A 138,548-nucleotide genomic window follows, 5' to 3' on the forward strand; every position below is an offset into this window, starting at 1 on the left:
ACATGAGTCTATGAGGGAGGGGACACACTGAATACAGCAACACAGTATTATAAGGATTACTATGGCCCCAACAATACCCACCAAGAGTTTTTTAACCCACCCAAATCCAGGCAGCCAATTCCATAAGGCTCCCCACCAATCATAAGGTGGCTGGCCAGAGGAGTAGTTCTTAGCTATTTCCCTTAGATGTTTGGTACGTTGAAAAGTGTCAGAGTAGGTGTCATTTACAAAAACACAGCATTCTTCATTTATGAGGGCGCAAGTTCCTCCCTGGGCTGCTAACATTATGTCTAAAGCCATTCGGTTTTGCAAAGCTAACTGGCGCAGCTGGGACATTTCCCCAGCCTGATTCTCAAATAGGGAGCCCAGTTTCATTGGTTAAAGATTCTAGTAGTCCCTGTAGACGGATGACACCACCCCTCAAGCTAATGAGACCAGCCCACCGCTGCCTCGACAAACCATCACGGATATTAATATCTCTGAAGGTTTTACGGATGTTACGAACGTGGGGAAAATGAGGGGGAGTGAGGGAGATGCGAGAAGGCGGTGTTAGCCATGCCAAATAACATGACCCTGCCCAATCAGGGGAGAGAAAGTAATAAGCTTTGGGCCCGCACACCCAGTATGTTCCATACAATGCATTTTGGGTATTCCATTTCTCAAAGTAGGAGGTAACCCACCACCCATTGGACCACTGTTCCCCTGGTAACGCAGCGGGGTCGTTGTGCGAACTGCAGAGGCACAATTTGGTAGTGGTGTTTTCAAAGGGCAGTGTAGTACTGCTTGAGCAGTTGTAGAAGGCAATCGTATGTCCCTTAGCAATTAGTTGGACACCCTCGTGATCTGAGCAGGGCTTCTTAAAAGCTGACTCTGAAGGCCTGCCCACCCATGAAAAAGTTGGATCGGGGTGAGGGATCCACATATGGGATAAGTGTAGGGTTACCATATTCTGTGCCTCCAAATGGAGGACACTCCACGGCCCCCGGCCCCGCCCCAACCCCGCCCCCTCCCCAAAGTCTCCGCCCCCTCCCCTGCTTCCCGCGAACATTTAATTCGCGGGAAGCCTGAAGCAGGTAAGGGGGATGTGGGGGGGAGGAGGCGCGGCCCAGGCTGGCCCCCCGGCGGCTCCAGCCTGGGTCGGCTCGGGTCCTGGGGTGCCGGCCCCGGCCCCCGGCCGACCACCCCCGGCCCGCCCAGCACTGCCGGCCCCCGGCGGCCCGGCGCACCCCCCAGCTCCCCGGCGGCCCGGCTCCCCGCGGGCTCGGCTCCCCGGCTGACCGGGCTCCCCGCCGGCCCGGCTCCCCGCCGGCCCGGCTGACCGGCTCCCCGCCGACCCGGCTCCCCGCCGGCCCGGCTCCCCGCGGGCCCGGCTGACCGGCTCCCCGCCGGCCCGGCTGACCGGCTCCCCGCGGGCTCGGCTCCCCGCGGGCCCGGCTGACCGGCTCCCCGGCCCCGCCGGCCCGGCTGACCGGCTCCCCGGCCCCGCCGGCCCGGCTGACCGGCTCCCCGCGGGCCCGGCTCCCCGCCGGCCCGGCTGACCGGCTCCCCGCGGGCCCGGCTCCCCGCCGGCCCGGCTGACCGGCTCCCCGCGGGCCCGGCTCCCCGCCGGCCCGGCTGACCGGCTCCCCGCCGGCCCGGCTCCCCGCCGGCCCGGCTGACCGGCTCCCCGCCGGCCCGGCTCACCGGCTCCCCGCGGGCCCGGCTCCCCGCCGGCCCGGCTGACCGGCTCCCCGCCGGCCCGGCTGACCGGGCTCCCCGCGGGCCCGGCTCCCCGCCGGCCGACCGGGCTCCCCGCGGGCCCGGCTCCCCGCCGGCCCGCCGGCCCGGCAGACCGGCTCCCCGGCCCCGCCGGCCCGGCTGACCGGCTCCCCGCGGGCCCGGCTGACCGGCTCCCCGCGGGCCCGGCTCCCCGCCGGCCCGGCTGACCGGCTCCCCGGCCCCGCCGGCCCGGCTGACCGGGCTCCCCGCGGGCCCGGCTCCCCGCCGGCCCGGCTGACCGGGCTCCCCGCGGGCCCGGCTCCCCACCGGCCGACCGGGCTCCCCGCGGGCCCGGCTCCCCGCCGGCCTGGCTGACCGGGCTCCCCGCCGGCCCGGCTCCCCGCCGGCCCGGCTGACCGGCTCCCCGCCGGCCCGGCTCCCCGCCGGCCCGGCTGACCGGGCTCCCCGCGGGCCCGGCTCCCCGCCGGCCGACCGGACTCCCCGCGGGCTCGGCTCCCCGCGGGCCCGGCTGACCGGCTCCCCGGCCCCGCCGGCCCGGCTGACCGGGCTCCCCGCGGGCCCGGCTCCCCGCCGGCCCGGCTGACCGGGCTCCCCGCCGGCCCGGCTCCCCGCCGGCCCCGCCGGCCCGGCTGACCGGCTCCCCGCCGGCCCGGCTCCCCGCCGGCCCCGCCGGCCCGGCTCCCCGCCGGCCCCGCCGGCCCGGCTCCCCGCCGGCCCCGCCGGCCCGGCTGACCGGCTCCCCGCCGGCCCGGCTCACCGGCTCCCCGCGGCCCCGGCTGACCGGGCTCCCCGCCGGCCCGGCTGACCGGCTCCCCGCCGGCCCGGCTCCCCGCCGGCCCGGTTGACCGGGCTCCCCGCGGGCCCGGCTCCCCGCCGGCCGACCGGACTCCCCGCGGGCTCGGCTCCCCGCGGGCCCGGCTGACCGGCTCCCCGGCCCCGCCGGCCCGGCTGACCGGGCTCCCCGCGGGCCCGGCTCCCCGCCGGCCCGGCTGACCGGGCTCCCCGCCGGCCCGGCTCCCCGCCGGCCCCGCCGGCCCGGCTGACCGGCTCCCCGCCGGCCCGGCTGACCGGCTCCCCGCCGGCCCGGCTGACCGGGCTCCCCGCCGGCCCAGCTCCCCGCCGGCCCCGCCGGCCCGGCTGACCGGCTCCCCGCCGGCCCGGCTCCCCGCCGGCCCCGCCGGCCCGGCTCACCGGCTCCCCGCGGCCCCGGCTGACCGGGCTCCCCGCCGGCCCGGCTCCCCGCCGGCCGACCGGGCTCCCCGCCGGCCCGGCTCCCCGCCGGCCGACCGGGCTCCCCGCGGGCCCGGCTCCCCGCCGGCCCGCCGGCCCGCCGGCCCGGCTCCCCGCGGGCCCGGCTCCCCGCGGGCCCGGCTGACCGGGCTCCCCGCCGGCCCGGCTCCCCGCCGGCCCGCCGGCCCGGCTCACCGGCTCCCCGCGGCCCCGGCTGACCGGGCTCCCCGCCGGCCCGGCTCCCCGCCGGCCGACCGGGCTCTCCGCGGGCCCGGCTCCCCGCCGGCCCGCCGGCCCGGCTCACCGGCTCCCCGCGGCCCGGCTGACCGGGCTCCCCGCCGGCCCGGCTCCCCGCCGGCCGACCGGGCTCTCCGCGGGCCCGGCTCCCCGCCGGCCCGCCGGCCCGGCTCACCGGCTCCCCGCGGCCCGGCTGACCGGGCTCCCCGCCGGCCCGGCTCCCCGCCGGCCGACCGGGCTCCCCGCGGGCCCGGCTCCCCGCCGGCCCGCCGGCCCGGCTGACCGGCTCCCCGGCCCCGCCGGCCCGGCTGACCGGCTCCCCGCGGGCCCGCCGGCCCGGCTCCCCGCCGGCCCGGCTGACCGGCTCCCCGCCGGCCCGGCTCACCGGCTCCCCGCGGCCCCGGCTGACCGGGCTCCCCGCCGGCCCGGCTCCCCGCCGGCCGACCGGGCTCCCCGCGGGCCCGGCTCCCCGCCGGCCCGCCGGCCCGGCTCCCCGCCGGCCCGGCTCCCCGCCGGCCCGGCTCCCCGCCGGCCCGCCGGCCCGGCTCCCCGCCGGCCCGGCTGACCGGCTCCCCGCGGGCCCGGCTGACCGGCTCCCCGGCCCCACCGGCCCGGCTGACCGGCTCCCCGCGGGCCCGGCTCCCCGCCGGCCCGGCTGACCGGCTCCCCGCGGGCCCGGCTCCCCGCCGGCCCGGCTGACCGGGCTCCCCGCCGGCCCGGCTCCCCGCCGGCCGACCGGGCTCCCCGCGGGCTCGGCTCCCCGCCGGCCCGGCTGACCGGCTCCCCGCCGGCCCGGCTCCCCGCGGGCCCGGCTGACCGGCTCCCCGCCGGCCCGGCTGACCGGCTCCCCGCGGGCCCGGCTCCCCGCCGGCCGACCGGACTCCCCGCGGGCTCGGCTCCCCGCGGGCCCGGCTGACCGGCTCCCCGGCCCCACCGGCCCGGCTGACCGGCTCCCCGCGGGCCCGGCTCCCCGCCGGCCCGGCTGACCGGCTCCCCGGCCCGGCTGACCGGCTCCCCGCGGGCCCGGCTCCCCGCCGGCCCGGCTGACCGGCTCCCCGCGGGCCCGCCGGCCCGGCTGACCGGCTCCCCGCGGGCCCGGCTCCCCGCCGGCCCGGCTGACCGGGCTCCCCGCCGGCCCGGCTCCCCGCCGGCCGACCGGGCTCCCCGCGGGCTCGGCTCCCCGCCGGCCCGGCTGACCGGCTCCCTGCCGGCCCGGCTCCCCGCGGGCCCGGCTGACCGGCTCCCCGCCGGCCCGGCTGACCGGCTCCCCGGCCCCGCCGGCCCGGCTGACCGGCTCCCCGCCGGCCCGGCTCACCGGCTCCCCGCGGGCCCGGCTCCCCGCGGGCCCGGCTGACCGGCTCCCCGCCGGCCCGGCTGACCGGGCTCCCCGCCGGCCCGGCTCCCCGGGCTCCCCGCGGGCCCGGCTCCCCACCGGCCGACCGGGCTCCCCGCGGGCCTGGCTCCCCGCCGGCCCGGCTGACCGGGCTCCCCGCCGGCCCGGCTCCCCGCCGGCCCGGCTGACCGGCTCCCGGCCCGGCACCGCGCCCCCGGCTCTCCCTCCGGCCCCGCGCCCGGCCCGGCACTGTGACCCTGGTTCCCGGCCCGGCACCATGCCCCCGGACCCGCACCGCCGGCCCGGCCGAGCACCACCGAGCCCTCCCGATTTTCCCGGACATGCCCGGCTTTTGGGGATTTCCCCCCGGATGGGGATTTGAGCCCCCAAAAGCCGGACATGTCCGGGAAAATCCGGACGTATGGTAACCCTAGATAAGTGGGATGCGCAAGGCTTGAAGCCAAGATTTTTACTAAAGGCGGTGCCATTAAAATACATGTTGCATTTACTTGTTCCCACAAAAGTTGACCCCTTTTCTTTAACAAAACACAGTGATCCTGTCTGATTGGTTACCCTGAGATATCTGTTAATTGGCACTCCTGTTTTGTCCCATGTAAGATTGTGTTGGACTGGATCTTTTACTCTAGCCGGTGGCATCCAAGTCATATTAGCAGTGGTCAGGGGAATGGGTGTGAAGTGGAGTCCCTGTTCTGCATTTACTGGAAATTGAGTACATACCCAGCAATTACTTCTATTTCCTAAAATATGAGTTTTAACCTCGTGGGAATATCTAATAAAAGCATTATCTTCATAAGCAGAAAATAAACTAAAAAGGCATAATAAAAAACATACAGTTGTCAGAATAAAAGGTCCTCTCATTTTTTTCGAGTCAATTTAAGTCTGATGTCTGAAAGAGGTAAGCTGGTCCACTGGTCGGAGGCAGTGTCCTCAGTGGTGGCAAGAGCTGCTGGTCCGTCACTGTGGTCCACTACGGCTGGCTTGACGTGGGAGTGGTGGATCCAGGATTTGCGTCCTTCCAGGAACACTGCAGTCTGGGTTGTTAAAAGAACCTGGTGGGGTCCAGTAAACCTCGGCTGGAGGGTGTCGCCACGAATGAACTTTTTGGCCCAGACGAAGTCCCCTGGTTGGAACGGGTGGATCTGTTTTTCCAGCGGCACGGTCTGGGAAAACTGCGAGGCTTTCCAAAGGGTACGGAGGCGAGCCTGTAGGGAGAGAAACTGGCACGCGGTCATATGATCCCCTCCCAATAGTGAAACATCAGCACGTGGTAGCGCCCCGCCTTTGAAAGGGGGGTGTCCATAGAGCAGTTCAAAGGGGGATAATCCCAATACACGGGTTGGGCGAGTACGAAGGTGAAACAGGACCAAGGGAAGTACCTGAGGCCACTTTAACCCTGTTTCCTGACAGTATTTAGCCAATGTAAACTTAAGCTCCCTATTCATACGCTCAACTTTCCCGCTAGACTGGGGGTGGTAGGGTGTATGAAAGGAGTGTGAAATGCCCAGTCCTTGTTCTAAACGGCCAAGGATATGACCAGTAAAGTGAGGTCCGCGATCTGAGTCAAGCATGAGAGGGATGCCAAAACGGGGTACAATGTCTCTAAGGAGAATCTTCGCCACTGTGGCAGCAGTACAATTAGCAGTAGGAAAAGCTTCGACCCAGGAAGTCAAAGGGCAAACCAAAACAAGGAGGTGCTTTTTCCCAAAAGCCTTTGGCATATCTGCAAAGTCAATTTGAAGATGTTGAAATGGAGCAGCAGGCGGAGGTCTTCCACCCTTAATTTTGTTAAGAGGCGGAGCAGGTCCATTACGCTGACATGTGCTGCATGCTTTCACTATTGACAGGCAGTAGGGTTGAATGCCTGGAGCATACCAAAAGCGAGCGATGGTGTCCACAAGGGCGTGCGTGCCGTAGTGACCCCCCTTATCATGGTGCCAGCGAACTGCCACAGGGTATGTGGAGCGAGGGAGGCAGGCTCGGCCATCGGGCATAAGCCAGGTCCCTTTGACCAGAGTGGCTCCGAGGCTCTCCCACGACTGTAGTTCAGCAGCGGGTACTGGTACGGGGTGCGGTGGAGTAAAGGAGGAGGCTGCAATAGCCAACGTGGGCATGGCTAAGGGTAAGACGGCAGCCGTCTTGGCGGAGGCGTCAGCCAGGGCATTCCCACGGGTGACGGGGCTATCATCTTTAGTATGGGCCCGGCAGTGAACTACAGCCAGGACCGAGGGTTCTTGGAGGGCGTCCAAAAGCTTGTGGATGAGGGGGCGGTGCTGAATGGGTTTACCGGCAGCTGTCTGGAAACCTCGAAACTTCCAGAGCTTGATGTGACAATGCACAACTCCAAAAGCATACTTGCTATCAGTAAAAATGGTAACGGTCTTACCAGCGGCCAACTGGCAAGCTTGGGCCAGGGCATAGAGTTCGGCGGCTTGGGCTCCCCAGTTGCCTGGCAGTGAGGCGGCCTCTTGAATGTCCCATTCAGAGGTGACTGCATAACCGGTGAAACGCTTGCCATCAACATAGAAGGAGCTTCCGTCCGAGAAGAGGATGCAATCAGTGTTGTCCAGTGGCACGTCAAACAGGTTGTCCCTTATCTGTAAGATGCTATAAACTACTTCCACACAGTCGTGCTGATCCTGGAGGACTGGCAGGTCAGGAAGCAAGGTAGCTGGATTAAGGGGCCCACACCTTTCAAAAATTAGGTTAGTGTCTTCTAAGAGTTCGGCCTCTAGCTGTTGCTGACGATGGGCCGAAAAGACTTGGGTTGTGCCCCTACGCAGAAGGGCTAACAAGGCATGAGATGTCCAAACCGTGGTAAAATGACCCAGGGTCAGGCTCTTTGCCTTTGTGATCAGCAGGGCAGCTGCTGCCAGAGTCTGGGTGCAGGATGGGGTTCCCTGAGCGACAGGGTCGATCTGCTGAGAGTAAAAAGCAAGCGGGAAATGGTGGGGCCCGCTCAGCTGGGTAAGGACGCCACTAGCAATTCCGCCCCTCTCGTGGACAAAAAGGTGAAAGGGTTTGCTGTAATTGGGGGGGCGGAGAGACATGGAGGAGGCCACACTGTCCTTGAGTAACTGAAAGGCTTGGATTGTGTCCGGGGACCACTGCAAAGGGTCAGGAGCAAGGTTAGCAGTGAGTCGGTGGAGCGGTTTGCTTAACTCCCCGCAGGACGGCAACCAGGGACGACAGGAGCCAATTAATCCTAAGAAACCTCGAAGTTGTTTCTTGGTGTTTGGCAGAGGGCAATTTTGGATAGTCTTTATGCGGACTGGGTCCATTTATTTGTCTCCCCTCTGGGGTTAACAGGAAGCCCAGATATCGGACCTTCTGTGAGACCCACTGAATCTTGTTAGGGTCTACCTTGTGGCCTCTGGTGTGTAGGTATAATAAAAGTGCCTTACCATCGATGCGGAGGGCAGCTTCTTCGCGGTTACCTAATAGGATGTCATCTACGTATAGGACTAACGTGGATCCCTGCGGACTGGTGAAGCCTTCCAAGTCGTGGCGGAGGCATTGGCTGAAAATCATGGGGCTGTCTCTGTAGCCTTGAGGAAGTCGTTGCCAGACATAACTTTGTCCCTCCCAGGTGAAACCAAAGAGATACTGAGAGTCTGGGTGCACAGGAATGCTGAAAAAGGCTGATTTTAAGTCAATAACAGTGAACCACTCAGCATCCCAGGGGATTTGGCTGATGATAGTAGCTGGATCAGGAACTACTGCATGAAGAGGGACCACATACTGATTAACAACCCGTAGATCCTGTACAAAGCGCCAACGAATAGGGTCTCCGTCCCTTTTAGGAGGCTTTTTGACAGGCAGTATAGGGGTGTTACAGGGAGTGCGCTGAGGGCGGACTAGCTTTTGTGCAATGAATCCCTCGATAATGGGGCGAATGCCCTCCCGGACTTCCAGCGACAGGGGGTATTGAGGGACTGACGGGGGGGTTAAGGAGGGCTTCACTTGAATCCTTACTGGCTCTGCCGAAAGGAGCAGGCCAACATCAGTGTCAGAAATTTCCCAGAGGGTTAAAGGCAAGTCAGTGAGGTCAGGGGAGAGAGAGCGGGGGGTTTCCAATTACCCTGAGTTGGGGCCGAATCTCCTAACACTGTCATCAATAATCCTACCCCTTCAGGAGTGCAGGTTAAAGTAGCCTCAAGCTTACAGAGTAAATCCCGGCCCATCAAAGGGATCGGACAAGCTGGGGAAAAGAAAACGGTGAGAAAAACATTTATCAGCATAAATAACATTTAGAGGCAAAGTGAGTCCCAGAGACTGTGGGTTGCCCTCCACCCCAGTTGCAGTTTTAACCTCAGAGGATAGCCAGGGAGAGGGGGCATGATTTAAAAGAGAGAAAGTAGCTCCAGTATCAATGAGGAAGGAGACAGGCAGTCCTTGGACTGAAAGGGTTAGACGAGGCTCTTTGCTGGGAGGGGAGAAAGTGAGGAAGGAGCCGGCTAAAGACTTTAAGGAAATAAGACCATCACATTGTTTGCCTTTGCCCCCGGGGTACCGTCATTGAGGAGGCTGAGTTTGCTGCAGCTACTGCTGTTGCCCGTAGTTGATCCAGGCCTGGGGAACGGGCTGAGCTGGTGGTGCAGGGGTGTATTCGTCCCTGGTGTAAGTATCTGCGGATGCGACCGGACCCTCTGGGCGTCCCCAGGGGCATTCACGTTTAAAGTGACCGGGCTGTCCACACTGAAAACAATTTCCTGGTGGCTGGGGTTGCCAGGACCCTCTTCCCCGAGCACCCTGAAATCCCTTGCCACAGCCACGGCCTCTGCCTCGAACACCGCCGCGAAAAGCTAAAGCCATCAACTTATATTCTTCCTTTTTCTCTTTCTTTTTACTACTTTCCCTTTCTTTCTCCCATGCAAAATCAGCTACGTCCAACACTGAAGTGACTGACTCACCTCCCCAACCAGGGCGAAACTTTAAGAAATAATCCCTTACAGGGGGCACTGATTCACAAAAAACGAAATAAGAGTAGGGTGGTCTGCTTCTCTCTCAGGATCCATCTGAGTGAACATTCGGGCCCCCTCCAATAGCCTTGACCAGAACTTTCTGGGTGGCTCATCAGATTCCTGCCGAATCTGCATGAACTTAGCCTGATTAGGCGAGCGGCGAGCCATTTCTTTGAGTCTCTCTAACAATCGCTCTCGATCTGTTCGCAGCTGAGTCAGCCTTGGCTGACTCCAGTCTAGGGGATTCCAGCCAGTGGCTTGATCCCGCCTATCCATCCAAGTAGTATTAACCGCATCGCTATCCCCCCATGTCCTTTCTGCCATCCACAATCTACTACGTTCCTCTCCGGTCAAAACTCTACTTAACAACTGATCTACATCCATATAAGTAAGATTATGACTTGAAAACAATCTCTCTAAAAGTTCTGTGATCTTTCGGGGATTTTCCCCAAAGGACCCTGACAACCGTCCCCACTCTTTCAAGTCCCATTCTAGCCATCCTTTATATTCTACAATATTAGTATGTTGTAACTGGCCATCATTGCCCACAAAAAGTTGGTCATGCACCTGTAAAGGCATTTCTCTACTTACACCTTTATCACTCACAAAAGGTTTGGCGGAGGCAGCCTCTGGGCTATCCTCAGGGGAGGGGTATGCAACCTGCTGCATCTGCTTGATCTTTTGCCTAGTAATCACTCCTCCCGAGGTGTGCCCTTCCATTTCCCCCTTATCCCTCTGCAGAGATTCCAATCTGGAGTCCTGCAGATTCCCCTCTGCGCCCTGGAGAGAGTCCCCCTGCGGAGGAATAGGGGCAGGCGCAGTGGGGACCAACTGACGAGTCAAAACACGCTGTGGTTTACACCCTTCATCGAAATAACATGGAGGGGGTTCACTCTCGGGAGAATACCTGACTGCCATAATTTTTAAAGATTTCCACAGCTCTGCTGCTGTGTCCCAACAAAACCAGTAACATAACTGTCCCGGATGGTCTTTTTCGATCTGGCTCCTTACTCCTCTTAAGGCAGCCTGTTCGAAAGAGCCATACGAAGGCCACCTCATCTCCAGGTCGGCCAATACCACGGTATACCCAGTCCAATTCCTTACACACAGTGTGTACAACTTCCTCCTAGACATTCCTGTCTGTACTGGGAGTTTCCCTTCGTTCCATAACTTATTTACAATCCCCAACGGACTCTCAAGAGACACGCTAGTCCCTTGACCCATGGTGTCTGACAGGAGCCCTCCAACTGGGGTTTACCCTGCTGTCCAGTACACGACTCCTCAATATTGAATTGGCTGGGAGAAATCTCCCGTGGCGCCTGCCAATTCGTATATGAGTGGTCTGACCACTGGACAGAGGCACCGCACCAGAAGGAAATCCCGGACGAGCCCCCAAATTATTAGGTAAAAAAGCAAGTCCTCACTCACCTCTCCAGCACCCGAGTTCGTGCGGAGTTGGTATGGGGCTCACAATCTGTCAGAGACCAGACACCAATTCGTTGATCAACGGGCTCACACTATCCTTAGCTTAAAAGGCTTCAGAGTAAGTGTGGCAAGTTTATTAGGGGTGAGCATCAATATTTATACACAGAAGTAAACAAAGTGATTAACAGATCATAATGGTCATGCATAATCAATCAAGATTCTACAGGATAAAACAGGTTAAAATGTAAATTCAAAAAGAGATAAGGGGAGATGGCTACTTAAGGGGAGGGGGGCTGTCATGAGTAGTTCGCAGGTCAGAGCTTTGGTTAAAAGTTCAGACAGAGACATCAAGTCTGGGTTAAGTTTAAGCTCATCAAAAGTTCAGACTCAACAAGGTCATCTAGTCCAACCCACTGCTCAAAGCAGGACCAATTCCCAGCTAAATCATCCCAGCCAGGGCTTTGTCAAACCGGGCCTTAAAAACCTCCAAGGAAGGAGACTCCACCACCTCCCTAGGTAACGCATTCCAGTGTTTCACCACCCTCCTAGTGAAATAGTTTTTCTTGATATCCAACCTGGACCTCCCCCACTGCAACTTGAGACCATTGCTCCTTGTTCTGTCATCTGCCACCACTGAGAACAGCCGAGCTCCATCCTCTTTGGAACCCCCCTTCAGGTAGTTGAAGGCTGCTATCAAATTCCCTCTCGTTCTTCTCTTCTGGAGACTAAACAATCCCAGTTCCCTCAGCCTCTCCTCATAAGTCATGTGCTCCAGACCCCTAATCATTTTTGTTGCCCTCCGCTGGACTCTTTCCAATTTTTCCACATCCTTCTTGTAGTGTGGGGCCCAAAACTGGACACAGTATTCCAGATGAGGCCTCACCAATGTCGAATAAAGGGGAACGATCGCGTTCCTCGATCTGCTGGCAATGCCCCTACTTATACAGCCCAAAATGCCATTAGCCTTCTTGGCAACAAGAGCACACTGTTGACTCATATCCAGCTTCTCGTCCACTGTGACCCCTAGGTCCTTTTCTGCAGAACTGCTACCTAGCCTTTCGGTCCCTAGTCTGTAGCAGTGCATGGGATTCTTCCGTCCTAAGTGCAGGACTCTACACTTGTCCTTGTTGAATCTCATCAGGTTTTTTTCGGCCCAATACTCTAATTTGTCTAGGTCCCTCTGTATCCGATCCCTACCCTCTAGTGTATCTACCACGCCTCCTAGTTTAGTGTCATCTGCAAACTTGCTGAGAGTGCAGTCCACACCATCCTCCAGATCATTAATAAAGATATTAAACAAAACCGGCCCCAGGACCGACCCTTGGGGCACTCCGCTTGAAACCGGCTGCCAACTAGACATGGAGCCATTCATCACTACCCGTTGAGCCCGACGATCTAGCCAGCTTTCTATCCACCTTACAGTCCATTCATCCAGCCCATACTTCTTTAACTTGGCGGCAAGAATACTGTGGGAGACCGTATCAAAAGCTTTGCTAAAGTCAAGGAATAACACATCCACTGCTTTCCCCTCATCCACAGAGCCAGTTATCTCATCATAGAAGGCAATTAGGTTAGTCAGGCACGACTTCCCCTTCGTGAATCCATGCTGACTGTTCCTGATCACTTTCCTCTCCTCTAAATGTTTCATAATTGATTCCTTGAGGACCTGCTCCATGATTTTTCCAGGGACTGAGGTGAGGCTGACTGGCCTGTAGTTCCCCGGATCCTCCTTCTTCCCTTTTTTAAAGATGGGCACTACATTAGCCTTTTTCCAGTCATCTGGGATCTCCCCCGATCGCCATGAGTTTTCAAAAATAATGGCTAATGGCTCTGCAATCATTAGGGTTTCTGCGGGGAACTATGACTCTCCGCCACCGTGAGGCGGGCTGGGTGTCTTGCAAACTCAGGCTGCCGTCGGGCATAGGGGCACCAATTTAATAATACTGCATAGGGCCCCATAAATCCTAAGGACGGCGCTGGGGGCGCCAAAAAGCAGTGCCCTGGCTCGGCAGGGAGGAGCCGCTTTCCGGAGGTACCGGAGAGCCAGAGTGTCGGCTTGCAGGGGTGGCGAGCCCCAGCCATGGAGGAGCCGGTGCGGCACAGGGGGGCAGGAGCCCTGCAAAGGCTGCGGTTCTGCTAGCAGGGAGCAGCCTCACCCCCTGCCCCTCCTGCTCAGGCTGTGGCCTGGCGCCCCCCGGGGGCTCTTGCAGGCTGCAGCAGATGCATGCGAGCAGAGGCCCCCGTGCGCCCCCCATCTCCCCTCTCACTGCACTTGGGCTCTGCGGCTCCTGGGCATGTGAGCCGCCGCCGGGGCACGGAGCCCTGAGCCTGCTCCGGGAGGGGCAGTGTCAGCTCACACTCCCGGGAGCCGCAGAGCCCGAGCGCGGTGAGGGGAGAGCCGGGGGGCGCACGGGGGCCTCTGCCCGCATGCATCTGCTGCAGGAGCCCCCAGGAGGGGGGGCGCCAGGCCGCAGCCTGGACAGGAGGGGCGGGGGGCGCGGCTTCTCCCCGCTAGTGACGCCGCCACCGCCTTTGCATGGCTGCTGCCCCCCTGCGCCGCACTGACTCCTCCATGGCTGGGGCTCTCCGCCGCTGCAAGCGGGACCCTCTGGCTTTCCGGTGTCTCCGGAAGGTGACTTCTCCCTGCTAAGCTTCCGCTGTGGTCCAAGCCTGGCAAAGCCAGTGAGTGGACTCGGGGCCGGGGCCGCCGGGGTGGGGTGGGGAGGGCTCACGGGGGGTGGGGGCGCGTGCACCCTCCAGGGGAGTTCCGGGGGTGGGGAGGGAGGAACCTGGTCTGGGGAGCAGCCCCTGGGCATGCCTGGCCCCTGTGGTCTATAAAGGCTCGTTGGGATTTGCCCCTCAATGAACCGATGTGTGTCTGGGGGGGGGGGGGGGGGGGGCAAGGTGGAAGTTTCGCCTAGGGCGCAAAATATCCTTGCACCAGCCCTGAGGAAGGGATGATACAAACATCACTGACTGCATTCCAAGAGCTCCCCATCCTTGGTTCTGTCTTACTACAGCTAGTATTGGGTTAGAAGTCGTACCAGTGTATAACAGAAATGGTTTATCAAAGTCACGTTCAATAAAATGATTAAATCTCTTTACAAACTCAAGGTAAAACATGGTTAGAACAACAGTATATTGGATCTGCTCTTGCAGCATGGTTCCTGTATGTCTCATCTGATCTTGCCAAGAGCTGAAGGACATAGCTACTTTATCCATACAAGCTCTGTCAAATGTTTGGAACCCAATTAATATCAAGAGAATGTAGACATTAATGTTGTCCACAGTACAGGAAACTTGGCATTTAGCTGTGAAAGCAATATAGTAGGTGCCTCAGTTTCCCTCTTGATATAGCACATCAGGTCTGGAATGTCTTTTCTTATGTGAAAAGTTCCAAGACTGTTTACAGGCACTAACTGTGAAATATCAGCATTACAAGGCCTTTTAACATAAAGTGTGTTCTTATGTATCACTTTTAATATATTCAAGGGATTTTCCAAAAGATTAGGCACATTGTACATTTTTTACAGTTCTTGGTAATAACACATTAGTTACAAAAATCACCATTAGCAATAACAACAAATCCATTGCAAGTGTCCATCTACAATAATTTTTATAATGCCACACCTTTGGCCCAATACCATTGGGATTTGGGGCTTTTGGGGTTAACCTGTGGCTTCCCTTTGCAAAATTTAATTCTCTCTTTCCTCCTTGTCCTGTAGGATCAAACCCTGATTTCTCTTGCTTAACAGAATTCAGTGGCTGATTGGGTGTGCTCTCTTTGCTAACAACTATTAGCAAGTCTTTCTTCTCCCTGTCAGCCAGGTAATTTGTATCCAAACAGACAAGAGCTGGTTTACCAGTTTTCAGATCCTTAACTGTTACGGATTCCAAGACTGGACTCTGTCTTAAAGAGATACCATCCATTTTTACTAGCATGTTAGATGCAAGATTCTTGTCCTTTTCTTACCAACCTCTGCTTCCACATGGAGTCAGATGTTATGTCCACTGAGAGACTACAAGTCATACCCAAAGTGTCTAGAGATGAGAGTGTACCTGCCATCCCCTGCACTCTCAAGAGATTAACTACACAGCTGTCCTGCTCTGCAGACTCAGCTTCCCAGTCTTCCCTCTGAACCTGAGACAGATTGTTTACTCACAGAATCAGCATGGAGACATTCCTCTCTCAACAACTTTGTCTTCCCAACAAACTGGTCAAGCACAGCCACTTGGTTAAAGGGCTGTTCAGCTTTCTTAACAGCTTTTACTCCACCTGAGACCTTCTCAAAGCTATCCACACTGGATCTTTCAAAAGGAAAGTCAGTGGATCCATTCACAACTGAAACTTCCTTGGTCAAATCATTTCCACACCCTTCAGTTGCAGCAAACGCTTGCAAAGACTACCCTGAAAATTTTTTTCTTCAGGAATCTTTCTAAGGGCTTGTCTACACTACTTAGCTTTTAGCGACAAGGCTGTGTCGACACAGCCTTGTCACTAAAAGTCAGCATGTGTGAACACTCTCTGTCTGTAGCCGACAAAATACTTCCAGTCCCGCGAGCGATGTTAGCTTTGTCAGCTTTGTCGGCAGGAGAGCGCTCATTGGCAAAACTTTTGTCTTTTGCAGGGGGGCTTTTTTAAGAACCCGTGAAAGACAAAAGGTTTGTTGACAACGTTGCAGTGTCGACAAGCCCAAAGCACCAGTTCATCTTTACGTCGCTCCACAGAAGCCTTGCTCTGCTGTGCCACTACCAACTCCTGAGTTTTACTTACATGCAGAATCACCTTTGGCTCATCAGGCTTCCTACACAATCCCCTTTTAGGCAAACTGCTAGATTTCATAGTCAAAAGGTCAGAAGCATTCTCCTTCCCCTTGCCACACACAAGTTCAGGAATCTTTTCCTTCTTGATACAAGTTTCTAAACTGTCAGTAGGTAACACAATCAAATCACCTTTATGCTATCCTTGTGGCCTGTGTGACGGGTTGGATCACAGAAACCCCCTTGGGAGCTGCCACCCAATGTGCAAAGACTACCCCTGCTTCTGTTTTCCCTGCCAGCTCAGGACTCCAGCTCCCTGTCTTGCTGAGCCAGACACTCCTGTTTGGCTCCAGACACAGATCCAGGGTCTGAATCACTTGTTCCAAAGCTGCAAGTTTACCTGAAAACAGCTCACAGTAGCGTGCTTGTCTTTAGCACTCAGATGCCCAACTCCCAATGGGGTCTAAACCCAGATAAATCCGTTTTACCCTGCATAAAGCAGGGCAAACTCATAAATTGTTCGCCCTCTATAACACTGATAGAGAGAGATGCACAGTTGTTTGCTCCCCCAGGTATTAATACATACTCTGAGTGAATTACTAAATAAAAAGTGATTTTATTAAATACAGACGTTAGGATTTAAGTGGTTCAAAGTAGTAACAGACAGAACAAAGTAAGTCACCAAGCAAAATAAAATAAAATGCGCGAATCTATGCCTAATCAAACTGAATACAGATAATTTCCTCACCAGTTCCAGAGTGCTCCCTTTTACAGGCTAATCTCCTTTTAGCCTGGGTCCAGCAATCACTCACACCCCCTGCAGTTACTGTCCTTTGTTTCAGTCTCCTTCAAGTATCCTGGGGGGGGGGGTGGAGAGGCTCCTTCTTTAGCCAGCTGAAGACAAAATGGAGGGGTCTCCCACAGGTTTAAATAGACTCTCTCTTGTGGGTGGAGACCCCCCTCCTCCCTCCTATGCCAAGTCCAGCTCCAGGATGGAGTTTTGGAGTCACCTGGGCAAGTCACATGCCCCTGCATGACTCAGTCTTTGCAGGCCGATGCCATTGTCCACATGGCATCTTGCATGTCTCCAGGAAGACTTCTCATGTGGATTGGAGCATTCCAAGATGCATTGTTCCCTAAGTGTCTCCTGATCAGGTACTTAACCTGGCGAATTCCTTCCTAAAGAAGCTGACCAAATGCCTCACAAAGCTTACTTAGAAATCAAGCAAGCATACAGCCCATATTCTTAACCTCGAGTAGAAAATGATATATATGTACAAATTGGATGAATAGATATAATAGACCAGAACCTTTACGGAGATATGTTACATGGCACAGGCAGCACAAAACATATTCCAGCTATGTCATCCATACATTTATAAGCACCCCCTCCCCATAAAGCCTTATAGGGTACACTGTCACAGCCTGGCTAGGATATTAATCTGATTAGACAAAGTTGGTGCACCCTTTCCCAGCAACACACTAGCAACAGGCAAAGCAACAGTACCTGAATTATTTAGTCTCTGGGATTTAGCTAGGATACTAACTGGATGCAACCTAGTTACAGTGCCATTCTGCCTAGCAGACACAAACTTAGGACCATTCCCTTCCTGGGCTTTAGTTGAATCAAGAGCCAACTTTGAGACAACTGCACTACCCTTCACCATCACAGACTGAAAGGCACCTTCTGTCTGCTCCACAGACAAATAAGAGCTGGAGAAACCTTCCCCTTTAACAGACACACAGTTTGGGATCTCATTTCCCTTGTCCCAGCACACAGGGCTGTTCACAGACAACTGTTTGGAGACTGAGGTAGCTCCCTCCATGGGCAAGTCATTAACCCTAACAGACACAGGCACATTTCCTCCATTGTCACAATTCGCCGCACAGGTAACAGGTAAGGTATAGGGTGTGTGACTCTGCTGTGATGCAGCCCTGCTGCTGTGCTGTGTTTCCAGATGGAGGATGCCCTCCAGAGGCCCCGTTACCCACATTCCCAGTTTCTCTTTGCCTGGAATAACTCACGGTGCAGACAGCTGTTGCAAAGGGTTTATTTCAGGAGTGAGGGACAGAGACAGGGAGAGTTTGGGAAACAGTCACGGATGTGAATACAACACACAGTCGTCCCCAAGGGTCCATCCCACCAAGAGGGAGATGCCTGGGGGAATGGGTGGGGCTGCTGAACCCTGGCATCCCTCACAGTAGAAAGGCCAGGACAAGTTTCACCTTCATGAGCACCCCTTGTCCTCAGGCTGGCCAGTGCCCTGGAGCTTGTACTTGGAGAACCTGACCTCCAGCCTCTCCCCATGGGAGACGGCGTAGCACGCAGCACCTGGAACACGAGGAGGGAAGGGAAAGGATGCAAATGGGGTCAGTGGCCCCTCAGCGCCAGCCACCCACCTGCACACACACCAGCCCCTCCCTCGGTCGGTCTGTCTTCTCCTGATTCTCATCCCCTTTCTCTTGTGCCTCTCACCCCCCTGTTCCCCTCCCCCACACAACCCTCCCCCCTCACACTTCCCCCCACCCCCACTCTCCTCTGCTGTCCCACCTAGTGTCAATGGGATGCCATAGTTCAGGAGCTGCCAGTAGGTGCTGTCTTCGGGATGGGCCTCCAGCCCCTGCACGGAGGTGATGTACGCGCCCCACACACTCAATGTGTACATGAAGCTACAGAGAGATAGAGTGAGTCCCACAGGAGGCCTGGTTAACACTGCCTCATAGCCTCCCCAACCCCCACTCCACAGGGACATGCAACCCAGGACACTGTGAGACTGAACCCCCATGCCATATGGGTGGAGGGGAGGGGGATTGAGAGGCAGCCAAGTTGGCCTCTGCCTGAGTTCTGATCTCCCGACCCCAAGGAGATAGTGTCCAACTGAGTGAGGCGGAGGAACCAGAATTGATCCCCTGATACTTTAACTCGCCCCCAGCAAACTGCTGGCTGAGGGAGTCATGCAGTGTGGGGTAGCAGGGGCATTTCCCCCCCGTGATCTAGGGACCCCCTCCAATTTTTCCATCTCTGTTGCCCTAGTAGTGCCATGCTGCCATCTAGCCTGCTCTCTGCCAGTGCCACTGGCACCAGCGATGGATGCCGGGTTGCCAGGCCGGCTAGGTACCTGAATCTTTTGGGGTCTCTCTTCTGGGCGACATCCATCACATTGAAGAAGAAGGAGTCCCGGGGCATGGTGACACAGATGGAGTCATTAAAGGATTGTTTCACGCCATCCACAGCAGTGTAGGTGACACCAATGTGGGGTTGAAGATAGGTGTGTGGAGCAGCTATGGGGGTGGAGAGAGGGAGGTTATCTGTGTGGGTAGGAGAAAAGGTGAAGACCAGCCACTTATACCTTGGAGGGGGGTGAGTCTCCCACTGCAGGGACTCCTGTACCATTGGAGTCAAGGGGAGATCCACAGATCCTACCAGGAATTGGGTGGAGGTACAGGATTGCAAAGGGAGAAGCAAAGACAGAGAGGATCTGGGTGATGGCCCTGTGGCCAGGAGGTTAGCTGGGATTGAAGACAGGGCCTCTGGATCTATGACTCTATTGCTTGAGCTAAAAGCCAAGGAGCATTAATTAGCTTGAGCACTAGAGGAGATCCATAAATCTCTAGGTCATCCAGCCACTAGAAGGAGACACAGGGCTCCATATAGTGCTGGCGTGCTATTTTTCAATGAACAAATTTTTAACTGAAAAAGGCCAATTCAGTGCAGAACTGTTCAGGAAGCAGTGCTGGGTTGGAAGAAACACTCCCCTTGAAAAATGTTTGGTTAAAAAAATGTCCATATTGGAAAGCTTTGGTTTTTCAATCGAAGCGACTTTTCATTCAGAAATTTTAGTAAATTTACACAGAAAAAAGGGAGAAAAGTATGAAGTTGAAACATTTCGAAGTTATAGAAATACATTTTGATTGACCCAAATTGTTGGTTTTGCTTTGGTTTGGTTTGTTTTTCTGGATTTTCAGTTCATGAAATTTTTTTAGATTTTTGACTTTTTGGCCTCATGCAGGACAGGAAAATGTTTTTGAAATGTAGAAAATTCTCATGGAACAGGAAAACCATTTCCTCCCACACCCCCCAGTGTTGCTACATGTGCTTCTGTCTACCTTAGGTACTTTAGATGGCCCCATCACCATCTAACAACAGGGCCGGCTCCAGCATTTCTGCCGCCCCAAGCAAAAATAAAAAAAAAAAAAAGCCGCGATCGGCGGCGGCAGTTCAGCGGCAGGTCCTTCGCTCCTAGAGGGAGTGAGGGACCTGCCGCCCCCGAATTGCCGCAGGTGCCGCCCCTCTCCCTTGGCCGCCCCAAGCACGTGCTTGTTAAGCTGGTGCCTGGAGCTGGCCCTGCTTAACAACCCCCCAATGAGGCAGGGCAGTTCTATTAAGCACATTGTACAGACGGGACCGAGACACAGAAAGACACAGGGTACATCTACACAAGAAAAAAAAACAGCAAACTAAAAACCCTGTGACATCAAGTCTCAGAGCCTGGGTCAACTGATCTGGACTTGCACTGTGGAGTTAAAAATAGCAGTGTAGACATTTAGGCATGGGCTGGAGCTTGGGCTCTGAGACACGACCCCCTTGGCCTGACACCTCCTACCCCGTATCCCTCACTGGCATTTCAGCTATGCAGAGATGCTCTGCACAGGCTGTTTCCACCTGGTGAAGGGAGGGCATGGTCTCTGCAGCCCCCCAGGTAGATGGGGCGTGACTCTGGCACCTGAGCTAGCCAGCATTTCCAATGCCCAATGCTGGCACAGTCTCATGCTGCAGGTCACTATGTATTAGCCCAGAGATAGCTGCATCCTTGATCCCTGCCTCCCTCCTCCCCCAATGGTGTGTGTGAAATTTCCAAGGCCGGGTGCAAGAGGCAGGAGACAGGGGAGGTGAGAGGCCTCCATGGCCTGGATAGTAGGGACAATGAGGCTATTATGGTTCAGACGGTGGGTCAGGAAGGGAAATTCCTCCTGAGTCACCGGTAGAAGTGGATGGCCCAGCTTCCAGGGAGTCACTGTGTTTGGGCACCATCCACACTGCTTGCCAGTGTCAGCAGCAGGAGAGCAGGTATAGCTGGTGCCACAGTGAAAAGCGCAGGCTGTGCCTATGCTGTGGTGTGTAGCTACATGTGTGAGGGGAAGGCTCCAGCAGCTCCCCACTGGTGGAGCCTTTCACTGCAGGGAAAGTGGGGGAAAGGCTGTGTTAAGGGGGAGCTGGCGGAGCCTTTCCCTGCTGCAGGAGTCTATTCCTGTGGCAGAGAAAGGCTCTAGCAGTGTTGGTGCAATGGGACACTTCACTGTTAAACATACCAGCGTAAATGGGGATACATGGCTAGGGCAAGTAAAGAGCTAGGTAGGGTGTGTATGTGGGTACGTACCCACGCTCCTTCGGTTGTGTCTTTACTGTACTCACCTAAGCCACAAGCTGGCCACTCACCCGTTCCTGGAATATTGGACATTCCGGTACTTTGGGGAATGGCAGGGGCCTGCCCCGTCAGCCTGACAGTGTATGCAAGGTCCTGCTCTATGGCGGTGGTGGTGGGGGGCCCTTTTTAAGAACTGGAGGGGTAGAGTGGTGTTTCCTATCAGATATGGACAGAGCTATGTTTGGTTTTGTCCCCGTACAGATGAGGAAAAACCTCTGAAAAAGAGGACTGTCCAGTTTAATACCAGACAAGTGGCCTCCCTACTGAGCCATGCCTCATCAGCTACACTGCTATTTAGACCTATGCTAGTGGGGACTACTCATGTACGTACTCTACATGCCCCCAAAAGCAGGCAGTGTAGATGCACCTCTAGACTCAACCCTGTTTCCTGGGGAGAGGGGGGGTGTCTCTTTAAATCACTATGAGCTAAGCTAGTCTGACTCTGAATTCCATCCCCCTGCCCGCCCCTAAAGTGATGCTGGCATTGCTGGGTCTCTCCCATGCTACTGAGCTGGGGCATGGGGAGAGGGGCACTCTACCCCATGGAGCATGCAGGGGACATGCTCTGGAAGGAGGAGTCTAGACTCCAGGATTCACACCCCAGCTGGATCACCCAGTTTCCCCATGCATATGAAGAGCTCTGCAGAGGAAGGATTATTGACATCCTGCAGAAGCCCATCACTCTCTGGATTCTCTCCCTTCCCCCTGCCACCCCAGAAGTCACACTACAGAGGGGAGGGGTACATGGCAAGGGCCATTTGACTCATCACAGCACAGCCCCCCAGGGGCGAGGTACAGGAGCAGTAGCCCTGCTAGCGTGAACACCAAAATCCTCATCATACCTCTGTCTCCAGTTACTCCCTGGCTGTGCTGGGACCTGGACTAGAACCTGGTATTTATCAGCTGAGAGTGCCCTGCCCTCCTCCCCTGGCTTGCCTCACCTTGCTGCTTCCCCATAGCATACGGGAGACATTAAGCAATGCCCAGCAGTATAGGCAGGTCTGTGCCCCAGAGTGCAGCAGACAGAGATATCCGGAGCGGTCAGACCACTACTCCCTCCCCATGGACTCTGGGTGCTGCAAGGAGCCAACTGGCACCAGAGACCTAGATGGAATTCTCCCTGTCACAATCCATACTCCCACTTCCCCAGTTGACTTGGTATCACAGGGCCCTGGGTCATATCTCACTGGGGGCCGTAGGGCTGTGAGACCACAGCTGGCTAACACCTCCACACGAACACACTGACACCATGGGCCACCCCAGTGAAGTTGTGCACCAGTGTAAGGGAGAGGGAATTTGGGCTTCTTGGCTTTATCCCTTCCTGATTTCCCAGGTCATAGATTTCATAGATTTCATAGACTATTAGGGTTAGAAAGGACCTCAGGAGATCATCTAGTCCAACTCCCTGCTCAAAGCAGGACCAATCCCCAGACACATTTTTACCCCAGTTCCCTAAATGGCCCCCTCATGGATTGAACTCACAACCCTGGGAGTTTAGCAGGCCAATGCTCAAACCACTGAGCTATCCCTCCCCCTGCATTGTGTGCAGGTGGTCCTGGCTGTAGGCAGGAGTGAGGGGAATTGGCAGAGCTGGGGGGAAAGCGCTACACAGGGATAGCAGGGGTGTAATGGGAATCGCCAGAGCTAGCTGGGGGCTCAGTATTGGAACAGGGTGGGCGGTTCTGTGGTCCAGGACTCCAGTGATTTCAACTGAAGCCGGAGCTGTCCAGCACCTCTGAATAGCAGGCCCCAGGAATCTCACATTAGACACCCAAATCTAGTGGGTGCTTGAAAACTTAGCCCTCGACTGTTCTGTGTCTCAGTTTCCCATTAGTACAATGGGGGTGATCATCCCTTCCTCACTCACCAAATGTTGGGGGTAGAGTTAGTTCATCATCTATGCATAGCACTAGGAGATCCCTGCTTAGGAGAGGGGGTGTTGCAGTCTTGCCGTGTATGAGGGTTTCATCCCCAAGTGCTGGAAGGGATACAGGGAAACAATGGGTGGAAATTTTGCAACAAACACCACCCCCCCACACCTTCTCTTATCACAAAGGGGTTGTGAACAGACATAAAGTCTCTTATGAAAGTGGGTGGGTGGCTTTTAATTTACCTTCACTGGGAAAGGGGCATGTCACCACCCCTGGGAGATGAACCTACAACAACAAGGGCTCTGGGTATTACAGGCCTGCTAGCTAGATCCCTTCTGGCCTGACAAAGCCCTGTCAAATCTGTAGAGCAGGGGTGGCCAACCTGTGGCTCCGGAGCCACATACGGCTCTTCAGAAGTTAATTTGTGGCTCCTTGTCTAGGCATCGACTCCGGGGCTGGAGCTACAGGCGCCAACTTTCCAATGTGCTGGGGGGTGCTCACTGCTCAAACCCTGGCTCTGCCACAGGCCCTGCCCCCACTCCACCCCTTCCTGCCCCCCCCTGAGCCTTCTTGGGGGTAGCTTCTTGTTATGTGGCTGTTTCCTGAGTTGGGGGGGTAGAAGCTTATCTGAGTCACAGGTGCTTGGGCTCAAAATGCTTCAGGTAAAGTGGGGGGGGGGGGGATGAGGGTTGCTAGGAGCAAACTGAGCTGCTTGCTGTAGAAATGGGTAGGTGGGTTTTAATTTACCCTCACTAGGAAAGGGGCAGAGTTACAACCGCTGGGAGCTGAACCTACAACGACAAAGGCTCAGAGTAGCAGACAGCTATTAGCTAGAGCCTGCCTGGCTTTGGTTGGCCACTCTCACCTGCCCCTTGTCAAAGCTGCAGAGGATGGGACTAGAGCTGTGGCCCATGCTGGTAATGGAGGAATCGCAGACACCTGAGTGCTGCTGCCCCCTGTATAAAACCAGCCAGTGGGGGCAGCTTTTCCTCATGTGGCTGTTTCCTGAAGGGGGAGTGGAAGATGGAGCTCCTGGGGGTTGCTGGACTTTGCTCCTCTTAGTCACTGGTGCTTGGGCTTAAACTGCTTCAGGTAAAGTGGGGGGAATGAGGGATGCTGGGTGTGAACTGAGCCTCTTGCTGTGGTTTATCCTCCAACTGTGTGGGGACTTCCTGCTCTGGGTTCCAGCCTCCTGGAAGAGCTGCTGGGTGGGCAGAGCCAGGTCCAGATCCTGGTGTTCCAGTGTTGCACTGGAACTTTATGTTCTGGGCAGGTAAAACCTAGGACTCTCCTGTATGGAATGTATTCTGGGCACCTGCTCAGTGACTTATCTGCTGGCAGGTTGCCTACAAAGCTTCACTTCCTCCTGGCCCATGTGGGAAACCCATCTCTTGCCAGTTAGTCCAAACTGGTTGTTAAATTTAGAAGCCGGTTTAGAACCGGTTGTTAAAGGGGTGGGCTGTCTGGCTGAGCCCGCTTGAGCTCCCGGCTGGGGAGGCTCCACTGGCCCCTCCCCCCTTTTTGCAGAGCCTCAGCGTGCCGCGCCGCCAGCGCTCTGGACCACTCCTGGGCAGCTCGGCAGCTCCTGCTGCTTTGAGCGGCATGGTAAGGAGGTGGGGCTGCGAGCTCCAGCGGGCCGCACGGCATCCATACACGCTGCCCTGAGCAGCATGGTAAGGGGGCCGGGCCGGGGCTGGGAGGAGGGGTTGGATAAGGGGCAGGGAGTGGGTGGAGGCTCTGGGGTGAGGTCAGGGGGCAGGGGTGGTTGGGTAGGCGTGGGAGTTCTGGGGTGTTACCAGATTTGCCCATTACTTTGGGGTATGCTCATTTATTCAGGTTACTCTTCTGGGGAAGGGGATTCTGTAATCCTATCAATGTACTGCTTGTGTCATTTGTGTTTTCATATGGAGCTCTGCTCCTTCCTTCTGCAAGTCCCCTCCCAATGGAGCCATCCTGCAGGACCTAGGTTCCCCAGGGCTGGGTTACTCCAGCCCCAGAACCGGATGAACACACCCACACATCTTAACAGAGGAAGTCTGAGTGGACTGGGTCAATCAGCACTGTCAAGCTGACCCCTTTATATGTCTCTGGACTCACTGGGCTGGATGAAGCAGCATTTTCAAGCTGCCTCTCCTTATATGCCCCTGGGCTCCATGGACTGGGTCAAGCAGCACTTTCAAGCTGTTACCCTTATGTGTCCTAGATTCAACATGTCCCTATCCCCTTAGAATTGGTCTGGTAACTGCTGAGCTGGGTGTGTGCAGGCATAGGTTCATTAGCATCTGGAGCAGAGATTCCCATGATGCAGTGCTTTCCTGCTTTTTCTGGTCCCAGAGGTCAGTGCAGTTCTCTGTTCTCCATTCTGTATGTAAATTGAGATGTCTTAATCTTATCACCCTTTTTAGGAGGGGTCTAGGTGTGTCTCCCCACGCCCCCTTCACTGCTCTCTGCAAGTTTTTTTTTCTCTGATGGGTTTTGGTTTAAGCAGAGGCTGGGTGTGGGGAGGGAGGTGTCTTTCATGAGTCAGGCTGGATCCTGCACTCTGGTTCCCCAAGAACACAGAGCTGACTGGTATTAGGGGGTCTATCGGGGTGGTGGTAGATAGGGTTGGGGCAGTCAGGGGACAGGGAATGGGGTGAGTTGGGTAGGGGGTGGGGTCCTAGGGGGGCAGTTAGGATGGGGGGGGTCTCAGGAGGGGGTGGTGGGTTCTGAGGGGGGGGCAATCAGGGGCAGGACATGGGTGGGGGTCAGATTGGGGGGGGGGGTAACAGGCTGTTTTGGGAGGCCCAGCCTTCCCTACCCAGCTCCCAATACAATTTTGCAACCCCCATGTTTGGGGCCGGCTTAAGGAAGTGCGGGGCCCAATTCAAACAGTTATGACCGGGCCCCGGCAAGGATGACTAAAAAAAAACCACACACGTAAAAAAAACCACATGAGGCTTGTACTCACCAGGCAGCGCTCCGAGTCTTCGGCGGCAGGTCCTTCACTTGCTCTGAGTCTTTGGCGGCACTGAAGGACCTGCCGCTGAAGACCTGGTAGGGATCCAGTTGTTAAGATTTTGGCAGCTCATCACTGGGGACACTCATTTTCCACTATCCTTGCCTTCCCAAACTGCTGATCAGGCAAAGCCATCAGCTCACAAGGCTGCCTAAGCCCATCCAAACTTTCCTTGCCTTCCTCTCCCTTGTCCCAGCACCCAGGGCTAGTTACAGACTAATACTAGTACTAGGAGAGTGGGTATGATGGGTTAGATCACAGAAATCCCCTTGGGAACTGCCACCTGATGTGCCAAGACTACTTCTGACCCTGCTTTCCCTGCCCTTGTTATACCAATTAAAGACTAGCAGGATCTTATTAAAGGGAACAAGATAAAGATGCCACATTTATTATGATAATCTGATTGATGACCAATAAGTAATATCTTAATCCTTATACACACACATTATACCTAATACCTATACACACATTTACACACACACACCCATCAGATGTTCTGCAGCTGCTGCATAGTTACCAGTCCTGCTTGAGTTTGCAGCTTGGGTTTGTAGCTTGTGGCGGCTAACTGGCCAGGAAAGCCGGGCACAAGGACTAGCTGGGTCTCTGTTGGGCATGCACTGATGCCCTTCCATGTTGGCAGCAGAATGTTATCCTCCTCTAAAGTTTTCCATCTCACCCATCCTTTTTGTAGGCTTTAGTTTGAATCAAGAGTCTACAGGTCTTGCTGTGTCATGCTGCCTTCAGGTTTGGTGATTGATCACCCGTCAATTGCAGACATGACTTTCAGCCTTGGACCGGGCTTTGATCTTCCTTTTATTGTACCTTTTCTTTTTAGGGTGGATTCTTCTTACTTTGTTAGGGCTCTTGTCTGCATCTTCAGCCCTTGGTGTTTGAACTCTATTTAATCAGGACAGGCTGGGGCTGGAGGTTGATTCCATCATCCATATATACCTCATTCACACATCTAAACTAAACTAATAAGATTACAGCAGGGTTTGCAAAAATGAAGGTTGCAGCAAGCCCTTACAAAATGGAGTAAGCGTTTTAAAATGGGGTTTGAATTACAATATGGCAAACAGTGAACAGAAGTTACACTGTAGGCAAGTGTAATAAATGGTGAACAGAAGTTACAACACTGAAACAGTGCAAGTCTCAGTGATTTAAGCAGGAATTGGATTGATAGTGAAACTTACAAAGGCAGCTGACTGAACAGCTATGGCTCTTAACAAGCATCTTAATTGTTAATTAGCCAGTTATTGGGGTAACTGGTTTTATGAATGAATATTGTTTCATTCATAAAACTTTACTTATGAAGTTACATTAATAAAATGAACAATTAAAAACCATTTCATTCATCAGTTCTACACCCTCCCAGCTTGGGACTTCAATGTCCTGCCTGGTTTGTGCCAGACCTGCTAGCCTGCTGCAAACCCAGACCCAGGTCTGAACCATGTACCCTAACAGCTGTAGGCTTAAACTGAAAGCCGCTTAAGAAGTGTTCTTAACACTCAGATGCCCAACTCCCAACAAGGTCCGAACACCAAATAAATCAGTTTTACCCTGTATAAAGTTTATACAGGGTTGTAGAGAGGTTAGCCGGGGGTTCATCCCTCTCCGGGGTGGCGGGGAACCACACTGCCTCACTACGTACTGTTAATGTCTTGGGGGAATTAGTCCGGCTGCAGGAGTCTCCCTCGGCGGCCCTTATGGAAGCAAAAATAAGCACAGTAAACCTGGGCCCTAGGTCAGGGCAGGCAACAATAAGGCAGGTGCTCAGGCCCTCAGGCAGGGGTGGAGCAGTAGTAGTACAAACAGTAGCAGTGAGCCCAGGCCTCCAAAGGACCTGGGAGAGGGGGAGACTGCCACCCATGAGTTGGGTGGCAGGGGGGGGACGCAGGCCCTCCCACTCCACTGCATCCCAGCCCAGGGCCCTAGCAGTGGCAGATGACCCTCTGCTGTGTCAGTGGGGATCCTGGCCGCAACACACTGACATGGGCTGTGACAGTGCTGCAGCCAGACTAGGGTTGGCTGCCGCCGGGCTACTTCCAGACTCCCCCTCTTGTGGTACTTAGGTCACGGTGGTGTCCTCTTGCGGGGGGTCCAGCACTGAGTTCCTCGGGGTAGCTGGCGTGGGGCAGGCCCAGCAACTCCTCCGGGTAGTGGGCGCAGGGCAGGTCAGGCCAGTCCTTGGGTGCACCGTGGGCCACAGGGAGCTTCCCAGTTGCAGGCAAGGCCAGAGGTGTCTGGCCTCCCCGGCAGCTGTTTCTCAAGTGAGTTCTGAGGTCGAGCCTTTATACTTCCGGGGCACTGCCTGACCCTCTGAGGGGCAGGCTCAAAGCTCCCTAGCTCCACCCACTCAGGTGTACAGAAGGACTCGTCCCTCTCCGGGGCGGCAGGGAACCACACTGCCTCACTACAAGGGTAAACTCCTAAATTGTTTGCCTTCTATAACACGGATAGAGAGAGAGATGCACAGCTGTTTGCCCCCCCCCCCCAGGTATTAATACTTACTGAGTTAATATGTAAAAAGTGATTTTTATTACATACAAAAAGTTAGGATTTAAGTGGTTCCAAGTAGTGATAGACAGAACAAAGTGAATTACCAAGCAAAATAAAATAGAACACGCAAGTCTGTCTAATACAGTAAGAAAACTGAATACAGATAAAAACCTCACCCTCAGAGGAATTCCAGTAAGCTTCCTTTTACAGGCTAGTCTCCTTCTAGTCTGGGTCCAGCAATCACTCTCACCCCCTGTAGTTATTGTCCTTTGTTCCAGTTTCTTTCAGGTATCCTTGGGGGTGGAGAGGCTATCTCTTTAGCCAGCTGAAGACAAAATGGAGGGGTCTCCCATGGGCTTAAATAGACTTTCTCTTGTGGGTGGAGAGCCCCTCCTCTCTCCTATGCCAAGTCCAGCTCCAAGATGGAGTTTTGGAGTCACATGTCCATGCATGACTCAGTTTTTACAGGCAGCAGTCATTGTTTACATGCTACCCTGAACATCCTCAGGTAGACTTCTTATGTGGATTGGAGCCTTCCAAGATTCATTGTTCTTTAAGTGTTTCTTGATTGGGCACTTAATTTGCACACTCCTTTCTCAAGAAGCTGACCAACTGCTTTGAGCTACTTAGAAATCAAGCAAGTACACAGCCAATATCCATAACTTTGAATACAACAATGACACATGCATACAAATAGGATGAATATATCATGAAACATATTCCAGTTATGAATGTACATAAGCATATTTCCATGAAGCCTTATGGGGTGCAACATCACACACAATGTCACAGTGGGGCAGCTTCCTTACCAGGCACATTGCCACTCCCAACAGATAAACTCCTGCTCTTCTCACTACACTGAGCTCCTTCCAGCAAATCACAGTTACTCTTTTCAGGTTCACTTTTACAAGCTGTACTAGCCAACAATCCATCACCCATCAAAAATCTACCCTTTCCTTCCTCAATTAGGGCTTTAACCTGACCATCCACTTTAATCTGCTCCAGAGAAACATTTTCCTGACCAATGAGTTCTTTCTGTCCTTGATCTAAGTCCAGACTTACTTCTGAGACATCAGACAGACATTCAGAAACTTCATTCACAGACAAATAGCCTTTTTGGACAGACAAACAGCTATTTCCCACCAGGTTAGAGTCCCCCTCCTCCTGGTCATAGCATAATGGGTTAAATACAGAAAACTGCTCAGAGTAATACAACATCCCAACATTGTTATAAACATGACTTTCAAGAGGATACAGTTTCTGCTGTTCTTCCATTGCTTTTTTTTTTTGACTTGGAGCTTAAGTCTGGCAGTTTCTTGTTGCATCTGGCGAACCCTCTCCTCAGCAGCCATCAGTTCCATACACCCCCTGTAAGCTTCTTTTTCCAACTGGGCCAAGGCTTGCTTCTCTCATTTGAATTTCTGCCAGTTTTTGATTATGTTCAAATTGCAGGCTGTCTCTCAGGGCTTGCAATTTCATTGCTTCTGCTGATGCTTTTTTGGCTAATGGTCACTGATCTTTAACCCAACAAAACTCTCATTCCCAAAATTCAAAATTTGGATAGCATGGGGTTGTGATCCAAAGCTTAATTGACTTGGTTCTGTGGATCCTAGCATGACTATGCCACTGTAATGATGTGTCCTTTGGCAGTTCAGGTCAATAATGTCAGTCACTCAGCTAACCCACCTGCTGGTCAGAGCTTGAGGGCCACTTAAAGGCAGAAACCTGAGCAAAGCATATCACCTGCCAATTTTCTAAACTACCCTGTTTCCCCGAAAATAAGACATCCTCCGAAAATAAGGCCTACTTACAGTTTTGCCTCTCGTTGTAATATAAGGCACCTCCCCGATAATAAGACCTCCCCGATAATAAGGCATCCACCGATAATAAGGCATTTTTCATTTCTGAAAAATAAGACATCCCCTGAAAATAAGACCTAGCGCATCTTTGGGAGCAAAAATTAATATAAGACACTGTCTTATTTTCGGGGAAACAGGGTACTTCTCTCTCCTGCCTAATACCAGGGTGATGGGCACCCTGCTGAACAGATGAGTGTGTACAGGGATGGATGCATGGAAGCAGAAAGAGTGGGGACAGGCGGGATGGAATCATGGACCTGCTTAAGGGGTGGATGGAAGCAGAAACAGACGGGCAGATGGAGCAAACTGCTTAAGAGATCATTGAATCAGAAATGTAGGGCTGGAAAGGACCTTGAGAATTCATCAAGTCCAGCCCCGTGTTGGGCGGGACCAAGTAAATCTAGACCATCCCTGACAGGGGGTTTGTCACACTAGTTCTTGAAAACCTCCAGTGATGGAGATTCCACAGCCTTCTTTGGTGATCTGTTCCAGAGTTGAACTACCTTTATAGTTGGAAAGTGGTGGGTTTTTTTTCCCTAATATCTAACAAATCTCCCCTGCTACAGATTAAGCCCATTAGTTCTTGTCCTACCTTCAGTAGACATGGAGAACAATTGATCCCCATCCTCTTTATAACAGCCCTTAACAGATTTGAAAACTGTTGTCAGGTGTCTCCCCCTCTTCTCCCCCCCCCTTCTTTCCTCAACACTAAACATGTCCAGTTTTTTTAATCTTTCCTGATAGATCAGGTTTTCTAAACCTTTTATCATTTTTGTTGCTCTCCCTGGCATCTCTCCAATTTGTCCACATCTTTTCCAAAGCATGGCACCCAGAACTGGATACAGCACTCCAGCAGAGGCCTCAGGCGTGTCCTACAGCAGAGTAGAGGGGACAGTTACCTCCTGTGTCCTACATACAACATTAGGGTTACCATACGTCCGGATTTTCCCAGACATGTCCGGCTTTTGGGGGCTCAAATCCCCGTCCGGGGGGAAATCCCCAAAAGCCGGGCATGTCCGGGAAAATCGGGAGGGCTCGGTGGTGCTCAGCCGGGCCGGCGGTGCGGGGCCGGGGGCATGGTGCCGGGCCGGGAACCAGGGTCACAGTGCCGGGCCGGGCGCGGGGCCGGAGGGAGAGCCGGGGGCGCGGTGCCGGGCGGGGAGCCGGTCAGCCGGGCCGGCGGGGAGCCGGTCAGCCGGCAGGGAGCTGGGGGGTGCGCCGGGCCGGCGGGGAGCTGGGGGGTGCGCCGGGCCGGCGGGGGCCGGCAGTGCTGGGCGGGCCGGGGGTGGTCGGCCGGGGGCCGGGGCCGGCACCCCAGGGCCCGAGCCGACCCAGGCTGGAGCCGCCGGGGGGCCAGCCTGGGCCGCGCCTCCTCCCCCCCACATCCCCCTTACCTGCTTCAGGCTTCCCGCGAATTAAATGTTCGCGGGAAGCAGGGGAGGGGGCGGAGACTTTGGGGAGGGGGTGGGGTTGGGGCGGGGGTGTGGGCTGGGGGCGGGGCTGGGGGCGGGGCCGGGGGCCGTGGAGTGTCCTCCATTTGGAGGCACAGAATATGGTAACCCTATACAACATTCCTTTTAATAAGCCCCAGAATATTAGCCTTTTTTGCATGGCATCACACTCTTGAGTCCTATTCGAGCTGTGATCCATTGTAACCCCCAGATCCTTTTCAGTAGCACCACTGACTAGCCAGTTATTCCCCATTTTGTAGTTGTGCATCTGATTTTTTTTTTTCCTTCCTAAGTGCAAAGTATGTCACTTATCCTTTTTGATATCTTTTTTGAGTTTCATCTTGTTGATTTCAGACCAATTCTCCAATTTGTCCAGGTCGTTTTGATTTCTAATCCTGCCCTCCAAAGTGCTTGCAGCCCCTCCTAGCCTGGTATCAGCTGCACATTTTATGAGTGTGCTCTCCTCCCCGTCTCCCTGTGGATGGATGGATAAGAGCAGAAATGGAGGGAGCATCTCTTATCCTTGCAGAACATCCACTGTGTTGTAGGAGCAGCAGTGATCTGTATGCTTTGTATAACCTGTATGCTCAAAAGGTCTGTTACACTTTCTCACCCCCCCCCCCCCCCCCCCCGCCTTGTCTCCTCTGCCTCTTTGAATATCTGTGAAGTGGCTTTCCCCCACCCCTGCCTCCTCGAATGCTTGTGGGATGAATGGGCTGGTTGAACAGCTGGAAGATCAGAAGACAAGATGTCTGGGACTCATTAGGCAGCGCTCACATACCCAATGCATGGATACTGCATGGACACTGGCTAAGGTGGAGTGTGACCAACCAAATGCAGCCAAGTCATCTCTAGTCGCAGGCCATGAAGAGCAGCCCCTTAAAGGGGGAAGGGGCCATGTACTCAGGAGTGCACTCACAAGCTTGTGCCTCCTGTGAAGGCCCTTTGCCCAGACCGCCTGCCAAGTGATTCGCTGCATTGCATTCCATTGTGCCCCGGGAAGACATACCTTCATCACACCATCCATCGCTGTGCTGTGGGACACTTAACTTAAAGGATCCTGACATCTCCAGTGCTGTTCCTGTCCTGGGAGTGTGACTGTGCAAGTGTGACTGTGACACCCCCTCCCCTTTTTGAGCTTAGCTATCAGTATAATAAATGTGCTGCTTTCTGCTAAACTCTGGGTCAGCTACTAAACTTAGGGAGGACTAATGACCCACCAATTTCAGGTAACACACTGCACCTACATTTATTCCTCTAACAGCAGGAAATTCAGAGGTAAGGTAAACCCCAGCTCTGCCCCACAACCTTAACTCTGCCCCTCAGTGCTGTGGCAGGAGGTAGTGGGGTCATAAACAGTCAGTGTGGTGCAGCCAGGAGGACTGTCTGAGGAGATGTGCCACTCTGTGTGGTGTGCTGTCTCACAGAACTGTATTTTCTCATTGGTCTGCATGCACCACAGCTGCCCTGCAGTGTGCTAGGGGCAGCTAGATACGCGAGAGAGCCATGGGCTCGTGTACCCCATCACTCATTTCTGGGCTGAGCTCTGGGGGCTGTGCAAGGAAAGGAGCACAATAGTCTCTTCTTGCTGGGGGGGTTCTGAAGTAGAGATGCCAGGGGTCAGAGCAGGTGATGGTCCAGAGGGAATCCTTAGGTCAAGGAGTGGGACCACCTGGCAGCTCTGGGGTGGCCAATGCATTGGCCGGGGATAGTTGGGGTTGCCAGTTGGTGCTCATTAAACCCACCCTAAATACGATTCTTCCCTTAGCAAAGACATAGTCTGTCAGTTTCTCCCGCTCTCTCCATGTGGCCTATCCAGGCAATGCCCCATCTCAGCTGAAGGGCAGAGTATGCCCGGGGGGGGGGATGGGTTAGGCTATCATTCACAGAGGGCAGGGGTGGTGTTTGTCCCATGGGGCTCCTCCAAAGCTGAATTGGGGGGGGGCTACCCCTGACCTTGCACAGACAGTGCATGTGAAGTCACACTGTGCGAAGGGTGACATTTTGAGCCCTGTATGGCACTGAGCAGCCCGGAGCAACTGATGCCCAGCGGGCAGCATCTTGGTCTCGGGGGGGGGGGGGGGGGGGGAGAGAGCTCTCGCTGCCTCAGGCCCCCCTACGATTGCATGAATTGCAAGCATCTAACGCCGCCCCTGAGTTAAGGTAGCAGGACTGGATGTTCCTTAATCCTGCAGTGGCTTCAGCAGAGGTGGATCTGATGTTCTGGAGGGGTGCAGGGAACTGCTTAGCACCTTGCCCCAGTGGTGGTAAAGCTTTTGGATGGTAACTGCCCTCTGTTTATCAAGGATGTGGTGGCAGGGAAGGGGGCATGATGGGGGTGGGGCGTGGGCAGGTCCAGCCTGGCCTCTTGCACACTCATTCCCTGGGACTCACATTCTGCCCCCCTTGAACACTCACTCCCAGATATTCCCACTCTGCCCCCTTGCACACTCCTTCCTTGGGACTCTCGCTCCAGCCCCGCACTTACAGTCCGCACTCCGTGGCAATAGCCGGCGCGGCCCCCCGACACACTGGCTCCCCACTCCCCAGCCGGGCGCTCCGCACTGGGCATGCCCCAGCTGGGTTGCTATATAAAGCCCGCCTGTCTTAATCCCTGGACGTCGGCAGCCGCCTCTTTCCTGCCGCCAGCTAGACGCCACCGATCGGGAGCCGCTGCTGCCCGGGGGTAGGTCAGAGCCTCCGGCCCGGCCCAGCCCTGGGGAGTTCGAGCACCACCCCCGGAGAGAGGCATCGGCCGGAGCCGCTTTGTCTGGGGGTCGCGGTGCCCCGGCTGCTGGGCTGGGGGCTGAGGGGAGCCGGGAGGGCTGATGGCAGCGGGGAGGAGCTCGGCTGGGCGCTGCGGGGAGCCGGGAGTGGGGTTGGGGGCTGCGGTCCCAGGCAGCATCCCGCACGGGGCTGCCCGGGTCGCCTCCCCAGCCCAGCCTGTTGTGAGACGGGCCGGGTGGCGGGGCGCAGGGCGGGCGCAGTGTCAGGGGGTCGGGGCTCCTGAGCTATGCCTGCGCTGGCCCCGCGGGGAGCAGGTGCAGGGCCAAGCCGGGGCTGGCGGGAGCAGTGAGCCCGGGGACTTGCGGCCTGGCAGCTTCCCAGGCCCCCCGCTGCATCCCCGGGGGCTTCCCCTCCCGCAACATCACCAGTCGCCACACTGATCCCTGGGGAGAATGTGGCGCGCAACTGCGCTGGGGTCTCTGGGGCCGATCCCCAGCTGGAGCGGACATTCTGATAGGCTGGGCCGTTTCTGGGGGGTTCTGCTCTCTCTGTGAGGTCCCTGTGCACCTCCCCTGAGCCGGGTGCATGGTTGACACAGAGATCAGCACGGATTTCAATGGCGCCTTGCTGATTGACACCAGGTGGGGATCGCCTGTGTCCATAGGGATCTGTCGCATCCAGTCACTGTGTTCCTTGCTTGTCTTTCGGTGACTGTCTATAATAACAGCACTAGAGCTGCACATAGGTGCAGATTGCATCTGGATGAAGGTGTCAAGGTTGGATAGAGGCTAGGGACAAGTCCTGGCCCCGATTCTGCCATGAACTCTGGCTAGCAGATCTCTTCCCCTGCCTCAGAGCTCTTGCGGTTGTGGGATGGGCGTGCAAACTATCACCCCACACCACTCAGCTCCACGTCCCTGTGCATTGGCTCTGGGATCGCTGAGTCACCCCCATCTCCACTGGGCCTCTAAATGTAAACACATCTCTGATCCGCAGGGGCAGCCCTGGCATGAAGAGTGACCCTGACTGACCGGGGGGTGTATTAATGAGGGATTCACTTGGAGAGCCCAGAATGGGGCTGGAAGATGCGGGCAGACAGGGCTTGGGTGGAAAATAAGTCAGTATAGCCATGCAACACTTTGTCATTACTCTCCTTGCCTTAAATCAATGTTACCCGGATGCTGCAAGCAGCATCCCTGGTCCAGGAAGCTGCCACAAAAGGGTCAACATTGAAAGTGTCCTCTGAGTTAGCAACTCATGAAATGAGTGGGACATGACATGCTTCTCGGAGTTACTGTCTGCAGATTCAGGCAAACGCTGCTGCATCGGTTACACTGGGGGTGGTTCACACAGTTTAGGGCTACTGTCTCAGGCTCTGTGCAAACTCAGGCCATTGCTGGGGTGTCATTTCTCCTCGGATCACATTTTAGAGTCTTTCTTCTCACTCACAGCAGCTGGAGACTTCTCTTTTTTAAAACAACAAGGAGTCTGGTGGCACCTTAAAGACTAACAGATTTATTTGGGCATAAGCTTTCGTGAGTAAAAACCTCACTTCTTCGGATGCATAGAGAAGTGAGGTTTTTACTCGCGAAAGCTTATGCCCAAATAAATCTGTTAGTCTTTAAGGTGCCACCAGACTCCTTGTTGTTTTTGTAGATACAGACTAACACGGCTACCCCCTGATACTTGACACCATGCAAGGCACTCTTTTTAAAATTAATTTTGGGACATTGGGGAACAATTGAGGTCTGTCATAACCCTCCCCCCACCCACACTCTGTGCTCCTGGTTAGTTCTCTGTGCTCCCCCATAGAGTGCGCTCCTGTCCCTGAGACACACTGCCTTAAATTATAATGCCTAAGCATTATCTCCTCTGTCAGAATTGGGGAAATCTTTATAACCCCAAAGGGCGATGGAAACACAGCCATTTCTTCCTAGCCCTTGGCATCAGGGTTTGTGATGATAAAAAAGGAGCTTGTTTTGAAGTCAATCTTGTGGTTTCCAAAGCTGACTAATGTCTTTAGCCATCCAGCTCCCAGAAAGCTCTCAGAAGTTAGGAGGCTTATTCCTGGCTTGACTTTGAACATCTCTAACTCCAATTCTAAATTGGATGTTCTTTAAAGTAAGGCGTTGGTTCCAATTTGATCCCCAATGCAAATTTTCTTTACAGAACAAACAAAATGCTTTTCTAGGTCAGCGTATTATTTGTATGACAGTAGCGTGTATGCGCTTCAACCGAGACTGGGGCCCTGTCGCGTCAGGTGCTGCACACGGACGTAGAGTCACCGAGGTTGGGACTCTCTTGTCACACCAGGCACTGCGCAGACACAAAATGAGAGACAACCCCTGCCGTGAAGTGCTTACAATTTAAATAAAGGATCATTATCCCTGTGTTGCAGATGGGGAAACAGAGGCACAACCATTCAGGGGCTTGCTCGAGGTCATACGGGGAAGCAGTGACAGAGCTGGGCATTGAACCCAGGTGTCCTGCGTCCTTACCCCTTCAGCACAAACCCGTCCTTCCCCGCCAGAATAATATGTCTTGTTTCCTATAATTAAACTCCAGTTCCACCAGTTATGTGAGATGAATTTGTAATCCCCTGCCCTCCTACTGCCTTGCAACCCAAACTCTGCAGCACAGGGAAGCAGGGAGGGAAAGGGACTCTAGACAAAGGGGAAAGTGTCATTGTCCCAGCGCTGGGTGACCATAGATTGGAGGGGAGGGGGAGGGGAGCCCGCACACTTGCACCCCGGGAGTGATTCCAGGTGGCGTCGGTGACATGGGAATGGGTTTGTTTGTTTGTAACATGTGGGACCAGAGTGTCAGCTGCTGCAAGTGGGCACAGACTCAAACGCTGATTTTGATGCCAGCTGGGGATCTGGCTCCATTGGCTCCGATGGACTGATGTTGATTGGCACCACACCATCACTGGCTCATTGGGCTCTGCACAGATCAAGGCTGCCCGGGACTCTGATACCAGAGCAAGAGGCACTTTAACATCCCAGCTGCTGTTGGGCAGAGGCCCATGCGGCTTCACGGGCATGGCAAGCTGTGCCACGGGCTGCCCAAGTGTCACCGAGTCAGGCCTCTGTCTAGCAGGGGAGGGCACAACCTGCCCAGGATGGGGTGTCACTGGCCCCCCGTGGTCCACTTATTGGTAGCACCTGCTCTCGCTTGGCTGGCAGGGGCCTCCAGGTGCTGTGGCACTTGGCGTGGGAGTGATTGGAAATGAGGGAAAGGCACATGGTAGGGCTGCGGGACTGCATAGGCAGAGGGGCCTGTCCTGCCTGCACAGACCAGGAGTGCGTAGAAGCGGCTGTGTGCTGGAGGGATCCTCCTGATTCCAGGCCCTGCCGCTTACTCCGATGTTGCTACGCCTGGTGGGGGTTGGGGCCGGGGCGTGCTATTCCAGCTCAGGGGTTCCCATACCATCAGAGCAATCCCAGCTCCCAAGGTGCTTTGCCTGAGGCTTCCCCCACAGCCCTGGCCTCTCACAGGCCCCAGGGAGTAAGGATGGGGAACGTAGGGCCTGGCTAGGGATGCCATGTCCATCTGGCCAGGAATCCATCCATCCATCCACATCTTGTCCTTGCTGCACTGACTGGTTCCATGGGCCCCATAGGGGAGAGGGGTAACATCTTGCCTCCCCCCCGCCCCAGCCAATCCTGTCCAGTCCCACTGGGGAGCGGACGTCTCTGCCCTGCTCCTCTCTGTTCTGCTCTGACCCCCAGCGTCCCCTCAGCCCTTTCCTGGGCAGGGGCTGTCTCTGCCCCACATTTAATTTCATGTAATCCATTTTTCATCCCTTTCCCCAGTGATTGTTTTCTCGGGCGGGGAGCAAGGGAATGAGACAGATGGAGGGAGGGAGGGGGTGCCCAGTAATGGGATTCCCACCTCCCCTGGCAGAGCTGCATGTCCCTGTTAATCCCATTGGGAGGGGAAGGGTCACCTCGGGTATGCTTGTGCCCCTGTGGGAAGCTCCGGCCGTGGCTTCTCCCCCTTACACCCTCTGAGGTGTGCTATGAGCATGGCAGGGGTCCCTCACTAGGTGCTGCGGTGCAACCATCTCTAGGATGGAGCCTGGCAGCTGTGTATAGAGGGCATGCCTTACCCTGTGCTGAGGTGCAGCTGCCTCTGGGGTGGGGCCTGGCACTGATTAACACCCCACAGTGCCACTGCACACCTGTGCAGAAGAGGCAGTGGGGAGAGACCATCTGGGACTGGTTGGGGGGGGGGAATTGAGGAGGCAGAATGGAATTGCCCAGGACATCTCAACTTGTGTCCAAATGGGACCTTTAACCCCCAGGGGACAGGGCTGTGCTATATGTCCAAAAGGAAGCATCTCATGGCACAGTGCCTCCTAGTGCTGCACTGGGGCATTGGGTGCTGGCACAGCCTGTGAGGGAAGAGCACCCCCTACTGTACTCCTTGCCCCGTTCTCTGCAGCAAAGCACCCCCACAGTGTCCCAGCTCCAGCCCAGAGCCCTGGGGGTGGTGCCTGGTGGGTGAAGGGCAGGGACAGTCTGAGAAGAGCCCCACAGTGACCCGTCAGTTGGCCCAGGAATTATACATGACAGCTCACCTGACCCTCACCGCCAGGGGCAGGAGGGAGTGCAGGGGAGAAGTTTGCCCTGGAATAGCTTTGCTGGGAAGGGCAAGGGAATGGCAGCTGCTGGAGAAAAGATAAGAAAGGAGGGATGGGCTGAGGGCCAAGGCTTGGGACTCCTGGGTTCTGTTCCTGGCTCAGGGAAGTGAGGGACGTGCTATAAATTCAGCCTCTCACGGTTCCTCCGCCCTGTCCCAAGGGAAGAGGCCAAAGCCCCAGCCCAGCCCTGCTCCCATGAGGAATGATCCTGCCTTGTCAGCTGGGTGTGACACCAGCCTCAGACACCTGGGTTCTTGGGAAAATGGTGTCCGATTCTTGGGGCCTGGGGATACTGGTTCCTCAGCAGCATCCCAGGGTCAGGGAGCTCTGAGCCAGTGGGGCTAGGCAGGGGGCCCTGTAGCCCCTGCTGAGCCAGCACTAGGGGTTTGGGGGGATTAGCTTAATCAAACTCTGTCCTCAGAGCTGGGAATGTCTCAGCTCAGTGGCTAGGAGGAACTGCACAGCGAGCAGCCGGGGCATGAGCCCAGACAGGAGGGGGCCGCCCGGCCAAACCGCCCCCATCACTGACGCTCAGAGCAGGGGCAGCTCAGCTAAAACGCCCGAAGATCACAAAGCTCACCGCTCTGCCAATGTTCCTTAATTCTGCCCCGCAGCCCCTGCTATCCCAGCGCTGGGCTCCCCGTCTCACCTCAGTCCCAAACCACAGCCCCCTGCTGTCCTAGTGCTGGCATCCTCACACAGAGCAATGCTGGTGCCCCTCAATCCTGATTCACAGCCCCTGCTATCCCAGCAGTGGTATTCAGGTATTCAGGAGTGGGCGCAGGAGCCTGACACTGGAACTGCCCTGGCTGTGTGGATGCAGTGAACACTGGAGGAGGGGTGAGCAGTGCATGGGTGGGAGATGGGGTGATAGGCTGCTCATTGCCCATGGAAACCTGCAACTGGTGCCTCTCTCTCTCTTTTTTTCTCTTGCAGCTTCTTCGCTGGCAGGATGGTGAGTTTGTCCTGCTCCTCTTCCCCATCCAGCCCCCTGCCCTGCCTTATGTCACCAAAAACCACTTCTGGGCCCTCTAGTCCTGAGTGGGAGCCAGTGTCCTCTGCCCCAGGAGCTTAGTAGAAGGATTTGGAGGCAGGGAAGTGTGTGTGTGTGTGTGGGGGGGGGGGTGTCCAGTTGGGGAGGAGGGAGGTTTGAGGCAGGCCCTGCTGTACCACTGCTAATAAAGGGGGAAATGGTGTCCGATTCCCTCAGACACGGGGAGACTCCTGCAAATTACCATAACAGTGTGGGAGTCTTCTAGCCATACTGCTGTCTGGGCACTGCTGTGGGGAAGTTTGCAGCACCAAGGTCTGGCTGGGCACTCCCAGGTACTGCTCTGGGGACGCTCACAGCACCAGGGTCTGGCTGGGCACTGCTGTGGGGAAGACCACAGCACCCAGAATCCCGGGGGCACTGCCAGGCACTGTTGTGGGGAAGCTCACAGCACTGGGGCTCTGGCTGGGCACTGCTGTGGGGAAGCTCACAGCATTGAAGCCCCAGCTGTGCTGTGCCAGGGCACTGTTGCACAACAGCTCTGGGGAGGTCTTGCAATGGGTGTGGGTGGAGAAAGAGGGGAGGCAGCAGGAGGCAGAAATCTCTCCCTTTCTCCCTACTTCTGCTCCTGCCTCCCTCCCCCAGCTCACTGACCCAGGCAGATTGATCTGTTTACAGCCTTGCTCCTCAAGCCGCTTAGCTCCAGCCCCACGTGACCCACCCCCTTTGGGGAGGAAAAAGAGATGCTTTGTTTGAAAACCCTCCCCCGCCATGGCCTCTGCTGCCTCCGGGCAGCTGGCACCTGCCTCACCCACCCTGTGGGGATTTACCCCCAGCCAGAGCCATGCTGCCCCTAAGTGGGATCCATGTCCTGGGGCACCAGCACCAGCATTCACACTCCCAACCCTGCCCCCAGGGGGATCCATGCACTGAGACACCAGGATTAACACTCCCAGCCCTGCCCCCAGGGAGATCCATGCACTGGGGCACCAGCACCAGCATTCACTCTCCCAGCCCTGCCCCCAGGGGGATCCATGCTCTGGGGCACCAGCATTCACACACCCATCCCCAGGGGGCTCCATGCCCTGGGGCACCAGGATTAACACTCCCAGCATGGCCTCCAGGGGGATCTGTGCCCCAGGGCACTAGTGCCAGGATTCACACTCCCATCCCCATTTCTTTTGCAGCTATCTCTGGATCAGATCAATGCGGATCAGCCCCTGATCCTGAAGGAGCTGGACTGGGCTGAGCAGGAGCCCCTGCCATTGCTCAGCCCCCCGTGTCCCTCCTGGCGCCAGGACGTGTCTCTGGACTGCAAGTGCTCTCCGGAGGACACCCAGGCACACGCCTGGACCACCTACTACTATGACCTGCTGCAATGTACCCTGCAGCAGGAGGGGCTGCCAGAGACAATCGACCGCACCAAAGAGCCCAGAACAGGTGCATGCCAGCCCACCCAGGGTGCCACCGCTCACATGCTGGGGCCACAGCACTACCCTACAGAAACCCCTCCTGTGGCACCAATCCAGGGGGATCTGGGAGCACAGCGCCCCCTAGTGCTGGGCTGAAAGGTGGGGCATGGCCAGGGTAAGGAGGGCAGCAGCACAGCGCCTCCTAGCACCAGGCTGGGAGATGGGGCACGGCTGGGGTATGAAGGGCAGCCGCATGGCACCCCTTAGGCTGTGGCGTTGTAAATCCTGTATAGGAGAGGCCACCCCTAGTTCCAGCACTACTGCCCTTAGTACCAGACTAGGAGATGGAGCATGGCTGGGTATGGAGGGCAGCGACATGGCACCCCTTAGCACCAAGGCCTAGAGGGCAGCACAGTGCCGTTGGTGGGAATAAGTGGTTAATTTCTCCCCTGTGTCTCTTAGGGTTCAGCTCGGGGGATGTGACCATCTGCATCCTGGGATCCCCGACCTCGTACCTGTCTGTGCTGCTGGAGGGCAGCTCCCAGTGCCCAGGTGAGTGCCACATCCTATATCCCTGCCCTGCCCATGCGCTGTGAGTTTCCCCCTTCCCCTAAATCAAGGAATGGGTGGGAATTCGGTGCCCCATTTGCCCTGAATACCCAGGCTGACATGCTCAGTTGGGACCAACCCTGGCACAGCGCAGGGGACTGTAATAAAACAGGATGTTACAGTGTTATCACAGAAACCCAAAATCATAGAAGAATCATAGAAGTGTAGGACTGGAAGGGACCTCAGTAGATCATCTAGTCTAGGCCCCTGCACTCACAGCAGGACTAATAACTAGACCGTTCCTGACAGGTGTTTGTCTAACCTGCTCTTAAAAATCTCCAATGACGGAGATTCCACCACCTCCCTAGGCAATTTGTTCCAGTGCTTAACTACCCTGACAGTTAGGAAGTTTTTCCTAAACCACGCTTGCTACAATTTAAGCCCATTGTTTCTTGTCCTATCCAAGGTTAAGGAGAATAAGTTTTTTACCCTTCTTCTTGTAACAACCTATTATTTGCTTGAAAATGTCAGTGTGATGGGTCCCCCCAGCCCCGCCCCTTCCGGGGTGCCACCTGATGTACTGGGTACCACTGAGCTCGCCTGACCCACCAGCCTGGCCTCCCTTACTGTCCTGCTGAGCCAGGCCCTGAAGCCTCCTCCAGCACACACACCGGTAGGGAAACACCCAGCTGCAGAAAAACACAGATGCTGAGATCAGCTCTGCATGGGAAAGCTCAGCTAGGGAATTGCCCAGCACTCAAGTGCACACCCAAAATTGTATTGTCGTGTCCTGCACACAGAACTGTGTAACGTAAGTGTAATGCCAACAGACCCCAGTCATCAGCAGGTGGGATCAAACCTGGGAAGCTTAGGGCATGAGCCTCTACTGCATGAACTAAACTGGCTGTTAGCTAAGACTGTAGAGCAGACTCAATAATTGCTCTCTAAGTGGTCTCAAGTGTCACTACAGAACACCACACCCAGGAGGTGTGTGGGTTACATAAGCTCATTGAAATTTGCCCCCTCCCTCACTGTGGAGGAAGATCTGCACAGCTTTTTCCCCCCAGTTATGAATTCAACAAACTGGTTTCAGAGAAAACAAAAACAAGTTTATTAACTACAAAAGATAGATTTTAAGTGATTATAAGGGATAGCAAACAGATCAAAGCAGATTACCAAGCAAATAAAACAAATGTAAGCTAAGCTTCAGATACTAAATAAACTGGTTACAAGTAATAATTTCCTCACCAAGTATCAGGGGGGTAGCGGTCTTAGTCTGTATCCACAAAAACAACATGGAGTCCAGTGTCACCTTAAAGACTAACATTTATTTGGGCATAAGCTTTCGTGGGTAAAAGTCCACTCCATGCATCTGAAGAATGTTGTTTTAGGCAGATTGCAGAAATTCTTGAAGGTGAGCTGCTCTTGCTTGCAGCTTAAAACTCCAGGTATCTCTTTCACAGGCCAGATACCTTTCCAGCCTGGGCTCAGTCCTTCTCCCCCACTCAGTCTTTTTTTCTTAGATCTTAAACAGCAGTCATCCTGGGTGGGAATTCAGTGAAGAACCACCCTGAGTATATCACTCCCCTGCCTTAAATAGGTTTTACATATGGCAGGAATCTACCACCCCCCAGTGGAAAAATACTGGTATTCTATCATGGAATCCAGTACCAGATGACTTGATCACATGACCCTGCAGTGTCAAAGCAGCTATGAGTCAGAGGTTGTTTGTAGTGTCCCCAGGAAGACTTCTCTGTGGGTGATAAACATCTTCTGAGACCTATTGTTCTTTCTAATGGCTTTTCCTCACAGGGAGCCAGCTAGACTGATTGTATTCTGTCTGGTGGGCATTCCCCAGGTGCAAACACTTTTGTAGTACAGACGTATAGTCAATATTCCTAACTTCAGATACAAAAATGATACTTGCATACAAATAGGATAATCATATGCAGTACATCATAACCTTTCCAATGATATCTCACATGACCCATCTTGCATAAAACACATCTTAGTTATGCCATACCCATACCATAACAATATCTCTATGAAGAATATAGGGTGCAGTGTCACAGTCAGAATTCAGCTCAGTTTCTAGCATCACATCCTGACCACCATCCCCTGATCCTAACTCTGCCCCTTATAACCTGCCTGCTAACCCCCAATCTACATTGGGAGCAGAGTCAAGGTATAGGGACAGTAGAATAATAACCAAGACATTTATTAATTGACTTTTTGATGTGTTCCTTGAACCTTCCAATTTCCTGACTTTCCAACTTAAAAAAAAAAATTGAACTACAATGTTCTAATAACACCATTTAAATCAACTGGAGCTATTTACCATCCAAATTCTGGGTTAGCAACATTTTTTAAACTAGGAATTTCCTTATTTGTTGTTTGGTTTATGAAAGGAAACAAAGGCTCTTCATTAGGGCTGTGTGAATAACAAATTTATCCATTCGCTGGCTGGTCTGGAAAAAAAGTCTGAAACATTCAATAAACTAATATATATATATACAAAATTTAGTTTGGGGCTGAATGAAACATTTAATTTGAGTTTGAACATTTTTAAGAAAATCAAAGTACGTTTCTGAGCAAAAAGTGATGTAATAAAAAAAAATCAAAACATTTTGATTATTTTGGAATTTTGAGCAGGGGAGGGAAGATTTTTGACCAAAACAATTAGGTGAATTTAACACATCTGCAAAATGTCGACCCAAATCTGCATTTTTGGCTGAAAAAATTTGCAGCCGAAACAGTTTGTCCAGTTGTACTCTTAAGTGTTACACATTTTGTTAGGCAGCAGCAGAAATAAGCACCAATGTGTCTGGGGCGGTGCGCTTGGGATAAATGCCAAAGGAAAAATATATATTACCCTTTATAATTGGGCATATAAACCAGTATGTGCATGTACACGCACACGTGGGAAGATTAGGGTGTAAAAATCAGGTCAGAAAAAAGTCATGGCTGCACTGTTTGCAAGGGGAGGGGTTCTAGGGAAATATATACAGGAGAGGTATGCAAATGGATGCTCTGTCCCTTAACTGCAATTTGCAAACTGTGCGAGCGTGGAGGAGAGTTTATCCCCTCAAGAGGGGAATCCTGACTCCAGCTCCTCTGCCTGCCCCTGTGGAGCTTATAGACTCTGCAGGTCCAGAGAGGCTCCAAAGGGGAAGCGCTTAATGCCAGGTTCTCTCTATTCAAATGGCACTTCTGAGTCAGCAAGGACCTATTCCAGGGGTGCATCCACAGCCCTCAGAGATACATGTTAATCTGCCTGAGAAAATATTCCCACTGGCTGCACAGGGCAGCTCCTTCTCCCCCTTGGGTGCCTCACTTCCTGATTTCTCTTTTCCCCCCCCCCAAGCAGGGCCCAGTGATCTGGATTATGAGGAGGTTCCTAGCCCTGGGGGCACTGCAGACAGGGACATGGCTGACACAGGTCTGCTCCCCATCTGAGTTGGGGCAGCCGCTCTACGTGAGACCCAGCCAAGGGCCCTGGAGCAAGTAGCGCTTGCCTATAAAGTTTGCCTGATACTTTCCATTCTAAGACCCTGTTTTCAGTTGCAGAACTTTTCCATGCTGGGTGTGTGCTTCAGGCTGTTTTTTTGGGGGGGGGCGGAAATTTCAGCTCAAACGGTTTAGCCGTTTCTAGGGGGGGTGGGGGAACAAGTTGTGAAAAAATAATTCTTCCTACCATTTCTCTGAAATGCTCTAGCCCCCCACCCCCAGTTTTGGAGCTTGGACTAGAAATGCGAAGGGGAGGGCGGGGGGGCAGGTCGCCCTGGTGTCAGGGACTTGCCTTTTGCTGGCCCTGTGGGAAGGCAACCAAATTTGGCCAAGTTATCAGCCTTTGAAAAATCAGAGTGTGCATGTGCTCAGGAAGGATTTGGGCAGCTAAATCCTCTGAGGACTCTGTCCTCGCTTAGCATCCCTATCCCGTCCACTCCGAGAGCAGGCCAGGCTGCAAGTGTGTCAGCCCCACAGAGCGACTGGGCATGCTCCAGCCTAGGGATGCAGGGGCTGAGCGGGACTTTCCCAGCCATTGCTGCTCCTGGCTGTGGTGGTGCCGGGCACCAGAACTGAGAGCAGGGGGACTCTCTCTCCTGCGCTCTCAATGACGAACCCTGCCCCCCAGTAGCAGGGGAGGAGGAAACAACTGACTGGAATCAAAGTGGGGAGGAGCAGGGCAAGGGCAGCATAGGGGGAGAGGTGGTCAGAGGAAGCAGAGGGTGTTTAGGATCAGAGGGGGCTGGTGGGTATATAGGCCAGAGAGTGGGGGGTAATGGATAGGAGCAAAGGAGGGGTGGACATGGGCAGGGGATGGATAAGTGTAGACGGGGAGTAGTCTGTTTGTGGGGGTGGCTAGAGGGAGGGGAAAGGGGAGAGGCTGGTGTGTGTGTGTGTGTGTGTGTATGTGCTGGGGACAGATCAGACAGAGGGAGGGGGAGGGGCTGGTATGTGGGGGGTGGGGGAGGAGCCAGTGTGTATGAGGGGTGGATGGAGAAAAGATGGTGTATGGGGAGGGAGAGGGGCTGATATGTGGGGGCTGAGAGGGGGGAGGAGCTGGTGTGTGGGGGGATGGATTGGAGCAGAGGGGAATGGGGAAGCAGGAGCAAGCGTAACCCTTGTCTGGCTGTCCCTAGCTCTCTGTGCAGGCTGAAGATTGTTGTTACGCCCCTGACTGGCTCTGGCTCTGCGCTTGGGGCTGTCCCAGCCTCTCCTCTCAGCCGTAACCTTCTCCTAGCAAGGTCCCTGGGCTGAAGGACTCCAGCCTGGGCCCGAGTGGAGGGCTGCCAGCAGTTGTTCCACATTCCTGGCACTCTCTTGCCTGGTCTCCCTCGCTGGGTGCTGGGAACTGGAGCCTAGCAGCTCAAGTTTCCCTTTGGCCCTGGGATGATTCCTGCCTTTGTTAAAGCCGCTTACCCTTGACAGGAAGCCGGAGCCCGAGGTGGGAGCTCTGTGGGGAAATACAATTAGCAGCTCAGCCCCATCAGTCATTGATAAGGAGAGCTCCAAGGTCCTTCTTTGCTCGCTGGGGAGAATCCAGCTGCTTGACACAAGCTGTCCAGGGGGTCCCTCTCATGGCCCTGCAGCGCAGCCACCTTTGGGGTATGGCAGTTGTTGAGCCACCCTACAGCAGGACAAGAGCCGCAGGGGAAGCCTAGAATGCAATGAAGAGAGTTTGACTCCTCCGTGCCGGGCCAGGTGGCATGTCGGAGCGCCACAAGTGGTTAAAGATCTTGGTTTGTGTCTCTTATTTAAGGTGGCACCAGCACCAGGAGCACAGTGCACCCTAGTGGGAGTTAGTGCTGAGTCCAAGGGGAGAGTGCCCCCCACTCACTACAGTATAGCGCCCCCTAGTACTTCACTAGGGCATAGACTGCAAAGGCAGAGCGCCCCCTATTGAGCACCCTGCCCTGCTTCCTGCAGCATAGTGTCCCATAATACTATGCTGGGGTGCTGGAGCATTGGGACAGCAGTGAGTGCATGGGGAGAGCACCCCCTACTGAGCTCCCAAGTACAAAACAGGCCGGCACTTCCTACCTTTTGAGGTGTAGGGAGAGGAGAGGAAATCCCAGTAGAGGAAAGTCAGTTAATTGCTGTATAAATAGCAGCTCTCTGGCTTTCTGATTGGCTGCTGGTGATGTAATGGTAACAGACTGTCCTCCTCTCTGCCCCCTCGTCCTTGCTCTCCCCCTTTCTTCACCCCGGACCTCCCACTTCCACATTTCTCTGTATCCCCTTGCCCTTCCCCATCTCTCCACATCTCCTTCCCTCCCCACCCCACCCAGGTAATATGCTGCTGTGCCTGTCACCCAGCTGGCTGGCCAAGGTGCCCTCTGAGCAGCACCCTGGCGAGTCGTCCTTGCTGGTCTCCAAGGCTGTCTCCTTCGAGCTGGGTGGGCGCACGTGCCTGGACGAGTTCTCGCCCCCGCGCCGCGTCACCTACTTCATGGGCTCCTTCGGGCCATGCAAGGATCACGGGCAGTCAGCGGGGGAGTTGGCGCGCGACCTGGATTGCCCCACGGGGGGCTCGGGGGAGCTGGCCCGCCTGCTGGAGGACAAGCTGCTGACGCGCCAGCTGCTGGACCAGCGGGCCCAGGTGGGGGTACCACTCACGCTGGCCTTCACCTTCAAGCGGCTGCGCCCACTACGGGACGTCACCACTGAGCGCTCCGTCCGCATGGTGGAGCTCAGCGGCAAGGAGGGCCAGGAGAACCTCATCCAGGAGGAGATCGAGGCCTTCCTGCAGGGCAGTGCCATGGAGCCCTACAGCCAGGTGAGCCTGCCGGGGTGGGCGGGGGGGCAGAGCCCTGCAGCCAAGTAGGTCTGCCGGGTTGGCATGGGGCTGCAGTCAGGTGAGCCTGCTGGGGGCGAGGGAAGGGGGCAGGGCCCTACCTGCAGGTGAGTCTGTTGGGGGTGGAGCATACAGCCAGGAGTCGGGGGAACCCCTACAGTCAGGTGAGCCTGTGGGGAGACGGGACCCACAGCCAGAAAGGGAGGTCTATAGGGGGCCCTTCAGCTGAGGATGGGGGCACTGTAAGAGGGGGAGATCCATGGGGAAGGGAGAGAGGGAAGCCCTATGGGTAGGGATGTGGAGGCCTAGTGCTGGGGGCACTAGATGTGCCTGGTTGGCCCCACTCAGCAGTGTGCTGTCGTCCCCTGCAGGTGGTGGTGAAGCCATCAGGCTGGCGCTGGAGTGGGGCCCATGCTGTGACCTTCCATGCCAAGGTGGAGCAGGCTGCCGTGCTCCAAGCCGTGCTGGCACTGCTGGAGAGCCTGGAGGAGGAGGAGAGCGCCCTGCTGGAGGCCTTCATCCCCACCGCCTGCCTCACCCAGCCTGAATCCCCCAACAGCACCTCCCCAAGTAAGGGACCCCCCTGGCCAGAGAGGCTCACGCCTCATCACCTGTCCCTGCAGCTGTCACGATGCACTGAGCCCAACCCCCATCCCCACCGTGGCCCAGCCTTTGGAGATGGCACCATGGGAAGATGGCAAGATCTGGGAAAAACCAGGATGCAGTTGGGTTAGCTTGGGACACGAGGAGGGAAGGGGCGTGTGCCATATTGGGAATCCCACAATCTCCTGGGGTGGCTGCCACTGCCATATTGCCCCGGGGTAGGGGGAGCCGCTGTCATACTGGAATCCCAGAATCCCCTGGGGCAGTGGGGGACAGCTGCCATACATTCAGTGGGTGGTGGCCCTACCGCAATCCCAGAATCCCTCAGGACGGAGGGCACCACTCTGTGCAGCTGATTTGCATGAATCCCGATGCCATTTCTTTCTCTGCCCCCCTTGCTGCTTCTTTCCATCTCCTTCCACCCCCCTCCATTCCTCCGCCCTTCATTTTTCTCTTCTGTCCCCTCCATACCTTCCCTTTGTTTTCTACACCCCATCTCTTTTTTTCTCTCCTCTCTCCATCCCCACATTTCTTTCTCCATCTCTCTCTCTCTGTCCCCCATTTCCCTATCTATCTGTCTTTCTCTCCCCTCTCTCCCTCTTTTCTTTCCTGCCTCTCTGACCCTTCCTCCTGACCTCACCCCTCCCAGGCAGCACATCTCCGAGGCCTGACCTGGCGATCCGGATCTGCACTGTCGTCTGCAGATCCTGGGGTGACCAGCCTCTGCTGAGCCAGGTAATGGGGCAGCCGTGAATACGTGCCCCTCACCCCGCCCTGCCAATGCAGCTGGCTGGTTCCCGCGCCCCCACTTAGCCTCAGAATAGGGCAATGGTTGATACGGTGAAAAGCCGGTGATCACTCATGCCCTGACCAGAGACAATCACAGCAGCAGCCCTGGGTGTAAGCAAATGTAGTATGGGACCTTTCCCCTCTAGGGGGTGCCGGCTCTGATCCAGGCCAAAGAGGGTGGGACTGGCTAGCTGGGAAGGGCGCGGAATGGGATATGATATTTTTCACCTCTAGGGAGCACCATCTCCAATCTGGTCCAAGGGTGGGGGGGAATGCCTGTCTCAGAGGACAGGGAATGGGGCACGGGGCCTTTCCTCTTTAGGGGGTGCTGGCTCCGATCTGGCCCAGGTGAGCGACTGGCTGGCTCAGGGCAATGGGTAAAGTTATATGGAATCTTTCATGACTAACTTGGTCCAAAAAACAATGTATTTAATTTGATGGGCAAAAATCTCAAAATGAAAAACCTTATCATCATTGTCACTTGTGACCTTTGAACCCAGGCCAGGTGGGGGTCAAAGGTCATAAGCTCACCTTTATCCTCCTGTCTGCAGAGTGTGCCACTGGCTTTGGGCTGGGTTTATTTTGTCTCATGTTCCCCCTCCACCCACCCTTGCACATGGTACATTCCATTTCCTGAGCAGGAGGAAAGAGCCTCAGCCAATCAGGGCTCTTGGAACAGTGAGGCAAGCGAAGGATCTGATTGGTTAGCACCAAGCTTGTTCACTCGATGACCTCACAGTCAGCTCCCACTGCGTGTGGTGGCGGGGGGGAGGTGCGGGGTTTTCATGGTTTCGGGTTTTGTCCCCCCCAGATTGTGTGCGGCGTGGGACGGGCTGATAAGCCCCTGAAGCACCAGGCCATGGTGCCCCAGAGCCTGGAGAGCGGCCTGCGGCAGCAGGGGGTGACAGATGAGGCCCAGCTCGCGGCCATCCATGCCCAGGTCAAGCACAAGGCCGAGGCCGCCATGACGGCCTTCCTGGAGATGGAGGCGGGGCTGTCGGTGGAGCAGCGGGGCGGCCCACGGGCCCAGACTGATGTGATTGGTGAGCTGCCCTGTCAATCATTTCCATTAACTATTTATGGGGAGTCACAGATTCACAGGGACTCGCTCATTATTAGGGTTACCATTCGTCCGGATTCCCCCGGACATGTCCGGCTTTTTCGGGTTAAAAATAGCGTCCGGGGGGAATTTGTCAATGTCCGGACTTCCCCTCCTCTCCCTCCCCCCCCCATGCAGAGCGTGCGCGCACTTACAAAGCAGCCGGTGCTCCAAAAGCCAGAGCCAGAGCCCTGCTTGCACTTCCCCCTCCTCCCTCCTGAAACTTGACACCACTCCCCTCCTCTCCCTCCCTCCCTGCACTCACAGATCGCCGGCTGTTCGTCTGGAGCTCCGAGCCTGCTCCCCTCCCCCGCTGTCGAGCGCACTGCTCTGCAGCACAGTAAGGGGGCCGGGGGGCAGAGAAGCGGCAGGGAGGTTCGGGGGGGGGTAGTCAAGAGACAGGGAGCAGGGGGGAGGGTTGAATGGGTCAGGGAGTTCGGGGGGGGCTGTCTGGGGGTTGGGGGTGTAAGGTTTTGGGTAGTCAGGGTACAGGTGGGGGGGTCTCAGGAGGGGGCAGTTAGGGGACAAGGAGCGGGGGGGATGTTTGGGAGTTCTGGGGGGGGCTGTCTGGGGGTTGGGGGTGTAAGGTTTTGGGTAGTCAGGATACAGGTGGGGGGGGGTCTCAGGAGGGGGCAGTTAGGGGACAAGGAACAGGGAGGCTTAGGTAGGGGGTGGGGTTCTGGAGGGCAGTTAGGAGCAGGGGTCCCAGGAGGGGGCAGTCAGGGGACAAGGAGTGGGGGGGAGGGTTGGGGGTTCTGAGGGGGCAGGAAGTGGGAGGGAGTGGAAGGGGCAGGGGCGGGGCTAGGACAGGACGGGGGCGGGGCTAGGGCGGGGCTCCTCCCGTCCTCTTTTTTGATTGTTGAAATATGGTAACCCTACTCATTATTCATCTGGCCAGGGAGGATCCAGAGCAGAGGCTCCCTCCCAGTGCACCCCCCAATGGGCGGTGTAGGGCAAAGCTGGCTGTGTTGCCTCAGCCCCAGCAGAGACCCTCCCCCTTGCAGGCCAAAGTTGCCCTCGACTGCCCCAGCCCGAAGAGCCTGGCCGGGGTAGGGACCGGGCCCTAGTTCTTTGGCCCATGGTTTGTTAAAGGCAGGACCAGGGGAGGATGGCACCTTCATGGGCAGGGATTCACTGACCAGTTGGGACCTTCTGAAAGACCTGTAGCCACACGTGCATGTCCAGAGCAGGGGCCCATCTAGCCTGGTATCCCATCTCTGACAATACTCATGCACCTTGCCATGAAGCAGCCGGAGAAGGAGCCTCCCAGGGCAGTGGTTCTCAACTAGGGGGCTGTGAGCAGATTTCAGGGGGTTCACCAAGCACGACCAGCGTTAGACTTGTTAGGGCCCAGGGCAGAAAGCTGAAGTCCTGCTGCATAGGACTGCAGCCTGGGGCACCAAGCCCCACCACCCAGGGCTGAAGCCAAAGCCTGAGCAACTTAGCTTCACAGTGCCCTCTGTGGTGTGGGGCCTCAGGCAATTGCCTTGCTTGCTACCCCCTAACGCCGGCCCTGGCTTTTATATACAGAAAAACAATTGTTGTGGCACAGCTGGGTCGTGGAGTTTTTATAGCATTGGGAGGGGGGCCTCAGAAAGAAAAAGGTTGAGAACGGCTGTCCTAGGGGGTGTTCTGGAATAACCCACCCCTGTGAAATTTTCTAAGGAGTTAGACTATAAAATTTTCCTTTTAACATAATTCTGGATGGTCTCCTCAGCCGGGTAAATGTCCAGGCCTCTTTCTAAAAATCCTGCTAAGCTTTTGGATACACTGAGACCTTGTGGCAATGAGTCCCACAGGGCAATTGAGAATGAGTTTTTCCTTGGCTCAGTTCTGAATTTGCCACCTTTCAGGTTCATCAATCTATCCCTGTATAATGAGAGAGGGGGAAAGGAGAGGTTCCCTGGCTTGTCTTCTCTACCCCCTTTATTTTCATAGAGTTTAAGGCCAGAAGGCACCCTAACCAGGGCTGTGGTGGATGCTCCATCGCTGGCAATTTTTAAATCAAGATTGGATGTTTCTCTGAAAGATCCACTCTCATTCTAACAGGAATTAGCTCAGGGAAGCTCTGTGGCCTGTGCTGTACCAGAGGTCAGACTAGATGATCACAGGGATCCCTTTTGACCTTGGAATCTATGAATTTGCTTGATCCAGCACCTCCTGCCTGTGGGGGTCTCTGGTCAGGGTCTCTGAATTCGTGTTGTGCTCTCCAGTTGGGCCTGACTGCTATTGCACACCCATCCTGGCTGTTCCCTTGACTTGGCCGTTCCCCATTGCAGGCGTGGATTTCCTCCTGACCTCGTCGGAACAGGTGCTGCAGCTGATGGCTCTGGAGATGAATTCTCAGCTGTGCCTAGAGACTTGCGCGCTCTTCGAGTCCATGGGTCAGGCGGTGGGGGTGCCCGCAGGCGAGTCCTCACGTCCTCTGGTGGAGACGATGTTGCGGCGTACACAGTGTCACCTCATGGAGGGCAAGCACGTGTTGGTGATCGGGGCCGGAGGAGTCAGCAAAAAGTTCGTCTGGGAGGCGGCCAGGGCCTATGGGCTAAAAGTAAGATGCGGAAACCGGGCCTCATGCTGCCCAGCGCAGCCCCCGCCCTCAACCATGGAGCGGGGCCGAGGGAGATGGCTCTCCGTAGCCATGGGTCCGACCCAACATGGCATGGCCTGCATCAGGGAAGACAGAGCCAACGGAGGAGGGTGGAGATGCACCCTCCACACCCCAGCTGCGGGGGGGAGTCCTCTCTGTCCCTCCCCCATATCCTAGCCAGCCCCCAGCATCCCAGCGATGGGAGTGCTCCTCACTGCCTCCTCTGCATCCCAGCTAGCCCCCTCTGACATCCCAGCCATAGGGGGACTCCCCCGAGTCTTCCCCACATCCCAGCCACAAAGAGGCTCTCCCCTGCTTCCCAGCTGTAAAGAAACTGCACCTCAGCCTCTGCCATGGGGCTGCTGCAGCACAGCCCAGGTCACAAGTGGATGGGAAAGTGCTTCTCCGAGGGTGAGCCGGGGATTATCGTCCTGTCCGTGCTGACCCTTGTCAGGGTGGGTGCTGGAGGTCTGGCACTGGGGTAATGTGGGGAGTGATTGGGGGCAGGATCTCTGGAGTGCTGAGCTTCCCATGCCCATTGTGTGCAGCATCAAGTCCTGGGAGCTGAGCAGGCCCTGGAAGGGACATAAGCCAGTGTTAAGCATGGTTACTTTTGTGCAGGTGGCTACTCCAGCTCTATCCCCTAGGGCTACAGCTCAGACCTCTCTTTGCTGAGGGGGTGGTAATGCATCAAGGGGCACATCAGGGAGCCCCATAAGATTTCTGGATGAGAAAATCACCTGAACTCTGACCCCTGGCTGTCCACCCACCATCAGATCCATTGCCAGTCTGGCCCACAGCCCCAGGTCACTGGGCCACCGGTGTCTCATCTCCTCCCCCCAGGAACCTCTCCATTCTAAATCACTGGGACCATTCATGTAGCCTGCAGCTCTTGTTCTCCCTTCCCTTCATTGTGCCCTCTCGTGCCTCTGCTTTGAGGCCGTCTGGGCACTTGTGGAGGTGGGCCTGAAAGTCAGCCGGGGAAGGAATACTAGGGATGGGGCGGGAGTGGTGTGATGGGAGGGGAGACGAGTGCTTGACCCCAGACAGAGGAGAAACAGGTCCCATCCCAGACACTGAATTGAGGCAAATACAGTCTTTAATGGTTGCTGCAATCTGTCCAATGGAATGGTCTGTATCCCAGCCCAGTGTCACATCATTGTGCAAGTAGGAGCAAGTAGTCTGGCCTATCTCCAGCCCCAGGGGGTAGAAGGTGGGCAATTCTGCCCACAGCCCTGGAATGGCAGGACGTTCCTGGAAAATTGATCAGCAGTGGAATAATTAATAGTGCTGCTGTCTTTGGGCTCCAGAGTGGACACTTCATGGGAGGGGAGTTACATTTTCCACACCATGGTCATTAGGCTCCGGAGTTAACACCCCCCAGCCTTGACATTGTTAGCTCCTGGAGTTAAAGATCTCATGAGGCCAGCTCATGGCTCTCTCAGGAACACCCCTCCCCTCCCCCCCCCCACACACAAATCCCAAGCAAATTGACTCTGCTCAGAGGAGTGAGAAAGGAATTCCATGGCACTGCCCCGTATCCCTGCCACTGATGCTGAGTGCAGTTTCCTAGGCTATGGGCACTCCTGTGTTCTTCCCCAGCCCTACTTTCTTGACAGCAGCTCCAGGTTGGTTCCAGGCTGGGATTTGGTCCTCTGTGCCCAAGGTGGCAACCAGCCCAGGCAGGTTGGGGTGCCCATCTGTGTCAGTGCTGGCCCCGCCCCTCTGGCCGCTGGTCCCGCCCCAAAGCCCCTGCACAGAAGTGGAAGCAACCACCCTGGGCTTGTTCGTGAAAAGCGTTGAACGTGCAGATGCACTCCCCTCCCCCCCCCCAATCTGAACGGAACGTCCCATCACCTTTTGCCTTGTGGCCCAGGAATGCCCCATGGGTGCAGGCACATGAGGCCCGTGAACACACCATCTCCTCCCCCTTACCCCATGGGACCTGGGCACAAGTGGATCATTCCATCCTCTCCATGACACAAGTGGGCCATTCCATATCCCCCCATCCATCCTGGGTGTGAGTGGACCATTCCATCTTCTCCCCCCACCCACTGAATGGGGCCTGGGCAGGAATGGACCATTCCATTTCCTCCCCTCTGAACGTGGGTGTGAGTAGACCATTTCTTCCCCCTTCCCCCCCATGGGGCCTGGATGTGAATGGACCGTTCTGTTTCTCCTCCCCACTTCATGGGGCCATGGGTGTGAGTAAACTATTCCATCTCCCTCCCTGGATGCACATGGACCTTTCCATCTCCTTTCCACACCGCTCAGGAGCATGGGCACACATGGACCCATCCCATCTCCCTTCTTAGAAATGCTTGGACCTTTCCTCCATCTCCTGCCCCCAATGGGGTCTGGACACACGTGGACCATTCCATTTCCCCCACGCCGGGGTTCTGGATATGAGTGGAACACCCTATTTGCATCCCACCATGGGGTGTGGATCCATCCCCAAGGACAGTCCCATTTCTGTGGTGCCAGGGGGAGGGGACATGGAGCCTGTCCCGCCCCAATCCTTAGTGATCCGTTTGGTCTCTCTCCCACTTCTCTGCATCTCTCCCCCCGCCCCCCTTCTCTGTGCCCCCCCCCCACCTGCTCCAGATTCACCTGGTGGAGTCGGACCCCAACCACTTTGCCTCGCAGCTGGTGCAGACCTTCATCCACTATGACACCACGGAGCACAAGCGGGATGAGGAGCACGCCCAGCGGCTGGTGGGGCTGGTTCGGGAGCGGGGCCTGCACCTGGATGGCTGCCTCTCCTACTGGGACGACTGCATGGTGCTGACGGCCCTGGTGTGTGAGCAGCTGGGCCTGCGCTGCAGCCCGGTGGCCGCCATGCGGGTGGCCAAGCAGAAGAGCCGCACCCACCAACACCTGCTGCGCCGGCGCAAGGAAGCCCCGCTTGGCTGGGCCTCAGAGGCGCTCTATGCCGTTCCCTGCTGCCACCTGGAGAGCCACGCTGACGTGGAGCGGGCTGCTCGTCATCTCTCCTTCCCCGGCGTCATGAAGCTAGAGTACGGGGCAGGCGCCGTGGGGGTCAAGCTGGTGGAGGACGTGCAGCAGTGCCACCTGCACTTCGAGAAGATCTCACGGGACTTGCGGGCGGATACGGATCACCCAGGCATCGGGCTGGGCTGGGGCAACGCCATGCTGCTGATGGAGTATGTCTCCGGCACTGAGCACGACGTGGACATTGTGATCTATGATGGGCGCATGCTGGCTGCCTTCGTCTCCGACAACGGGCCCACCCGCGTGCCCCACTTCACCGAGACGGCAGCCAGCATGCCCACCTGTCTGGCGCCCGACCGCGAGGCCCAGCTCGTGCGCGCTGCCTACCAGTGCTGCTTGGGCTGCGGCCTGACCAACGGCGTCTTCAACGTGGAGCTCAAGTTGACAGCATCTGGGCCCAAGCTCATAGAGATCAACCCCCGCATGGGCGGCTTCTACCTGCGCGACTGGATCCAGGAGATCTACGGGGTGGACATCATGCTCGCCTCGGTCATGGTGGCCTGCGGGGTGCCCCCGCTGCTGCCCGCCCATGCCGAGCCCCGCACCCACCTGGTGGGTGTCATGTGCGTGGTGTCACAGCACCTGAAGGCCCTCAAGTCCACAGCCAGTGTGGAGACGTTGCAGGCCCTGCATGAGCGTGGCATCATCCGCCTCAACCTGCTGGAGGAAGAGCTCGTTGCCCGTGAATACGAAGAGCCCTACTGCAACGTGGCCTGTGCCAGCCCCAGCCGCCGCGAGGCCTGCCTCAAGGTGCTGGGTGTCTGCCAGGTGCTGGGCATCGACTCACCCCACTATCCTGTCACCCACTTCCTCTCTCACTTCAAATAGCACCCAGGGAGCCCCCGGGGAGGGGGCCACCCTGCTGCCTCTGTCCTGTCCCCCCCCCCCCCCATTCCCCTTAGGGCCTGCTGAGCTCAGATCTGGTTCTGGAGGAGCCCCCAGCCTCCCCCTCCCCAGTGTGTCCCCACCAGCCGGGGCACTGGTGCTTGCATTACATGGCTCCTCTGTATCCTAGTGTTGTTTTTTTCCCCCACAGCTGCCCCTTTCCCCCCAGGAGGGAGCTGGGGGCCCCTGGTGTCGTCTCTGGTAGGAGCCACGCCTGTCTATGTGTGTGTGACATGGGATTGCATCAGTATGGCATCTGTTCTGCTCCCTCTGGGGCTCCTCCAGCTCTCCCCCCACCCCCCCAGCTGCCCTGTCCTGATCCTCAGCTGATCTGTCCCATCCCTGGAGAGATCCCCCACCCTCTCTGCAGACTCCTCCCTGACCCCTCCTTCCCCAGTGAGATCCTCCAGTTGACTCCCGCAACCAAGCCCACCAGCTCCGGGAAGGGCTGTAGGTCACAGACCCCAATCTCCTGGGCACGAGCTCAGCTCTGGTGTCTGTTCAGCCATGGTGGGAAGGGAAGGATTGAGGGTCTGGAGCCTCCAGGAGTGCAGACTTAAGGCTACAAGTGGCCCTCCAATAACTAACCACTGTATGCATGTTCCCTGCTCCCCCCTCATGCTCCTCAGTCACCCTACCTTAGCAAATCACTGTATGCTACCTCCCCACCATGCTTGTCAGCAACCCTACGATAACAAACCACTGTAAACAACTCGCCCCACCCACCCCCGTGCTTGCCAGCAACCCTACAATAACAAACCACTGTACTCAACCCCTCTGGTACTCAACCCCACTGATAGCAAACCACCATATACAACCTGCCACCGAGTTCATCAGCAACCCACCAGCTAACAACAAACCACCGCATGCAACCCCTCCCATGCTTGTCAGCAACCCTACAATGACAAACTATTGTGGGCCAAGTCCTAGCACGGACCCTGCGATAACACATGCCCTATGCAAACTCCTTATTAGGAAACCTACAAACCCACTGAACCTGAGACACTGAACTCACCCCCCTGAGCCTGCAGCCCCAGCACTTGAACAGCCTGCACTGATGACGGAACCCTAGCCATGCTAACAAACAATAACAGGGCTCCAGAGCAGCCCTATGCTAACTAACTAGCATGCCTGGCCCCCAGGAAGGACAAAGACCTTAAACTAACAAAGCAGGCCCAATCCCACAGTAGTTTTGAGGGCTGTGGATGCACAGCCTGCAGCCCCAGCCTCTGAGAGACTCTACAATAACAAACCAGCGTGTGGAGCCCCTACAATAACAAACCAGCGTGTGGAGCCCCAGTGTCGCTACAATAACAAACCAGCATGTGGAGCCCAGTGCTCGTAGAATAACAAACCAGCGTGTGGAACCCCAGTGCCTCTGAGTGACCCTACAATAACAAACCAGCGTGTGGAGCCCCAGTGCCCCTACAATAACAAACCAGCGTGTGGAGCCCTAGTGCCTCTAAATGACCCTATAATAACCAACCAGTGCCCTGAGAGACCCTACAATAATAACAAACCAGTGCACATAGTCTTAGTGTCCCCGAGTGATCCTACAATAACAAACCAGTGCATAGCAGCCCGAATGACCCTTCAATAACAACAAACCAGTATGCACTGCCCTGAGTGTCCCTACAATAATATCAAACCAGAAAGCACAGCTCCTAGCATCCTTAAATTATCCTATAGAAGCAAAGCAACGTGCAGCGCCATGAGAGACCCAACAATATTAACATACCAGCATGCATAGCCCTAGTGTCCCTGAGTGACTCTCCAATAACAAACCAGTGCATGGCACCCAGAGAGACTTCCATAATAACAAACCAGCCTGTGCAGCCCCCGTGACCCTACAATAACAAGCTAGCAAAAGTAGAAGGAAGCAAGACTCAGTCTAAAGGAAGCTTGGTCAGGTTCTCTTCCTCTTTAAGAGCCCATGGATTCCTGCTGCTTCCTCCCTGACTGGTGTTATTGCTGTCACAGCAAGAGATTGTGAGATCATTGGGAATGATGACATCATCAGTGAGGGGAGGAGCATCTGGAAATTGTGATGTCTTAAAGAAGCAGAGGCCCTGAACCAGGGCAGAGGGAGGTGGGTGGGAGATGGGAAGTGACATCACCATGGAGCTTTTAGCCATGGCATCCCATGCCAGGGTACCCAAGGACGGGGGCATTAGCAAGCCTGTCCCCCTGTCAACATGGGCTGGAGTTCCTCGTGACACTCCCCACCTATGTGTCCTTCTGCCGCCTCTGTAACCGGCAGCAGACGGACAAAGTAGTCCCTCCCCAATAAAATGCCATGTGCAAATATGCGGGTCCCTGAGGCATTATTGGCACCCTGAACTGCAGCAGGGTTGGAAGAAGATCCAGCAGCCAAGGAAGAACGGGACATAGAGGGAGCCAGTGGCCTGCAGAGAAATGAGGAGGCACTGCCAGCTACCTCCCTGTGCCTCTCCTGTCTGCAGGGTCCATCCCAGCAACTCCTCCTGCACCATGGGAGCCACAGCACCATTCCCCTGGGGCAACCTGGGCCCCAGCTCCCTCCATCCCAGAGCCTTCCCCTCCTGGGTCTCAACTGGAGGAGCCACAACAGAGAAGATGATGATGATGATGATGGTGGCCAGCCTTCTCCAGGCCTGCTCTGCCAAGGGGTCATCTTCCCGTCTTCTCTGTGACCCTGCCTTTTCCAGCAGCTGCTGCGGTTGGACAGAGCCCATAGTGACTGTTCACCTCCTGGGCCTCCCCTCCCGGCTCAGCAAACCTCTTGGAGCCCACTCCAGAATGGAGGGCAGCCTGGGGTGCCCCAGTTGGCCTCAGCTCCATTCTTAACAATGGTAAAGTCACCTTGTGCCTTGGGATCCCTCACCAGGCTCCTTCAAGGCCCCCAGACTTGCCTAGTGCCTCTTCGGAGGCCAAGACCCTGGCACTTCAGGCACAAACAGCATGTGGGGCTAAGGGAGCATCAGCCCATCCAGCCCCCTCCCCAGCTATTACCTAGAGGGGCCTGAGTCAGGGCCCTGGGATTCAGACTCAGCTGCCTAAAATGCTGGGGTTCTGACCAGTTTGGAGTGAAGGAATTACTGTCCCAGATCAGACCCATGGGCCCAGCCGGCCCTGTATATCTGCCCCCCACCCTCCAACCCCAGATCAGACCCTTAGACCCATCCAGCCCAATATCCTGGCTCTGATGGGGCTTGGGTCAGAGGACAGTGCAAAGCTCTGCAGTGGAGAACTGGGCTCATCTCTCAAGACCCTGCCAAGCAGGGCCCTGCCACAGATCCCTGCATGGGGAGCTGCTGTCAGCTCTGGTGCCCGTCTCCCTGGTGCCTGTGTGGCACCCTATCTTCACACTTCCGTGTCCCCCCCCTCCTCCCCCAGGAGGCCAGCTCAGGCCAGCAAGCAGCACCACCCACATCTCATTGGCCTTCACCAGTTGTTGGCAGAACCCAATGTCATGCCAGCTTCACCTCCATACCCAGGCCTTGCTAGGTTCCCCTAGGATGCCCTTCACTTCCCAGGGGCATCGGTTCAACTCTGGGAAGCCTCCGCAAGCAGGATGGAAGTGGAGGTGTGGGTATGTGAGGTGGGACGGGGGGGCAGGAATCCCAAACTCACCTAATCCCTCCCTGCATCATTGCTGCCCTGGGGTTCTCCCCCACCCAGCCTGGACCCCCCCTGCACCTGCCTCCAGCCATGGCGGGTGTTAAGGGCAGGCTACCTAGACCATGTCATTTGGAGGGGCAGCTCCTACCAAGCTGTCCCAAGCCCCGCCAGCAGCTGGGGAAAGATGTGGTGGAGCCTGCTGCTTTAAGACCACCCCTCAAATGCCAGCAGGATGGCAACAGGAGCAGGGAGCCACCCCATGCCCAGCTTTGAGGAATGCCCAATTCCTTGAGGGTGTCCCCCTCCCCTGCAGAGCAGTGGCCCAAAGGGGCAAGCAGGGCGTTGCCTCTAGCTCTGGGCAGACGCAGCCCATAGGGAGAGGTGGCTGTGCATCCATGGTCTCCTGTCCCTGCTTCAGCAGCATCCTGCAGTGCCCAGCCCAGCACAGAGCAGGTTTCATAGGCCTGCTGCTGAGTCTGCTGGTGACACTCCTAATGACAGGACCAAGGCTTTGGAGCTGCAGGACACAGAGCCTCCCTAACCCTGCGTGGTGAGAGGCAGGAGAGACTGAGATCTTACTATGGGTGGTGGATCCCCTCTCATTTTTCCCCCCTTCTGCTGCTGGACTAGCATGGTGCTGGGGGGCACTGTGCTGCAGGAAGCATGGTGGGGGCTCAGTAGGGGGTGCTGTCCCCAGTAGTCTGTGCTGACCCCAATGCCCCAGTGTGTGTGTTGGGAGGAGCACATGTACTGTGCTGCAGGGAGCAGAGTGGGGGCTCAGCACTGGATGCTTTCCACTACCAGTCAGTGCTCATGCTAGTTCCAATCCTAATGTATCCTGCTCTGTCCCAGCCACAAATCCTCCTCTAAAGGACTACAGTGTTTCTGTACAGTATCTCTGTCCCTTCTGACATCAGTGACCTAGTCCTGGCACCGGCATAGCCCTTTTGCCGGGGGCAGCTGACCTCTGAGACCTTGCAGTTCATCTTCCCAGCAGAAGAGAATCAGTGATGTGGAGTATGGATAGAGTCTAAGGTAACTCACTTTATTTACATACACAAGTCCTGAAACAGAGGTGGTCAAACAGCACACGGCGATCCGTGCTTCCATATGGCTCAGCCCAACCCCAGTGCCTGGTTCATAAGGATCAACTTTGCCTTCAGAAATGGACTCCAGTGAAAGCCCAAGGCAGACAGCAAACTTTCCCACTGCTCAGCCAGCTCCCTCACCCCCAGGATCACTGCCTACCAGAACATTGCAGAACCCAAAACAACCAACCACCCAGTATATTTTCCCAAGAGTCAAAACTTGCTAGCATACTGAAGAGTGTAATGGTGGCATCTGCTGAAAACGTCTCTTAAGTATAGCCCTGAAGAATGAGGCTGGGCCAGTTAGTGTCATAACACAGAGACATGAGTGGTGTGAGCATACTGGTAATTCTGATCTCCCTGTGGCACACGAAGGAAAGGAATGAGTAGGGGGACTATAGACTCTGAGGCCAGAATGAGCCATCTCACTTGACCCACCTCAACACAGGTCCTAGATCTTCTCTTACAAGCTGATTTACAGCATATCTAGACAGATTGCTAATCTCCTAAAAGGGGGGCAGGTCCCCCAGCTTCCCTGGGAAACTTGCCCCACATGTGCCAGGGGAAGGATTAAAGAGAAGAGGGAGGAGCAGACACCCCCTCCCCCCGCAGGCAGCAGGATCAGGCTTTGATCAGAACTGTCCTACTCAGTGGATTCCTGAGGACACCAGCTGTTCTTGCCAGCAGCCCCATAGTATCATGTGGCTGGCTCTCCGGAGCCCTTGCCAGGCTGAGATCAAGTTACAGGCACCTGGCAGGGAGAGGCAAGAGTGGGGGTGGGTCAGATTAAAGATCATGGAAGGGTGCCAGAGGGGGGTGAGGAGAGTGGCACAGAGTGAACTGAGCTCTGATCATCCTCCATGAAATTCTCTGCCACCAAATTGCTAGGGGTGTAGCGTGGATTGCAAAGCAATTGTGGGACAGGAATAGGAAGGGAGATTTCTCTGGTGCTGTGGCCTCCCCGGGAAGATGTCTGGATTTTACGAATATTATACGTTCCTCTGCTTTTTTCAATTGTGTGTTACTTGCTGTGATTACAAAGGTGATTCATTCCAAGAGAAGCAAACACTTCATAGAGCCCCCACATCATCACCCCGGCAAATCTCCAGAGATGTGGCCTCGCAGATCATGTGCCATCCAGATCGATCTCTAACTAGGTCCTTAAGATCTTGGGTTTATGTCCACCACTGGCAATCTTGTCGTGCCAGCAAAGCTTTTGGCACCCATGTGATCACTGGCAAAGTAGCAGCACTCCTGGGTAAACACGCTTTGTAATTTGCTTGTTCTCCATCCTAAGAACGTGTCCGCACCAGGAAAGAGAAACCCTGTGCTGATGGAGGCAGTTGCTTGGGTTCAACTATGAATCTCCTTATTGCTGATCTTGACCTGCTGCTATGGAGAAGCTGATGGAGACAATGAAAATTTAAAAATTCTTCTGCTGCTCGTCAGCCTTCCTCAGCACCAACGTTTCACTGCTGTAGAGCAGAGTTAGCATAACTGGGGTTCTAGAGATCTGCAGCTTCATAGCAAGCTTGATGTCCTGGGGTCTCCAAAGAGGCTGCCGAAGGGCCTGCAGTAACATGGCAGTAGCTGCTGTTTATATGTTGGCCACATCTTTCGAGAATCCTCCAGCACTGGCCGTGACGCTGCCCAAGTATTTGACAGTTGCCTTCTGCTCTATGTCCCATCCCAACAGGTAAATACTGAGCTGGAGAGAGCCCCTCACGCATTTACCAGTGGTTAAAAGACAATGCAAAGAACAACTGCTGGGAAGTCTATCCACACCCTTTCTGCATTGACTAGGTTCGGGATGCCTGGGACAGACAAAGGAACTTGGAGAGGAGTAAAAGATCTGCCTCAGCTGGCAGGAGAAGAGAGAGAGACAGGGATTATAGGGAAACAGACTGCCCCCCAATCTAAAATTGGGGTGTCTGACTAAATTAAGCTGCTCAGAGCTCGTCTCCACTTGAAAGCTGACTTGGATTAAGGTAAGGTGGGAATTTAAAGTGCAATATCTATTCCTGATCAACTCCCTGTGTGGGATAAACTAAGCAGGAACACATCCCATTATTCCAGCACATGAGTGTTCATGCATGGAGTTCATCAAAGACTGTCTAGCTGTTTCTGATTCACTCATTCCATAGACAAGTCCTTCATCTGGATACGGGGAGGATCTGTGTTGCTTTAATCCTCTCTTGTCATACAGGGTTCCTGCTGTTGAGATGAAGTGATGCTGTGTTTCATGAAGGCTCGTTTAGGTTCCAAAGACCTGAATACAGCTGGTCCTACCGGGAAATCACAGGTGGTACAGGGGACTGCAGCCTCATGATTACATCTAGATGATGGTGCAATTCGATCCCAGGGAAGGGAACGGAGTGGTGCAGGGGCAGTGTGTGCAGCCCACCCCACCCCCCAGCAAGGGGGATGAATGATCCATTGTTCCTGTGGGTCCATCCCCATGTCAGCACAGTCCCCCATGCTGCCAGTCTGTGATCCCAGGCAGTGCAATGAGCAACATCCCTCAAAAGGCTGCCCCAGTCCCAAAGCAAGGAGAGTGTGCTCAGGGGTTAAAGGAAAGGGGACAAGCCCAAGCTGGGGGCAGTGAGGGGGAGATGGGGTGGGCTGGACTGACAGACCCATTCTCCCCAGCCCTGAGAGTCAGAGGGATTGAGCCCCTAACCTACCAGTTTGAGTCAGTAGGAGCTGGGAGAGCCATGATGTTCATACAGGGGATTAGTCCCCAAGCCTCATGCAGCCCCAGTCTGGGTGTTTTACTGGAACAGTCTGCACCCTTATGTTCATCACTTTTAGAGGACTATGATAAATCTTGTACGAAGTAGGCCTTGTGGGGTATTGTCACAGGACCCCCAGGGTACAACCTGGAACTGTGGGACCGCTGGGCCCATTTAACTCTCCCGCTTGGGCTGTCTCTAACAATGCTATGCCGGTGACAAACAGCACACCCCTCCAGGTGCTATGCTCACTCAGCCATCAGAATGTGGACAACCACACCCAGCTAAATTACATGAAGACTCTCCAAGATACTCATGAATTACGCAGAGAGAGGCACCACCCATCACCCCAGCCTTAAGTCTTGCATCCCAGAAATATACTGTCTTACAATCCTCAAGACTCCCTTAGACAGTGGAAGCTCATTAATTAGTTTGCCACTCAAACAAAGGGTAGTGGACATGCAACAGTCCTCGTTAAGGTCTTCTTTAGGTTTTGATATATAACTCCCAAGTGTTGCTAAACATTGTATTGTTACCTATATGCTCTTGCAAAGTTCTGTGGACCTTTTAACACTTTGTGGATCTGTTTAGTGATATCAAAAGTTAGCAAGTGTGCTTTCTCTGAGTTGCTAGAAAGCATCTACTTGTATGTTCGCAGCATTGTTAACGCTTTTGCTTCTCCAATTGGTGTTATCTACATTGAGTTATTAATGTTTTCTAAAGTGTAGATATCTTGGCATTTAGCCATCAAAGCAATGAAATGATATGCAGGGACAGTGAGCTGTATAGGCCCGTGGTGCCTAGGCTCCAGCAAATTTGGGGCCTGGCCCCGCCTGCCACCCCCACATGCATCCCCTGAGCGTCCCTGCCTGCCCTGGGCAGCTCTGCGTTGCAGTCTCTCGCTGGCCGCTACTGCAGCCAGCTACAAGGGAGTGGTTCCCAGGGCAGGCTGAACATGGCAACCCCCTCGCCCCCCGTCAGGCAACTCTGGTGGCGGGGGGGAGCTTATCCTGGCTGGACCTCCTGAGCAGCAGCCTTTTGGGGCTTGAGTGAGTGTTGCTGCTGCCAGTGGGGAGAGGGCTGGGGGGAGTTCTTCTCTCTAGCCCCCCACCCCAGCCCCAGGGCAGCCTGCCTGCTGCACCCCAAACTCCTCATCTTCAGCCCAGCCCCATGCCCTGCACTCCAACCCTCTGTCCCAGCCCAGAGCCTGCACCCAAACCCCCTCCCAGAGCCTGCACCCCTCCTATACCCAAACTTCCTCCCAGAGCCTGCACCCCAAACCCCCTTCTGCACCCAAACTCCCTCTGAGCCCACACCCCAACCCCCTGCCCTAGCCCAGAGCCTGCACCCAGCACCCAAATTCTGTCCCAGAGCCCGCACCCCTCCCACACCCAAACTTCCTTCCAGAGCCCGCACCCCAAACCCCTTCCTGCACCCGTTCTGGCCACCACCAAAAATTATACAAACCTGCCGCCCCTGGTGGTATGCCTAGGTTTCCCCTTTCATACAGCAAACAAGGTTTACTATGGCTCCAACTTTGTTTACAGGTATTAGCTGAAAAGCAGCATTACCATAGGTCTTCTTAACACACAGTAAAAAGCAACAGAGTCCTATGGCATCTTAAAGACTAGCAGATGTATTGGAGCATAAGCTTTCGTGGGTGAATGCCCACTTCGTCAGACGCATGTAATGGAAATTTCCAGAGGCAGGTATAAATATGCAGGCAAGAACCTGCCTCTGGAAATTTCCATTACATGCGTCTGACGAAGTGGGCATTCACCCACGAAAGCTTATGCTCCAATACATCTGCTAGTCTTTAAGATGCCATAGGACTCTTTGTTGCTTTTTACAGATCCAGACTAACACGGCTACCCCTCTGATACTTAACACACAGTGTGATCTTATTTACCACTCCGAGCATATCCAAAAGCTTTTCCCCAAAATCATGCATATTGCACCTTTTCATCAGGTTTACCATCAGCCCCAAATTCTTTGTCATCAGGTTTACCATTAGTATCCACATTTTTATCAAGAGGTTTAACAGTAGCACCAAACCCTGTATCACAGATGGGCCTTTCCCTTTACAAATATCTTTTGTCATACTACACCTTCTGTTTAGGCAGTCTGGTTTGTTCAATACTAATTGTGTTTTTCAACTCCTTCCTGAACTTAGCATGTGTTCAGTTACTGGTTTTCTAGGTTTTCAATCCAATCATATCTCTGGGGATTTAGTACTCCAGAGTCTGGTGAGATAAGGCTGTTGGACGATTCTGCATATTGGTTGTGTAGAACTGTCTCCCAACCCCAGGACGTCCATATGCAAGAAATCCATCTCCCTTCTTGAGGTTACCCTGTGTTCCCCACTCCCAGCATTAGGACTTTCCCAGCCCCCTTTTTCTAGATGGTTGTGATCTGTCCTCTCTGGGTTAAGAGTGGAAGGTTTTGCCGTTGTATACGCCAACCATGCTGCCCACCATCTCGGGGAGGATGATCATGTCGCGCAGGTGAGTTTTGACCACCTCTGGCTTCTCCATGGGAGGGGCCTCCTTCTTGGCCTTGCGAAGGCGCTTCAGGAGGGAATGCTGCTTACGACGCAGGCCGCGGTTCAGACGCCTACGCTGGCGAGCACTGTACAGCTGCATCAGCTGCTCGTAGGACATATCGAGGAGCTGATCCAGATCGACACCTCTGTAGGTGAATTTCCTAAAGGTACGTTTCTTCTTCTGTTCGACTTCCGCCATCTTGGCCTTTCCGAAGAGACGCGGCCAAGATGGCGGAAGTCGAACAGAAGAAGAAACGTACCTTTAGGAAATTCACCTACAGAGGTGTCGATCTGGATCAGCTCCTCGATATGTCCTACGAGCAGCTGATGCAGCTGTACAGTGCTCGCCAGCGTAGGCGTCTGAACCGCGGCCTGCGTCGTAAGCAGCATTCCCTCCTGAAGCGCCTTCGCAAGGCCAAGAAGGAGGCCCCGCCCATGGAGAAGCCAGAGGTGGTCAAAACTCACCTGCGCGACATGATCATCCTCCCCGAGATGGTGGGCAGCATGGTCGGCGTATACAACGGCAAAACCTTCAACCAGGTGGAAATCAAGCCCGAGATGATTGGCCACTACCTGGGCGAGTTTTCCATCACTTACAAGCCAGTGAAACATGGCAGACCTGGTATCGGTGCCACCCACTCATCTAGGTTCATTCCTCTGAAGTAAATGATGCTTTGGGAAAATGTTTTCTATGGGTTAAGAGTGTCACTCTTTGGTCAGATGTACCTTTTCCCAGCAACTCTCTCTCAGCTGCTTTCTGTGAGTTAGCAGACTGGAGGAAGACGCCCTCCCCTCTGACAGCTTGGTCGTTTGCATGATCACAGACAACCACCACTTCCTCAGTAGAATCTGCATCCTGTCTTAAAGAGACACAGTTAATTTCCACAAGCATATTAAGACTGGTGTCCTGGAAAACTGGGACCTGGATTGGGGTACCCTCCATCACCCCCTTCTCTGTCCCTGATAAGTTAGCCATGTGACTGCTATCCTCTGAAAGGTCACTTACACAGTCCCCTCTTTGAACCTGAGTTACAGGTGGCATGCCTGGGTGCACAGATGCTGAATCAGCCACTCAGTCCTGGGCATCCTTTCCCAAGTCACCAGTGAGGAGACATCATTAGGGGGAGGATAGCTCAGTGGTTTGAGCATTGGCCTACTAAACCCAGGGTTGTGAGTTCAATCCTTGAGAGGGCCATTTAGGGATCTGGGGCAAAAAAATCTGTCTGGGGATTAGTCCCGCTTTGAGCAGGGGGTTGGACTAGATGACCTCCTGAGGTCCCTTCCAACCCTGATATTCTATGACCATGTGCTCCCACTATTCCTTCCCTATGCTACTGGCTAGACAATGCCAATTGCTTAGAGGGCTGCTTATCTCCCACAGAAATCCTTTCCCCATTTTCCTTCTCTAGGACAGCTCTCTAGAGCAGGATCTTCCCCTTGTTCAGCTGCAAAGGGCTTGCAGCTAACAACTCAAACAGTTCTCTCAGTGACTGGCACTCCCCCCGCCCCCTTTGGAGGAGGTGCTGCATTCAGCTGCAGCGCAGGAGCTGGTCTCAAACTCCGCCCCCCGCCCATGCTTCTTCCCTTTGCTGCAGAAAAATCAAAGACTTTCTCACTTTCCTTCAGCAGTCTTGGGAACTTTACCCTTTCCCTCTGGGGCCCCAGCATAATATTCCTTCTTGCTGCAGGCAGACACCTTAACAGCCTGAGGTACAGGGAAAAATCATTTATCATGAGCATGTCTATAGGGATATCATCCGCTATCCCCAGCTTTAATTCACTTTCTAACCCACCAGTTTCTATGCACATTCTGGCCAAAGGCACAAGAATCCTGAAATCTCCTACTAATAAAAGCTCTGCCATCTGTCCTGGCAATGTGTCACCTTCTTGAATTACACCCTGCTTAACCACAGAAATCTCTGCACCTGTATCTTCCATCCCAAATATTCCCTGCCATTAATTCTGACAACCTTTATGTGTTCCATGTCTGTTTCTGCAGAGGCTAATCCCATAGAACCAACATTTCAAGTATCAGGTGCCTCAGAGGCTCCTGTGCTGAGGACAGTAGCATTAACATGGCTACTTGTTGCCTGCTTCCTCCCAGCAGGTGATCAGTGGAATTACAATTAGCATCTTTTGGTCTCTTCTATTTCACAGGAGGTTTGGGATGTGGAATAGAGGAATGGTTTTGGGGAGGTAAGTGCCCAGCCACCCTTTTTCTTCCCAGAGGTAAAACAGGATCCTCTCTTCCCACCAGGTTTAAACCCCCCTTTCTGTGACTTACTCTCAATAGATGCCTGGGTCTGCTCAAAGCTATCAGGTAGAGATGCCATCTCATCCACAGTTTTCAAATTTTTATCCTATAGACACTGTTTTACATCATCTTTATATATGCTTAGGAAATGCTCCTGAGCAACAAGGTCAAACATTTGTTCAAAACTTTCATCACCTTTTCCCCTCACCTATTTTCCCATTAGATTCCTCATTACTCATACCAACATTTCTCTTAATATTTCTAAATGTCACCCTATCTGTTTCAGGGGTAATCTGAAGTCATTTCAAAACTGTTTCTTTGAATTTACAATGATCTAAAGCATCCTAAATTGGCATTTCATTGAGTATATTCAGAGCTTTACCAGTTAATTTTGCAATCAGGGTGGGGACTTGTCATCAGGAATCACATGAGCTACACAGCTTCTCAAAAGTAGTAAAATATTCTGTGACATCACCTGTCTCTTTATATACAGAATACAACTGCTCCCATTTGTGGATTTTTGGAGCGATGGGAATCATTAGGGTGGGACAGTTCTAGTTCTGCTTTTCTAGCAATTCCAATTGGTGCCTCCACTCTTTTTCCGTTTCCTCAGCTTCTTTGGCTTGGCGTTCTAGGGCTCGTTTGTGCGCTGCTTCCTTTCTGCCCACCTCTCTCTCTGCCTCCACCTGCTTTAGTTCCAAGATTCATTGTTGCTCTTTTTGTTTTTCTGCTACCTGCAGTACAGTTCTAACTTTGCAACTTCACCACTCACTCATTTGTATGCCTTTCTGCTGCTATTTCCCTTTCCTGAAATAAGCAAAGAGAAAATAACAAACTTGTAATTCTCTCTTGACTGTGTTCAGGCAACCCACTTAAAGTCTCACTTAAAATATGGACACTAGTATATGAAGTGCAAATCTTGATCAGAACAACAAGCTGTGCATTTCACCCTCCTCGCTGTGCCACTGTGATGGGATCCCCAGGGTACAACCTGGAACTGCTGTTCCACTTTAACTCTCCAGCCTGGGCTGTCTCTCACAATGCTATGCCCGTGACAAATAGCAAAACCCTCCAGGCGCTGTGATCACTCAGCCATCAGCATGTGGACACCCACACCTAACTGAATTGCATGAAGGCTCTCCAAGCTACTCATGAATTATACAGAGAGAGGCATCAGCAAATCACCCCAGCAATATACCGTATTACACTTCTCAAAACTCCCTTGGACAGTGCAAGCGCATTAATTAGTTCGCTACTCTGACAAAGGGTAGTGGACATGCAACAGCCCTTGTTAACCTGAGCTGAGATTCTCTAAGCACTTCAACCAAAAACACACTGTTTTAGGTAAAATGGGAAACAGATTTATTAATTATAGAAAGATAGATTTTAAGTGATTATAAGTAGTAGGCATAGACATTAAAGTTGGTTACATAAGAAATAAAAATAAACACAGTCTAAATTCTACAGACTAAGCAAGATTTGAATCAAGCAGTTTCTCACCCTAAGAGAGATTATAAGCATCTTACAGTTCTTTATATACAGGCTGCATTCCCTCTCAAAGTCTTTGTCTTCCAGAGAGTCTTCCAGGTGTTGAGATGGTTTAGATAATGGCATAGAGAATACATTTATAACGTTTGTGGAGGATACCAAACTGGGAGGGGTTGCGAGTGCTTTGGAGGACAGGATTAAAATTCAGAATAAACTGGAGAATGGTCTGACAAACAGGATGAAATTCAATAAGGACAAATGCAAAGTACTCCACATAGGAGGGAACAATCAGTTGCACACATACCAAATGGGAAATGACTCCCTAGGAAAGAGTACTGCAGAAAGGGATCTGGAGTCATAGTGGGTCACAAGGTAAATATGAGTCAACATTGTAACAATGAAGCAAAAAAAGCAAACATTTGAGTGCCACATTTCAGGAAAGATGTGGACAAATTAGAGAAAGTCCAGACAAGAGCAACAAAAATGATTAAAGATCTAGAAAACTGGACCTATGAGGGAAGATTGAAAAAATTAGCTTTGTTTAGTCTGGAGAACAGAAAACTGAGAGGGGACATGATAACATTTTTCAAGTACATAACAGGTTGTTTTAACCTCGCCTTAACCTCCGAGGATAGGACAAGAAGCAATGGGCTTAAATTGCATCAAGGACGGTTTAGATTGGACATTAGGAAAAATTTCCTGTCAGGGTAGTTAAGCACTGGTCTAAATTGCCTAGGGAGGTTGTGGGATCTCCAGATTCCTCATTCTGTCACTCTGAGTGCAGAAGGTGGGGGCCCACAAGGATTCTAAAAATTAATACTGGCCACTCCAGGCTTGTATTAAACCCCCAAGGTTACAGTTTCTCTCTTACCTTGGATGGTAGATGCTGCCATCACCCATATGCAAAACAAAAAAACAAAAAAAACCCTTTGAACCCAGGAAGGCACACTTGGGAATTCCTCCCTGTGGGGTACCCTCAAGCCCTTTCACATAGATCTTCCCTGGGGGTGTGTGAGAAAGAAAACAAAGGAAATCAGCTGTTGCCACCAGCTAATTACACAACAAATGCACAAACCTCTTAGGACACAAAAACCCAGTCCCGTTCTTAAAAAAAGTAAATTTTCTTAAAAACAAAAAGAAAGAAAATACATCTGGAACTTAGGCTATTGCTAGATTTTAAAAGAGCAAATATAATAATTAAGCATCGAGAATGGTTTTCTTGAGGTCCAGCTTAATGGTTACCAGCAAAACAAAAGCATTTGGGGGTTAGCAGAGAAGTCCACAAGCCTTACAGAAATAAAAGAGAGAAACCTACTTGCATCTTCCTAGACATTTCCTGATCTACTTACATATCTGGGGTTTCAAATGAGTAATTCTAGGTATGATTTGATGCTTTTTCATACCTGGCACAAGCTTCTTACAGCATTGCTGCTCTGTGTCTCCTCTCCCAAGAGAGCAACAACAGATAGACAAAGGGAAAGTTTCCCCCCAATTTTAAAAAGTTTTAGCCCTCCTATTGGCTCTTTTGGTCAGGTGCCTACTCCCTTCCTTTTACCTATGGGCTTTTTTTTTAACCCTTTATAGGTAAAGCAAATAGAGAATAGCTACTAACAGGGATTCTGTAGCTAACTGGCTGGCTGGGTGTTCAACTCCCCCCCGCTTCATTTATCACACCATTGGAGATTTTTAAGAGCAGGTTAGACAAACAACTGTCAGGGATGGTCTAGATCAGGGGTTTCAAACTCAAATGACCATGAGGGCCACATGAGGACTAGTACATTGCCCAAGGGCCGCATTACTGACACCTCCCTCCCTGCCACCCTCGGCCCTGCCCCCACTCCACCCCTTCCATGAGGCCCCTGCCCCACCTCTTCTGACCCCTTCCCTGCCCCCATTCCAACCTCTTCCCCGAAATCCCCACCCCAACTCTGCCCCCTCCCTGCCCCCAGGGAGTTCGGATGCAGGAGGGGTTCAGGGGGCAGGATCTGGCCCGGCCCAGGGGGTGCAGGAGGGGTGTGGTGGGGGCTCAGGGCAGGGAGTTGGGGTGTGGGGTGCAGGAGGGATGAGGGGTACAGCAAGACGTCAGGGTGCAGAGTGCAGCAGGGGGCTCAGGGCAGGGGATTGGGGTGCAAGAGGAGTTCGGGGTGTGGCAGGGGGCTCAGGGTACAGGAGGGGTGTAGGGTATGGCAGGGGGTCGGGGTGCAGGAGGGGTGCGGCATGGGGCTCAGGGCAGTGGGTTGGGATGCAGGAAGGGTGAGGGGTGAGGCAGGGGGTCGGGGTGCAGGGTATGGTAGGGGGGTCAGGGCAGGGGGTTCAGCTGCAGGATGGGTTCGGGGGGCAGGATCTGGCCCAGCGCGTTCCGGGGGCAGGGCAGGCTCCCTGTCTGCCCTGCCCCCACAAGAGGCTGGAACGTGGGGAAGGGGGGGGTGGAGGGGCTGTGTGTTTCTGTTGCTTGAGGCACCGCCTCCAGCAGCTCCCATTGGCCACGGTTCCCCGTTCCTGGCCAATTGGAGCTGCTGGGGGCTCCGCCTGAAGTAACAGCCACACACAGCCCCCTCGCCCCCCTTTCCCCACGGAGCTGCGCAGGGCAGGGCAGACAGGCAGGGAGCATGCCCTGCCCCCGGTGCATGTCCGGCCGGAGCCGCTCTGGTAAACACTGGGGGAGGGCGGGGGGGGCTCGCGGGCCGCAGAAAATCACCCCGCGGGCTGTGTGTTTGAGACCCCTGGTCTAGATAATACTTAGTCCAGCAATAAGTGCAGGGGACTGGACTAGATGACCTCTCAAGGTCCCTCCCAGTCCTGTGATTCCATGGGGGAGGAATGACATCCAAGCGGTGATGTCATCAACCCTCATTTAGACTTTCTTTCCAGGGGCTAGAAAGATCCGGGCTGTGACTTGAAGGCTAAGCAGCCCCCATTGCGTATGTACCCTCTCTAAGGAGTCATCAACACCTGTCTGGCTGATTCTGATATAAATCTGCCTTACTAGCTGCTCCTTTGTTGCCACTGAAAGGCTGTCTGTGTGCGTCTCCCAACCTCACAACATATTTCAGTACCACGCACATAGCAAAACTTCATAACTTCACATATAATGATAGTACACACAATCAAATGGACTATCACCTGGCTAAATCAGCCATTCTTTGGTAGGAAGAAGGGTGTGAATGAGAAATTTACATCTTGACAGACTGGCTGTCCCTGAACCCCAGTTAGAGATGATTCTCAAAGAGGAGGAAAAGATATAAAAATGAGGAACAGAGATCTCAAATCACCTCTCTCCCCTCATCTCTATCAATGGTGTTTAAAGGACAAAAGAAGCATCATTGAACTGGGGGAGGGTCCTGGCTGAAGGAATCCAGCCAGACTACTGTAAGCATATGGTGAGAGAAATCTTTTGCTTTAAATTCACTTTGCTTGTTAAGTTACATATTAGTTTGTGTTTTACTTTTTATTGCTTTGTAACCAGTTATTTTATGCCTCATCACTTATCATTAATCTATCTTCCTGTAGTTAATAAACTTGCTTTATTGTTTTATCTAAACCAGCATGTGTTTGAATGGTTTGGGAAACTCCATCTGAGATAAAAGGGTTTGTGCATATCATTTTCTATGAATGAAATGGTAGACTTTCTATGAGCTTGTACTGCCCAGAAGGAAAGAGCTGGGCAGTACAAGATGCACATTTCTGGAGACAAATCTGGGACTGGGAATTTACTGGTGTCGCTCTGTAATATAATTCAGGAGCAGCTGGCTAGAAGCTCTCAGATAATTCAGCAGGGAGTGATTTTTACATGTTGGAGGCTGTGTGTGAGCAGACCAGCAGTGGTTGTTCTCACAGTGAAGAACCCCAGGTTAGAGAGTTGAGGGCACAGCTGTTCAGACCCAGATTGTACTGTGGGGAACGTCACAGTTACCCCTTGCTCAGACACCTGGGGGCCCTGGCTTTTGCTGGGCTAGATCGGCAGGCCAGGAAAGCCTCATGGCATTGGCACCCAGGGCATCTGTTTTTGTTACAGGCAGGGCCGGATTAATGCGGGGCTTTAGGGGCTGCAGCCCAAGGCCTCAGGCTAAGGGGGAGCGCCGCAGGCCAGGATGCAGTCTGTGGCTTCTTTTCACCCAGACTGTGGCAAATCTCCGTGCCACAGGCCGCACACTGGTCCCCAAGCCTCGGCACACCATACCCCCCCCCGAGACTGGAGCCGCCAGCGCCAGCTTGCCGATGTGCCCCTGCAGCCCCTAGGCGAGGGGATTGAGGGAATCTCTGCATGCTGCCCCCGCCCCCAGTGCCAGCTCTGCAGTTCCCATTGGCCGCAGGACCTGTGCACTGCGCAGAGCAGACATGCCGGCCACCTCGGGAAGCAGAGCAGCATGGAGCCAAGGCAGGCAGGGATCCTGCATTAGCCCTGCTGTGCCACTGACCAGGAGCTGCCCGAGATAAGTGCCTCCTGGCCAGAGCATGCACTGTAGACCTCAACCCCAGCCCTGAGCCCCCTCCCACACCCAAACTCCCACCCAGACCCCACACTAGGGTTACCATTTGTCTGGATTCTCCCGGACACGTCCGGCTTTTTAGGTTAAAAATAGCGTTCGGGGGGGAATTTGTAAATATCTTAAAAGGTCCAGCATTCTCCCCCACTGCAGAGCACGGCGCGGGTGATAGTGCGGCCGGCTGGATTGAGCCACTAGCATGGGGCTCCAGCAGCCAGAGCCTCTCCTCCCCTTCCCCCTTCTCTCCCCTGCAGCTTCAAATCACTGGCCAGGCGGCCTCTGGCAGCTCTAGAGCTCCTCCCTCCTCCTCCCCCCCCCCTCCCCTGCTGCCCAGTGTGCCGCACCCTGGGGAGAGCCGGGGCACGGCTGTTCTAACCTGCTTTTGCAGGGGGGAGAGAACTGCCCCGCAGCAGGGAAAACAGAATTTAGCTCCTGTCTGGAGCCCAGGTGTCCGTTTCCTCACAGGGTGCTGGTCGTGCCCTTGCTGGAACGGAGCGGGGGCAGGGGGAGGGTGACTGCGGGGTACTTGACCGATGGAAAGGATGCCTGGCAGCAGTAGCCATGCCCAGCCTGGTGCTGGGGGATAGATGTTGGGGAAGATTTAAAAAAAAAACAACAAAGCCCTAGACAGATGGTGGTTAGAGGCCTTGGGGGGGTCCCTCCCATTAAGGTATTCTGAAGTCTCCCCACCCCCAGGCCCTCTGAGCCAGTTGTGGCTGTGTCCAGATGCCCCCTGGAGTGTGCCACGGAGTGGCATGGTAAGGGAGCCAGGGGGTTGGAGAAGGGGCAGGGGGGTTCTGGAGGGGGCAGTCAAGGGACAAGGAGTAGGGGGGGTTGGAGGTTCTGGGGGGCCCTGTCAGGGGACAGGGGTGTGGAGAGTGGTCAGAGCAGTCGGGACAGGGAGCAGGGGAGGTAGATGGGTTGGGGGTTCTGGGGGGGGTGGCAGTCAGGGCACAGGGAGTGGTTGGATGGGCGTGGGAGTCCTGGGCCTCTGTCTGGGGGCGGGGGTGAGGATAAGAGTCGGGGCAGTCAAGGGACAGGTAGGGGGTAAGGTTCTAGGGAGGCAGTTAGGGTGGGGGGGGTCTCAGGAGGGGGCAGTCAGGGGACACAAGGAGCAGGGGGGTTGGGGATTCTGAGGGGGCCAGTCAGGGGACAGGAAGTGGGAGGGAGTGGATGGGGGGGCTCACCCCCCCCCCGTGTCCTCTTTTTTGATTGTTGAAATATGGTAGCCCTAGCCCACACCTCAAACCTCCTGCCAGACCCCAACCCCTGTCCCATCCCTGGCTGCACCCCCCCAGCTAGAGCTGCATCCCCGCACCCCAATCCCCTGCCCCCACCCCCACACTCCAGACCCCCAGGGGTCCACGGGAGAGTTAATCCAGCCGCGTTATAGGACCCCCAGCATGTGGGGAGCAGTGCGCTGTGGGGCCGGACAGACGTGTGACACCCCACCCTGGCGGCCGGGATCACAGCCGGGGCAGGAACACGGAGCGAGCCCCGCCCAGGGAAGGGAAGGGGCAGGAGTGGGTGGGGGAACCTACCGGGGGGGGAAAGGTAAGAGGAGCCCCTGCGGGAAGAGACTCACGAGGAAGGAGGAGGAGCAGGTCTGGGGGAGAGCAGTAGGCATAAGCGCACAGCTACATATACTCCGACCCCGGGGTCATGTTTCCCAGAGGCCCCCGCGATTGAGTCTCTTCCCTTTCCGAATCCCTCAGCGAACTAGGACTACAGTTCCCAGAAGCCTTGGTGACGTCACACACGGCGCTCGGGGGCCCGGGACGGTGGCGGGCGCGGGGCTGTGACGCAGCACTGGGAAGGAGGGGGCGGGGTCCGGCCGGGGGAACCCGGGGCAGCCGCTGCCGTCGCCATCGCCATGGCCGGGGTGTTCGACATCGACCTGGAGACCGAGGAGGGGAGCGACGGGGACGAGCCCGAGCTGGGGGCGGTGAGAGCGGGGAGTGGACAGAGCCACGGACCGGGACCCCCACCTGCCCCCAGGCCCCCCATCTATCCCCTGCCTGGGCTCCAACCTGGTCCCCCAGGGCCCCCCACCTGTCCCCAGGGCTCCCATCTATCCCCGGCCTGGCCCCACAACCTGGTTCCCCAGGGCCCCCCACCTGTCCCCAGGGCCCCCATCTATCCCCTGCCTGGGCTCTAACCTGGTCTCCCAGGGCCCCCCACCTGTCCCCAGGGCCCCCCACCTGCCCCCAGGTCCCCCATCTATCCCCTGCCTAGCCCCCACAACCAGATCCCCCATCTATCCCCTGTTTGGCCCCACAACCTGGTCCACTGGGGTCTCCCACCTGCCCTCCAGGGCCCCTATCTATCCCCTACCTCAATCCCTGGGGCCCTCAACCTGCTCCTCAGCCCACCAGCTTGGTCCCCTGCCCTCGGTCCCTCCAACCTGCCCCCAAGGTTCCCTATCTATCCCCTGCATGGCCCCCCAACCTGGTCCCCAGGGACCACCCACCTGCCCTTCAGGGCCCTCATGTATCCCCTGCCTGAACCTCTGGGCCCTCCAACCTGCTCCTCAGCTCCCCCATATGCCCCCAGGCACCCTAATCTGCCTCTCAACCCTGCTACCCCTACAGAGTCCTCGGCTCCCCTGCACCTGCCCCCTCCCCCTGGGCTTCTGTGCTCCTCTGCCCCCCCCCCCCCTTAAGATCTTCCTCTGCACTTGCCCCCAGTGTCCGGGTAGCATGTGATTTTTCTTCTGCCCCCCCTCCCCCCCAAGGAAGTTGCGCGGGCGACTAGGCCCCCTGCATCTTGTCCCACCTCCCCACAGTCTGTGACTCTGGACAGTGTGATGAGCAGTGTCCTTGGAAGGTGACTGCACCCCGATCACAGAGCATCCTTGTTACCTGTGACTAATAACACCCCAGCGAAACCAGTGCCTCACCCTGCCCCTGGGAGGCTGTCAGCTCCCTGTCCTCTTGATGCGCCACAGCCTGACCTTAAACCTGGCACCTCCCAGCAGCCAGACCTGAAAACTGGTGCTGCCCGCCCCATTGGCACTCTCTGGCAGTCTGCTCCTAGCCCTGGTACATAACTCATCTCTCTGCCCCATGCCCAACCCCTGGCTGCCTGCTCCTAGCCCTGCTGCCCCCTTAGACTCCAAGTGCCTGATCCTAGTTCTGGTGCCACTAGCCCCTGTGCCCTTGGCAGACTGCCCCTAACCCCTGTGACCCCTTGTCCTTGTGGGGGTTGTCAGTGTGTGCTTGTCTGATTTCCTCATCTCTGTCCTAGGAGATGGATTTGGAGCTGCGGGGGAATGGCCTGGAGTAAGTAGCCCAGGGAAGGGGCTGGGTGGGTGCAGGGGCTTTGGACAAATGTCATTCTTTCTTTGGGGAGCTGATGAATCGAACCAGCCTCCCTGGGTGGAGGGAGCGGGCACTCATGAGCCAGAACCTGCCCTATTCCCAGGGGCTTTCCCCCAGCTGTTCACTGGCCCAGTATTCCCTCTCCCTGGGCGGCTCTTCCTCCCTGTTCTCTATGGTGTCTCCAGCATGTGCTCCCTGCTCACGTCTCTTCCCATCTCCTTCAGGCCGGTGGGGCACTATGAGGAGATCGAGATCTCAGAGAGCAGTGTCAACAATGGCCCTGAGCGCATTGGGCCCCACTGTTTCGAGCTGCTGCGCGTCCTAGGCAAGGGTGGCTACGGCAAGGTAGGGAAGGGCCAGACGCATGGGACTGATGGGGCCAGCTGCGGGGAGCAAGGGTGTGTGCCTTACATGTCCCTACTACCTCATCTCTCTCTACTGGGGGATGTCACTGTGGGACTGAGTCACCCCTATTTCTCTCCTGGACCCCTGCTAGCCAGAAACGTCTATGGATGAGAACGAGGAGGGTTGGGGGGGAGAGATTGGGCGCTGGGACCCTTGCCAGAGTCTGCTCTAGGGCTCTATATTGCGGGCAACTTGTCTGGTGGAGAGAACTGGTCAGAAATTTCAATTCTGACATGCCATTGTTGTGCCACATGGCTAGTGTAGTTCAGATGCCTCCTGGCCCTGATCTCCTCTGTGGACCTGGATCCTTAGCTAGACTACCTCTCCCAGGATGCACCATGAACTCCGTTCTTGTGGAGGACAGGCAGTGCCAAGTGGCTCTCGCATGGCTCCAGCGCATCATGGGAAATGAATTGTGGTTGGGGAGCTTGGCTTATAGAGGGGCTGCATAAGGCCACTGAGCTACAACTCCCATGAGGCCCTGTGGCTGCATTTCTGAATCCTGTCATGTTGTTTCCATCGGGGCATCTCCTCCCAGATGGTCCCCTGAGTTGCTGGAAGAAGCTGCCTACCTGCTGTTGGCATGGCACTGGGTATCTGGCACTGGACGAAATGCAGAGACAAAATTTCTCGATACTTTAAATGACTGCTTCATGGAGCAGCTGGTACGGGAACCCACAAGGGGAGAGGCAACTCTGGATTTAGTCCTAAGTGGAGTGCAGGAGCTGGTCCAAGAGGTAATAATAACAGGACCGCTTAGAAATAGTGACCATAATATAATAACATTTAACATCCCTGTGGTGGGAAGAACATCTCAACAGCCCAACACTGTGGCATTTAATTTAAAAAAGGGGAACTATGCAAAAATGAAGTGGTTAGTTAAACAGAAATTAAAAGGTACAGTGACTAAAGTGAAATCCCTGCAAGCTGCATGAGCGCTTTTTAAAGACACCGTAATAGAGGCCCAACTTCAATGTATACCCCAAATTAAGAAACCCGGTAAAAGAACTACAAAAGAGCCACCGTTGCTTAACAACCATGTAAAAGAAGCAGTGAGAGATAAAAAGACTTCCTTTAAAAAGTGGAAGTCAAATCCTAGTGAGGTAAATAGAAAGGAGCATAAACACTGCCAAATTAAGTGTAAAAATGTAATAAGAAAAGCCAAAGAGGAGTTTGAAGAACGGCTAGCCAAAAATTCAAAAGGTAATAACAAAATTTTTTTTAAGTACATCAGTAGCAGGAAGCCTGCTAAATAACCAGTGGGGCTCCTTGATGATAGAGAGAGAAAAGGAGCGCTTAAAGATGATAAAGTCATTGCAGAGAAACTAAATGAGTTCTTTGCTTCAGTCTTCACAGCTGAGGATGTTAGGAAGTTTCCCAAACCTGAGACGGTTTTTGTAGGTGACAAATCTGAGGAACTGTCACAGATTGAAGTGTCACTAGAGGAGGTTTTGGAATTAATTGATGAACTTAACATTAACAAATCACTGGGACCAGATGGCATTCACCCAAGAGTTCTGAAAGAACTCAAATGTGAAATTGCGGAACTATTAACTAGGGTTTGTAACCTGTCCTTTAAATCAGCTTCTGTACCCAATGACTGGAAGTTAGCCAATGTAACTCCAATATTTAAAAAGGGCTCTAGAGGTGATCCTGGCAATTAGAGACCAGTAAGTCTAACATCGGTACCGGGCAAATTAGTCAAAACAATAGTAAAGAATAAAATTGTCAGACACATAGAAGAACATAAAATGTTGGGCAAAAGTCAACATGGTTTCTCTAAAGGGAAATTGTGTCTTACTAACCTATTAGAGTTCTTTGAAGGGGTCAGCAAACATGTGGACAAGGGGGATCCAGTGGACATAGTGTACTTAGATTTCCAAAAAGCCTTTGACAAGGTCCCTCACCAAAGGCTCTTACATAAATTAAGTTGTCATGGGATAAAAGGAAAGGTCCTTTCATGGATTGAGAACTGGTTAAAAGACAGGGAACAAAGGGTAGGAATTAATCGTAAATTCTCAGAATGGAGAGGGGTAATTAGTGGTGTTCCCCAATGGTCAGTCCTAGGACCAATCCTATTCAATTTATTCATAAATGATCCGGAGAAAGGGGTAAAAAGTGAGGCTGCAAAGTTTGCAGATGATACTAAACTGCTCAAGATAGTTAAGACCAAAGCAGACTGTGAAGAACTTCAAAAAGATCTCACAAAACTAAGTGATTGGGCAACAAAATAAGAAATGAAATTTAATGTGGATAAATGAAAAGTAATGCACATTGGAAAAAATAACCCCAACTATACATGCAATATGATGGGGGCTAATTTAGCTACAACAAATCAGGAAAAAGATCTTGGAGTCATTGTGGATAGTTCTCTGAAGATGTCCATGCGGTGTGCAGAGGCAATCAAAAAAGCAAACAGGATGTTAGGAATCATTAAAAAGGGGATAGAGAATAAGACAGAATATATTATTGCCCTTATATAAATCGATGGTACACCCACATCTTGAATACTGCGTACAGATGTGGTCGCCTCATCTCAAAAAAGATACACTGGCACTAGAAAAGGTTCAGAAAAGGGCAACTAAAATGATTAGGGGTTTGGAAAGGGTCCCATATGAGGAGAGATTAAAGAGGCTAGGACTTTTCAGCTTGGAAAAGAGGAGACTAAGGGGGGATATGATAGAGGTATATAAAATTATGAGTGATGTGGAGAAAGTAGATAAGGAAAAGTTACTTATTCCCATAATACAAGAACTAGGGGTCACCAAATGAAATTAATAGGCAGCAGGTTTAAAACAAAGAAAAGGAAGAAGTTCTTCACACAGCGCACAGTCAACTTGTGGAACTCCTTACCTGAGGAAGTGGTGAAGGCTAGGACTATAACCGCGTTTAAAAGAGAACTGGATAAATTCATGGAGGTTAAGTCCATTGATGGCTATTAGCCAGGATGGGTAAGGAATGGTGTCCCTAGACTCTGTTTGTCAGAGGATGGAGATGGAGGGGAGGAGAGAGATCACTTGATCATTACCTGTTAGGTCCACTCCCTCTGGGGCACCTGGCATTGGCCACTGTCGGTAGACAGGATACTGGGCTAGATGGACCTTTGGTCTGACCCAGTATGGCTGTTCTTATGTACAACCGCCTGCCCTAAAGACCCCTCTCTTCCCTTGCAGGTGTTCCAGGTGCGGAAGGTGCAGGGGACCAATGCCGGGAAGATCTTTGCCATGAAAGTCCTGAAGAAGGTAACTAGCTGGCCAGCCCTTCCTGCTGCTGAGCTCGGAGGTGCATCCTACTGGCACCCTAATGTCCCTCTCTCTGTCTGTCTCCCCCCAGGCGAAAATCGCCTGCAACGCCAAGGACACGGCTCACACCAAGGCTGAGAGGAACATCCTGGAGGCCATCAAACACCCCTTCATCGTGGACCTGATCTACGCCTTCCAGACGGGTGGCAAGCTCTACCTCATCCTCGAGTGCTTGAGTGGTACGGGGCAGGGCTGAGGCTGGGGGTGGCTTGGGAGGGTTCGGCCCTGGCAAGGGCTGCGGGAGAGACCAGGCTGCATGTGAGTGACCTATGTGAGAACAGTGTTGTCAGAGACTGTATAGTGCTGTCGGCTTGCAATCTGGCCAGAGCTGCCCCCTCTCTATCCTCATGACCTCTCTGGGTGGGTGGGAGGGGGGTATGTGGGGCAGGAGCCAGGACCTGTGTGGGGAGCTCAGGTACCTCTTTGTTTTGGGTCTGCAGGTGGAGAGCTCTTCATGCAGCTGGAGCGTGAGGGCATTTTCCTGGAGGATACAGCATGGTCAGTGACTGGAGTAGCTGGGAGCACACTGCCCCCCCAGCCCCGCCTAGCCAGTGCTCCGGCTGTGTTGTGATTGTTTTTGTAGGCTCCCGATCTCCAGCCCAGTATCCGTCCCGCCCTTGCTGTGTTGACAAAGTCTGTGTGGAAAGGACCTGCTCCCATTGTGCAAACACACCACAGAGCGGGGCTCTTCAGAGGGATCACTGAGCTGTTGTCGAGTGCAAAGCCGTGTTTAAAGCCAGACGGTGCCCCTGTGCCAGAGCACCAAGGCAGAGCCAACCCGCTGGCACCAGGACCTGAGGGAGGCAGGGGCTCGTGTGCAGCAGGGAATGGGGGCAGGTTGGAATACATAATAACTGGCACAGCTCAGCGTCCCACGTTGTGCACACTGCCAGGAACAGCCCGGGGCTCACTGTGACCTGCTGACTCCATGGTCAACACCATAGTCCTTGGTTACACAGTGTCGGTCGCCACTGGTTCGAATGGCAGCCAGTCTCCTTCAGGTGGAGACAAGCAAGGGCTGGGAGGAGGTAGTGGTGGGCTGGGGGGAACAGGGGTCCCAGCAAGGGGAGGCAGGTACAGAGGGGAGGAACTGGGCTGCACAGGTGCAGAGCTAAGCAGGAGGGAGGGCGCAGGAAGGCAGAGGGAATGCCAGCTGGGGCCCAGCCAGCCTGGGAGAGGTGGGGCCGTACTGGTCTGTGAGTGGTGAAGAGGTTCTTGTGCCATGGGGGTGCCCACAGCATTTCCCAGGGCCTGACTGGATCCCCTGGGCAGTGCCCAGTTCTCTGGCACGGTGGGAGCCATCCCCCTGGTTTGATCGGGCATGTCAGCTGCTGCTCCCACTGGGGAGCTGCATGGCTGGCACTTCAGGGAGCAGGACCCCCACGAACTGCGGGTGTCAGAGTGGTACTGACTGCTTCGTTCCTGCTTGTGCCGCAGCTTCTATCTGAGCGAGATCACGCTGGCCCTGGGCCACCTGCACTGCAACGGCATCATCTACCGAGACCTGAAGCCGGAAAATATCATGTTGAACAGCCAAGGTATGGAGCCCAGGGGCAGCGGGGTTCGATGCGGGGTGCAGAGAGCCCTGGCTGGGGAGGTCTGACCCATGGGGTCTTGTCTCCCTCAGGGCACATCAAGCTGACAGACTTTGGACTGTGCAAGGAGTCGATCCATGAGGGAGCCGTCACTCACACCTTCTGTGGGACCATTGAGTACATGTAGGTGCCCCAGAGACACCCACCTCCCCTCACACTGCTCCCCCATGCGACCTGGCCCCAGAGACATCCCCTCTCCCCTCACGCTGCTCCCCTGGGGGGCCTTGGGGTGGTCAGTGGCTGGCCCAGCAGCTCAGGGTGTCTGTGCCGCCCCTAGGGCTCCAGAGATCCTGATGCGGAGCGGACACAACCGGGCCGTGGACTGGTGGAGCCTCGGGGCCTTGATGTACGACATGCTCACTGGATCGGCAAGTCCTGCTCATGCTGTTAACGTGGGGGTGGGGGGGCCGGAGCCACAGGCCGAGTGTTTCCCCTTTCCCCAGGTACAGTTCTGGGCCTGGCTGTTGCTCTGTCCCATGAGCCTTTGCATCAAACGGCACCTTCCCTCACCCCAGCGCGATCCCTAACTCTGCACCCTCTGCCCCAGCCCAGACCCTTGTTCTGCGCCAGGTTCAGCGCCCCTTGTGCCCCTCCCCACAATGCTGAGCCATGCCTCTCCCCCAGCATGGCCCCCTTTTGCTGGTGCTCACACCTTGCCCCGCCCCCGTGCTCAACCCCCTTTGTGCTTCCTTTGTAGCCGCCCTTCACAGCTGAGAACCGGAAGAAAACCATCGACAAGATCCTCAAGGGGAAGCTGGTGCTGCCGCCTTACCTGACCCCCGACGCCCGGGATCTACTCAAGAAGGTACTGCTTGCATGCCCTCTCCCTGCCCCCCCAACTAGGATACCGCCTCATGTTCCTGACCTGTGCGACTCCCCCCAGTAGGTTACCAGCACCTGCCCCTGTCTGACACTGTTGCCATCTCCTTCACTTCCGCTCTTCAAAGCTGCTGACCCATCAGCCCCAGAACCAACCTGATCTTGGATCAGGGCTTTTGTATGGGTCTCACCAAAATAGTTGCCACTAGATGTGGAATCAGGATGGGGGCAGAGGGGGAACCCCCCATGTCCGCCAGGCTGTTTCCCCTGAGGGCCCCCTGACTCCGTTCTCTCTTTTCAGTTCCTCAAGAGAAACCCCAGCCAGAGGATTGGGGGCGGGATGGGCGATGCAGCTGATGTGCAGGTAGGTAGGTGGGAGGGAAGGGGCAGTATGCAGCGCTCTGAAGGGGGGATTTTCTCCCCTAGCTGCACCCATGGGCACACTGGAGTCAGTGGCAGGAGGCGGCTCCCTTCCCTGTGCCATGGCTCTGGGCAGGGGGCGGAGCCTCTTCTCCACATGGGCACAGGCTTGTGCCCAGCCTTGCCATGGCCTTCCTGGGCCCAGGACTCCCCGCACCACAGGGCGTCTGCATGGGGAGCCCAGGGGAGGGCTCAGGCCTGAGCTGAGCAGGTACCCATGCTGGGCAAGGGGGAGGAGGAGGCAGCTGCTGGGCTTCTGACCTCCTGCCTGTGTGTCTGTCCCTACAGAAGCAGCCGTTTTTCCGCCAAGTCAACTGGGATGAACTGCTGGCACGCAAGCTGGACCCACCCTTCAGACCCTGCCTGGTACTGCCCCCGCCTCCAGCCACCCCCCAATGGCAGGAGAGAGCCAGCCCATTGCTCCCTGCTTGCCTTGCCCAGCCCAGCCTGGGCTGAGCTCAGAACAGGCCTGCCTTGCTCTCTCCCACATGGCAATAGATGTCTCACCCCTAGGGGGCCTCGCAGCTCTCAGCACCCTCCCCCGGGTGGCAGTGCAGAGCACTCGCACCTAGGGCTCCTTGCAGCCCAGCCCTCCCGGTATTGGGGGAGGGAGACAGTGTTGGAGAATGGGACCCAGATGTCCAGGACAGCTGTGCAGGGTGCTCAGCCCCCATGAGGCCCTGCAGCTCCCAGCCCCCGGGGGGAGGAAAACCTGGATGGCAAATGGGAAGCCAGATCCTTTATGTGGCAAGCCTGGTTGCCATCCTCCCCTGCTGGTGGATGGCGCTGATGCCAGGCTGCCCCTCCTGTTCTGGGCCGACCCCTCTTTGTCCCCCTCCCTCCTGCCTTGCAGCAATCGGATGATGACGTCAGCCAGTTCGACACCCGCTTCACTCGTCAGACACCCGTGGATAGCCCTGACGATGTCTCCATTAGTGAGAGTGCCAACCAGGCCTTCCTGGTAAGGATTCCCAGCAGGGGGTGCTGTCACAGCTGGGAGGGGGTGGAGCTAGCACTGTGGCATCAATGCTGCTCTGACCTCTGTCCTCTCTGCAGGGCTTCACCTATGTGGCCCCATCGGTGCTGGAGAGCATTAAGGAGGGCTTCTCCTTCCAGCCAAAGGTGCGCTCCCCTCGCCGGCTCAACAGCAGCCCCAGAACGCCCGTCAGGTACGACTAGGGGCACCTCCAAAGGAGATGACCAACAGGCAGGGCTCCTTTCCCCTCTAGGGGGCACTGGCTCCGATCCAGCACCAGGCTGGGGGAATTGGTTGACTCAGGGGGATGGGGAGTGGGATATGAGGCCTTTCCTCTCTAGGGGGCAGTGGCTCTAGCATTCCCTTCCTGGGATTTCTCAACAGTAGATACCCCTCTCTCTGTATGGTGTTGCCATGTGGAGCTGCGGATCTGGGTGGGCAGGGAGGCAGTGCCAAGGCGTGGGGTTGTTAACAGGGTTCCCGTGGAGGGGTTGGGATGGGGGCTGTGGATTGGAGCTTGGGGGAGTTGAGTGCCAAGGCCTGGGGCTGTTGATTGCAGGGTTTCACTCCCAGTTTCCTTCTTGCTTTCAGCCCATTGAAGTTCTCTCCCTTCGAGGCCTTCAAACCCAGCCTGGCGGTGGAGCCCATGGAGCTAGGGCTGCTGCCCCCACCAGAGGGCACGGCCCCCCTGCCCATCAAGACGCCGCCGGGCACCAAGAAGCAGAAGGGGGGCCGGGGCCGGGTGGCAAGGTAGCTTGAGGCAGGCATAGTGCCCCTGCCTGGGCAGGAGACTCAGCTTGGGCCGGCGGGAAACTCCCTGTGGAGGTGCCCAGCCTGTCGGTGATCCATGGGGTGGACATAGCCCCCTGACAGCTGAGTGGGGCTGGGGGGTGTCGGGGGCCCCCAGCCGGGATGGACTCAGGAGGAGATGCTTTGTCAGGGCTGCAATTCCAGCAGGTGGGGCAGCCCCGGCTGGGGAGGGCAGGGGGTGCTGGGCCCCCGGGCTGCAGCTCCCACCAACGGGGCTTTTAACCCTTCCTTGGTGCTCTGTTTTTATTGCTACAAATCATCTTTTAGGTTCGAGGGGCTGCGCAGGGCGTGTGTGTGTGTGTGTGTGTGTGTGTGTGTTAGCGCTAGAGGAGAGCAGAGCGTGGGGGGTAGAGTGTGGCAGGGGCGTTGTCGGGGGGTGCCAGTGTGTGCTGGGGAGGGAGCAGAGCATGTCTGGGGGGCCTGTGTGAAGAAGGGCATCATGCAGGGTATGTGGTGGGGGTGGGGGTTCAGCCCCAGGGGTTGGGGGGGGCAAAGCCTGGAGAGGCATGGTGTGGGGAGGGACAGTGGGGGTACTGAGTATTGGGGAAATGACCACACTTTGTCTCCTCTGGGTGGGAGGGTTGCTGGCTTGTCTGCTGTACTCCATGTCACCTTCTGACATGTGGGGGGGGGGCAGACAGCCCCTCTCTGTGGCTGGGTCTGTGCCAATTAAAGCCTGGATATGGCTGTGCTGTGGCCCTCCCTTCTTGTTGCTGGGGGAGGGGAGGTAGTTTGCCACCACCCCCTTGCCAGCTGCTCCATGGTGTTTGGGGGAGGGGTGTCACTCCAGCTGGTGGGCAGCCAGTTGCGGGAATTGCCCAATGGGGAAGCCTCATACTCTGCTCCCATCATGTTCTAGGGCAGGAGGGCCTGGAGAGCCTTCCTTAAGGCCAGAAGGCTGGGGTCACCCTCCCTTCCCCTTCTTCCAGGGGTGTGGTTCACAGCCGGTTCTGCCCCTCCTATGCAGCCCCACCCCCAGCATTCCCCTCTGGGGTAAATGAAGCTGCAGAGTGTGACAGGTTATGAGCAATGCTGCCCCTTTATTGGTGCCTGTAGCGGTGCATGTGGGCTAATCAGCAGCTCCCCAGTGGGAGTGGAGCCACGCCCTCATGTTACGGTGTCACACCCCATATCCTGGTGCAGGCAGTGGGGGTGGGGGAGGAGGAATGCTAGAGTCAATGCAGAGTCTGAGGGGAAGAGGGCGCTCCCTGCTCTGCTTGGGCTGGCTTTCCTGGTGTGTGTTGGGGGGAGAGGTGGGGTGCAGGGGGCCCCATGCAGCCCCATGGCGAGGGGTGGAGAGCTCTGCAGGGAGGGGTGGGGTGTGGGGAGCAGTTCATCCCAGCTCCTTGCGGGGGGGCTGGGAGCAGTTGTTCACCTGCAGTTGCTCCCCAGTGAGCAAGTGGGGGGCTACATTCCCCCCCTGTAGTCTGTGTCCTTCCCTCAGCTCCCCTAGAGGGCAGTGACATGCTGGCGGCTGCCTCCTTCCGCGGCGCTGTCCTCCCAGGCAGCTGTCCCGGAAAAGGAGTGCAGGTCGCTGAGCAGGCCCCCGGCACTGGCACCCTCTGCCTCCCCTCCCTCTTCCAGGGCTCCCTCAGGGACATCGCGGGGCAGGGTCCCCTCTGGCACAGCAGTGCCCTCCTCCTCGCTCTGCTGTTCCTTCCCTCCTCCACCTTCCTCCTCATCCCGCTGAAGGGTCTCCTCGTCCTCCTCCTCCTCGTCGTCCTCATCCTCGTCGTCCTCCTTGCCTTGCCAGTGCCTCTCAGGGGGCACCTGCCCTTGCAGCTCACGCCAGCGCCTGGCCAGGGCTGCCAGCAGGCGGTGTGGCTGGCACAGGTGGCGTGGGTGATACCTGCCGTCTGAATCATGGCTCAGCTTGCGCCAGGCCAGGGCCAGTACCAGGAGCAGCAGCAGGAGCAGGAAGACCAGGAAGACCACAGCCACGGAGTTGTTGTCTGGATTGGAGTCTGAGCCAAGCGCGGCTCCCGGAAGCATCAGGAGTGCCAGCCCTGCAGAGAGCATCCCCCATGGGGCATGGAGAGCAGAGTGCTGGGGGAGGAGGGAAAGGGGACGAGGTTAATGACTGCCTGCAGCTGTGCCAGGCTTGTGGGCATGCCGGGGACCTTGGCACTGCATGGATACCCCTTCCCCATGCTCAACACAATAGCTTTGTGTTGCTGTAACACAGCATCCTGGACCCCATATTCACCACTGGGATATTGTGATATGTTTTGTGCAAAGTACACCTTGCGAGGTATCATTGTTCCATTGAACATTGCCATTCGGTTGGATTGTCTGTACTGTCATGGCGTGTGAAGTTATGAAGTACTGCTATATGTTTGGTACTGAAATATGTGGTAAGTGGGACATGTGCACAGTCAGCCTTTCAGTGGTAACAAAGGAGCAACTGACAAGACAGATTTACATCAGGCCACCAAGACATGTCTGGCTGGTCCTGTCAAGAATTCACTCTCAGAGAGGGCACATATGCGATGGGGGCTGTCTAACCTCCATGTCACAGCAAGGATCTTTCTAGCCCCTGAGGGTTGATGGCATCACTACTTGGCCTCTCACCTCCCACATGTCAGCACTTGGAAGATCATTTTGAAAGCAAAGTCTTTGAACCGGGGAGATTGGTCCCTGGCTGGGAAGCAAATTCTCCCGGTGTAATAAGAAATGTAAACTGCCTGAAACATCCAGTGGGGTGTGAATTTAGACTGAGTTTTTTTTTATTTCTTATATAACTAACTTTGATTTCTATGCCTGCTTATAATCACTTAAATCTTATCTTTCTGTAGTAAATAAATCTGTTTTAGATTTTTCCTAAAACTGTGTTTTCGGTTGAAGTGCTGGGGAAATCTCAGGTTAACAAGGGCTGGTGCATATCCACTATCCTTTGCCACTCCAGCAAACTAATTAATGGGCTTGCACTATCCACGGAAGTCTTGAGCTGTGTAAGATGCTATATTTCTGAGGCGCAAGCTGGGGACTAGGGTGATTTGTACAATTCATGAGTGACTTAGCGAGTATTCATGCAATTTAGCTGGATGTAGGTCTCCACATGCTGTTGGCTGAGTGATCACAGTAGCTGGAGGGGTTTGCTGCTTGTCACTAGCATAGCCTTGTGAGAAACAACTCAGGTTATAGAGTTAAGGGGGCACAGTGGTCCCAAAGTTCCAGGTTGTACCCCAGGAATCCTGTCTCAGTGGCACAATGAGCAGGATGAAATGCATGGCTTGTTTTGACCAAGATTTGCAATTCTTACTTAAAATCTCTACACCAGTGTAAGACTTTAAGTGGGCTGCCTCAACGCAGTCAAGAAAGAATTACAAGTTTATTATTTTGTGTTTGCATATTTTGGGAAAGGGAAATAGGAGCAGAAAGGCATAAGAAGGAGTGAGTGACACAGTTGCCAGGTTAGAGCTGTACAGACTGCAGGTAGCAGAAAAAGAGAGAAACAGCATCAGTTGAAAATGAAAGAACTAGAGATAAAGGAGAGGGGTGGGGGAAAGGGCTGCCAGAGAGGAGACAGCACATCAAGTGACTCTAGAGCTGAAAATCAAGGACCCTGAGGAAGGAGAGAGATTGAAAACACCAACTGGACTTGCTAGAAAAGCAAAACCAGAACCATCTCACCCCACTGATTCCCAGCTCTCCAAAAATCCACAAACAGGAGAATTATGTCCTTCACATAAGGAGATGGGTGATATCACAGAATATTTTACTGCTTTTGAGAGGCTGTGTGCAGCTTATGTGATTCCTGATGACAAAGTCCCCTCCCTGATTGCAAAGTTAACTGGTAAAGTTCTTACTATTCTCCAATGAAATGCCAATTCAGGATGCTTTAGCTTACTGTAAATTAAAAAAAAAAAACTGTTTTGAAACGATTTCAGATTACCCCTGAAACAGATAGGGTGACATTTAGAAATCTTAAGAGAAATGCTGATCTGAGTAATGGGGAATATGTAAACAGGATGAAAGATCGAATGGGAAAATGGATGAGGGAGAAAAGTTTTGAACAAATGTTTGACCTTGTTGCTCAGGAGCATTTCCTAAGCATATATAAAGATGATGTAAAACTAGGGTGACCAGACGCAATTTGTCTCACTGGCATCACTCATTATTATTATTATTTTTTTTGCTCCGCCGGCAGTACTCGGGGTTTTTTTTTTGCTCCTCCCCCCCCCCCCCCCCGGTGTCCCGATATTTTCTTCCTCTCATCTGGTCACCCTATGTAAAACAGTGTCTATGGGATAACAATGTAAAAACTGTAGATGAGAAGGCATCTCTACCTGATGGCTTTGAGCAGACCCAGGCATCTATTGAGAGAAAGTCACAGAAGAGGGGGGGGGGGGGTAAACCTTGGTGGGAAAGGAGAATCCCATTTTGCCCCTGGGAAGAAAGAGGGAGGCTGGGCACTCACCACCCCAAACCTCCTGTGAAAATAGAAGAGCCCAAAAGGTGCTATCATAGTAATTCCACTGATCACCTGAGAAATAAGTGCCCTGTGCTGGGAGGAAGAAGGCAACAAGTAGCCCATGTTAATGTTGCTGTCCTCAGCACAGGATCCTTTGAGGCACCTGACACTTCTTATATTGATTTTGTGGGATTGGCCTCCGAAGAAGCAGACATGGAACTCATAAAGGTTGTCAAAATTAATGGCAGGGAAAATTTAGGATGGGAAGGTACAGGTGCAGAGATTTCTGCGGTTAAGTAGAATGTAATTCAAGAAGGTAACACATTGCCAGGACAGATGGCAGAGCTTTTATTAGTAGGAGGTTTCCAGATTCTTGTGCCTTTGGCCATAATGCACAGTGAAACTGATGGGTTAGAAAGTGAATTAAAGGTGGGAGTAGTGGATGATATCCCCATTGACATGTTTATTGGGAATGATTTTTTCCCTATAGCTCAGATTGTTGTAGCCTGCAGCAAGAAATGGTTTGCATATTGGCCTGCTAAACCCAGGGTTGAGAGTTCAATCCTTGAGGGGGGTCATTTAGGGATCTGGGGCAAAAATCTGTTTGGGGATTGGTCCTGCTTTGAGCAGGGGGTTGGACTAGATGACCTCCTGAGGTCCCTTCCAGTCTATGAATATTTTGCTGGGACACCAGAGGGAAAGGGTAAAGTCCCAGAAACTGCTGAAGGAAAGGGAGAAAATCTCATTGACTCCTCTGCAGCAAAGGGAAGTAATATGATTCCAGGTGTGGAGGGAGGGGGGGATTGTGACCAGCTCCTGTACCACAGCTGAAGGCAGCACCTCTTTAGGAAGAGAGAGGGGTGGCTCAGTGGTTTGAGCATTGGTCTGCTAAACCGAGGGTTGTGAGTTCAATCTATGAGGGGGCCATTTAGGGAACTGGGGTAAAAATCTGTTTGGGGATTGGTCTAGATGACCTCCTGAGGTCCCTTCCAACCCTGATATTCTATGAGAAAACTATTCCAGCCATTAGCTGTGAGCCCTTTGCAGCTAATCAAGGGATAGTTTTTTGCTTTAGAGAGATGTGTCCTAGAGGGGACCCCAGGTCCTTCCTTTGAGAAGGAAAATGTGGAAAGAATAGTGGGAGCACGTGGATATCTCACTGGTCACTTGGGAGAGGATGCCCAGGAGTGAGTGGCTGATTCAGCATCTGTGCACCCAGGCATGCCACCTGTAACTTAGGTTCAAAGAGGGGACTGTGTAACTGACCTTTTGGAGGGTAGCAGTCACATAGCTAATTTCTCAGGGAAAGGGGTGATGGAGGTACTTCAATCCAGGTCCCAGTTTTTTAGGACACCCATAATAATAATATAAATATAGGGAAATATACCTATCTCATAGAGCTGGAAGGGACCCTGAAAGGTCATCAAGTCCAGCCCCCTGCCTTCACTAGGAGGACCAAGAACTGATTTTGCCCCAGATCCCTAAGTAGCCCCCTCAAGGATTGAACTCACAACACTAGGTTTAGCAGACCAAGGCTCAAACCACTTAGCTATCCCCATCTTTATATGACTGTGAAAAGTCAAGTCAAGATGCAGCTCCCATAACTGTAACAGCCAAGAAGCTGAGTCCAGGAAGCTTCCAGGCAATGGTTGTCTGTGAGCATGCAAATCACTCAGCTGGCGGAGAAGAGAAGCTGGTAAGACACACAAAGCAGCTGATGGAGAGCTGCTGGAAAAAGGTGTGTCTGACTAAAGAGCAAGCACTTGTAACCTAGAGACACAAATAATGAACCTCCGAAAAAGGCGGGTGGGGAAGGTCCCAAAAGGGGAGATAGATTTCTTGCATATGGACATACTGGGGTTGGGAGACAGCTCCACACAGGACCAGCCAAAATACAGAATCCCCTTACATCCTTATCTCACCAGACTGTGCAGTACCAAAGCCCCAAAGATATGGATTGAGAACCCATACTGAAGGGAACACTGAAGGGAAAGAAAAGCCAGTAACTGAACACATCCTAAGGTTCAGGAAGGAGTTGAAAGACACAATGGGTGTTGAACAAACCAGACTGTCTAAATAGAGGACATGGTATGACAAAGCTACTTGTAAACACCCATCTGTGGTAAAGGGTTTGATGCTACTCTTAAACCTCCTGATAAAATTTGTGATGCTAATGGTAAACCTTGTGACGAAGAATTTGGGGCTGATGAAAAGGTGCAATATGCATGATTTTGGGGGAAAGCTTTTGAACATGCTCGGAGTGGTAAATAAGATCAAACCATGTGTTAAGAAGCTCTGTAGCAATGCTGCTTTTCAGCTCATACCTGCAAACAGACTTGGAGCTTGTCACAGCAGAGAAACCATAATAAACCTGTTCTGCTATATGGAAGGGGAAACTGAGACACACCACCTTATCTCTTTAATAGCTAAATGCCAAAATATCTACGCTATAGAACACATTAATATCTACATTGAGCTAACACCAATGGGAGAAGCAAAAGGGCTAACAATGCTGCAAAGATACAAATCGATGCTTTTGAGCAACCCAGAGAAGGCACGCTTGCTAACTTTTGAGATCACTGGACAGATCCACAAAGTATTAGAAGGTACACAGAACTTTGCAAGAGCTCATGTGGGTAATACTACAATGTTTAGCAACACTTGGGCATTATATTGTCAAAACCTAAAGAGGACTGTGGAGACACTGTCTCTGCTTTAGGGATTAACACTCTTGCAGTAGGGGGGAGGTGTGACACTCTGTATCTCAAAGTAGCACCCTGGACCCCCATATTCACTACTGTGATGTGATTGTGATATGTTTTTTACAAAGTACGCCTTGTGAGGTATCATTTATAAAGTCTTGATCCATTGTACATTGCTATTCGGTTGGATTGTCTGTACTGTCATGGCGTGTGAAGTTATGAAGTACTGCTATATGTTTGGTACTGAAATACGTGGTAAGCGGGACATGTGCACAGTCAGTCTTTCAGTGGTATCAAAGCAGCACCTAGTGAGACAGATTTAAATCAGGACCAGCCAGACAGGAGTTAATGGCCCATCAAGAAGAAGCCACTCTCCCAGAGCCTCCTCAGAGAGGGCATGTACGCAATGGGGGCTGCCTAACCCCAATGTCGCAGCCAGGATTTTTCTAGCACATGGAGAGAAAGTCTAAAGGAGAGTCGATGACATCACCACTTGGCCTCTCTCCTCCCCCACCTCAACACCTGGAAGCTTGTTTGGAAAGCAAAGTCTTTGAATGGCGGAGATTGGTCCCAGGCTGGGAAGCAAATTCCCCCTGTGTAATAAAAACTGTAAACTGCCTGAAACATCCAGTGGGGTGAGAAACTGCTTGAGTCAAATCTTGTTTAGTCTGTAGAATTTAGACTGCGAGATTTTTTATTTCTCATGTATCCAACTTCACTCTCTATGCCTGCTACTTATAATCACTTAAATCTATCTTTCTGTAGTAAATAAATCTGTTTTAGATTTTACCTAAAACATCACCTCCATATTGGTGCACATAACAAAATTCACGTGGTGGGGGTGGGGCTGAGGGGTTCTGAGTGTGGGAGGGAGCTCAGGGCTGGGGGGTGAGGGCTCTGGGGTGGGGCTGGGGATGAGGTGTTTCAGGTGTAGGAGGGTGCTCTGGGGCTATGGCAGGGAGAGAGGACTCCGCCCTGCTCTCTCTCCCCCACAGCAGGACCTGGGCTAGCGGGGAGAGGCGCTCCTCCCTGGGCCGTGGCAGGTTCAGGCCGGGGGTTGGGTTCAGGCCGAGCAAGAGGAGCCCCTCCCTGGCCGCAGCAGGTCCGGGTCTGAGTAGGGGTGCCCCAGCCACGGCAGGTCTGGGCCAGGGCTGGGTCCGGGGCTGAGTTGGGGCTGCAAGAGGGGCGCCCCAGCTGTTGCAGGTTCGGACCGCCCCTCCCCCAGTCCGGAGCTGAGTTGGGGGCCGGGGGAGAGGTGCCCCTTCCCCAGCCATGGCAGGTCCCAGTCGGGGGGTTCCCTGAGTGCCTGCGTGGTGCTAAATAGGCTACTTTGTGGCCATGCAACTTACAGGGAACTTGGTTGGCACGGGGGGGCGGGGGCGGCATTAGGCAGGGCTGAGGGGAGAGGTCAGAGTTGGGTGCAGGGAACTGTGGGTTGACACTGGGTGGGGAGTTAGGCAGGCTGTATGAGTGTGTGGGGTGCCTTACCCCCCACGCAAGTGCATTGGGTGCAAGTCGGGCTGGTGCATTGTTGGGTCTCGTGCCCCTCGCAGGCAGTTGCAAGGCCGTGTGTGTCGGGGGAGGGGAGCGGTTTCTGCTCAGCTCATTCTCAGTCGCCCCGCAGGGGCTGTGAGTCTCGCTCTGGTGTGGCTTCCCCACCCTGCCGTGTGTGTGTCGGGGGGGGGGTAGGGGAGGGCGGCGGCGGGTGGCATGTATCACATGCTACATGGCCTGTGTGGGTGTCTCCTGAGGGTGCAGGTCTCACCCAGCTGACAAGGGTAACAGGAAGCTGCGGTCAGGCAGGTGACAGCAGTAGTGCGAGAGGTGGCTTTGTAGCTGGCAGCAGCTGCAGGGCCCAGCCCCGCTTGTTCTGAGCTCCAGCCCCCTGGGCTGGTACTGGGCCCAGCTCAGCAATCCCGGGCTCTCAGTGTGAGCCGAGCCTGGCTCCCCAGAGCAGCAGGCCAGAGCGCTGACCACTGCAGGGCTGGGGCCCCACTTGTCCTTGCCCCACAGAGCAGCCCTTCCCAGACCTGCAGCCAGCCAGCAAGGGCCCTGCCAGTGGGCAAAGGGTCACCCATGTTGCCAGGGGGCTCAGAAGCAAGGAATAGGAACCTAAAGAGCTGCCATAGTGGGTCAGGCCATGGTCCATCTATCCCAGTATCCTGTCAGTCAACAGTGGCCAGGGCCAGATGCTTCAGAGGGACTGAACAGAAAAGGGCAATTATCCAGTGAACCATCCCTTGTCGTCCAGTCCCAGCTTCTGGCAGTCAGAGGTTTAGGGACACTCAGAGCGTGGGGATGTGTCCCTGACTCTCTTGGCTAATAGCCATTGATGAACCTATTCTCCAGGAACTTATTTAATTCTTTTTTTAACCTTGTTATACATTTGGCCTTCACAACATCCCCTGGTAATGAATTCCACAGGTTGACTATGCATTGTCTGAAGAAATGCTTCCTTTTGTTTGTTTTAAGCCTACTGCCTATTAATTTAATTGGGTGACCCCTGGTTCTTGTATTGTAGGAAAGGGTAAATAACATTTTTCTATTCACTTTCTTCACATCATTCATTTTCTAGCCCTCTATCATATCCCCTCTTAGTCGTCTCTTTTCTAAGCAGAACAGCCCCCGACTTTTTAGTCTTTCCTCCTACGGAAGCTGTTCCAGACCCTCCATCATCTTTGTTGACCTTCTCTGAACTTTTTCCAGTTCAACCATATCATCTCTGAGATTTGTGGGTGTACCATGGATTTATATAGTAATTATGATATTTTTGGTCTTAATATCTATCCTTTTCCTAATGGTTCCTAACGTTGTTAGCCTTTTTGACCACTGCTGTGCATTGAGCAGATGTTTTCCGAGAATTGTCCACAATGACTCCAAGATCATTTTTGAATGGTAACAGCTAATTTAGACCCCATCATTTTGTATGTCTAGTTGGAATTATTTTTTTCCAGTGTGCATTACTTTGCACTTGGCAACATTGAAGTTCATCTGCCATTGTGTTGCCCAGTCGCTACCCAGTTTTGTGAGATATCTTTGTAACTCTGCACGGTCTGCTTTGGACGTAACTATCTCAAATAATTTTGTATCATCCGCAGATTTTGCCGCCTCACCGTTCACTTTCTTTTTCAGATCATTTATGAATACGTTGAACAGCAGTGGTTCCAATACAGATCCCCAGGGGATCCTGCTATTTACCTCTCCTCATTCTGTAATTGACCATTTATTCCTACCCTTTGTTTCATGTCTTTTAACCAGTTACTGATCCATGAGCAGACCTTCCCTCTTATCCCATCACTGCTTGGTTTGCTTAGGAGCCTTTGGTGAAGGGACCTTGTCAAAGATTTTCTGAAAAGCCAAGTACACTACAGCCATTGGATTACCCTTGTCCACGTGTTTGTTGACACCCACAAAGAATTATAATAGATTGCTGAGGCATGATTTCCCTTTACAAAAGCTGTGTTGATTCTACCCCAACATACAGTGTTCATCTATGTATCTGATCATTCTTTTCTTTACCACAAATTCAACCAATTTACCCGATACTGAAGTTAGGCTTACTGGCCAGTACTTGCCAGGATTGCCTCTGTAACCCTTTTTAAAAATCGGTATTACATTAACTATCTTCCAGGCATCTGCTACAAAGGCTGATTTACGCAATACCAGAGTTAGTAGTTGTGCAATTTCATATTTGAGTTCCTTCAGAACTCTTGGGTGAATAAGATCCAGTCCTGGGGACGTATTACTGTTTAATTTATCAATTTGTTCCAAAGCCTTTTCTACTGACACATCAATTTGGGACAGTACTTCAGATTTCCCCCACAAAAGGCTAGCTTTCGGGGCAGGATGGAGCGATCTCCCCCACATCCTCTGCAGTGCAGGCCGATGCAAATAATTCATTTAGCTTCTCTGCAATGGCCTTGTCTTCCTTGAGTTCTCCTTTAGCACCTGTGTCATCTCCTGACTGTTTTGCAGGCTTCCTGCTTCTGATGTACTTCAAAAAAAATGTGTGGTTATTTTTTGCTTCTTTAGCAAGCTGTGGCTCAATTTTTGGCCAGCCTAGCTACACTTTCACACTTAACATTTTGCTCGTTCCTATTAGCCTCACTATGATTTGACATAAACGATGCCTTTTTGCTGCTGACACCTCCTTGAGTCTGCTGTTTTGTCATGGGGCCGCTCATCTGGTCCTCGACTGGCTTTGTGGCGTTGGGGTGTACTTTTAGTCTGAGCTGCTCATGTGGGGGTTTGATATAGTTCCCCTGCTGCTTGCAGGCATTTACCCTTGGGAGAGCTTATTGTAATGTAATGGAGCAGTAGGGAAGAGTGAGGGGAGGGTGTATGTATGTGTGTAGTTAATGGCTCCTGCTCAGACTTTGAGAGGCTGTAACTGGCTGTTCTCCCTCCTGACCCATGCTGGGCCTGTGGGGTGCCCAACAGTGTAGGTGCTGGGAGGCCTGGTGGGACTGGATGGTGTCCCTCACCTAGCAGCCGCTCTGCTGAGTTCCCGTAGCCCCCAAGCCCACAGCACTGCCAGCCACTGGGGCTCAGCCAGCCCCACGGGGCCCTGGCCAGTGCCCAGAGGGGCAGGAGATCCCAGCTGGCTGGGAGGGAGAAGGGCCAAAAGCTGAGCTGCTCGGGATGGGAGGGCAGCTGCCCCAGGGCAGGCCCAAGAGCCCCTAACACTGAGGGCTGCGGGGGGAGGAGGGGGGAGGCCAGGAGAGGAGGTGGGGCTGCCCATTGGGGCAGAATGGGCTGCAGGGGGTCTGTTGTAACACTTGGGAGCCTAGAAGGCCTACCTCTAATGGGGCTTTACCACCTTAACTTCGACTGCCCCTATACCCTGGCCCGTCTCTGCCTCCAGCTCTCTCCTGGGCAGCTGCCTTGTGCATGGGGGGAGACCAGGGCTGGGCTAGCAGGAACTTTGGCAGAGGGGGCAATTGATCTTTGCCCAGCTCCGCTTCTGCTTTCAGCGGACAGCAGCCCCATCCTCAGTGGGGCAGGCCACTCTGGCTGGGGCTCTGGCCTGTCTTAGGTGGCTCGGTCCTTTGCTGGGCCAGGTAGAGTAGGTGTGCAGCCAGCCCGAGAGACAGGGGCAGCGCTGGCACTAACTCATCACAACACTGCAGGGGCAGGGGGCCGAGGGGAGGAGGAGAGCTGAGCTGCTGAGAAATGAGTCTTTACAGCCCATGGACCGGAAATGGCCCGAAGACTGTCAAGCCAAGAGCAGGGTGCCCCGTGCTGGCTCATGCTCTTCCTGGGCAGGGAGAGACTAAACTTCACCCGCTGCCAACCAGGAGCAGAAGCACCAAGGTACCCTCCTCTCTGCCATGCAACCACCTAGCTGCCTTCTGAGCAATGCCCCAGCACGCCCTGGCTGCTGCTCGCTGCTCTCAGGTTGGCACTTGCTGGGCCTCAGGCCAACAGCTTCTCTTTGCAACAGCAACTAGGAGCTGCCTACCCTGATGGCCGTGCCACTGCTGAGCTATGCATCTATGGCACCACAGCATGGCCACTCCCCAGGGCAAGACACCCCCCTGCCCGGCTACTGCAGAACTCAGCACTGAAACCAGGCAGGCTGGTGCCTTCACGCATCCCAGGCACACATGCATTGAATGGGGGGAGCAGGGCTCAGGGTCCCCCAGGGACATATCTCATATCACAGCCTGCCAAGCTGCTCCAACTAATCCCCCCTCAGCATGCCTCTAGTCAAAGCTGGGGAGCACAGCACAAGCACTGGCACTGTCCCCTCATGTTTAAGGGCTATGGATTACAGTCCCCCTGCCCCTCTTCCAGAGCAGCTCCTGAGGGTTAGCAGCAGCTCCCATGGGGAGGGACAGTTAATAGGGAGCCGGGGGAGGGGGAAGAGGAGCAGACCAGCGGGTTTGGTGGGAGCCCGTTGGTGTTAACAGAGCAGCCCATGCTGTTCTGGATGGGGATTTCCTTGCAGCCTTTGCCTGTGGTGAGCTATTTCCTCCACAGACCCGGGAACAGATCTCCTTCCCATTTTACAGAGGGGAAACTGAGGCACCACAAAGGCACAAGTAACCCCCCCACCCAGGTCCCTTCACCTAGGTGGGAAGGGGGGGGCAAACTTTGGGCTGAGTGCTAGACCTTGGGAGCAGGGCCTGGGCAGGGATGGGGGAGGGGTCAGGCTACCCCATACTCCACCCCAGCTCCAGCCAGGCCTTCCCTTTGGGGCAGGAGGCTATCAGATGGCAGCCTCTGTGCCCCTTTGCCAATGCTCCTGCATGGGGAAGGCCCAGCCCCAGCTGTCTCCCTCAGCCTGGGGCAACACAGACCCAGGCCAATCCCTGCCCCTGTTGAGTTCTCAGTTGGTGTGTGTGTGGGGTGCCCATCTCTACCCTCCCCCCCCCCCCCCCCCCGGCCATTCCCATCCTGGCTTGAAACCTCCCCCCACCTAGTTTCCCTCCAAACATACCTGATTCAGAGGGTGGGGCAGAGCCATGGGAAGAAGCCCATTAACCTCATCTAACTTCTTGCCCCCCACCTCCCCTGGAGTTTTTCCCCCCTCCTACCCTGGGGGTGGTGGTGGGGGCTCAGCCCCCAGAGAGGGCCCTTACCATTGTGAGGTGATGGCAGCTGGCAGCTCCCGGCAGTCTGGGGGACTGTGCGACTGGCGGGGAGCAACAGAGGCGTGCAGGCGTGGGCGGGCGTTTCCTGCCAGCCCATCCAGCCTGCTGCACTGGGGAGCAGCTGCAACAGCGGCCAAGGGCTGTGCAGCCCTGATTTGCATCAAGCCCCAAGCCCTCAACTGCTGATAGACCGCAGGTTTCATTCAGTCCAGGGAAGGCAGCCAACCCCCACCCCCTCCCCTCCCAGATCTGGGCAAGGGGGCTTGATCCTTGGCATCTTTGCCCATCCCATCCATTTGGGCAGTGCCTGAGGCTGAAGGCATAGGAACTGAGGCCCACCCAACTCATCACATGTAAGGGGGGTGCCCAAAAGCCAGTAGAAGGGCACTCCACTACCACCAGAGCAGGGCTGGATTTGAACCAGTGACTGGCAGGGGACGGGGTACAACTGACCTGCTGTGCCCTCTGCCAGCCCAACCTGGCCCATGTGGGGAAAGGCAGGGAACAGAGGAAGCCCAGGATCCTCCAGGTGCTGCCTTTGGGAAATTGCTGGGTTGGAGCACAGGACACTTCTCAGGGAATTGGGGCTCAACTACCCCTATCCCTCCCATCAGCTCATGCCCACAGGCTCCCCTCTGGACCGACAGCTGCCGGGGGGGGGGCGCAAGAGCGAGAGAGCGCAAGGCGGATGGTGCCCACAGACAGCAGCTGGGAGGTGATGCTCATTTCCTCTTTTTCCCCTCCCATGCCGGCCAAACCACCACCACACATCTCTTCCCCTGGGCACAGAACAAGCACGGGTAGCAGCAGCAGGCTGTTCTCCTCTAACACAGTGGTTCTCAAAACTTTTGTCCTGGGGACCCCTTTCACATAGCAAGCCTCTGAGTGCAACCCCCCTTATAAATTAAAAACACTTAAATATATTTAACATCATTATAAATGCAGGAGGCAAAGTGGGGTTTGGGGTGGAGACGGACAGCTCGTGACCCCCCCATGTAATAACCTCATGACCCCCGAGGGGTCCCAATTCCCAGTTTGAGAACCCCTGCTCTAACAGGTCCAGAAGAGGGACAGGACAGACTTGCCCAGGGGATTAAATAACTGTAGCTGCTCCGGGGAAGTAAGATGGCTGGGTTCTGTCCGGGTGCCAAAAGGGAGGTATGGGCTACTGCTTACAGTGTGCAGGGCTCAGCAGATGGGCCTTGAATTCACCCTCCCAGCACCACACTGTGCTCATTGCAGCCTCCTTTCCTGCCTGCCCCAGCCCTGCTGCCGTATCGGCTCATTAGCCCCAACCACTGGTTTCCTGTCTCCCCCGCATGGCCCCTGCCTGCGCCTGTGACAGGAAGGACCCTGAGCTCAGCACACGGGTGGGAAGCCATCTCTTCCCCTTGTTCTCATGGCCTTGAGGGGCTGGGGGGGGGGGGGGAAGAAGAGGAGAAGAAAGGGGGATGACACGCTTGCCAGCCACTGCATCTCTGCCAGCCACATTGGTGCAGGCACGCTACCCTGGGGCTGGAGATGAGCTCTCCTTGCAACAGACAAGTCAGCCAAGGGGGGAAAATGGTGCCAGAGCTCCTAGGGCAGTGGTCCCCAACATGGTGCCCATGGGCACCATGGCACCCGCCTAGTGCCCAGCAGGGGAGAGAAGCCACAGCCCTGCGCCTGACAGGGACAGAACTTAGGCTGTGGGCGCGGTGTTCTCTGTCCCTGGCAGGCTCTAGTCCCCCTGCCACCACATTCACCTGTGGCAGGAGGGAGGCTGCCCCTAGCAACGCACTGCCTGTTTTCATTCTCCAGCAGAGCAGGCCCTTGCAGCTAGCTAAGTATTTTAGTGCTGTCCAGTGGCAGTGAGTTACACAAGCCCACATGGGCAAAGCAAACCATTTATTTTCAGCACAGCTATATGGGTGCTGCCTTCCCAGGGCATCAGGCGCCCACTGCTGGTACAAAAGTCTCCCCTCCTGCCTTGTATATACCCACTGTCTGCCCCCCACCCAGCTCTCCTGCTCATGTCCCCCTCTGTCCCGGTTTCCCTGCAGGGCCCTGGTTAGCTGCTGCAGCTCTTGGCACCCAGTCCCCGGCGCAGTGGCTGGAGCATGGGGCCCACAGGCGCACAGTAAGACACGCCCAGCCCAAGGGTTTATAATAAAGACCTTTTATTTGGAATGAAAATATAGATCTGGCCCTGCACAGAGCTCTGTGTGTGGTTTTTTTCCTTTCCTTAATTGCATCTAGGCAGAAGCCACTTTGCTGGGTCTGAATGGTCCCTGCTATGACTGCCCCCCCCCCCATGGCTATTGAAGAGGGCACAGTCACATAAAACCAGGCGTGGGTTCCAGGGCCCGTGCCCTGCTCCGACCCCACTGCACTGGCACGGTGATGGTAGCTGCAGACCCAAGTCTGATTTAAAGGGGAGGGCTGAGCACAGCGACCCCCCGATCGCGCCCCCTACGCTCCCACAGGCGCAGGAAGAGGGGGGCGGGGCCAGGCTGCACCCAACCTCCACCAGCAGCATGGACAGGGATGGGGGTGGAGCTTAGCGTTTGTCTCCTCTAAATGTGTGCTGGGAGGGGAGGGGGTTGCGCAGACAGAGGGGGGCCCCTGCATGGGGCTGGGAAAAAAAAGCACAGAGCTGAACCCAGCACCATCCCCCACCATGGGGCTGACAGAGGCAGGAAATCACCCCCCAGCACATCAGCTTCTTGGGGTGAGTGACCCCGCCCAGTGGGAGAGGAGCTTCCAGGAGGGGGCGATACTGCCTAAGGCAAGGGGTGTGTGTGTGTGTGTGTGTGTGTGAACCACCCACTCCTTTAAGAAATGGGGTGTTTTGGTCACTCATAGAAAAAAGGGAGCGGTTTCCCCGTGGCAGAGCGGAAAGGGGAGAGGTGGGAGTGGGGCCCAGGGCCCCCCCTCACTTCAGGGAGGGGTTACTGGCAGCTCCGAGGTGAAGAGTCAAAACCCTGGTTTGTGCGATCCCTTTAAGGAGGGGGGCACCGTGCCCCCCCACCCTAGACATCCCCATTCTCTATGCGGCTCAGCTGCTCCTCCAGCCTGCCGATACGCTCGCCCTGCTCCTTCACCAGCAGCCGTAGCGCCTGCAGTTCCTGCAGCACCTCCTCCAGCCGCCCGCCACCCTGCAGACAGACAGACCGACCATCAGCCACAGGGCCAGAGCCCAGCCCCCACCCGCCCACCTCCCTGCAGACAGACCATCAACCATGGGGCCAAAGCCCAGGACCCCACCCCATGGGCGGTGGGTGAACCCGACATGGGGAGGCTAGCACCCCAGCCCTGCCCCCCTGAGACCCCACCCCTTCCATACCCACCAGAGTCCAGCCCCCACTGTGGCCACTGGCCCCTCCCCCGGCTAGCACCCCCAGTGCCCCCTGGCCCCAGAGCACCAGGTAGCATGGCCCCAGCGGCCGTGCCACAGGGTGGGGCTGGGCAGGCTCGAACCCAGGTGAGGACAGCAGTATGCTGTACATACCCCAGGGGCAGTGCTGATGCTGGGCACCGTGGTGGGCGCGGCCGTGGCACTGAGGCGCGTGGCACTGCCGGTGCTGGAGGTGGGAGCTGGGCGGCTCTCATGCAGCACATTCTTCTTGCTGATTTTCAGGTCCCGCTGTTTGCTGGGCACATAGGCTTCGCGCAGCGAGATCAGCACGGGACCTGCTGTCTTCCCGGCCACCCATTCCTCAGCCTCCATGGCTGCATCTGGCCCAGCTGTGTCTGGGTATAGGTCGTCCTGGAACAGGTCCGACTGCAAGGGACACACACACACTGGGTCATCCATGCAGCACCAGCCTGTGGAACTCTCAGCCACTGGGGAGGAGGCAGCCCCCCTATTATGGGCAGCCCCATGGCCAGCAACAGCTGAGGCTGGGGATTCCCCCAACTCCAAGACACTGGCTTGGAAAAGAACTTTGTTGGGGGGAAGTTAGCTCCTTCCTCCAAGGGGCAGCAGTAGCATTCCAACCGGACCTGCTACAGCCACTGCTCTGCACCCAGCCCTGCTCCCAAGGAGGGGGACAGAACAGGGATGCTCCCCACCCAAAGTCTGACTCCCAAACACAGTACTCCCCTCCCCCTGCCGTGCCAGGCACTCACCTTCCTTGGCACTGTCATGATGATGGGCTCACACTTGCGCTCGTGAAGCTTGTAAAACCTGCACAGTTGGGGAGCATAAGAGTTAGCGGAGCAGAAGTCACCCGCCGCCCCCATTTACTCTAGATTGCCCCCATCTCCAGGATCAGTGCTGCCCCCAAACACCTCCCTCCCCCAGCCCCCTACATCCAGGATCACTGCTGCCCCCCACCCCGCCAGTCACCCCCAATCCCTCTATCACTGCCAGCCCCACCCCACATGCCCCATTTTGGGAGCCCGCACCTGGCGATCTCACACTTGCTGACGTCCAGACCCCGCTTGGGCATCCAGCCCATGCCACGCTGGGGCTCCTTGCTGGTGAAGGTGTTCAGGAAGTGGATGTAGGGTGGCTCCTCTGTGATCTCAAAGTACCGGATGCTTGAGTCCCCCTGTGGGTGAAGAGGGAGGCAGAGAGGAGTCTGTGTGTGTGTGTGTGGGGGGGGGGGGGGGGGGCAGCATATGGGCATCATCACAACACCCAATCCCCACGGACACAGGCAGTGCCACCTGCCCCCACCCATCCTCTACTTGTAAGGATCAGCACTAGCTGGTCCCAGCCTCTTCCCTGTGGGGCCACAGGCTGCTCCTAACAGCATTAGCCTGGGGTCAGCAGGGGCATGACATCCCCTGATGATTGGACCCCTACCTTGCCGCAGACATAGATGACACTGGTATCGGGGTCGTAGAAAGGCAGCAGGGCTCCATTGCTGGAGTCCAGCTCCTGAAGCGCCATGGGCTCTTCCAGGTTCTCCTGCAGTGGGATGGGGAGGGGAGGAGATGGTGATGGAGAGGATAGCCCCCCCCCCGACCCCTCCCGTCCTGAGACCCCCCCCTCCCCCCAACCAAAACCAAAATATTACCTACAGACATGCTTCAGGGCTCTGGGGTCAGGAAGGGACCTCACCCTTATGGAGGACAGACTGGGGGAAGCCAGCATCACCAGGATCACTGCCACCCCCCCACCCCCCACACAAAAAAACCCAGGGAGCCCAGCTGCCCCTCTCCAGCATTATCACCAGTACAGCTGCCAATGATGGATCCCTGACTCCAAGTGGGTTGGGGGGGAGGGAGGGGGAGAGACAGGGCTGGGCTCCTGGCCTTGCTGGTAGCAGGAGATGGCGGGTCAGCATCTGTGGGGCAATCCAGGGCCTTGCAGGGAGGCAAGGACATCACTACTCCGCCCTGAGGCAGCGCCATGCAGCTCCCATCCCAGGGGACCTAGTAGAATCTTAGAATATCAGGGTTGGAAGGGACCTCAGGAGGTCATCTAGTCCAACTCCCTGCTCAAAGCAGGACCAATCCCCAACTAAATTATCCCAGCCAGGGCTTTGTCAAGCCTGACCTTAAAAACCTCTAAGGAAGGAGAATTCCACCACCTCCCTAAGTAACCCATTCCAGTGCTTCACCACCCTCCTAATGAAAAAGTTTCTCTTAATATCCAATCTAAAACTCCCCCATTGCAACTTGAGACCATTACTCCTTGTTCTGTCATCTGCTACCACGAGAACAGTCTAGATCCATCCTCTTTGGAACCCCCTTTCAGGTAGTTGATAGCTCCCCCCTCATTCTTCTCTTCCGCAGACTAAACAATCCCAGTTCCCTCAGCCGCTCCTCCTAAGTCATGTGTTCCAGCTCCCTAATCATTTTTGTTGCTCTCCGCTGGACTCTTTCCAATTTTTCCACATCCTTCTTGTAGTGTGGGGCCCAAAATTGGACACAGTACTACAGATGAGGCCTCACCAATGTCGAATAGAAGGGAAGGATTACATCCCTCGATCTGCTGGCAATGCCCCTACTTATACAGCCCAAAATGCCTTTAGCCTTCTTGGGAACAAGGGCACACTGTCGACTCATATCTAGCTTCTTGTCCACTGTAACCCCTAGGTCCTTTTCTGCAGAACTGCTGCCTAGTCATTCAGTCCCTAGTGCCTAGTCTGTAGCAGTGCATGGGATTCTTCTGTCCTAAGTGCAGGACTCTGCACTTGTCCTTGTTGAACCTAATCAGGTTTCTTTTGGCCCAATCCTCTAATTTCTCTAGGTCCCTCTGTATCCTATCCCTACCCTCCAGCTTATCTATCACTCCTCCCAGTTTAGTGTCATCTGCAAACTTACTGAGAGTGCAATCCATACCATCCTCCAGATGATTAATGAAGATATTGAACAAAACCGGCCCCAGGACCGACCCTTGGGGCACTCCGCTTGATACTGGCTGCCAACTAGACATGGAGCTATTGATCACTACCCGTTGAGCCCGACAATCTAGCCAGCTTTCTATCCACCTTATAGTCCATTCATCCAGCCCATACTTCTTTAACTTTTCGGCAAGAATACTGTGGGAGACCGTATCAAAAGCTTTGCTAAAGTCAAGGAACACCACATCCACTGCTTTCCCCTCCTGGGCACCGCTGTCCCCTGTATCTATGAAGCCCCCAGCTCACCGGGTCCCAGAGCGCCAGCTGCCGCTCGCTCATGCGGCTGAAGCCTGTGGTGAAGATCTTGCCATCAGCCAGGAAGATGGCACGCATGGGCCGTGCTCCCTCGTGTGCACGCTCCTTCTCCTGGAGGGAGGGGGACAGCAGGGTGAGGGACGGACTGACACTCTCCCCCCCCCCCCACCAACTGTTGCATGGCAAGAAGGGACCTGGGGCCACCCCCCCCCGGAACTTCAGCTCCACTGGGGTAAAGGGGTCAGGTTCACCCCCACCACCAGGGGGCAGTGACAAACTTACCCCCCATTGATGGGAGCAGCTGGTGCCTTTAAATACTCCCCGCTCCCCAGATCAGGCTTCTAACACCTCTGGGCCCCACACTCAGTCAGGGGACAGAATGGGTCTGCAGAGCACAGGAGGGGAGGGGAACCACCAGGCAATGCTGCCAGGGCAGGGGAGAACCCGGGGCCATCATGTAGGAGCTGGGGGTCCAGGGTGGATCTGTCCCACCATCTGCAGCCCACACCGGGGGGCCCTGGAGGGGTCCGTACCGCCACGACCACCCCTCGGCGGGGATCCACGATGCGCACGCTCTTGTCCTTGCAGGCGGAGCAGAAGAGGCTCCCGTTGTGGCTCCAGCTGACGTTGTAGATGAGGTCGGGGTGCATGCTGTCCAGGCGGTACAGCTCCTCGGCCGTGCCCACGTTCCACACGATCACCACGTTATCACAGCCTGGGGAGGGGGACCGGTCCATTACACCCCGACCCCCAGAGACAGCTTCCCTCATCCCTCCTCCCCCCCAGCTCCTCAGCCATGCCCATGTTCCACACGACCACCACATTACCACAGCCTCGGGGGGCAGGAACTGTTCCCCACCCCCACCGTCCCCACTCCAGAGAGCATAAGAATGGCCACTGGGTCAGACCAACGGTCCATCTAGCCCAGTATCCTAGCCACTGCCAGCGACCAGATGTTTCAGAGGGACAGAACAGAACAGGGAAATTATCGAGTGATCCATCCCCTGTTGTGCAGTCCCAGCTTCTGGCAGTCAGAGGTTTAGGGACACCCAGAGCATAGGGTTGTGTCCCTGACCATCTTGGACAATAGCCATTGATGGACCTATACTTTGGCCTTCACAACATCCCCTGGCAATGAGTTCCACAGGTTTGACTGTGTTATGTGAAGCACTTCCTTATGTTTGTTTTAAACCTGCTGCCTCTTAATTTCACTGGGTGACCACTGGTTCTTATGTTATGTGAAGGAGTTGGTAACACTTCCCTATTTTCCACACCATTCATGATTTAATAGACCACTATCATATTCCCCCTTAGTTGTCTCTTTTTGATCTCTCCTTATATGGAAGCTGGTCCAGACCCCTCGTTGTTTTTGTTGCCCTTCTCTGTATCTTTCCCATTTCTAATTTTTTTTTGGAATGGGGAGACTAGAGCTGCACATAGTATTCGTGGTGTGGACATACCACAGGTTTATATAGAGGCATTATGATAATAAGACAAACTATCAATCCCTTTCCTAATGGTTCCTAACATTCTGTTTGCTTTTTTTGACTGCTGCTGCACATTGAGTGGATGTTTTCAGAGAACTATCCACAACGATCCCAAGATCTTTCTTGAGTGGTAACAGCTATTTTAGACCCCACCATTTTGTATGTATAGTTAGTATGTTTTCCAATGGGCATTACTTTGCATTTATCAACATTGAATTTCATCTGCCATTTTGTTGCCCAGTCACCCAGTTTTGAGAGATCCCTTTGTAAATCTTCACAGTCTGCTTTGGATTTAACTATTTTGAGTAATTTTGTATAGTCTGCACACTTTGCCAACTCAGTTTATCCCTTTTTCCAAATCACTTATGAACATGTTGAACAGCACTGCATGGGGGGCCCTGCTGTTTACTGTTCTTCACTGTGAAAACTGACTATTTATTCCTACCCTTTACTTCCTCTCTTTTAACCAGTTCCTGATTCATGAGAGGAACTCATCTGATCCCATGACTGTTCAGTTTGCTTAGGAGTCTTTGGTGAGAGACTTCTGACAAAGGCTTTCTGAAAGTCCAAGTACACTATAGCCACTAGATCTGGTCCATGTTTGTTGACACCCCTGCCCCTAAGAATTCTAATAGATTGGTGAGGCATCATTTCCCTTTACAAAAAACGTGTTGACTCTTCCCAACATATCATGTTCATCTATGCGTCTGCTAATCCTGTCCTTTACTAATTTGCTTGGGATTGAAGTTAGGTTTATTACTTCAGAGCCATTTAAAACCAAAGCAAACAAATAAGGCTTTGCATTAACTATCCGCCAGTTATCTGGTACAGAGCACTCCACATATAGCCCCACCTGCTCCCCTTGCTCCCCTGCAGGGGCCCTGCCTCGCCCCACCCCACACACAGAATCATGGGGAGGGGAGGCTGTACCTGCGCTGAGGAGGACATTGCGGGCGGTCGGGTGCCAGGTGACGATGCCCACGCGCTTCGAGTGCCCCTCCAGGGCCACCACGGGCTCTGTCAAGGGCTGTGTTAGTCCATTCTCTGGGATCTGCCAGACCTGTCAGGGCACAGAGGTTAGAGGGGGCCTGTGGGAAGCCTGCACCCCCTCACCCCATCAGAGAACCCTCTTGGCTGACACAAGCACCTGCTCCACCTGCCACATGGGCATGCCCTGACACACACGGGAAGGAGACAGATTGCTAATCACACCGAATCCAGACTGAGCTGGCTGCCCCTGCCCCAACCCCTTCCCCCACCTAGGGCCACCCCTGCCCCCAGCCCTCTCACCATGACGGTGCAGTCCTCGGAGCCGCTGGCGATGACATGGTCATTGTGCGGGCACCAGTCGATGTCCAGGACAGGGCCCGTGTGCCCACACACCGTGGGGTACGACTTATCGATGCGCCCTGTCTGGGGGAGAAGGGCAGAGTCACAGGAGATTCCTCCCCAATATACAGCCAGAGCCCCTCCACCCTGACCCACAGTCCCCTGCTATTCCAGTCATGGGCTTCCCCCACAGCTCTGCTGATGCCCCTCCATCCCAACCCGAGCCCCCCGCTATCCCAGCCCTGGACTCCTCCTACACACTTGCAATCCTGTTGATTTTTTGGGGGGAGTGGAGGGGCGTGTTTGCAGGGATGCACATGTGATGCAGCTGAGAATAAACTCATTACATCTGTGAGCTACAAAATTGCAGGACATCACCTTCCCAACTACACTGTCCCCTTAATGCCAGGGGGAAAACACCCGGGGGCACGGGGGAGTATAGTCCCTCACACAGACCCATTCTCCACCCCCACTGCTAACTGCAGCTCTCCCCATTTCCATCTCTCCTGAGGCTCAAAGCACATTAGTGTCACCAGTTCGATGAGCTGGTAGGACTCAGCTCCTGCCCCCTGTTACCCCAGTCACCTTGAGCACTGGCAGCACCATGAAGGCCCCTCCCCCACTGGCCTCCACGATCATGGCCACGAACTTGGGGTTTACTGCACAGAAGCTGCTGTCCCAGGTGACGCGGGAGACGCGGATGTCATCATAGCACTGATCATTCTTGACGGGCTGCCCGAAGACATGGCGGAACTTGCTCTGGCGCACAACCTTCCGGAACGACATGGCTGGGGGTGGGAGGGGCAAGAGTCAGAGAGGCCAGGTCTGAAATGCAGAGCCACTTCTGGGGTAGGACACAGCAGCCGATTTATAAGCACAGGACCCTTCACCCAAAGCTGAGTGGCAGCCGTCTCTGAGGTGAAGCGCAACTGTTTTATATATACAGGATCCCTTGCTCAATGCCAAGATGCAGCTGCCTCTGGGGTGAAGCCCAGAAGCTGTAACAGCACAGCCATGTTATACAAGAGTTTAAAGAGCAGGAAGTGAACCAAGTATCTAGTGCCACAGCATGGGGGAATTGGGAAGTGGAGACAAGGTCTCCTAGAAACTGCTGCTGGAGCCTTGTGTGGGCAGTAGGGCTGGCTGCGTCCCCCTGACTCTGATCTGCAGGATGTGGGGGGAGCATCAATCCTACTACTTGGGGCACAGCCAGGAGCATGGGGCCCATGGGAAAGGGCAAGGGGTGAAGACCCTCCCACAAAATAACCCAGAATTCCTCCCTTACCAGCCCCAGAGCTTTGTAGGGCAAAGAGGCCTGTTGGGTCCGGGATGAAACCCAGCCTGATTCCCACCCGGAGCAGAAACCGATGCCCAGGGAATCAGCCACGCCCCAGAGCCAACCAGGCAAATCCCCGCCCCTGCCACAGCCGCCGGGGGCGGGGGGGGCACACCCTGGAGACCGGAGGGCAAAATGCCATGAACTCTGCTCGGCCAGAGGTACCGAAACTGAAGGGGGGGGGAGGGGAGAAGCACATTGTAACCTGCGCACCCCCCCGATTTCACCATTTACCCGCAGGATTTCATTTCCCACTTCCCTGTACACCCCCCGGGGGCTAGGGCCGCCCCGGAACGCTCGGCGACCCCGCCCCGGAGCGGGAGTAAGGACCCCCCCCCCCACAACTCCGGCGGCCCCCCTCACCTGGGGGCCGTACTCACCGGCTGTGCTGGGGCTGGCGGTCGGGGCCGCTGCCTGGCGGATGGAGGCGCCAGGCCGGGCCGGCAGGAAGTAGAGGGGGAGGCCGCTCCCACCACCTGCGTGGGCCGGGCCGGGCCGGGTCTGGGACTGGCTGCGCCGAGATCGGCCCGCCCCGCCCAGCTGGGGGGGGGGAGGGGCTCAGCTGGAGGTGGGGAATGGGGATGGGCCAACATGAGGGGTTGGGTCAGCGAGGGCGGGGGATGGATCAGAACAGTTGGAGGGAGATGGGCCAGCGGAAGGGGGCGGGGAATGGGGATGGGCCAACATAGGGGGTTGGGTCACTGAGGGGGGGAATGGATCAGGACAGTAAGAGGGGGATGGGCGGGGCGGGGAGGGGGATGGGCCATCAGGAGGGGCGGGGAACGGGAATGGGCCAACATGGGGGGATGGGTCAGGACAGTAGGAGGGGGAGGGCCAGCGGGGGGGGGGGGAGAATGGGGATGGGCCAACATGGGGGGATGGATCAGGACAGTAGGAGGGGGATGGGTGGAGGGAAGGAGGGAATGGGGATGGGCCAACAGGAGGGGTGAGGACAGTGGGAGGGGGGACGGGCCAGTATGGGGGGAATGGGTCAGGGCCGGGAGCGATGGGTCAACATGCCGTGGGGGGGCGGGAGAATGGGCCAGTTCAGGGGAGCCCCATGGGGGGCTGGGCCCAGCGGCGGCTCCAGGCACCAGCACTCCAAGCGTGTGCCTGGGGTGGCAAGCCGCGGGGGGCAGCCTGCCAGTTGCTGTGGGGGCAGCAGTCAGGCAGCCTTCGGCGGCTTGCCTGAGGGAGGTCCACCGGTCCTGCGGATTCGGTGGCAATTCGGTGGCGGGTACACCAAATCCGCGGGATCGGGGACCTCCTGCAGGCAAGCCGCCTGCCGTGCTTGGGGTGGCAAAAAAGCTAGAGCTGCCCCTGGCTGGGCCTGACTGCTGTGAACCCCCTCACACCCCAGGGACTGAGAAGATGGAGCATCCCCTTCTGGGCTCCCTCTGTCAAACCAGCGGGGGGAGAGAGGCCAGTGTGTGATGGGGACTGGTTGGCTCCGGGAACCAGGGAATGGGACCCGGGGTTTTTCTCTCCAGGGGACACCGGCTCCAATCCAGATACACGGCTCTCCACGCCCCTTTGTGGAGGTCCCCAAAGAAGCACAGGACACCCTCTCCAGGAACACATTTAATAAAACCAAAAAGAGGACAAATGACATCACATGAACACATGCGTGAAGCTGGGGAGTGCGCGGGACGTACGGCCACAGGACTCTCTCAGCACCCATCGCGGAGCCTGGGCCAACGGGGGCAGACCCGCTGTGGGCTGTCAGATACAGGATGTCCTTCTCACGACTGGTGTGTGATGCCTCCTCCCTGGGGGTGACAGCAGGTTTAACCCTACTCTGTCCCTAGCTGGACTGGCGCAGTGGCCTTAGAGCAGAGCAAAAGCTTGCTAGCATATGGGGTGCAGCAGGTGGCCAAGCAGCATCTGTACAGGTCACTCCAAGCCACATGGCCAACAAATCCACTGGTGCTGGATATGACAGCACAGCAAATGCAATGGACGATCCCGTCTCCTTGCAGCCCAGGAGGACACACACAGATGGGGTGCCCACCCTAGCCTGGCACCGCTGGGTAAAAGGAGCCCTGAGATGGGGACGTGAAGCTGCAGTAACTGTGACAGTATGAGGGGACTGGTGGCCTGTGGGATGCAGGGGGCAGAATGCGGCCCCAAGGAGGGGAGTGGAATCGGACTGCGGGGAGCTGTTGTGACTTAGGCCCGTTCTGCATGGTGCTCTGCTCTTGCTGGGGTGCCTGGGCCTTAGCTACAGCTTGCTGGGCCTGCTCCACCTGTGCTAACAGAGCATGGGGCAGGTTTCAGAGGGGCAGCTGTGTTAGTCTGTCTCAGCAAAAACAGCGAAGAGTCCTTGTGGCACCTTAGAGACTAACAAATTTATTTGGGCATAAGCTTTTGTGGGCTAAAACCCACTTCATCAGATGCATGGAGTGAAAAATACAGTAAGCGGAATATATATTAGAGCACATGAAAAGATGGGAGTTGTCTTACCAAGCGAGGGGGGGGGGGGGGTCAGTGCTAATGAGTCAATTCAATTAAGGTGGAAGTGGCCTATTCGCAACAGTTGACAAGAAGGGGTGAATGGGGGGGGGCGCGGGAGGATTACTTTTGAAGTGCTAACGAGGCCAATGCAATCAAGGTAGCCCATTTCAAACAGTTGACAAGAAGGTGTGAGTATCAGTAGAGGGAAAATTACTTTTTGTACTGACCCCTCCACTCCAAGAGCAGGGGGTTAGCTCAAGCAGTAGAGCTTTTAGCTCCCAAGGTCATGGGTTTAATCACTCCTGCCAGTGGCCTGCGTGGGAAATGGCTGCTGTTGTCCTGCTTCCTCATTCTTCACTTCAGGAATGAACTTACAGCTCCTGTGTCATCCTACTGGCGTCACTGGGCAGATCCAGACTAACTGGGGTCTGGATCCCAAGGCCCCTGCTGGATCCCCCTTTTGCCACGGAATTGCACAGCTCCCTGGAAATGTGGGCGAGCCCCTGGCTGGGGGTAGGAGAAAATGACTTCCCCCTCCAACACCTTGTAATGCTTCTCTCAGCCCCCTAGCCCACTGTCAGTGTGGCTGAGATTGCTCAGCAGGGGGACCCCTTCTCCCCTTGATCCCCCATGCCCCTACCTGTGGTCACTCACCTGGGAGCCCCTGGGCTGACATGAGCTCAGCGCATCTCCAGGCACCTCTCTTACCCCACCCGCCTGGTGGGGGCAAAGGTGGCTCTGAGTCCCTAGCAGGAGGTGCTGGCGGGCAGCCAGGCCCACACACTGGACACCCTGCTGGGGGAAACTGGGGAGGAGCTCTGTGTAGGGGGGGGGGGGGGGAGGTCAGAATTAAAGAACCACATCCCCAAGGGGTCAGAATTAAAGCCATGGGGTGTGGCCCTCTTTGGTGTGTTCTGCCTCCATGGAATGGTAGGGGGGGAGCAGTACCTGCCCCCTGGTGGGTGTGGGAAGGTGGGGATCCCCAGGCAGTCCTATGGCCTTAATTCTGACCCTTCAGGTGTGTGGTTCTGTCAAGGCTGCTTCCCCACTTTGAACTTTAGGGTACAAATGTGGGGGCCTGCATGAAAACTTCTAAGCTTAACTACCAGCTTAGATCTGGTCCGCTGCCACCACTCCCAAAATGATAATTCCCTTCCCTGCGTAGCCTTGAGAGACTCTTCACCAATTCCCTGGTGAATACAGATCAAAATCCCTTGGATCTTAAAACAAGGAGAAATTAACCATCCCCCTCCTTTCTCCCACCAACTCCTGGTGGATCAAGATCCAACCCCCTTGGATCTTAAAAACAAGGAAAAATCAATCAGGTTCTTAAAAAGAAGGCTTTTAAATAAAGAAAAAGGTAAAAATCAACTCTGTAAAATCAGGATGGAAAATAACTTTAAAGGGTAATCAAACTTAAAGAGCCCAAAGGAATCCCCTCTAGCCTTAGGTTCAAAGTTACAGCAAACAGAGATAAACACTCTAGCAAAAGGTACATTTACAAGTTGAGAAAACAAAGATAAAAACTAACATGCCTTGCCTGGCTGTTTACTTACAAGTTTGAAATATGAGAGACTTGTTCAGAAAGATTTGGAGAGCCTGGATTGATGTCTGGTCCCTCTCAGTCCCAAGAGCGAACAACCCCCAAAACAAAGAGCACAAACAAAAGCCTTCCCCCCACCAAGATTTGAAAGTATCTTGTCCCCTTATTGGTCCTTTGGGTCAGGTGTCAGCCAGGTTACCTGAGCTTCTTAACCCTTTACAGGTAAAAGGATTTTGGAGTCTCTGGCCAGGAGGGATTTTATAGTACTGTACACAGGAGGACTGTTACCCTTCCCTTTATAGTTATGACAGGTTCTGATGCAGCCCCCCCCAACATACACACAACATACACTTGGGCTGCAGCTTCTGTGTCATAGTCATGTGTGCTAAGAGGAGACCGGGCCTGCTTTCTGCAGGCCAGAATAGTCAGGCTGCAGGGGCCCAGGGGGACAGAGTTAGGGGGGCACCTGTATCCTCAGCGCTGGGTATCTGGCTGTAGTGTGCAGAACAGCCACAGTATTAAAACACAGTGACCTTGGAGCCACACCTAAAGGCAAGATTGCCAAGCACAAATAGGCCCAAAGGGGCAGAGTCCCCTTCATCGCAGTGTCTCCTGGCACCTGTGGGTTGGCAGCTGCAGCCACGTCAGTGTTTACATTGCCTTGCCTAGGGCCTGGTGTTCCCGGGCCATTGACCTGCATGGAGCTGGGCCTGGTTTGCATCTGCTGAGGATCTGTCCCCGCTGGAGCTTGCCTAGGCTGGGGAAATGGGGCAAACTGGGCCTTGGCACTGGTGTGACTTCTCCTGGTAGCTTCCTGGATCTGGTTGCGCCTGACGAAGCTCCACCTTGCACCCATTTACACAAGGCTTAGCACTAGTGAACCTACAATCGTGCACAGACCTGCCTCCTTGTGGCCAGGTCCTATCAGGGGAGCCAGTGGCCATTCGACTGGTGACTGGAGCTGGGCCAGAGCAGGGGCTGGGCCATGGAGGGAGAGGAGAGGAGGGTCTTGCTGGCAAGGCTAGGTTGAGAAGGATGTGCTGGGCATGTCCCCGGGGTTCTTCCCTTGCTCCTCGGTGAGGGCCATGGCAAGGGAGGAGGTCGTGTGGCGGCCGCAGCCCATGCAGATGTTGGAGCCGAAGAAGATGTAGATGAGAGGGTTGATGCTGCTGTTGAGGTTGATCAGGTAGCTGAAGTAGACCATGAAGGGGAAGATGCGATAGTTGAACTCTTGCTCCAAGGAGGCCAGGAAGAGCAGCTGGACGATCTGGAAGGGGAGGTTGAGCAGCACATAGGCCGACAGGGTGGCAGCCACGATGCGGTAGAACTGGCTGGGGGGCCGGGTGTGGCGTTGGAAGGTGCGTGACAAGGTGGCGGCATGGGTGGTCACCATGACGACGAAGGGGAAGAGTCCCTCCAGCAGCACCTCCAGCAGGCGCAGGGGGCCCTCGAACTCACCCCGGTTGTTGGAGCAGACGAGCACCCCGTCTGGATACAGGACGACGTTGGCGAAGACGAAGCCCTTGATGCTGAGCAGGGCGGCCACCAGCCAGGCACCCAGGCAAATGTAGCTGGAGAGCCACAGGGGGCGGTGGCAGCGGTACCAGAGGGGCAGCAGCACCAGCAGGCAGCGGTCCACGCTTAGGGCGGCCAGCAGGAAGAGGCTGCAGTGGTAGCTCAAGTCGGAGAGGACGTAGCGCAGGCGGCACATGGGGGTGCCCAGCACCCAGGTTTCATTCAGCAGTGTCTCTATGATCTGCATGACCGTGGTGGAGAGGAAGAGGAAGTCAGAGGTGGCCAGGCTTAGGATGAAGACGGACAGGCCCCGGCGCTTCAGCCGCCATCCTGTCAGCCAGATGATGAAGGTATTGGCGGGCAGCCCGATGCCCACCGTGGCGATCAGGATGGCTGGCCGCCATGATGCTGGTATAAAGGATTGCGTCTGGTTGGAGTGCGAGGTGTTAAATGGCTCCATCCACCGCTCCCAGCAGTCTCAGTGGTGGCAGCGCCAGGCGGGCCAACCTGCCAATTGAAGGGACATGGAAGGAATCAGGGCAGGGCCTCTTACCCAGCCATTGCCCCTAGGACATGGGCACTGCCAGCTTCATCTCCTGCAGGGGAAGCGTGGTCCAGTGGTTAGAGCACCAGGCGGAGACCTAGTTCTGCTTCTGGCCTGGGCCACCTTAAGCCAGTAACTTCCCCCTGGTGCCTCAGTTTCCCTTCCTTACTCTGAGTCTCTATACCTTGACAGCTCTTTGCAGGACGACCTGTCTATCGCAGGCTCGCCAAGTGCTAGGAATAGTGATCACATCCTTGTCTCCGGGGGAATTTTCCCCAGTTCACTGTCAGGGAGAGGCTGGCACATGTCCTGAGAAGGGAGGTGTTGGGGGTCGGGGAGGTCAGTACTCCTGGGTCCTATTCCCAGGTGTTTTGTTGCAGCCAGCTGCTCCTGTCATGGATCCTGTGTAGCTTTGGCAGCACAGGGGTTTCCGTCCAACAGCACCACCCTTTTCGCTCTGATGCCTGTGGGATTAGCCAGTTTGTCAGCCCCTTTGGGGCCCCTACAGGGTGGCAGTCAGGATTAGGAATGAACCTTTGTCAATGGCATTGTGCTAGCACCCCAGCTGAGATCTGCACCCCACTGAACCAGGCACTGTGCAGAGGGACAGTCCCTGCCCTTAAAAATTCTCAATCTGAACATCAACCCATAGACAGTTTGAGAGGGGAAACTGAGGCACAGAGAGTTGGGAAACGACTTACCCGAGATCACACACTGATTTGGTGGCAGAGATGGGTCCCTGAGTCCCGATCCACTGGGCCAAGGTTGCCACCCCACAGCCCTCTCGTTATGTTACTCAAATAGCCATGACAGACTGGACCTCTACATAGAGTGTTTCCGCAGACGCGCACAGGCTGAAATTGTGGACAAACAACATCACTTGTCCCATAACCTCAGCCGTACAGAACGCAATGCCATCCACAGCCTCAGAAACAACTCTGACATTATCATCAAAGGAGCTGACAAAGGAGGTGCTGTAGTCATAATGAACAGGTCAGATTATGAACAGGAGGCTGCCAGGCAACTCTCCAAGACCACATTCTACAGGCCACTATCCTCTGATCCTACTGAGGAATACCAAAAGAAACTACACCATCTGCTCAAGAAACTCCCAGCTACAGTACAGGAACAAATCTACATGGACACACCCCCAGAACCCCGACCAGGGGTATTCTATCTGCTACCCAAGATCCATAAACCCGGAAACCCTGGACGCCCCATCATCTCAGGCATTGGTACTCTGACAGCAGGATTATCTGGCTATTTGGACACTCTCCTCAGACCCTATGCTACCAGCACTCCCAGCTATCTTCGAGACACCACCGACTTCCTGAGGAAACTACAGTGCATTGACGTTCTTCCTGAAAACACCATCCTGGCCACCATGGATGTAGAAGCACTTTATACCAATATTCCACATGAGGATGGACTACAAGCTGTCAGGAACAGTATCCCTGATGAGGCCACAGCAAGCCTGGTGGCTGAGCTTTGTGACTTTGTCCTCACCCACAACCACTTCAGATTTGGGGACAACTTATACCTTCAAGTCAGTGGCACTGCTATGGGTACCCGCATGGCCCCACAGTATGCCAACATTTTTATGGCTGACTTAGAACAACGCTTCCTCAGCTCTCGTCCCCTAGTGCCCCTCCTCTACTTGCGCTACATTGATGACATCTTCATCATATGGACCCACGGAAAGGAGGCCCTTGAAGAATTCCACCTGGACTTCAACAATTTCCACCCCACCATCAACCTCAGCCTGGACCAGTCCACACAAGAGATCCACTTCCTGGACACTACAGTACAAATAAGTGATGGTCACATAAACACCACCCTATACCGGAAACCTACTGACCGCTATACGTACCTACATGCCTCCAGCTTCCATCCAAGACACATCATACGATCCATTGTCTACAGCCAAGCCCTAAGATACAACCGAATTTGCTCCAACCCCTCAGACAGAGACAAACACCTACAAGATCTTTATCAAGCATTCGTAAAACTACAATACCCACCTGGGGAAGTGAGGAAACAGATTGACAGAGCAAGACGGGTACCCAGAAATCACCTACTACAGGACAGGCCCAACAAGGACAATAACAGAACACCACTGGCCATCACATACAGCCCCCAGCTAAAACCTCTCCAGCGTATTATCCACGACCTACAACCTATCCTGGAAAATGATCCCTCACTCTCACAGACCTTGGGAGGCAGGCCAGTCCTTGCTTACAGACAACCCCCCAACCTGAAGCAAATACTCACCAGCAACTACACACCACACCACAGAAACACCAACCCAGGAACCTATCCCTGTAGCAAACCTCGTTGCCTACTCTGTCCCCATATCTACTCTGGCAACAGCATCAGAGGACCCAACCACATCAGCCACACCATCAGGGGCTCATTCACCTGCACATCCACTAATGTCATATATGCCATCATGTGCCAGCAATGCCCCTCTGCCATGTACATTGGCCAAACCGGACAGTCCCTCCGCAAAAGAATAAATGGACACAAATCGGACATCAGGAATGGTAACATACACAAGCCAGTAAGTGAACACTTCAATCTTCCTGGTCATTCTATCACAGATTTAAAAGTCACTGTCATTGAACAAAAAAACTTCAGAAACAGACTTCAAAGAGAAACAGCAGAACTAAAATTCATTTGCAAATTCAACACCATTAATCTGGGCTTGAATAGGGATTGGGAGTGGCTGGCTCACTACAGAAGCAGCTTTTCCTCTCCTGGAATTGACACCTCCTCATCTATTATTGGGAGTGGACTACATCCACCCTGATTGAATTGGCCTTGTCAACACTGGTTCGCCACTTGTGAAGTAACTCCCTGCTCTCCATGTGTCTGTATATAATGCCTGCATCTGTAGCTTTCACTCTATGCATCCGAAGAAGTGAGGTTTTTACTCACGAAAGCTTATGCCCAAATAAATCTGTTAGTCTTTAAGGTGCCACCAGACTCTTTGTTGTTTTTGTAGATACAGACTAACACGGCTACCCCCTGATACTAAATAGCCATGTTGTCTCAAAACGCTCCCTGGCCAGCAGAGGTCACCCCGTTTTAGGGATGTTGACCTGTCTGGAGGGATCCAGCCATTACAGCCTAGCTTATTTTGGCTGGGGGCCAATGTGAAAAGATTCCAGCTGGAGCACAGCTGCTTGGCTGTACAGGCACACAGATCCCTGCAAATGCATCACCCTAGCCTCCATGGGATATGTCCCCCCGGGGATCCCAGAGACATGCCCACACATACTGGCCGTGCTCCCGTAGGATGATGGCACTGCGAATGGGTCCTGTGGAACTCCCTGCCACTGGACATGTGGAACCCTGGGCCTCACCGTGTGCAGGGCCGGCTCCAGCGCAGGAAGCAGGTGCTTGGGGCAGCCAATGGAAAGGGGAGGCATGTCCAGGGTCTTTGGCGGCGGGTCCCTCTGTCCCTCTCAGAATGTGCCTCATGAGCTGAGCCTTGGCATGCTGCCCCAATGAGCTGCCTGGAAGCAATGGGGCTGGGGACAATGGGGAGGGGAAGAGGAGTCTGTTTGGGGGAAGAACCCCCAGAGCCCGTGGAGAAGCTGGATTATTTGCCATGGAGTTCTGGGCCTGATGTGTGGGAAGATCCTAGGCTGTGTCACCAGGGTGTGGGGAAAGGGTGTCGGACTGAATGATCACAGCACCCCCTTTTGCCTTTCCTATCTATGGATCCATGAGACCATGGGGACCCAGAGCCTGCAACCTCATGGGGTCTCTGTCCCCTCCTCACCCCACGCCGAGAACAGCCCCTCCACTCCACTGCCGCAGACACTGGTCATCACATAGAAATGCCAGCGGGTGTGACCCTGGCAGGCCAGATGCCAGCTCTTGCCCAGGCTGCAGGTGTTAACTAAGAACTGACAACCTTGCAGCTGGAGCCCAAATCAGGTCACACCTGTACGGTAGTTTTGCTCAAAACAGGGATTAGTTTTACAAGAATATATTTAGTGTTTAGACTCTGTGAAATGCTTGTGAATCGCTGCCTACATTCATCTCACTTGCCATGGCGGCACTCCATGCTATAGGGAAAGATGTAAGTTTTACTTTATAACTGAAAATGTTTGGTCTGAGCTTGTGAACTCAGGCCTGGGAATCGTCCTCATGCCTCCCCCGCTCCCTCCAGATGGGGAATCCCGGACCCTCACAATACAAATGATTTGTTAATGGCCCTGTCAGACCTGGGAAATGCTATGTGCCAGGAAGCTGGTCATGTGGGCTTGGAAGCTGAATGGAAGAAATAAAATAAAGCCACAGGCAAATTTTCCATCTTTTTATTTTTTTGGCTGTTTGAACTCTGAAGCCAGAGATCCCCTGGGCTGCCTCCTGGATCCACCCTGAAAGACCCTTTGAAATGACAGCTCTCGACAACTCTGTCACTCTTAGGATTTAATGGTAACTCATTGGTGTGTACATGTTTGTGTAACCCTTCTGCCAGGTGGAGCCAGCAGCAACAAGGGCCGGGTTCAGTATCTAGGGGTTCCTTTTCAACAATACAACACAAAAGCGGCTCTAGCCCCCACCCAGTGACCTGGGACAATTACACACCATCCCCGGGGCGCCTCTAAGAGGCAATACTTCCCCTCTCACAAGCACAGAGTCTGAGTGTAGCAAAAACTTTTAATAAAAGGAGGGAAATAACTCAGCATTAATTTGGGAAAACACTACTAGTGTTCATAAACACAAATGACCCACCCCCAAGTAAGTTGGTTAGTGTCCTCAGGCTCTTAAGTCCAGCAACCTAAAAGTCCTTTTAACATGCCTTTCTCTGTACCCCACTCACAGTTGCTGTCCTTGGCCAGTGCAGCCCCTGAGTTCAGAAGTTAATCCGCAGATTTCACCTCCCACCCTGTGTATGTGTGTGGGGGAGGTGTGACAGAGTAGGGAGTATTAACCTGGTAATGTTGCATGGGAGTTTTACTAGTTGGGGTTGGGGCCAGGTGACACCTTCTGCCCGGGAAACTGGACAAAGGCTGGAGGAGGAGCTGAGGGGCGTGGCTGGGTGAGACTGCTGGAGGGGGTTTCAGTTTGGAGTTGGCTGGGGAAATGGAGGGAGGCCCAGAACCAGGATTTGGGCTCCCTACTTCCCAAGATGGACCTGATTGAGGGGTCCTGTTCTCTGTGCCTACAAGCTCTGTTTTACACTGTGTTCCTGTTCTAATAAACCTTCTGTTTTACTGGCTGGCTGAGAGTCATGATGAATCACAGGAAGTGGGGGGTGCAGGGCCCTGACTCCCCCACACTCCAGGGGAGGAGGGAGAGAAGGAAGTACCTTACATGCCCCACTGCTCAGATACTTGCTCATCACCCGGCTGGCCACTTGCTAAGATGTCTTCAGACTCCATCTTTGACTCAGCTCTCAGTGATTTCAGCTGTTATTGGGGGAGCCTCATTGCCAATGCATACTGGATAGGCATTTACAATAGAGACACTGTCCCAAACTAGGTCGTATCAGTGTTAACAAGACACTCAATTAACCCCATTTATCACACCCTCAAGAAAAAAAGGGTCAAACATAATCTACAACTCTTACACAAAACCCAGAGCACTATATACAAACAGCTACCTCCAGCCTGATGAGATTGTGAAGGTTAGAACAATAACAGCATTTAAAAGAGAACTGGATAAATAATCAGAGGGGTAGCCGTGTTAGTCTGAATCTGTAAAAAGCAACAGAGGGTCCTGTAGCACCTTTGAGACTAACAGAAGTATTGGGAGCATAAGCTTTTGTGGGTAAGAACCTCACTTCTTCAGATGCAAGTGAAGAAGTGAGGTTCTTACCCACGAAAGCTTATGCTCCCAATACTTCTGTTAGTCTCAAAGGTGCCACAGGACCCTCTATTGCTTTTTACTGGATAAATAATGGAGATTAAGTCCATTAATGGTTATTAGGCAAGATAAGTAAGAAATAGTATTCATAACCTCTGCTTGTCAGAAAGTGGAGATGAATAGCAGAAAAAAGATCACTTGATAATTACTAATTGGGGTCACTTTCCCTAGAACACATAACATTGATCCCATCAAAAAACAAGCTGGCTGGCTGGCTGGATCCCCTCCCCTCCCAGTCTGACCCAGCACAACTATTCTTATGTTCACTCTCAATTCATTGGGCTGTGGAACCCATGTCCCTTGCCTAGCAAATGCTATTCAAATGAGGGTGAGTCCCTCCATTGGGGTATGCCAGGTTCACACAACAAGGATAACAACCCTTTATTACTCCTGCCCCAATAACAAGGAGACTGGGGATCCAACACCGGCATCAAGTGATCATTTGGGGAACCAATCCCATCATGCTGAGCACCTAGGCAGGGTGGATGTGTCCATGCAAACGAGATCAGCTTCTGAAGTCTTTTTCCACAACTCACCACTAGATGTCAGGGAAGAGCTCATTCAGACTGATTTCACCTGCTTTGCTTTAACCTGTATATAACTCTCTTATTTCTCTTTCCTAGTTGATAAACCTTTAGATAGTTTATTGCAGGGCGTTGTCTTTGGTGTAAGATCTAGGGTACCAATTGATCTGGGACTGGTCTCTTGGGACTGGGAGCAACCTGTGATTTTTGGTATAAGTGACCATTTATCACTAAGTCCAGTTTGTCTAGGTGGCAAGATAGACTGGAGCGTCTGACTCCGAGGGAACACTGGTATAGTGATCCAGGAGATTACGTTTGGAACTTGGTTGGTGAAATCTAATGATAGACACACCATCAGTTTGGGGTGTCTGCCCTGTGTTTGACAGTCTGCCCTGAGGTTGGCACTCACAGTCTCATAAGCCATTCCAGACAGAATGATGAGGGCAGCTGGGCTTGTGGCTGATGCACTGGGGTGGGACCCAGGAGATCTGGCTTCAATGTCTGCCTCTCCCACCAGCAACCATAGGGGATAATGAACCGTCCTTTATCTAGTTAAACCATGAGCTCTTTGGGGCAGGAACTGTCTCTTACCCTGTGCAGCCCCTGGCACAGCGGGGCCCAGATCTGAGACCTGCCCCAGGTGTGCCAGGCTGTGCAGCCTCAGGGCTGCTCTAACTAGCTCCCAGCTGGACAGCACAGAGTGGCCCTGACCCACTCCCTCCCTCCCATTGCGGAGCAGCATCTACCTGCCAATCAGGGACTGTTGGCCCAGTGAGGAGGTACCCAGGATATGGAGAACAGAGAGACCTAGCCACTAACAGTGAGCAAGCAGTGGTGTTAGGAGCGGGGGGAGGGTGTGGTCAGGACTCCAGGGTTCTAGCCCCAGATCTGCTGCTGACGAGCCAGATGAGCACTGTGCATCAGTTTCCCCCTCTGGAGAGCAGGGGCTGCCCTGCCCCCGTGCTGAGTGAGGTCCCTGTGGGTGGAAGGACTGCAGCAGCAGGAGGCACAAGCTCCTGGGTGGAGAGGTGCCAAAAGGCGACTGCAGGGGGCCGCCTTTCTGAGCCAAAGCAGGAGGGGTTGGGATGGGGCTTCCCATCCTCCCTTCCCACATCCAGGGCCGTCCTTAGGCATACACAGCATACGCAGCTGCCTAGGGCAGCATGAAATTTGGGGCACCAAATTGCCCCAAATTTCACGGTGCCTAGGGTTACCATTCGTCCGGATTTACCCGGACATGTCCTCCTTTTTGTACTAAAAATAGCGTCCGGGGGGAATTTGTAAAGCACTCACAATGTCCGGGATTTCCCCCCTCCCCCGGCAGAGCAGAGCGAGCGGCTGGGAGGGCTGCAGGAAAGTCCCGGGCTGGACTCCGGAGCAGCTGGAGAGGAGCCGGAGCCGCCCTGCATTCTGAGCAAGTATATCAGCACAAAGTGCAGCCCTCCCCTTTTGCAACTGGGAGCGGTTTCTGCCATGCAGGGTAGCAAAACGGGAGCGAGAGCACTTTGTGCTGATACAAGGGCAGCTCTCCCCTGCAGCCCGGTCCGGGCCAGGGACCGGGTTTTGTTGTGCTGGGCCAGGGACCGGGTTTTGTTGTGCTGGGGAGCTCAGCCACGTGTCCGGCTGGCACAGAGCCCAACACCCTGTTCTGAGCAGCAGGGTAAGGGGGCCAGGGGGCAGGAAGGTTCTGGAGGTGGCAGTCAAGAAAGGGGGGGGGCTTTTTGGGGGGAGTGGAGAAAGTTTTGGGCAGTCAGGGTACAGGTAGGGGGTAGGGTCCTGGGGGGCAGTTGGGGGGGGTCTCAGGAGGGGGCAGTTAGGGGACAAGGCACAGGGAGTCTTAGGTAGGGGGTGGGGTTCTGGAGGGCATTTAGGAGCAGGGGACCCAGGAGGGGGCAGTCAGGGGACAAGGAGCGGGGTGGGGGGCTGAGAGTTCTGGGGGGGAGCTGTCAGGGGGCAGGAGTGGAGAGAGGGATCGGAGCAGTCAGGGGACAGGGAGCAGAGGGGTTTAGATGGGTTGGGAGTTCTGGGGGGGGCTGTCAGGGGGCAGGAGTGCGGAGAGGGATCGGAGCAGTCAGGGGACAGGGGGCAGAGGGGTTTAGATGGGTTGGGAGTTCTGGGGGAGGGCTGTCAGGGGGTGGGGAGTGGTTGGATGGGGCGTGGGAGTCCCAGGGGGTCTGTCTGGGGGTGGGGGTGTGGATAAGGGTTGGGGCAGTCAGGGGACAAGAGGCAGGGAGGCTTAGATAGGGAGTGGAGTCCTGGGGGGCAGTTAGGGGCAGGGGTTCCAGGAGGGGGCAGTCAGGGGACAAGGAACGGGGGGAGGGTTGGGGGTTCTGGGGGGGCGGGAAGTGGGAGGGGCAGGGGCGGAGCTAGGGCGGGGCTCCTCCCGTCCTCTTTTTTGCTTGCTGAAATACGGTAACCCTAACGGTGCCCTAGGCAGCTGCGTGCTGCATACGCCCCAGCCCCAATCCCGGTGACCAGCGCTATCCCCCGGCCGACCCCTCCTGCAAGTGGCAGGGCCATCCCTAGGGGGGTGTGGGGCCCCAGACAACTCCCTCTGCCTTGCCTCTTACCCTTCCCCCTGCTCCGCCCCCATTCCACCTCTTCCCCCAGTGACGCCCGCACTCATCGGCAGCGGCAGGAAGCGGAGCAACCCGGCCCCAGCCCACTCTACTCCGTCAGCTCCCAGCTGCAGCGCTCCGTTTCCCGCTGCCGGTGAGTGCGGGGAAAAGATTGCCCCCCACACTCACTGGCGGCGGGAAATGGAGCGACGCAGCCCCAGCCCGCTCTGCTTCCCTTGCCCTGGCCCCAGCCTTGTCGTTCGGGTTGGGGAAAGGACCACCCCCGGCTCTCTCCGGCGGCAGGAAGCGGAGCGCTGCGGCTCAGAGATGGTGGAGTAGAGTGGGCTGGGGCTGGGTTGCTCCGCTTCCAGCTGCTGCTGGTGAGTGTGTGGGGGGGATCCCTTCCCCCAAGCCCCTCCCCCGAGTGGCACGGCTGGGGCCGGGGTCAGGGAAGCGGAGAGGGCTGCTCCCATCCCCCACTAATCCCCTGGGCCACTCTGGGCCTGTGGGGCCCCAAAAGTGGTCCCCCACAGTTCCTGCCTCCCAAACCCTGGGTGGGGGGATGCCTGGGGCCCTACACAGCTCCCCCGCAGGGGTGCTGCATAGGACACCCAAATTGCTAGGGACAGCCCTGCCCACATCTCACCCTCTCTCAATCCAGCCACTGACCCTTTCCCTTGGTCTGCAGCTGGGTCCGCTCTCCCTACACCGCACTGGCTCTCAGCCCATCCTGCTTCTCCCAGAGAGGGGGTGGGGCAGGTCTGATTGGCATGGCAGCTGCTGCTGCTGAGGGCACCAGCCCTGGCTACCCAGTGCCGCTCACTCCATCTGGGTGCAGGTCCCATATGTGCCAGGCACGGGGACCGCTTCTTACCATCTGCTCACCACCCCTGGCTCAAAGAACATGCCCCGGAGGCCTCACCCTGCACCCCATCAGAGCCGCCCCATGGAAGCTAGTGGGGTTAATGACCCCCTAGCACCTCCCCGATACCCCTGCAGGGGGGCAATCAGAAACCCAGGCCCTACTGCTCTCCTCCTCTTGGAAAGGGGACCAGCTCAGCAGAGGGTCTGCCCAGGAGGGTGGCTGCTATCCATCCCCGCACCCTCACCGGTCATTGTTCCCCCCGTGCTGCCTGTCTGCCCTGTTCCAGGGTCATCCCATTGGGAATCAGGCCCCATAACTGCCCCCAGGGGGAAACGGACAGGACTGGAGGGGGTGGGGATGAAGTGGCAGAGAGAGAGAGACTTTGCCTAGAGCCAGGGAGGGAAGGGATGGCTCCCTCTGACCACCACGACACACAGCCACAGCCTGGCTTGCATGGACATTGCCATGACGTGCAACTCATGGCACTGGGGGTTGGGCTCTGCCCCCAGTGCTCCTCTGCCCAGACTGGCACCAATGGGCTGAGACCCAGCAGAACTTGTCTCCTGGGTCAAGGCTCTCCCCAAGACCTGACTCTGAGGCTGGGAGAAGATATTCCCACCCACCCCCCAATATTGGCACAGAGCCTAAGTGCCCACCAATGCGAAGATGCACCGTCCGTCCCTGAGATGGAGACCATGGGCAGGGCCACCTGGGCATCAGTCACATGCTCCCAGGTCATAGCCAGCCCGTCAGAGCAGGGCCAGGCTGCAGAGCCAGCCAGGCAGGGTCCAGTGTCAACTAATTAGTGCCATTCATGAAGTGTTAGTCTCAATCCCCCCCTGCAACCTGCCACCAAAGACTGGGAGGTCACCCACGGGAAGGGGGTTTAAAGTAGGACCTACCCGAAGTGTCTGCAGCGAGAGTCAGGCAGGGATTAGGATGGAGCGAGCCCCCGCCTGGTGTCCAATCACTGCTCGGTCTCTGGAGAAGGATGAAAGCCAGCAGGAGCAGGATGCTGATTTATATCGGTGGCAAGGGAGGAAGCAGCACGGGAGGGGTGGGGGGTGGAGGCACACGGTGTGAGCCAGTGGGGTGGGGAGGCAGATACCATTTAACCGGTGGCAGTCCAGCTAGTACTTGCCACAGCCTGCCTCCAGGCCCCACCCCCAAGCCTCAGGCCCCTTGGGCCCAGTTTGGTTGGGAAGAGCTGACATCCAGCCTGGGATCCTGCGCTCACACGTCCAGCTAACTTCACCCATGGCTGCAGACTCCGTCAAGTGAAAGCCCAAGGATGGCCCCTGTGGACAGGGACAGGGCATCTGCCAGCCCGGGGTGGGGAATTCACGGGGTTAGGAGTGCGTGTCAGCAGGGACAGGCTGTTGGGACCAAGTGCCTTGGCTGGGAGAGCTGGGGAATAAGATTGGTTAAGAGGCAGTGTGGCCTAGTGGATAGAGCACTGGACTGGGAGCCAGGAGATCTGCTCTGCCCATGGCCTACTGGGTAACTAGGATCAAGTCATTTCCCTGCCCTGCATCTCAGTTTCCTCTCCTGCCCTGTTTCTGGCAGGTCTGTTTAGACTGTAAGCTCTTTGGGGCAGTGGCTGACTCACAGGATATACAGCACCCATCACGGGGGGGGGCGTGAGGGAGGGACGGGACTGATCTCAGATGGGTCCTGGAGGTGCTGCCGGTCTGCTGCCCGCTCCTCTACTCTCCTTTGGGGGTCATGAGGGAGGTGAGTTAAGATTTGCTGCCCAGCACTGTCCGTATCACACAGCAGGCATGTGGTTAGACAAAACTGCCGACCAGCGAGACTGGGAAATGGCAGGAGGTTTTGATCAGCTGCCAGGGGTTGGCTCCAGGTGATCAGTGAGGGGTTAAACAAAGGAGCTGGCCCTGGCACAGGGAGCACACTGATCTGAGCTGCGGGCTGAGAGCAGAGGGAGAAAAGGAAGAGAAAAAACATGTGTTGTTCAGCAACCAGTAATGGAGAGAGGCAGGTCGAGATGGGGTCATTTGGGGGAGGAAAATGTGGGTTTGGGTTAAAGGAAGAGGGAGCATTTCTGAGAATCAGATCCCGGAGGGGAGCAGGTGGGTTTGTTAATTGAGCAATCAAAGGGCAGCTCAGCCCACGGGATCCTCGATTAGTGCCTGTTAGAAACCGCCGCTGCAGGCTGGAGAACAGTAGGGTTACCATATTTCAGCAAGCAAAAAAGAGGACGGGAGGAGCCCCGCCCTAGCCCCGCCCCCTCCCACTTCCCGCCCCCCCAGAACCCCCAACCCTCCCCCCGTTCCTTGTCCCCTGACTGCCCCCTCCTGGGACCCCTGCCTCTAACTGCCCCCCAGGACTCCACTCCCTATCTAAGCCTCCCTGCCTCTTGTCCCCTGACTGCCCCAACCCTTATCCACACCCCCACCCCCAGACAGACCCCTGGGACTCCCACGCCCCATCCAACCACTCCCCACCCCCTGACAGCGCCCCCCAGAACTCCCAACCCATCTAAACCCCTCTGCTCCCTGTCCCCTAACTGCTCCGATCCCTCTCCGCACTCCTGCCCCCTGACAGCCCCCCCAGAACTCCCAACCCATCTAAACCGCTCTGCTCCCTGTCCCCTGACTGCTCCGATCCCTCTCCGCACTCCTGCCCCCTGACAGCCCCCCCAGAACTCCCAACCCATCTAAACCCCTCTGCTCCCTGTCCCCTGACTGCTCCGATCCCTCTCCCCACACCTGCCCCCTGACAGCTCCCCCCCAGAACTCTCAGCCCCCCACCCCGCTCCTTGTCCCCTGACTGCCCCCTCCTGGGACCCCTTCTCCTAACTGCCCTCCAGAACCCCACCCCCTACCTAAGACTCCCTGTTACTTGTCCCCTAACTGCCCCCTCCTAAGACCCCCCCAACTGCCCCCCAGGACCCTACCCCCTACCTGTACCCTGACTGCCCAAAACTTTCTCCACTCCCCCCAAAAAGCCCCCCCCCGTTTCTTGACTGCCACCTCCAGAACCTTCCTGCCCCCTGGCCCCCTTACCCTGCTGCTCAGAACAGGGTGTTGGGCTCTGTGCGAGCGGGACACGTGGCTGAGCTCCCCAGCACAACAAAACCCGGTCCCTGGCCGGGACCGGGCTGCAGGGGAGAGCTGCCCTTGTATCAGCACAAAGTGCTCTCGCTCCCATTTTGCTACGCTGCATGGCAGAAACCGCTCCCAGTTGCAAAAGGGGAGGGCTGCACTTTGTGCTGATACACTTGCTCAGAATGCAGGGCGGATCCGTCTCCTCTCCAGCTGCTCCGGAGTCCAGCCCGGGACTTTCCTGCAGCCCTCCCAGCCGCTCGCTCTGCTCTGCCGGGGGAGGGGGGAAATCCCGGACATTGTGAGTGCTTTACAAATTCCCCCCGGACGCTATTTTTAGTACAAAAAGGAGGACATGTCCGGGTAAATCCGGACGAATGGTAACCCTAGAGAACAGCAGTGCAGTGAAACCAAGTTTGTCCCAGAGTTTGCTCTACCCCCCAGTATTTGGGGCCTTGCCGGGTTATTTCCAACTGCATTTCCTTGGTGCAGTCCTGTTTATTTACTGAATTCTCCCACACAGTCCTGGCTCCTGCACCAACAGGAACAATCATCAGTTGACCATTTTCTTGCTCAGAAATCCCAAAGCCTGAATCTCCAGCCAGTCCTGTGCCCCAAAGAGCTCAGCTCCTCACGGCTATGCTCACAACTCCTGCCTTGCTGTCTGCTGCCTTTCTGCCTCTCACACAATTTGGCAAGCAATCCCCTAGCCCCTGCCTTTGCCGTCAATCCCAGCCAGGGAACCCCTTCCAACCACACAGCTTAACTCAGTTCAGGCTTTTCCTGGTGACTGATTGCCTTGGGCTGTGGCTTTTATTGTCTCCAGCTATCATGACATAAAAGGGTAAGTGACAATCAGGGTCGAGACACCCCAGCGGGGATCTAAACCCTAAAGAATAAGCAGTTGAATCAATTAGTTGTCTACAATATTATTGTACTTATAAAAGTGTAATGAGTAAGGTCTTTTAGGGAAGCTGGGGACACTTTAATTATTAATCAATCAATCAATCATTCATTCAAATAATTAATTAAGGTAATTAATTAAAGGTGATTAATATAATTGTGAGATGTCTGTGTGACACTGTATGGAATACACTTATAATATTATCGATACCAATATCACAAAATTGCAGTGAATCTTATACCGGATAGGCGATGTAAGTGATCAGTGGAAAACGTACAATTTGTTAGATATGATAAGCTTGTTTATATCTATGTATCATCTTTGTATCGTGCGTGCAAACGTGTGGTATATTGATATCTCAAACTTGTGCTGTGTATCTGGGTAATCCCAGACAGATTAGCATCAGCACTATCCAGCCCATCAAGCCCATGAGTCAGCAGGACATGTAGGGACATGCCTGTGGACAGGGAACTGCAAATACTTTTCCATGCCCATATGCTGTGAGCTTGTGTTTGGGACAAAGGATGTACAAGCCACATGACAAAGGATATAAAAAGGCAGCTGCATCACATCCATTTTGTCTTCAATCCTCCGTCTCACCTCTGGAGCAACATCTCTACAAACTGAAGTTTTGGACAAAGGACTGATAGACCCATCCAAGCTTTGGAGGTGTTCCAGGGGGACTTCACAAGCCAGCAAACTCACTAATGCTGCTAAGAACTTGATATATGGACTCTGAAGTCATATGTGTGTATCTGGTTGCTTTGACCATTTAACAACTCTCTTCTCGTTCTTTCCTTTTATAATAAAACCTTTGGTTTTAGATACTAAAGGATTGGTTGGCAGTGTGGTATTTTGGGTAATATCCAAAGTAGTATTGATCTGGTAATGAGGCTTGCCCTTTCGGGATCAGACTAACATTTTGTATAATGAATAGAGTTTTAAGTAACTTCTTGTTTTACTGGATCTATGAGCTGGTTGGGAGCCAGAGAACTGGAATGCAATAAAGGGGGCTGTGTGATTTCTTTTTTGCAGCTTCTTGATAACCAGCATGGGGGATCAGGAGCAGTTTGTGACAGGTTGGTGGATCTAACGTCACTGTGAACCACCAGTTTTGGCTGCCTGCCCTGACCCCTAGGCACCTCGGGTCACAGTTTGTAATATCACTGCATGTGGAATCATGGATACTCACGGACATTAAGCTTTAAAGTCTGTGACCAAACAAAGGGAGAAACAGATTTCCCCCCAGGCAGGCAGGGAAGGCAGCTGTCTCCCTGTCTCTAATGGACATGGGACATTGTGGACCCTAAACAATGGAAGTCCCAATTACATATGAGTCAGCAGGGGGATGGGAAATCCATAGAAAGACACACACACAGGGGAGAAAACCCTCCAAAGAATACTTGTAAAATGTTTACTGGACTAGAAAAAGAAGAGGAGAGACCCCCTAGTTATCCATCACTTCAGGGACGTAGGGTAAAACACCTTCAGAGCCTGTGAAAGTTGGAGACACTAGCTTGTGGGGCTAGAGATGCTGGCAACCTGGTGTGAGAAAGAAAACTGCTTAGACAAAGATTGTGACTGGCCAAAAAAAAAGGTTTGGACCCTAGGAAGCGGGTTTGGTTTGTTTTTTTTGTACCCATGCCCTGTCTTTTTCTTGTGTAGTATCACTAAAAGCAGGGCTCCCAAAAATTTTTCCCTGATGCCCACTGGTACAACTGCAATAGGCGCGATGACACGTGTGGGGGCATGTGGGGTCACGTCCCTACCCCACCCTGATTTGCTGCTTGGCTTGTACTGAGCATGCTCACATGGACTGAGCATACTCAGTGACACTGCTGAAGCTGGCTGCCCTCATGCTCCCCCACCACACTATTGGCAGGCATGGGCCCTCTCTCCCTGCGTCTCAGTTATTAGCACTTCTGGAGGGAAATTATGAATGTTAATTATTACTCTCACACTGTAACTCAGGGATCGGCAACCTTTGGCATGTGGCCCATCAGGGAAATCCGCTGGCGGGCTGGGACAGTTTGTTTACCTGCAGCAGCTGCAGGTTTGGCCGATCACAGCTCCCACTGGCCATGGTTCACCGTTCCAGGCCAATCAGGGCTACGGGAAGCGGCGGCCAGCATATCCCTTGGCCCACGCCGCTTCCCGCAGCCCCCATTGGCCTGGAACGGCGAACCGCGGCCAGTGGGAGCTGCGATTGGCCGAACCTGCGGATGCTGCAGGTAAACAAACCGTCCTGGCCTGCCAGCGGATTTCCCTGATGGGCCACTTGCCAACGGTTGCTGATCCCTGCTGTAACTAAACAATGTACATGTTTCCTCTTCATTTCAATGCAAGCACTTGTAATGAGAGAAGTTCCTAGTAATATACCCCTGAGAAATGCTTCAAGATCTTTGAAACCAGTTTTAGTCAGACTACACTTTAAAAAAAAACCAGTTGAGCGCAAAATGTGGTGTTCAAACAGGGGAAACACAAGTTCGTACCATACTGAATAATAAGCAACCAAACAATGTTAACAACATGGTTAACAAAACACATTGTGTAATTATTTGTTGATTTTTAAAACAAAAGAGTTGTCCAAGTCTGCACACTAGATGGTGTGTTCAATTTTCTTTTAGTGTGTAAGTAAAGACTCAGCCCTTCTCTCTGCTAATTAGAAAAGAATCAAATATTGTCAATAAAAGTATAAAATTACTCACTGACCAGGAGTCTTCTTAATAGGGTGGACGTGCCTGTTTCTCCTTGCACAGTTTTTCCAGCTGGGGGTGTGTGTTAGTGAGGCTCAACCTGATCTCCTCTTCAATTTTCAGCCTTGCTAACTTGCTTTTTTAATAGCTGCTGGTGCTGAAAATCCAGCTTCACAAAGATGTGCTATTGCACCAGGAAGGAGGACAGGCTGAGGATGCCCCTCCCTGGCGAGAGATGGATGGCTGGGGAGGGAACCCTGCAATGGAGGGGGTGGGTGGCTCCTAGCATGGACAGCAGAGATGGGAGGGGGGAAGGAGACAGGTCAGTGCCTTGGGGAGGGGGATACCTGACCCCCCCCCCACTGCAAAACATTACACCCACTCCCTGCCACCAGCAACTGAGATGGAGGGGACATCTCGGTGCACAAGTAGGGGGATTCCCGACTCTCCCCACTGCAAAATAGCCACCCTCTGCCCCTGCTGCCTGCAAGCCAGATGCTGAGGAAGGGAGGAGGAAACCTTCCAGCTGCACCTCTGCTGCTCCCCCGACCCCAGCTTCCCACCCTGTAAAATCCCTTTCTTCCAGGCCGTCCCCCTCAAACTCCCCACACACATGGTCTCCAGGCAGGCTCTGTCAGGCAGGGCAGGTGGAGAGGGCTGCGTGCCCTGGAGCTGCACTGAAGGGCCAGGGTAGTTTGGAGGGGGAGCAATGCCCCTACATGCCCCTTCCCCCATCTCCACCCTTGCCAGCAGACCTCCCAGGACTGTGTCGCATCCCACAAAGTGGGAACCCCTGACTTAACCCTCTGTTCTTTAACTTAATCTTCGTTTTGCTATAAACCATCTCAGGGTGTTGTACCAATGTAGGCGTGAGTCCCCAGCTAACCTATCAGGCTGGTGTGTGCTCTGTCTCTTTCCAGGCAGCAAACATAGCGGTTTCAGTGAGTGTCCCGGGAGAGGGACTGGATGCTGCAGGGAGACATCCCTGGGGAACGCAGGAACTGAGGTGCACTGATTGTTACCAGCAAGGCAAGGTTTGGACTGGTAGCCTCTCAAGGAGTTTGCCGGGAGAGCAGACAGGCTGGGAGCTGACACATGGTCTCATGCCAGCAAAGCTCACTGTTGCTGAGGAAGATGGGTAACACAATGACTCTCAGTTCTGGGTGTATTGAAATACTCTGCCATTAAACCATTCAGTGGCAATCAAAAAAGCTAACAGAATGTTAGGAAGCATTAACAAAGGAATAGATAATGAGACAGAACTAAGTCAAATATGATGATGATTACTGAAAATCTTATTAATCATATAAAAAAGTTCTACCAATCTCAAGGACTGAGATCCCAGTCTTGACTGGACCACCCTGAATATAAACATTGGACTATAACCTACTGACTAATTCTGAAAGAACTCTTTGCAACTACAAAGTATCAGGGGGTAGCCATGTTAGTCTGTATCTACAAAAACAACAAGGAGTCTGGTGGCACCTTAAAGACTAACAGATTTATTTGGGCATAAGCTTTCGTGGGTAAAAACCTCACTTCTTCAGATGCATAGAGTGAAAGTTACAGATGCAGGCATTATATACTGACACATGGAGAGCAGGGAGTTATTTCACAAGTGGAGTGACTCCACTTGTGAAATAACTCCCTGCTCTCCATGTGTCAGTATATAATGCCTGCATCTGTAACTTTCACTCTATGCATCTGAAGAAGTGAGGTTTTTACCCACGAAAGCTTATGCCCAAATAAATCTGTTAGTCTTTAAGGTGCCACCAGACTCCTTGTTGTTTTTGCAACTACAAAGCTCACCATCTCTGCTATGAATTGGAATCTCAAGAATTGTACTCATGTCTGTATGTATACTGATCTTTTAACCATACTCTCTCTTTTTTCTTTTTTAATAAATTTTAGTTTAGTTAATAAGAATTGGTTGTAAGTGTGTATTTGGGTAAGATCTGCAATATTCATTAACCTGGGAGGTAATGTGTCCGATCCTTTGGGATTGGTAGAACTTTTTTATATGATGAATAAGATTTTCATTTATCCTTATCCTACCTGACTTGGGTGTCTTGGTGGAGGCCTGAGGCTGGGTTACTTTACAGGAACTGTGTTGTTGGTGTGACGCTGTACCCCATAATGCTTTATGGGACTATGACATAACTGGAATATGTTTTGTGCTGCCTGTGCCATGTAACATATCTCTGTAAAGGTTATGGTCTACTATATTTATTCATCCTATTTGTACACGTATATCATTTTGTGCTTGAGGTTAAGAATATTGGCTGTATACTTGCTTGATTTCTAAGTAAGCTTTGTGAGACATTTGGTCAGCTTCTTTAGAAAGGAATTCGCAAGGTTAAGTACCCAATCAGGAAGCACTTGGGGAACAATGCATCTTGGAATGCTCCAATCCACATAAGAAGTCTTCCTGGAGACATAAAAGATACCATGTGGACAATGGCTTCTGCATGTAAAGACTGTGATTCATGCATGGAGATGTGACTTGCCCAGGTGACTCCAAAACTCCATTTTGTAGCTGGACTTTGCATAGGAGAGAGGAGGGGGGTCTCCACGCACAAGAGAAAGTCTATTTAAGTCCAGGGGAGACTCCTCCATTTTGTCTTCAGCTGGCTAAAGAGAGAGCCTCTTCACCCCAAAGATACCTGAAAGAAACTGGAACAAAGGGCAGTGACTGCAAGGGGTGTGAGTGATTGCTGGACCCAGACTAACAGGAGATTAGTCTGTAAAAGGGAGCATTCTGGAACTGGTCAGGATCTTATCTGTATTCAGTTTGATTAGACATAGATTTGCGTGTTTTATATTATTTTGATTGGTGATTTACTTTGTTCTGTCTGTTACTACTTGGAACCACTTAAATCCTACTTTCTGTATTTAATAAAACCACTTTTTACTTATTAATTAACCCACAGTATGTATTAATACCTGGGGGGGGGGCAAACAGCTGTGCATACCTCTCTATCAGTGTTATAGAGGGCGAACAATTTATGAGTTTACCTTGTATAAGCTTTATACAGGGTAAAACGGATTTATTTGGGTTTAGACCCCATTGGGAGTTGGGCATCTGAGTGTTAAAGACAAGAACACTTCTGTTAGCTGCTTTCAGTTAAGTCTTCAGCTTTGGGGCAAGTAATTCAGACCCTGGGTCTGTGTTGGAGCAGATGGGCGTGTCTGGCTCAGCAAGACAGTGTGCTGGGGTCCCGAGCTGGAAGGGAAAGCAGGGGTAGAAGTGATCCAACCCGTCAGAGTTGGCTTCTGGGTAACCAGTGAAATATTATAGAAGCTGTTTTGTGCTGGTTTGGTAAATCTAAGTATTGGAATATCCACCATCTTTGGGGATTGTCTGCCCCATTCTTTGCAGTTCACCCTAATTGAGTGACCTCAGTTGGCTCCTCTGGGACTCCGGTCACAGCCCCACTCCCTAGCCAGCCCATCTGGCATCTCCTATCCCAGTCAAAAATTCAACTCAACAGAAAAAAACAAGATCTGTTCAGGCCAGATCACCAGAGGAAGTGAACAGCTTATCAGCCACCTAGAACAAGTGCCAGCAGGGTTTATCAGATGTGCAAGAGGATGCAGCCCCACAATACCCTGGCCCTATCTGTTAGTGGTTTCCCCTTATCACTGTAGGGGAATATGCTAAGCTCAGGAGAGAGGGTAGCTGCCACACGAGATAGTAAGGCAACAGAAGCAGCTCCTTATCCGGCATCTGCAAAGTAAGGGATCCATGAGCACAGATCTAGAATCCTCTGGGGCCTCCAGCCAGGAATCCATGGGCATGATGAAAGCAGAACAGACTACAAGGCACGGGAGGCTGGCTAGATCCCATGTGCAATATGTAGTGCTGGGCTGAGCCCTACCCTACTGGAAGGGCCAGGCTGATAGTAGTATCTAGTGCAGTGGTTCTCAACCCGCAGGCTGCTTGTGGCCCAATCAGCACACAGCCACAGCACATGTGACATCCTCAGGGCCATATAGGTAGTATATATGTTCTGTGGAAGTGGCCCACATAACACCTAGGGAGCTGCATATGTGGCCCACCACGGAAAATAGGTTGATAACCACTGACCTAGTGTGCTACTACCCATACCCACGGCAGCCCTGGCTCCCCCATGCACCTGGAGAACTGAGGCCTAAAGAGATACAGGAACCTGCCCAAGGTCCCACATGGAGTTTTTGGCTGAGCTGGGCTTGAACCCTGGCCTCCTGAGGCCCAGTCTAGTGCAGTAACACCCAGGGCACAGTTAGACCCCAGCTGAGAGGCTCTTGCAGGGCTGGCCCCATCGCCCAGGG

The 138,548-nt window shown here is 54.6% G+C and overlaps 8 protein-coding genes across 12 annotated transcripts; 3 read left to right on the forward strand and 5 right to left on the reverse strand.

The window, feature by feature from the left end:
• Positions 1–17,872: 17,872 nt before the first annotated feature.
• Positions 17,873–34,336, reverse strand: LOC128837169 (transcobalamin-1-like). The gene is made up of 4 exons (XM_054028121.1): positions 34,280–34,336; positions 18,807–18,969; positions 18,239–18,357; positions 17,873–18,019 (listed from the first exon to the last, which is right to left on the reverse strand). Exons 2-4 carry the CDS (start codon positions 18,872–18,874, stop codon positions 17,916–17,918), a joined length of 291 nt encoding a protein of 96 aa, XP_053884096.1. The 5' UTR covers positions 18,875–18,969; positions 34,280–34,336; the 3' UTR covers positions 17,873–17,915.
• A 59-nt stretch (positions 34,337–34,395) lies between these two features.
• CARNS1 (carnosine synthase 1) lies at positions 34,396–66,431 on the forward strand. 2 transcript variants are annotated; one of them, XR_008444908.1, is made up of 11 exons: positions 34,396–34,477; positions 40,100–40,118; positions 41,342–41,594; positions 42,029–42,118; positions 47,908–48,395; positions 48,785–48,983; positions 49,666–49,751; positions 50,617–50,848; positions 53,184–53,455; positions 56,099–64,067; positions 64,286–66,431. XR_008444908.1 is itself a non-coding variant. In XM_054028122.1 (10 exons), exons 2-10 carry the CDS (start codon positions 40,116–40,118, stop codon positions 57,332–57,334), a joined length of 2,859 nt encoding a protein of 952 aa, XP_053884097.1. In that variant the 5' UTR covers positions 34,396–34,477; positions 40,100–40,115; the 3' UTR covers positions 57,335–66,431. The 2 variants fall into 2 exon arrangements, 1 of the variants encoding a protein (XP_053884097.1); XM_054028122.1 differs by having other exon boundaries at positions 56,099–66,431.
• An 806-nt stretch (positions 66,432–67,237) lies between these two features.
• Positions 67,238–67,552, reverse strand: LOC128836091 (40S ribosomal protein S15-like). The gene has a single exon (XM_054026112.1). It carries the CDS (start codon positions 67,550–67,552, stop codon positions 67,238–67,240), a length of 315 nt encoding a protein of 104 aa, XP_053882087.1.
• LOC128835341 (40S ribosomal protein S15) lies at positions 67,552–68,053 on the forward strand. Its single transcript, XM_054024740.1, has one exon. The coding sequence runs from the start codon at positions 67,582–67,584 to the stop codon at positions 68,017–68,019; it is 438 nt and encodes a 145-aa protein (XP_053880715.1). The 5' UTR covers positions 67,552–67,581; the 3' UTR covers positions 68,020–68,053.
• Positions 68,054–73,525: 5,472 nt separating this feature from the next.
• RPS6KB2 (ribosomal protein S6 kinase B2) lies at positions 73,526–87,639 on the forward strand. 2 transcript variants are annotated; one of them, XM_054024738.1, is made up of 15 exons: positions 73,526–74,475; positions 78,829–78,863; positions 79,127–79,247; positions 82,481–82,549; positions 82,641–82,788; positions 83,050–83,107; positions 84,047–84,147; positions 84,237–84,327; positions 84,482–84,572; positions 84,902–85,009; positions 85,325–85,387; positions 85,732–85,809; positions 86,297–86,404; positions 86,500–86,612; positions 87,011–87,638. In XM_054024738.1, the coding sequence occupies exons 1-15, from the start codon at positions 74,473–74,475 to the stop codon at positions 87,171–87,173; spliced, it is 1,350 nt and encodes a 449-aa protein (XP_053880713.1). In that variant the 5' UTR covers positions 73,526–74,472; the 3' UTR covers positions 87,174–87,638. The 2 variants fall into 2 exon arrangements, with proteins under 2 accessions (XP_053880713.1, XP_053880711.1); XM_054024736.1 differs by lacking the exon at positions 73,526–74,475 and adding an exon at positions 77,417–77,527 and having other exon boundaries at positions 87,011–87,639.
• An 85-nt stretch (positions 87,640–87,724) lies between these two features.
• On the reverse strand, positions 87,725–100,956 carry PTPRCAP (protein tyrosine phosphatase receptor type C associated protein). The gene is made up of 2 exons (XM_054024739.1): positions 100,930–100,956; positions 87,725–89,275 (listed from the first exon to the last, which is right to left on the reverse strand). Exons 1-2 carry the CDS (start codon positions 100,930–100,932, stop codon positions 88,679–88,681), a joined length of 600 nt encoding a protein of 199 aa, XP_053880714.1. The 5' UTR covers positions 100,933–100,956; the 3' UTR covers positions 87,725–88,678.
• A 2,127-nt stretch (positions 100,957–103,083) lies between these two features.
• Positions 103,084–115,721, reverse strand: CORO1B (coronin 1B). 3 transcript variants are annotated; one of them, XM_054026345.1, is made up of 11 exons: positions 115,697–115,721; positions 110,936–111,138; positions 110,312–110,434; positions 109,952–110,081; positions 108,068–108,249; positions 107,526–107,645; positions 105,734–105,838; positions 105,331–105,476; positions 105,052–105,109; positions 104,432–104,704; positions 103,084–104,078 (listed from the first exon to the last, which is right to left on the reverse strand). In XM_054026345.1, the coding sequence occupies exons 2-11, from the start codon at positions 111,134–111,136 to the stop codon at positions 103,953–103,955; spliced, it is 1,464 nt and encodes a 487-aa protein (XP_053882320.1). In that variant the 5' UTR covers positions 111,137–111,138; positions 115,697–115,721; the 3' UTR covers positions 103,084–103,952. The 3 variants fall into 3 exon arrangements, with proteins under 3 accessions (XP_053882320.1, XP_053882318.1, XP_053882319.1); XM_054026343.1 differs by lacking the exon at positions 115,697–115,721 and adding an exon at positions 112,067–112,217; XM_054026344.1 differs by lacking the exon at positions 115,697–115,721 and adding an exon at positions 112,050–112,217.
• Positions 115,722–116,051: 330 nt separating this feature from the next.
• On the reverse strand, positions 116,052–117,658 carry GPR152 (G protein-coupled receptor 152). Its single transcript, XM_054026346.1, has one exon. The coding sequence runs from the start codon at positions 117,656–117,658 to the stop codon at positions 116,705–116,707; it is 954 nt and encodes a 317-aa protein (XP_053882321.1). The 3' UTR covers positions 116,052–116,704.
• Between the last annotated feature and the right edge of the window lie 20,890 nt (positions 117,659–138,548).

This window comes from Malaclemys terrapin, chromosome 4, assembly GCF_027887155.1.
Source record: "Malaclemys terrapin pileata isolate rMalTer1 chromosome 4, rMalTer1.hap1, whole genome shotgun sequence".
NCBI classification, from domain to species: domain Eukaryota; kingdom Metazoa; phylum Chordata; order Testudines; family Emydidae; genus Malaclemys; species Malaclemys terrapin.

What these genes read in the sequence shown, in the direction of transcription:
- LOC128837169 (XM_054028121.1), bottom strand. Translation starts at nt 18,874, where the DNA reads ATGCCCCGGGACTCCTTCTTCTTCAATGTGATGGATGTCGCCCAGAAG. An exon ending in AGAGACCCCAAAAGATTCAG is followed by an intron (nt 18,358 to 18,806) that starts GTACCTAGCCGG and finishes ATCTCTCTGTAG; the next exon opens with CTTCATGTACACATTGAGTG. An exon ending in TGGCATCCCATTGACACTAG is followed by an intron (nt 18,020 to 18,238) that starts GTGGGACAGCAG and finishes CTCGTGTTCCAG; the next exon opens with GTGCTGCGTGCTACGCCGTC.
- CARNS1 (XM_054028122.1), top strand. An exon ending in CCATGGAGCCCTACAGCCAG is followed by an intron (nt 48,396 to 48,784) that starts GTGAGCCTGCCG and finishes CGTCCCCTGCAG; the next exon opens with GTGGTGGTGAAGCCATCAGG. An exon ending in ACCAGCCTCTGCTGAGCCAG is followed by an intron (nt 49,752 to 50,616) that starts GTAATGGGGCAG and finishes TGTCCCCCCCAG; the next exon opens with ATTGTGTGCGGCGTGGGACG.
- LOC128836091 (XM_054026112.1), bottom strand. Translation starts at nt 67,552, where the DNA reads ATGGCGGAAGTCGAACAGAAGAAGAAACGTACCTTTAGGAAATTCACC.
- LOC128835341 (XM_054024740.1), top strand. Translation starts at nt 67,582, where the DNA reads ATGGCGGAAGTCGAACAGAAGAAGAAACGTACCTTTAGGAAATTCACC.
- RPS6KB2 (XM_054024736.1), top strand. Translation starts at nt 77,456, where the DNA reads ATGGCCGGGGTGTTCGACATCGACCTGGAGACCGAGGAGGGGAGCGAC. An exon ending in CATCCTCGAGTGCTTGAGTG is followed by an intron (nt 82,789 to 83,049) that starts GTACGGGGCAGG and finishes TTGGGTCTGCAG; the next exon opens with GTGGAGAGCTCTTCATGCAG. An exon ending in CCCGGGATCTACTCAAGAAG is followed by an intron (nt 85,010 to 85,324) that starts GTACTGCTTGCA and finishes CTCTCTTTTCAG; the next exon opens with TTCCTCAAGAGAAACCCCAG.
- CORO1B (XM_054026345.1), bottom strand. Translation starts at nt 111,136, where the DNA reads ATGTCGTTCCGGAAGGTTGTGCGCCAGAGCAAGTTCCGCCATGTCTTC. An exon ending in CCGAGGACTGCACCGTCATG is followed by an intron (nt 110,082 to 110,311) that starts GTGAGAGGGCTG and finishes GTGCCCTGACAG; the next exon opens with GTCTGGCAGATCCCAGAGAA. An exon ending in AGCAAGTGTGAGATCGCCAG is followed by an intron (nt 105,110 to 105,330) that starts GTGCGGGCTCCC and finishes CCAACTGTGCAG; the next exon opens with GTTTTACAAGCTTCACGAGC.
- GPR152 (XM_054026346.1), bottom strand. Translation starts at nt 117,658, where the DNA reads ATGGAGCCATTTAACACCTCGCACTCCAACCAGACGCAATCCTTTATA.